This window comes from Hyalella azteca, unplaced genomic scaffold (genome assembly GCF_000764305.2).
Source record: "Hyalella azteca isolate HAZT.00-mixed unplaced genomic scaffold, Hazt_2.0.2 contig1933, whole genome shotgun sequence".
NCBI classification, from domain to species: Eukaryota; Metazoa; Arthropoda; class Malacostraca; order Amphipoda; family Hyalellidae; genus Hyalella; species Hyalella azteca.
In genome coordinates this window covers 196,537-340,715 of record NW_025932225.1, presented here as the reverse complement: position 1 = coordinate 340,715, position 144,179 = coordinate 196,537, and the positions used below count along the sequence as shown (strand labels likewise).

The following is a 144,179-nucleotide window of genomic DNA, read 5'->3' as shown; positions in this document are numbered from 1 at the left end:
GTTTCGAAACACTTTTATAAATAATGTTTTATAGGCTATCATTATATTTTTGAAATGTGAGTAGATTGCGAGTTAATTTTACAAGGTGTAATTAACAGTTAACGGGGCAGTAACCTATATCGTTCTGGATTTCAATGCCCCATACGTAAGGCAAGCATTCTTGCTGCTACAGTACGTCTGCTCACCAACAAGAGCGCGAGTCACTTTCACTTTCTGGGCAACACGAGAAGAAGGTCAGCGCTGAGATTTCGCTTCTCCCCTTTTACCTCAACGTGTGCTAAGTAAACTTATACTTGGGGGCCCGGCTTCTGAATATACTTCTGGCCCGGCTGTTGATTAATTGTTTTTCAACTCCTACGTACAGTTAAATAAGCTTTTTTGGATACGAAGGCCGGCTAAAGAATATCGTCGATGAACAGGGGAAGTTCTTTGAATACGGAGGCTGAGTACTGAATCTAGTCGACGTACGTACGAGAGAGGGCTTTATGGATACGAGGGCCGACTCCAGAACTTAGCCAACGTAGGTACGAGAGGGGATCTTGAGAATACGGGGGCCGGCTTCTGGATGTTATCTAACGTGCGGACTGCGGATCATGTTATTTTGAATAATGGGACGGCACCTGATTTTTGTCTAAGGTACGATTTTTTTTCGGAAAACGGGGCCAGCACCTAACTTTGACGAAAGGGGATTGGTTATAAAAAATACGGGGGCAAGCGTCTGAATCTTGTTGACATGTAGGTTGAGTTTGTTCCGATACGTTAAGTGACTTCTGAATCTTATCGAATTGTGAATTAGTTATGTGAATATACTAGGAGTCAGCTGCAGAATTGTGCCGAAAATTTGGTCGCGAATAGTTTCAAAATCAGAGAAGTTGGTACACTAGATATGTGTATCCATAGATAAAAAATACGTGCATCCATTTCATGGAACATAATTATCGGGATGATAATTGAGCCAACCATAGACCGGACAGAATCGGGTGCATCTTGAATACGCAATCAACCTGATGGAGTAATAAACGTGAATTGAATATTTTTTTTCAATCAAGGACTATGCGGTATCGTATAGGATGTATTAACACCATATAGTGCAATGTTGGCTAACAAATGAAAGGTAGCTTAACATTTCGCCAGCTGAAAATAACTCAGATCACCAGGCCTTCAGATATCTACACAATAGGAAAAATTGGAAGGTTTATGTATCCATAGACAAAAAGATAATCCACCATTTTTAACATCGACTTCAACATCCTGAAGAGCCGAGACTTCAGCATCCGGTGGAAAGCATTGAACGACTTCCGGTAATCAGCGGCAAATAAAATGTATTGATGTGGCAACGAATAATGAGCTTCATGGCGGGTTTTGAGATCTCAAGGCGAAAACGCAGATGCGGTTGGAATTATAATCGATACAAAAAGCAATTTGGCCATCATGCAAGGCAGGCGGCAAAATCGAGGATAGGATTATATTGTTACTCAAGAAATTAACTTTATTCTTGCTGCAACTTTTTTATGTCATGCAACTAAATAACTTTGTCCTTGCTGCGATATTTGTATGATATTATGCAACAATTCGACGTGGTTCTTGCTACAACATTCAAGAATAACAATGTAAGACGTTGCATTATCGTTCCAAAACGTTCATACTTGCACAAAAGCGTCTTTATAAGTGTCGCAGTTGTGTGAAATATTTTAATTTAGATATTTATGCTTTAGACGTGAACAGGAATTATAATTATGCTACCATCTTTCAACCCCTGTTAATTGAAAGATTCAACCCTGTTACAATAATCGAACTTAATGGCGTCACAAGAAACTGAAATAGAAACATCGCTTTTTAAACTTGGCCCAAATTTGCTAAGAGAACAATTTATATAATTTGTAACCAGGAACTGGCGGACGTTTTATACAGTGATATCCATATCACTGACACGTTTTATTCCTGAAGCGCGTTTACTTTGACGGCCCATGATGTCTGACTCATAGATTCACGAGTAAGAAACCAAACTGTGTCCATGTTGGCTATGAAGGCGCCTTTGGTCCACCGGCCGCCGTAAGGTTAGAATAGAAATTGAATCGACCCATTAGGTGTAGGTGTGGTCACGGCGGATTGTTTTGTACCTACTCGTATCGTGATGCAAAGCGATGATTCCGAATTGGTTTATTGAGACAACTGAAAAATTTACAATAAAATTGTAAAAGAATACCCACGGGTACGTTTCTGCATCTAAGCACTGTTCGATTTAAGGTAATTTCCTTAACGAATCCATGCGGAGAAGAAGTCAATGTGAACCGTTGGTGAATACAAAACACGGCAGAGAAAGGTTGTAGCTGTGCAATAAAAAACGCTTGGGCACATCGACTCGGCCTCACATGCTCCGAAAAAACCTAGCGCAAAAACCGCCCCGCCATCACTTATGAAAGTGGCGGCACCAGTCATTCAGTGGGACTGCCTTCTTATATAGGTATTATTTTGCATATATACAACAAGGCAAGTATCAGAGGAACAAATAGTTGACGTTTCAAACTATAATGAACGGGAAATTTTTGTTTTAAATCATGAACGGCATTTTCTGAGGGAAAGAAAAACATCACGTTTTGTTTAAAAACAACTACAATTAAAACGTGTGCAACATAATACAGTACCATAGTGATGATAAGCAAAATGATTCCTATACTCAAATTTATAATACTAAAGTGGTAAAAAATCGATAGTGAGAATGTCCGCAAACATGCTCTTACAACCAGACCTGGTCCTAATTTCCCCTCTCAACTTTAGCACGAATTCTTCCTAGTTTCCTCCAGCATCCAAGCGGCAAGCTAAGATCTCTCTTCAAATAAGACGTAAAGTTCGAACGTTTGCGCAGCGCGGGAGAGTTGGAAGAAGACCTTGACCGGTCAACGGATGCCGGGGAGACTTCAACGCTGTCGTCACAGGCACATACACGCTGATAAGCAAGTCATTAGAGATAATCGGTTACAAGTGCATCAAGGGTGAATTAAATGTTATATTTTAACAAAAAAAATCATGTTAGCAATCTGTGAGGGGTTTTATAAAATATAAATTCGATTTCGATTAAAAATATAAATTCTATTTCGATTAAAAGTGGTTAATAGTGAACCTCTATAGTACTTTACACTATAAGCTGCCCACGTGTAAATGGTGAAATAAAATCTCCTTCTAAAGAGACCCACAACAGCCTCCAGTTTGTGTTCTCTGCTACGTTACCAAGCCTCAGGCAATCACCATGTAATTACCTGACCATCGTCCCGCAAATAGTATCACCTATTACTATTTGGGTCCCGAAAATAGTATCACTCTCCTACCGTGACTGATCACGAAAAAAATGAGCATTTAATGAAATTTTTGACCCGTAATGCGAAATTGACGCTCTTTCCGTAGTATTATACAAGAAGATGGAAGTACCAATATCTATACAATTAATTCCAGTAATTCGATGAAAGAGTAGTAAATTGAAGTTGGATAGGTACCCTTTACATTTGCACCGTTGAATTTAAGTTACATACATTTCTGTTAGCATAGTGACCGTCTTTACTAGATGCTTCAACTGAAAATTACTCCTTCAATATGCAGAATTTCAAAAGATCCATGAGTAAATATATTTTAAAATGATTTATACTTTCTTGTTGTGAATTGGGAAGTTTGAATCTTAGCGCATTCCAATGCTTGCCCCCGAAAGGGTTAAACAGAGGAGCGTACTATTAATAGCGATGAATATTTCCTATAATTCTTCACATGAAGGAAGAACTTTTTACTGCCAACCGCAGTTTTTCAAACGAGGGCATCCAACCGATGCGTTATCACTGCCAAAGAACAACTCCGGCCGTTTCTTGTGTTGGCGCAGATGAAAGAGAGAGGCGCCATTGCGATAGCATTTGCCTTCGAAGAGAATAAAAACACGATTTTTTCAGCAGCAAGTGAGGTGGAGGGAGGCATGATCAAATGATCGAGTTAGGCCAAACCTCGATTGCAAGTTCGCTTCACTAGACAACTTTTGGTTTACCAGGCGGGCTGGTCACCACGGTGAACTCCAAAATGTTCTGGACAGAAGTGCGCAATCGCGCAATCCTCCCCCACCACGCACTTGACGTTAAAATCAAGTTTATCAATTAGTTTTTCAACGAAATTAACTCGCATTAACGTCATTTGCCAGGAGGGTCGGTAGTGTTTTTGCAAGTGGCATTTCGGATAGCGCATGAGGTCACCGGTGAACAACATTGCCTGGATTTGGCAATGGAATGCACAAGTCATGTTGGGAACGAATGAAGAAAATGCTGGTGTGTTTAGCGAGAGGGGCAGTTGGAGGTCAGGTAAAAAAGATAAAATAATCTAATTTGTGACATGGATTAAGACAAAAATTCATACGAAAAGTGCAAAGAAGTTGGGTGGAAATGAGGTTTGATGATTATGAGCGGCGTAAAGTGAGAAATGGGAAGGAACCAAATGTATTCTCAGTTTAATTCGAAGCTCGGATGAAACAAAATGCATTCCTCAGACGCATTCGTATCTCAGAATGAAATGAAATATCCTTCAATCAGCTAAAAAAAATCAAACACGCAGATCGTCAAAATATTACGCTAAGTTCAAAATACGATTCGAAATGTCTGCACGTTGACAGAAGAATAAGAAATTTCACACTCTGAATCCATATCATAAATTTTTACGATCCCCACAATACAATTAAATGAAAGAGCGTCCATGATCTTAGAATCAAACATCAGCATAGAGAAATGTCACAGTTCTGGCCGTGCATTGCCAAACATACATTCACAGTGAGCTGCAGCACCCACCTATACTTCTACTTTCATCTCAACCGAGACAAAAACTGCACGGAATAAAAAACCGCGCTGGCTTGGTGACCTGATATCGTTGATGCAACCTAGCAGCGAACTAGAACGCACGGAACCAGTTTAAAACCAGGAAGTTGATGCAAAATTGAATACGTTTCAGGACGATTGATGTCATGAGAAATAAATGTTGCGCAAGGGCAGAAACTCGCGTTTCTACAGAGATGAACTTCAATATAAACGGTGAAAAATATTTGATACTTTACAGGAAAATGCTTGAAATTCCCTAAAAAATCTTGGGGTTACTCCATAAATTCGACACACTAACCGCGTGAAGTTTACATTTTTACGTCAAAACAAGAAATAAAAATCTAAAATGTCTCCAAAATAAAAAATCCTAGGTTGCTAAGTTTACCGGTAAAGCGGTAGCCGGGACGTGTCTTATTGGCTATGTAGTTACAATTCTTGGTTCTTAAAATCAAATATTCGTTATTGGTCCTTCCGCAAACAAGATTATCGTCAACTGCATTGCTCGCTCATTTGTTCTTCGAACATCACAGCTTAAAAATCTGTCTCCGATTTAAATTAAATAAACAATCATTTCCGTGCAAATGTTATTTCATATTTAATGTACGATCGTGTAATATATTAAATATACAGTAAATTTGCTTTTCTTTTATTTTGACTCGAGATATTGACTAGGTACACATTTTCCTCTCCGTACTCAACATCTTAATTGGCAAGGAATGCTTGGTGCACATAATGAGTACCTAGTGCAATTAATAAGATGGGGCTATTAATAACAAGAGTTGATAATAAGTTGTGTAAATAATGAGCAAGGCTATTAATAAATACGGTACATAATACAGAAAATGATCCATTACAGCAGCTATATGTAGTACTTACCAGCGGAGAACATCAGGGTGAGGTTAAATAGTTCTGCCCATAGGAACATGCCCCAGTTCCTGAAGAACAATTTCAAGGACAGATAACTTGGATGAAGCCATCTTGATAATTTATCCATGGATTGTTTATCCAGGTATCCCATAATGTCATGAACAATGTACAGCACCAATAATTAGGACACAAAATCGTTCTGCTGCGCTAAGAAATCTTGGCCGGAAAGATTAGGTTTTTAGGAGACCAGCACAGATATAAAAATAGGATTAGAGCAACATGGGCTGTAACAGAAAAAGTCGCGAGTTTCTATCAAAAAATGACCTGAACTTTAGAGTAAGCATAGTTCAAATGTCTCGTACTTCTTGTGCAATGATGGAGAAATGTCATATGTACAAAATAAAATTATATCTAATAGATAATCCGACGACTATGCGTCGGACTAAATGACTACCTACATAAGAAATGCTTTAAGATTTTTGACCGACTTCTAAGTTCGAAAAAAACTTGATTGTCAAGTTTAGGCTAAATTTTAGTTCTCACGATCATTTTCTGTCGCTCTTGTAAAGCAATCTTTGGAGAAAACCCAAAAATTCCGCCTATATGATTCTAATGAAAAAGGATCGACTGACATCTATCGCAAAATACGTAGTAAAGTTGAATTCCAATTTGATAAGAGAAAAATCTAATGGGATTTAACTTAAGAAAAGATGGCTAAATGCGGATTTAGAAAAGCCACCCTGACCACGTAGTCGTATATAGTGACAGGACGCCTTTCAAATATGGCGAGGGGTTTAGGCTCGAATTCAGCATCGTGTTAATAACTGAACACGTTTGACATTTTTTTATATTTTGGTAAGTATTAAAGTTCTAAAAATAAACATAGGGCAAAAAATTAATGCAGAAACGCTCATAAGTTCACTGGAAATAAACTGGTTGTGTGTATACGTATATATTATCACATAATCAATGAATATTTAATAATCTATATAATTAATATCGCAAAGCCCTTATAATGAACCGACTCGTGGCCTTTCTAATTAAGGTCTTGAACCGATTCACAGGAACACCGATTTCTGCTTCTTCGTGTACGGTATTTAACTTATTTAATTTTGTTCACTCAAGAACAATTTACAAGAAATAAGACTACCTACAAGTCTCTACAAAGTGGAAATTCTAATGAAAGTAATGAGGTTCAACTATTTTTCATGGGAAATAGAGATACCTACAGAAGTTAACAGAATAAGAAGTCGACGTCCCTCATGGAGATGATTAACATAGAACACTATAACCGTCGACTTTCAGAAATAAACAGTTTTTATTCACTTGGTAGAAATGAACAAAGGTCGACTTGCGAGATTTGCATAAACATGACGGACATTTTCACAGCTAGTGGTGGTCATTGAAAAATTCGCCACAAGCTCGATCAGGTTCATTCGATACGAAGTTCATCTGCCGCTACCTGTGTGAACACCCTTGCTTTTCCTGAAGGACATCCGAGTTAGGCCCTTGCCTTTCCTGAAGGACATCCCAGTCTCGGAATACACGACTGACTTTGATAGCATATGGACTCTTGAGGGCTTGAATCAAAGAAGACAACTCTCGCATCAATGCATCAACTCGCAAAAAAGCAAACGAGTAACAAATGTAACAAGTTTGAAGTCGTCATCGTGAATACTGAGCAACTCAGCTTGAGATTCTTTTTGCGCGACATTCCGCCCCAGGCGCTCGGCCTCAGGCATTACGCAATGCACTCGTAATGGCCATGGAACTCTGCTTTCTTGACTGCCACAGCCAAGATTAAATAAGATTTTGTTTACTATTCTATAAGAAGCTTATCGTGCTTGACTTCTCTATCAAATTACAAAAACTATAAATAACTCAAAACTTATATAGTTATTTATAAATTGGATCCTGTAACATTTTCAGGAGTTAGGAGAAATTCACGATACGAGTTAGTCCGAGCTGACACGTTTCGGTCGGATTGCCGCGCTAGCACAACTACACATTATACCAAGTTAGGATCAATGGGCTCGAAGAGCTCTTTCATAAGAACAATCTGACCTTCGTTATTCGAAATTTATGCATCACAGTTTGCTAACAAAGACGGGGTGCAGAAAGTTCATATCATTCATAATTTTATTTCTGCATTAAATTCATCAGTATTGGAAAACTTTTCTGAAACGTTTACTACTTTTCTCGCTTCTATATATTAAAGATATGAATGGTGTAAGCGGGACAACATTCATCTTTCATCACACATGGCAAACTATAGTTCTCCTAAAATAATTTATGCAGAGGAAAAGTATGCATCTGACTGAATATGTGAATAATGAATAGTTTCTCAACAAAAATTCCATTGAAGAACTTGTAAATAAATGTTTACAAAAAATTATTAATGTGTGGATGGTAAATTGCAATGGGATCACTTTTTATTGAAGCATGCATCAGTTTAAGAACGTTTTCTCTACTGGCAAACTGTGATGAACATAGGTGACAGATAAGGTGCTCGTTGAAAGTGAAAACACCTTTCACCACTGTATTTTTATGCTGGGAACTGAAAGAAGTCGCTAGTACCTAATCCTATACGGAAGTTGGAAGAAACTCAGTAGCCCCTATCTCAAGTCAGTGTGGACGAACAGAAATAAAATTTTTTCATCATGCCTGAGTTTTCCCGCTCAATAAGTAAATCATTTCAAAAGATACGTTTGAGCATGAACAGAAATAATGTAGAACATTGGAATGAAGTAGAAAGTAATTTTAGCAGCCTACGATGCCCCGACTAAGATCACTACCTATCGTCCTATGCCATGCAGCCATGGCACACTCAGGCACAGCATCTGCACATGTAGGTATAGCGAGGTGCAGTCTATAGCACATCTTATAGTCTAGTTTCTGTTTTAAGCCAAGTTTTTCACATCAACCGTCATCAGATGAAATCACTTAAATTTTCAATTATATTGATATGAATATTTCTATAGCAAAAATAAACTTTTCGTTCAAAGAGGCGCCAAGCACCGAGAGCCGGAGAGCGCTAATCAGAGTATCAGCTAGAAGAGCGACACACCTCACACTACCAAGGATTCCACGGAACTGGGCATGCAGCCGCATGCTCGAGCTCGACAGCTCGTCAGCTCGACGTCACTCACGTCAGAGTTCAGACACTCGTCTTTTTTACAGCAGGATTATGGATGCTGTATCTCAGCAGTTACCCCCAACCTCTTTACTCTTACGTTATACTCTTGGAATACTGGATACAAGTGCACCCACAATATATTCACTTAATTTTGAATCTGAAACCGTGTTTTGAAAAACACTGACGTCGAGCGGGTACATTCGGCTCGGCCACTTGAAAGAGAGAAATACACAAATACTAGCGATCGAGTTTGGGATACAAAATAATTTTTTTCTAATTGATGATTTAAATTTGATAATGGATACTCACGATAAGCTTTCTTTCACACAAAAATTTATCGCTAAGTTTTTCGAGTAACTAATTCAATTCTGTATACACCTAATCATTTGAGCCTTAACGGTGATGTTTAGCTCATGACAATTTTTAAAATTTCGCCTTCATTCCTGAGTTATACGACAATATATACGTGCCGAAATTTGCAGTAAGCATGACATTTCTTCCAAAGTACGGAACATATTTGAATGAAATTTTGAATGACGTGTGCTCAGCGCACAACTCCGTTAATTATGGTTAGTCCGAAGTAAAATTTGAACAAAATTCGTTATGAATAATGCCACCGCGAACACAGCGTGTGTATTTTGCGTTTGAGTCCACTATCAAGTCTGTCTGTTTGTTTGGAAAAGTTTCACTATGGATTGTCGATTTTACTGCCAATGACGCATTACTCGCAATTTTACCGCCAAAGACGCATTACTCGATTACATTTACTCGCATTGGCGATTATAGCGCCCATGACGCATTATTTTACTCTAACCTTTTATAATTTCAAATCTCTTACTAATTAAATTAAAAGATCCTAGTTCCCTTGCGCCAGCTTTAAACTATTTTCCCATCACATAAGGAATTTACAAACGAAAGGACTCGCCACATTGATGGGGGAGCAGACGCAAGACATGAAATTTATATGAACAACTAAGTTTGAACTGTGTACTGCACAAGCAAGAGCAACCAAGTTTCGAGAAGTTGGACCCGGCCAACAGGGACCACCAAGTTTGAGAAAAAGTTGGACTCGACCAACAGGAACAACCAAGTTTGGGAAAAAGCTGGAGTCGGCCAACAGGAACAACCAAGTTTGAGAAAAAGCTGGACTCTGCCAACAGGAACAACTAAGTTTGAGAAAAAATTGGTTGAACTCGGCCAATAGAGACAACCAAGTTTGAGAAGTTGGACTCGGCCAACAGGAACAACCAAGTTTGGGAAAAAGTTGGACTCGGCCAACAGGAACAGCCAAGTTTGAGAAGTTGGATTCGGCCAACAGTAACAACAAAGTTTGAGAAGTTGTACTGAGCAAATTGAGCAACCAAAAAGTCGTGCTAAGCAAACAGGAACATCCAAGTTTTGATAAGCTGTTCTGAGTATACAAGCTCATTACAGTTACTAGTGCAGAGGAAAATTTCTGTTTTAAAATATGTAATTTTTCAAATTGCGCAGAAAGCGTTCAGTAATTGGGATATAATAGTTTACTTTTCGTTTATGGTTGAGGGCACAACAGTTTTTTCATTATTACTTTTAGAACTTAGCGTAGTAAGAAGTTATTTACTCAAGTTTATTCTTACCTATCTTCGAACTCTTCTTGGTTCAGTAGAGTTGAAATGAAACTGACAAATATTGTTGGCGCCACAGCGACGGGCGGTGAGCGACGGAGGGGTGCTCGAAAATTCCCCTTAGGTACCAATGAGCAACAAACAAAGACAGTTCGACGGTCATTAATCTAAATGCAGCTAAATTAGATGTTGCATAAACCGTAGACTCGTGCATGATTAACGGTGGATCACTAGATTCCATGCTCCAATTATTTAGCAATCATATAAAACTTTTATCACACTAATTAACTGTTTCAGTGTAATATTAAGCCATTCAATTTTAAGGGTCCAATGGTGATTACTGGACGACGGAGCACGAAATATGACTGTGCTCTATCACAATTCTTAAATGCATGGAATAACAGCATTCGAACGTTAAAATAGGTGCGGGATTTTTATAAATCAAAAGCTCCGTGGGACCACTCCCAGCGTTCCGTAAAAACGTGTCATCACTGAAAAAGGAAAAACCTTAAAATAATGTAATTGGACCTAATACAATATTTTTTATTATATTTAAAAAAGTTGAATAATTGCAAGCAGCTTTTTGGATAACCCTGAACTGTGTGGTAGAACTGAATGTACCATCAGAAGCCTAATCTCGCTGAGTCTAACCTTCTCCCAACCGCGGGCCAAACTTTTCAAGATATCAAATCTCGCCGGGCAGGAATTTGGGTTAGGCCAAGAATAAGCCTTCTTGTCGGCCTCGGAGTTGAGGTTTCGAGAAAAAAAATTTTTTAAAACTTTTGTTAAAATTCACCTAACTTGTATCTCTATGCGGGATCTTCATGCTTAAAGCGAGTTCCACAGTTTCATTTATTGTACAAAATCAGATGGTTCAAACAATTTTAGCCAATAAATAAAAATAGTTGCTGTAACAATATTATTTCGGTCTCAGCTCCAATTTTTATAAGGCAATATAAGGACTAAGTACATAGAAGTGATTGTGCCCGTAGGGCAATTGCTTTGGGAAATAAAAATTTTAAAAGAATATTTTTAAATGCGTATAAGAAACTGACTTGTACTATTACTATGCATACTATTATGAAGAAAATGAATTCATCATTGAAATCGTAGAATTAATCCGGCTATCTAGCGAATATTGTTTGAGCGAAAATATTGCAATACTTTTCCTATTTTTTTCCTATAGGACTATTTTTTAGAGTAATGGGTATAAGAAATATGAAAGTTTGGTTTGTTGAGTCCATGCTTTGTATAATTTACGACATTCTATGAAAGATGAGTGTAGTGAAGTCTTCAAAACAAAAAGTAAACCTAATTTTTTCTCAGAATTTCTCGACGTTCAATTTCTTCCTGACGAATGAAATATTACAGATTTCATAGTTTCACTAGTTTGCCGATAATTAGCCACTCATACAGCTAAAAAAATTGGCGAAGTACAACAAATTTGTTTATTGCCACATGCTGTTTTTAATTCGCTGGTTCCACAGTCTGCAAAAGTTAACGGCTATAATGTATCTCAAATTGAACCGTGTACGGACCTCTATGCCAACCGTACCCCTAAATTAACTAAAACCACTGATAGGGCAAAATTTGGACAGTCATGTATTAAACAATAAATGCACGTAAGTAGTTCACAAATTTTTTCCCATATTACTCTACATAATAAATATGCCTCCGAAAAGAATGTTACCTTCTTTGCATACGTTTCTCACATTGATAAACATAGAATTTTTCGTAGCATCCCTCCATAACCTCTAAAAAATATAAAAACTACCACAGCCTCAAATGGACCACAATTTAGACGGCAACTCATCACCGGCTGGTATCCACATTCTAGAGCAAGTGCTACCGTAGCCCTAATCCTCTACTGCTACGCAGATCGGGATGTTCCCATTTCAAAATATCCTATATAATCGTGCGTTTCCATCAAACAGGGGTTAAAAACCACAAAAATCTCAACTTAGTTACATCTCTTATAATAATGAGTGTTTCAAGTTTCCAAACGCCATTTTTAGGAACGAACGTGAGCTTCATTTCCCAGTAGTAATCAAAGCCTCATTATCGCTTGAATTTTCATCATCAACTTTTCGGATCATTGATAACATGAGAAAGTTTATTCCACGTTGATGTATTTTAAATTCAGTACATCCATGTTCCTTCTAATGAACTTCACTCTAGCAGTTTTTAGGCGTGGTCAGGAGGATGCTCTATGTGCGTTGCGGTTGCGGATACTCTTGCAGCACGACCTGGACGGTCGAGCTGCAAATAAATAAATTTGCAGCGCTACCTGAATAAAGCCTTTGGACGGACCTCGGCATTTGGACGGGTGAAAATTCCTGGTCATTTTGGACGGCCAAGGAATTGCGCCACTTAGACTGAGGATAAAGAGAGTGCAGCGATGACAGCTTGAGAATTTACTTAATTCGCCATAGACCTGCCCACACAACAGGAAAACAAAATACAATGACGAAAATAAAAGTCTGGTTTAACAAATATACTGGTCTGGTATAACAAATGACAAGTGGCTTTCAGTCAGAAAGATTCAGCAGATTCATGAACTAATTATTGAACCAAAATTTGTGAATAAAATACCTTCTTAGATTATACCACGAATATTTGTAACATTATTTACAGTGATTCAAGCTTTAAAACATACGGTACATTCAACAATCATCTGAAAAAAACTATTGTTAGTATTTAACTAAGAAGTTTTAACGTATGAAACTTACTAATGAAATTCTGAAAACTGAAGAATTGACTTTTATTAAAACGATTTCCATGTGTATCAATAGTTTTGTTTCTTAGACAATAATTGCTGCCAACGCACCTGTCAGTTTCATGAATTTGACGTAAATTCGCAAGATAAGAATTCGCGACCTCACAAACGGGGGGAAAATAAGAAAGCATTCGTGCCAGAGTACAACTGACGGCAAGAATGCATCGTACCGCCAGTTGTATGAAAGCTACATATTATATGCACGTGCTTTTCAAAGTGCTACGTGCTTTAACCAATAGGTTGTGGAAAACCATCGCAACTTATGAAGTAACAAAGTTCAAGAAATATTTCGATGATAGTGTATTAAGCAAGAAAGTATATTTTACTTTTTACAAGTGATTCACATTAAAAAGAAAATGGTTATCACAGATTACTAAATATATATATATACTTCGGCCGTTTACTGTTAGCAGAACCCAGAGTTTTTGTTTTCATTCCCACATAGTTTCGACATATAGTACATAATAAATCTATCCACAAGAACCGTCTTTCCAGCCAAGCTTCCACCGCTCATCCACAAGTTTACAGTCAAATTCCTTCTTGTTCAATTTCCTGTTGACTTCGTTGTGCGCTCTGCAGAAAAACTGCGACAACATCGGCCCCGACCGCACGTCCGGAGGATTGCTGCCCAGCCTGAAAATTTAAGTGGTGGTAGAAAATCTTGTTTCTTCCTCATTTTGTATGTTGAGAATTAACATATTATGATATTACAAATATATCATGTTATATTAACGCTTGTACCTCTAACAAAAACGTCTGTGAAAAATGAACTGAATTATTGAAATGGTATTCATATTAAAGCTTTCATTAAAATTACCAAGTTACTGAAGAGTGAAAATATTGTAGTCTAGTAACTGCAAATTAATAAATTTTTATTTTCAAATCAATTTTTCAAAGTTTTAGAATTCCCATATTTGAAATAAATTTTAAACAGTAATAACTTGAAACATTAGGAAACACAAAATGTTTAACCAAAATTTCACTATTTTGCTGATCAACTAAAGTGCCACCGAACATTTTACTTACCATTCCCTGAAGTCCTGGGCACAGGGAGGGCACGGATAGACCCTAGAAAAGAGTTCAATGAACTGCGTCACATTTTGTTTTTCCTCTTCAGTTGGAGCATCAGGATAATTAGCAGCAAGTGTGTGCAGCAGACGCCACGAACCACGACCTAGTGACATCACATCAGCAGGGCAGCCTTCCTTAGCAGCCATACCTGGACACAGAGGCAAGACTTCTTTTTATTACAATACTAGACATATTAAGCTAACTAAAACTATACTGAATTTAGCAATATATTTGTTCTTATGAAACACATTGTTGATCACAAAAGAAAATTGTTCAGTTATCTATATGCTCTTGGTGTTTACCATAGAGTGTTGGCTCATCTTTTTGACTGTCATTTCCAGAGGTCTCTGAAGTAGGAATAGTGTTGGCCGAAGATGATGAGGCACTTGCAGCATTATCCTGTAAATTTTAGCTAGCTTAATTTATGAACATATTGTCATGCAGACCATATGGTACTGAAAATCCTAATCAATAATTTAAATTGCTATACACAGCATTTAAATTAATGAATAGTGTCTTCAAGTAAGGAATGGAAAAAATTATGCATTGAAATGAAATGATAAATGGAAAACTTTAGTTAAGTGGATTTGATAAATTTACTTCCACTTAATTATTCATCAAAATTCTGCACCTAACATAGGTATATATTGTAAGGTGAAATTGTCCACATGCACAGGCATTTTCATCTCATTCAAATTCTATTTTTGTCTCTTTTGCCCATTTTTTTAGTTTGGCTTGTCAGAACTTCAATTTACAGGATTCAATCACAATATAGCAACAAGAAAACTGCATGGGTATTACTAGAAATCTTTTATTTATTGCATAATTGAAAGATTTTTTCCTTTTAAGACATGTAACATAATTGCTATGACAACTCAAGGGGCTATGATAGTACTAGATTATTACCTACATAATTTACCATAAATATGGCTTTGCTAGAGTGAAAATATCTATCAGAGCTGTGAACCCCATTTTAGAATATATAAAGCCATACAAGAGCACAAAACTCATTTGCCCAGCCATGCATACATATTATGCCAAATCTCCTATTTTACCTAAGAAAGAGCAATAGCAATAAGAATATTTTTCTTCCCTTTCATAGCAATTAATCATGTGATTATATTTTTGTACATTTTTCTTGAAGAAACTATGCAGTTCTAATTCAGTCTGACAAGACCACTACCCATTCTGGAAAATTAAGCAGCAGGGTTGGCAATGATTAAATCAAAATGATTAAATCATGTGATTAAATCACTTGATTTTTTTATAAAAAATCATGATTTTTTTGATTTTTTCAATTTTTTTGATTTTTTCATATATTTAAAAATATTGAGTGACAGTCTTTAATTTATATTGAGGTATTGTTAATCATGGTTTAGTATAAATGTACTATGAATGACAAATTGGTATATAAACTTGTTGCCTTTAGTGTGTATTAGGTTCCAATAAATGGAATGTTTTTGGTACAGAGCCATCAAGAGTGCAATACATTTTACGTAGCTAGTACCTTAGCTAATTCTTATAAGGCTATAAGTAGTCTAACTATTTGACTATTTGTTATATATTGATTACAATATACAATTTAAATGTGTTAGCTAGCTTATACAGGGTGGGGCAGAACTGATTGAACAGTTTTGAGGCGAAATAAAAGAGTAATGGAGGTACATTAAGACGAAAGTTTATTTTCCTCATGATTAGCATAACATACCATTTAAAATACTTATGTTTTGAAAACAATATCAGGAATATGGGGTTTGTTAGCTGCATCACACTGTTGGAGTTGTTCTCAGAAGTTTCCTAAAGCACGTTCACACATATGGCGAGGTATGGCCGTAATCTCTGCTGCAATAATCCGTTCCCTTAGCTGTGGTAGGGTGTGAGGGCGACTTCTGAACCTCTTTCTTTTAGATGTCCCCAAAGAAAGAAATCGCAAATGCTCAAATCAGGTGACCTCGCAGGCCACTGTAAATCACCCCTTAGAGACACCAGACCTACAGGAAACATGCGTTTCAAAACATTGAGTGACATTCGAGCTGTGTGAGCTGTAGCCCCATCCTGCTGGAACCACAGTCTCTCAATGCTTCATTTTCAACAATGTTTTCCATCATGGGCTGCAAGAAATTTTGCAACATTGCAGCATAGCAATCGGAATTCACTGTCATGGTTACTCCCTCCTCTGAGAACGACTCCAACAGTGTGTTGCAGCTAACAGCCCCCATCTTCCAGATATTGTTTTCGAAACATAAGTATTCTAAATGGTATGTTATGCTAACCTTCTTTATGTACTTCCATTACTCTTTTATTTTACCTCAAAACTACTCAATCGGTTCTGCTCCACCCTGTATATTGAGAGGTTGAGATTGTATTGAACTTTTAGGCAATTAGAAAGATTTTCCACCCTAATACGAGTATTCTAATTGAAATATTTAATTTCAATCTTTAAATGTTTGAATTTAAAACTAGAAACAATTACAATTATAAGACGATATATAAAATAATTAAATGCAGTGAATGGATATAAAATATTTGAATTGTGCACATGTTTATTTCAAACAGTGTTAGCTTTTCTCATAACTCAAGTCTCGTTTCAAGTCGTATGAGGTTTGTTTGGTTATCGTTGTTTATTTTTAGTATTGGTTTATTGGTCTGAATTAAATGGGAATAGTGCAGTCAGTCACTCAGTCACTACTAGTCAGTGAGTATAGAAGGTAGAGTCTGGTAGATTTATAGGACATAAAACTAGTAGATCTATTGATAGTGCTGTGCACTGTGCTATCAGCTACCTATCTGTTATGTGACTCTTCAATGTCTAGAAGATCTGCATTCTGAAGTGTTTTTGTATATTGAAGCCAGTTAAATGGTCAATATTTAGCTCATTACCTTGCTCCATACAAACTTTACAAAGCTAATTAATAGACTTATCAATATTTGTTTACCCGAAAAGCCCTAAGTGGTAAACACCACCTTGGCCTGTTGGCCATTATTGGAGGCAATAAGTGGCCTTTTTAGCCATCCATTATGATCCATATACTGTTATTGTTAGTAGGATAATTGCAACATAAAAAATAACACCTCAAAAAATACAAAAAAGCTGAAAAAATAAAAAAAATCAAATAAATAAAAAAAATCATGAAAAAATAAAAAAAATCATTGATTATTGATTTTTTTGATTTTTTTTTTTTAAATCAAAAAAATCGCCAACCCTGTTAAGCAGAAGTCAAATGCAATAGAGATTATACCAGGGTGCAGAAAGTGGGTGAATATCTGAAGATTTGTGGCTATGCATCAGTGGCCAAATTTACGCCTTCAGAAGATGTTGCCAGCACGTTAGGTCTAAAATTACTGCACTTTAGTTATTTGTAAATCTTTGGCAAAGCTAACCACAGAACAGGAGGTACACCAGAGCATAATTTTTAAAATTTCCAGTTTCTGGGTAGTTGGATGAGCTGAAAAAAACAACCTACAATTCGATAATTTTGGTTGCAATGCTATTGTCTACTGTGTTGTTAAAGATAAGTACACTCAACAAAATTGGCTTTGTAAGTGTTAATGAAAAATTATGTTGAATATTTTATACAGATAATATAAATAAAGAAGCAACTATGGAGCAAATTTCATCCAAAGGTATCCAGTTGATGGCAAATTATTTAACCTAAAGTTTATTCTTAAAGTTATATATGTAACCATGTAATGTGGTTTTAAAGACAACTTTGATAATAGGATAGAATAAATTATATTCTAGAAAAAAAATCACAGATAGCGATAGGAGATCTGAAAATGCAATGAATATTCATTACAGGATGACAGTTGAGAACCGTGCCTCTGGAAACCAAACAAGGTAGTGCCGCCGGCCGCCGTAGCGGCAACCGACAGCCCATGGTCAGGAAGATGTGCCAGGTGCGCGGGAATTTATTTTGTCATTTTAACGACCTGCGCGGTGCGCCGTACTATGCTGGTAAAAAAATGCGCCGTGAAAATAGTTCTACTATTTTAGTCAACAATATACGCGAGTATATTGACTACGCGAGTCGAACTGACAATAATAAAATGTAAGACATGTCCGGGTTACTTCTGACTCTTCCGCTTGTCCGCCTTGTCAGATACGGAACGTACGGTAATCGTAAACTGCGGCTGTTATACATATTACATACGAAATGTAAACAGACGGTGTTCAGTGTTGCCATATGACTTTGGAGAAAATTTCTTCTAAAATAAAGTTCTAGATTTCTCATTCACCAAATTTCCGTACCAAGAAAAATCATATATTATTGAAAGATAATTAAAGGCATACTGTACTGACTACTGAGTAATGTGAGTATTACGTCTGTTCCTCCACAAACTGCTCGTGCGCGGCAGCGCGACGTAGAATTGATGACCGGGATAGCGCAAACACGTGAGCGAAGATAATCAATTTTCATTACATTGCGCCAACTGTCCACAGCAATAGCTTAAAAAAAGTGAAAATGCGCGGGAAAATTTGCCGAAAACATACATCATCCTGAGTGTGGCCGACAGCATGGGCAAGGAGTCAAAACGTTTGTGACCATACCCAGGATGGTGCTGTTTTCCGCGGATTAATCTGGCGTATACAAGGCTCTGAGAACTTGCCCCGGCGTACGCCTTGGCGTAAATCAGGACTAATTCGTGTACTTGGGGTACACCCCCGGCGTACATCAGGAAAAATTTGTGCACTTGGCGCAGACACCCAACGTACATCAGGAAAAATGTCGGCGCTGCGAGCCAGCGGCGTATGGCGGTACCGCCACTACCTCATACAATACAGGCGTTATACATTTCTGGGGCTGCGAGCGCAGGGCATGGTAGTACAAATAGAAATTGTTAGCTAACACATGAATTTCTTGAAAAAATATAGATACACTTATGGTATTTAAGATTTTAAATGTTTTAATACTTTTTTTTGTTTCAGATTCTGTGGCCCATTATAGATGCCGAAACACACTACCGGTAGCCCTTATGTCGGCTGGGGATAAAACAAAGTCCGATGTCCACTGCTGCGATTGGAGAATCTCTGCTCTACACATCGCCTTTATAGAACCACTACAAGCAGCTGCATCTTGCAGGAAGTATTCTCATTTTTTATTAAATTAAATTAAATTTATAAGAAATTATGTTGATATTTCCTCTTTCCTTAGTGAGAATCAAATTTTTAGTTTATAAAAAAACTAGATAATGCATTACGAAGTGCGCAAGCGGTAATGGATCAATCTATCAAATGCTTGTCTTGATCGAAAAGGGCGCCAAATTGGCAAAGAGCTAAAAAAATATTTTGATAATAAAAATAGTTACGTTTGTCGAAAATTTGTAACACGTGAGAAGAAGTAGCTTTGAGAGGAAGGGCATCACTCAACTACGTAGAAACACTGATCTGGTTATGGTCACTTGTTTAACAGTTAAATTTTTTTTATCATGCCGGCTGAACTCACCGTCCCCCCAGATTCCATTAGACAATCTTAAATTAAGAAACACGACGTAGTGCGTATGAGTCACCACCTCTGAGTAGACCATGATTGCCAAGTGTAAATTGGGTGACAATTATCTGCACCAATAGGACAATTCTCCGGCCAGTCTTCAGATTCCTAGTAGGCTAGTAGGCCCAAAATATTTTCCAGACCACAGAACAGATTCGGATTAAACCAATTGACTGTTGACATATATTTATAGGACTTTCAATGACAATTCCGTCGTAAAAATATTTGTATTTAACTTCGACGATCCGGTCAACGCTTGAAAATGAGATAATTTAAAGCAAAGCTCCTATAGCTGCAGGTAACTAACCACATATTTAATACCATCTGGACCCTTTTGGGATTCAATTTGGGTACTGCTTTTCAAAGCAGATTTTTCACGCCTGACTGTCAAATTGAAACCGATAATAACTAAATTAAAAAATAAACTAATTATTAATCATGAGCACCTGCGAGCACTGTCAGAATTTTTACGGTCGGTTTCGTTTTCACTTGCCCCGCTAAGAACCAAGTGTACGCACTTTTTACGCGCATACCTAATGTAGCGATTGCGCGTGGTAGTACGCGAAATGAAGCAGAGAGTGAATTCGGACAACGCTCGCGCCAGAGTGTATTGGTAATAAATAACTTTGTCATTAATTAGATCAAAATCGTTTTTGAATTAAAAGAAACAGTCCCAAAAAATTATCCCAAAAGTGTACAAGCGGTGATTAATTATCTCTTACCCGTTTGTAGTGTGCATGTCAGTATGCTATTATTTTTAACGAAAACTTTTATTTTACAGCTCTGCACTCGTGAAGGAAGTCGAACTCAGAAAGATTTTTAGGACCTACACATCGTTGGAAGATGATGGGGAATGAATGTCCAAAGTTTTGTTAAAATCTGCAAAGGAGTATAGTATGAGAAACTCGTATTTTAGGCTTGCTTCAAATTAAGGCCATTTTAGTCTATCAATTACCAGTGAAGTCGAAGTGCAAGAATTTCTTACGACCACATAATAATTGGAAGGCTTCTATAAATTCATGTGTGACGTTTCATTGTAATCAATTGAGTAGTTTATGATATATTTTATTTTTCTAAAATATCTCCAGAACCCGAAGTGAAACCCTTATGAGAAACGTCAGTGAGGCAATAAGGTATTATTAATATTTATATATTGAAAAATATGGTACGCGACCTAATCACTGGGTACTTTAGTAGTTAGCAATAGACTCCTGCGTCCCCAAATAATTTTCTCGAAATGAACCGGGACAGACGAAGCGAGATGAGAAAATTTCAGGAAAAAAAAAATAACGGGACAGAGAGTTAAATTTGTCCCGGAATAAACGTATGAACCGAGACAAGACTTCTGTCCCGGACTTTAAAACTTGTGTCCCAGTTACTTATGAACCAGGACGTGACAGACAGATTTGAAATGAGACATAACGAGACGAGACAAGATTTGTCTCAATTATTTAAGACAAAACAAGTTTTTTGATTACGATACGAATCGCGGCCCGTTTTTTGTTGACGCTCGAGCTACTCGATACGACGTGAGCAAAGTTGTCGACCGTCGTAGCCTAGGAATCTAATGTCACAGTGTCCATTTGTTGGCTGAGCTGAAACGCCTGGATCGCAAGTGGACGAGTGAGAGGAAGCACTCTGTTTCTTTCCAGTGTTTTTTTTCCTATAAAAAGATACCTTTTTCATTTTGCTTTAACATTAGTCCATGAATGATCAGCTTGTTTGCAACAGCATCTTTCTTCTGTGTTCCATTCATTTCCTTCTTTTTATTTTTAGACGAATCTCAGTTGCTAATAAATCTCTCTCCTGCTACTGCTGTGCTGTGCCAATGCTTGAATCTGTATTACAGAAAAATACGAAAATCCATACATACAATAATTTCATCAAGCAGCAAAGCCTTTACGCAATTCAAATTTATAAAAAATGTTCATAAGCATTAGAAAAAGAAACAACGTAAATAAATACAATCGGGAAATAATTAATATATATTTGTTAGAATCGTTCCACCGGACCACCGCATGGAAAGATTTGGTAGACATTGCCTGTCATACTAAAATAGTATAATTTAGCGATTCCAGAGTTTCATAGCATATAATTCATCCTGGCGTATGCGTACATACTTACCTGGAATACCTTGATTTTTTTTTGTTTTATTGGCGTACACTCATTGTTTTATTGGCGTACACTCAGCGTCGCTGCGTTGAAGCCTCCGGCGTACGCGCTGCACCATCCTGGATATGGGTTTGTGACAGTTTGTGGTTTGACAACAATCTCTCAACTCCCGTGTTGTGATATTTGCTTGTGAATTATAGATTTGATTGTGACAAGCCATTCAATTGATTTGATTGTGATTGTGAGACAGTGAGTGATTTGTGACATTCTTTTCCAACGGTGGCATGAATGCCATAAACCATAAAGCTTGAAAGGGAAACCTAGGATGGATTATGGAACTTGAACTCAGGGAAGGGAGCCTAGGCCCAGAGAGATGACTTGGCAACCAATGAAAGTAAGTCAATGTCATTTTTTTCAATCACTGATGGAATTTGGCAACCAGCAGAACATAAAGCAATTTTACAGTTCAAATCTTATTTTTTTATTTAAATCAATTTCAAAACTCCACTAGGCAAGAGTGCAAGACCAAGCTGGGTTTAGACTGAGCTGTGTTTAGACCACCAGTCCGCCATAAGTTGCCACTTGCCAATAGCCGGAGTGCTCGACCAAGATCACAAGGGAGTGTGAAGCCGCAAAGGGACTCAAGGTGGAGCGCCGTAAGTACCTCCCTTCCTAGAATTTCACTATGTTAATGAGGCATATCATGGTTATTTACAGATATTGTTACATATTATGCCTTATATCAGACAACAAATGGTTTAAGAATAATCCTAACATGTATACTTGTTCACATTTTAGCTTTTATTACCTTACCAGATGTAGTAGTCTGGCTCTGACGTTGCTGTTTCATCCATGATTTGAAATCCATGCATGATCGACATGGCTTTTTCGAAACATTGGAATCGTTTTCACCAATGCTGGTCATTATATTTACAAAGCCAGCATGAAACAGTGCCAGTAATTATATAAAATTCAAATTTTATGGCACGAGGAACCCAATTTCTGGGTACAACCGGAAGAAACGGCTGTTCATTTTCTATACGTTCTGCCGGAAATTTTTTTAGACCTTCAACTTCAAGTGTGTTATTTCCCTCTATATTACTAATTCGTTTGTACAATCATAAGATAGTTTAGGTCCCATTATTTATTTGAAATTGTTACAAGATTTTGAGATATGTCAACATACATTTTTATCTTTCAAACACGTCTGTGTGATTTGACAAGATAATATGATCCAGTTTATCATGAATGAAGTTGTAATTGACATTGTAAATTTAGAAGTGCACTGATGCAAGCCGGTATTTTAGTTCATTGAAGTAACAATATAATGATTTCAGCATTCAAGACTAAATGTCTGGCCTGTCATCGATTATAGACATAACAGAATCAGAAAGTTTGCAGCTAACTTGGCTTCAAACCCGCCAATTCACTGCCACAATTACAGTATGTGCCAAACTTAATGGCAGCCTCCTCGATATCGATCTGAATGGCAACCTCTTCGATATCTTCACTCTTGGTGATATTATAACTCAGACTTTCGACTTATAACAGTACGAGAAAGAGTTAAGTGTATTTTATTTTAGTCAGTTAACATGAAAATACATACTTTCTGTCATATTCTTAATCTTACCCAGAGATCTGATTGAAAAAAAAATTGTGGCGAAAAGGTCCAAGGAAGCAATGTTAGAACTGCGTTTTCTGGGTTCAAGCCCTAGTTAGCAGAGAAAATTGTGTGATGCTGTAAACCGGCGGCATATCATATCTAATATCATATTCATATCATAATGGTGTCGGTGCTGAAGAATAAATAGGCCTGATGTGGCACGTCGCCAATCCTTGTACTTTTCGTGGAAGCGCAGCCGTGGGTAACAAAATTAACTCGTAAACAGGTCCTGGGCCTAACGCCAACCATCAGCATGCAATATCTACACATAGCCTCAGACCAATGAGCTGCATGTAACTCCAGCTAACAGTAAATCCACTTTGCACAACACAGCTACTGCTCCACAGCGCAACTGGCCGGAGCGAAAAAGGCCCTACCGCAACGCGGCAACAGGCGGCGCAGGTTAGGTTACGTTAGGATTAGCTGTTGCGGTAGGGCCTGTTGCACTCCGGCCAGTTGAGCTCCGGCCTGTATGCGCTACGGCCTGTGACTGAACGGCGCTGTTGTGGGGGGCGCTTTGTGTCAAAAGCCGTGAAGATGCCAGGCTGTGTTACGCTCGGGAAGGTTTATGAATCGCACTGTGGACTTGGGCTATGCTGACCTCTAGCTATCCACCCCTTTTCGTGACTTGTTCACAGGAGATCTAAAAACAGGTCATTTGATTTGATCTTTGCAAAACTGACGGTAGTTTGAAATAGCTACTAGACTTCCACAGGGTTTGCTATGGTGCTAGGTATTTCAAGTCTGAACATATATTTCACCATAGCTTTATTTGTCTATTCTTGAACGCGTTCATACTCGGAGCGGGACAACCTGTTAGGCTGTTCCACATGTCGGTGACTCGAAGTGAAAAAGTGTTGTCGCATGTGTTGTACCGCATGTTTTTTAATTTATAGCTGTAGCGCCGGGTGTTGGTTCTTATTTCAAATTTTAGTAATCCTTTTGGGACATTGCATAAACCATGAGTATACACGTAAACTTCAATGAGGTTGTTGTTTCTTACACCGACGTCACGCTCGCAGGGGTGGAGGCTCCGGTGGTGGTCGAGGGGGAGGTACCGGAAGAGAGGGGAGATGGGCGAAGGCAGGGAGGGTGGCCAGGAACGCCGCCGCCTCCGCGGAACTGTCCCACAAAGAGGAGACGCTGAGAGACGTGGGGAAGGAGGGGCAAGCAAAGAGATGATGGACGGACTGGAGGGGATCTCCGCACTCTGGGCAGGCGGCGCAAGGGAAGCGTCCGACCCTGAAGGCGAAGGACGCCAGAGAACTACTTTATCCCGTGCGGAGCTTGGATAGCGCCGAGCGGTAGGGGGCAAGGAAGCAAGGCCTCTTCTGATGCAATCGGTGGTGGTGGGCACGAGGACAGCGTTGTTAACGACAGTCGCCGCAACGCGGGAGGCGATCTCCCTGCGGAAGGAGCGTTTAGCCCCCCCCCCCCCATAGGCACCGGTGGGCATGATGCCGTTTGCCAGAAATGGCGCAACAAGGTGTCGAATCTCGACTTGATGGAGGCTTTCATGGGGCGGTTTCCGAGGGGGGCAGAGGCGGTGTGGAAAGAAGTATGGGAGGGTTGTGGGCGCTGGCGAGGAACTGAGCACTGGCCAAGTCCAGGTGAGCGGGCAGGGGAAGGACGCCAGGCTCACCATAGAGATGGGCGATTGGGGCCATTTTGAGGCAGCCGGTGGCTAGTCGCAGGGCTGAATTTTGGATGGTGTGTAGGCTTGCTATTGCAGTGCGTAGGCGACAGGGTACCAGATGGGGACAGCGTAATTGAGGATTGGGCACGTGATTGTTCGTTAGGTGCACGGCAATGATGTCCTCCTTAGAGAAACCACAGTTGGTGCCGGCCAGGGCTTTTAGGATACGTAAGGAACCCGTTGCTTTGGTGGCAATGGCTCTGAAATGAGGAGAAAACGTGTAGTGGGGATTCCAGGTGACGCATAGGATTTGTTTTTCTCTAGGGGAATGCTGCCATTGCAGATTGTTGCAGAAGAATGAGTGTCTGGGGTGAAGAGCGTGACGGAAGACTTGCATGGTGCCATGGTCAGTTTCTTGGCAGCAGACCAGTCTAGCTGAGACGCCCCGGAGAAGCCCAGCGAGGTCAGCCTCCGCAGCGTCGAGCCTCGAAGACGACGCGAAGATAGTGAGGTCGTCCGCGTATGAGGCAATATTGGGGGCCGGTACAGGTATATCCGAAATGAAGTGGTTGAATAGGTTGGCGAGGTGACCGAACCTTGGGGAACTCCTGAATGGAATGTTCTGAAGGGGGATTGCGTTCTGAGATAGAGGCAGGATGCCATCCTGCCTCCGAGGTAGCAACACAGCTTGCGGACCAGGTTGTGATGAAGGTCTGAGGCTCTGATCATACTAAATGGTCGACACTATCATAATATAACATAACATAGTGATGTCGGCGCTAAAGAGTAGTCCTGATGTGGCCTGTCGCCGATTCTCTCGAACGCTCTCGAGAGGACGACCGCAGCTGCCACTGTGCTGGCTGGAGGCCGTCGTGAATTGAAACCAGTCGCAATCGGGTGTGTGAGCGGAAGAAGGGCGGTGACTGTTGAGTGTCCTGGTTTGAAGCCATGTTGCGAGGAGACCGTGGTAAGAGATTCTAAGATGTATGGGAGTAGAAGACGCTCCAGGATCTTGACCGCTAGACAAAGGAATGATATGGGCGGCAGGAGGAACCCTGGTTACTAGGTTTACCAGGCTTTGGGATAGGAATAATCATTGAGTTTTTCCATATAGACGGAATAGCGGCCGTAGAGACAGGGACATTAATATGTGGGTAAGGAACTGAAGGCCACGTGGGCCAAGATGCTTGAGGTGAAGGACCGTGAGGACGTCTGGACCCCGAGCGGAAGAATTGTTGGCAGCTCTGATGGCGAGCTTCACCATGTCCAGGGCGAAGGGGGAGAAGTCCCTGTCGAGAGGATGCTCAGCTCAAAATCGACGCATAAGGCGGCAGGGGGATGGGCTTTGAGAGTGTGGAGCGATGGTAGTGAAAAGTTTACAGAAGGCGTTGGATTTCTTGCGCTGCGAAGAGAGGGAGGTCTGACCAAATTGGATTGGCTGATTGTGGGGAGGGCGGTTGCGTTTTCCGGCTAGGGAACGGAGGAGATTCCATTGTTTCGATTGGTGAGTACGTCTGTTGCACGACGCGAGATGTGCCCGCCAGGTGTTCCTGGCATGGGCCTGTATTGAGGTAGTAATTTCCAAGTTGAGTTCTGGAAGCCGGGGGTCGTTTGAGTTGTGCGCCTTGATGTCATCCCGTTGCTCTATAAGCCACCTGGTGCCAGGGTGACTGAGGGAGAGAACTCCTTTCGAAAACCGGCAAGGATGTGCTGTCGGGCGGCAGCCGCATTTTGAGGGCTGACTCACCTCCACACGAGGTGGGGGAGGGACCACCTCGAGCGCAGCCTCGACTGCTGCCGTGAAGGCGGGTCAATCCGCTTTCATGAAGTTGGTATAAGAGCGGGCGGACTAGGGTGCCGAAGAATCAGTGGAGGGAGGTAGATGTTTAGCGGGACCAGCTGCTAGTACTTAGCAGAGTTGGTAATAATTAAGACTTGGAGGCAGTCCCACTAAGGAGAGCAAAAGGCCGGAATAAGATTACAGGGACAATTTATTTTGGTAAAGGGGTCAGAGGGCGTTGCGTTGAGAAGGCGGGGTATGATGGCCAGATATACTAGAACTCTGCACCAGTCTGAGAAATTTATGGGAACGACAGTTGATATAATGACCAAAACAACGGCTTCTAACAGTGCAAGAAATAAGCGATCAAAGAACGGGAGTTAGTGAATTTAATATGTTTATGTGACAAAACGGAGAGACCCAGTGAATAATCTATATCAAAACACGAGCGAAAGGAAACAAGCAGCGCGCTAGAACAAAATCGAGTGCAGAATGCGCGGGCGGTGTTGTCGGTCGGCTTGGGATGAATTTCTCGGTTTGTTCTAGAACTATCCGTGAATTACAGAATGAACAAAATTGTCATTACCAGAGCTTAAAACTATTACAAAATTATCAGATCTTATAGGTTTTAAGACTGGCCATGCTTAACTGGCTTGCAACGATGATTACTTTTATTTTAATTTTATTCTATTTGATATGGCTATCGGCCAGAGTTCACGCTCGAGAACTGTACATAATTACGGTATTAAATATAAATTCAAAAGCAAATAATAGTCCACAAATATTCATATCTTTATAGAAAACGTTCCTGAGTCCAGCTCCATCATCAGTTCGTATATCTGACGCGCGCCCCCAGTTCGGCCAGTTGCCATCGCGCCCCCCTCATTCGGCTGTGCTGTGAGCACTCACGCCGAGCAGTGTAATGTCCCTGTTTCTGACAGTGAATTTTGGGAGTTAGCTTCCTCCTCCGGTACTTCAGTTTTGCGTATTTTAGATTCATTGTACATTTTTAAACTTAGGCCCAGTTTGAATTCAGCTGTTAGCTCCTATTCTCTTGAAACTGTGAATAGATCGTTTTTTGTGCTCTCTCTATTATTTGTAAATTTAGGTTTTTAATTTCGTTCTGTACTTTCATTGTATTAATTTGTGACTTCAATTTGGGATTCTAGATTCTACGAACTGACAATGGAGCTGGACTCCTTACTTTTTTCTATAAAGATATGAATTTTTGTGGACTATACCTTGCTTTTAAGTTTTTAGTTAACTTGCGATTTAAACAAACAAGTGACATCAATTCTTTAATACGGTATTAAATATTTAATAAATATACAGTTTACACCCAATAATCTCGTTAATCACTACAGTCGCTACAGATGAATCAAGATAGGTAAGTATAGTCGAAGTTTCGGGCGACCTGAGGAGCCCATGATCGTACGAGGTGCTGAGCAGCAGATGTCCGGTGATGAAGGCAAGGTCTGGTGAGGAAGGCGGACCATGGGAGCTAAGGCGGGTCGGCAAGTCCTCGTTGAGAAAAGCAAAGGGAGAGCCAGAGATGAGGTTATCAATGGTGGTCCCCCTCGCTGCTCCTCTCTGGTCCTCAGTGTGGGAGAACCAGGAGGGGTGATGGGCGTTGCAGTCGCCCAATATGAGACAGTCACCCGAGATGGTGACAAAGTCTGAGAGATCCGGGGAATATCCCGGAGAGCAGGAGGAGGCCGGTGTGATGTATCCATTAATTATTAGTATTAGGGGTGTATCCATTAATTAGTGAGAGGAATGGAGATGGCTATGGCCTCCATGGTGGTGTCGCCGCGTAGGAGGGGAGAGATGTCACGCCCGGTGTACGTGACGTCGTGGCGGATCAGGATGAGGAGACCGCCACCGTGACCTCCGGGACGGTCCCTGCGTCCAGCGCGCATCCGGGGAAAGAGGGAGGGCGGGAGGCCGCTGATAGTTTTGTCTCCTGGACGCAGGGCAGGCAATCGCAAAATTGTACTGGGCGAGGAAGGCAGCCAGTTTAACTGCGCTGGAATTGATCCCATTGCAGTTAAACTGGAGGACGCAGAGGTGAGTGGAGGCCGCCGGAGGGGGAGGGCGAGGGGGGAGCGGGGTCTGGCTGGGATCAAGTCAGACCGTGTGCACGTAGGGCAGATCCAGTCTGCGGAGTAGAGATGAATGGAGCGCAGGCCGGAACACCGCTTGTGGGTCCAAGCATTGCACCTGGAGCGCAGGAACGAGTAACCTCGCCACGCAACTGGGAGGGAGCAGACTGAGCAGGGGTGCGGGCCGGGGTTGGGATGGATATCCTGGGCTAGGAGAAGGACGAGCAGGAAGAAGAGGGTATGGCGTAAAGTGTCCCAAGGATAAGCGGTCAAAGATATAGGTAGGGAGAAGGGAAGGCCAAGGTTCCCCGACCCTCAAGCGAAAAAAATGAGTAGTAAAGGGCCTCCATCCGGCGGTGATCAGGGCGAAGGGGCCTCTGCCGTTTGGCCTGCCCCACGGGTATGCCGAGGGCTGTGAGTGAGCCGCGCAACCGGCGGACCCACGACGAAGGGTCATGCCGCCGCACCCGGCGGACCCACCCACGTATATACCCCCACGACGAAGACGTGGCAGAGATCGGGGGCATGAGATCACCACGCAGACGTATCAGTAACTAATAAGCTATCTTACTATAATATTAATAATAACAAATGATAATTTGATCATGCTAGATTTAAATTAAATTTAAAATTATTTTCAACGCAAATAAATTCGTGATATTTTGCCAAATTATTTAAAAAACCAGTTTCTTATCATTAATAACCGTTTTATACTTACGAAACCGTTTCGATTGAATATATCATTTTTTGCTCGACTTTAGAATAAAATGTAAAACCCAAGCATAAATGTAGTGTATTTCATTCAGACAACTTCTCCCGCACTCATATATGAAAACTTTCATATAAGAAAATTTTAATAACGTTAGAATGCTCCATTTCGAACAAAAATACTCAATTTTAAATTAAGTAAGCTGAATTTTGGGCAAGCCAAACAAAATACATGGGCAAGAGCCAGAGGCATAAAGTTTGAAGTAAGTTTCAGATAAAGAGCAGCGGAATCTTTAAGTCTTGGCTAAGCTAAGTTTTGCAAGTTGCCAAGAAATTCAGGACGATTTGTAGTAGAAACATGCATTTCTTATGCTAAGAGCAAATCTTTCAAATGCAAAGTATTTATAGAAATCCAATTTAAAAAGCACAACAGACAAAAAATAAAGCCGAAAGCATCTTTAAAACATTAACATTTATTATTGAAAGTGAATTGGGCTTAAAACAAACAAAGTTGGTACAGAGAAGCCCTGAAAAATGGGACAAGACCTGTAGAATAATCATATTTACTCATGAAAGAAAGATATTCGAGATGCCGAGCACGTTCCCGTTACCATGCACGTACCGAATGATATATTCATGATGGAGATGAAAATAATATATTCCTGATCCTGAGAGAGATGAAGCATCAGATGAAACAAAGATATGAGATGCTGAGAAGAAATTATCGCTTGAGTAGGACCTACACACGTTTGGATATTCATTTTTGAGTCTCGTGTAAATCGATTCAATATTTTATTCCAAAAATTACTGGTAGATTTTAAAATTTGGTATCTCTAATGGGAGGAGAGTAATCAAATATTCATTCATGTCTGAAGATGAGACTCGTCAAAAATTATGGATAAACTTTAATACCGACAAACAAAAAGTCCCATTTGTGCAAACGCATACCCGCACCGAACAAGGTTTGCAAATCCTGTTCGCGAGCGTTGTCGATCGTTCCGATCCTGGCGGTAAACTATCGAGCGCTTAATTAATTAAGGGTTGCGTGTGTAGTGTAAACAGCATATCTAGAGAGAATTGAAGAACCGTTTTGAGTGAGTAATTTGTCTTGATTAAACTTTAGCAATTACCTTACTTTACTTGGTGAAACTTCAATAATAGGCCTTTAGGACAGTGATTCAAAACTTCGGAATTTTGAGATGAGAAACTTTTTAACTTAAATTGCCAGAAGACGAGGGCTTGAAAATTATGATCAGCAGTATGGAATGGAGTCACTATAGCTCACGTTCGTGAATGCTGTTGAACGTTTGAAAACGTTCCCGAACGAAATCGAACGTTTACAAACAATGCTCGGCTGATGACAAGGCGCAGAAAACAGTTCCACTTTAGAGCAGCACGCGCATCTGTGAATTTCTTTAAATTGAATCCGCACAAACGGGATTTTTTGGCCGATACTATAAGAATTTATCCATAATTCTTGAGGAGTCATATCTTCAGTCTTGAATGAATATTTGATTACTCTCCACCCATTACAGATACCAAATTTTAACATATACAAGAAATTTTTTTGGAAAAAATATTGAATCGATTTACATGCGACGCAAAAATTAATACCCAAAAATGTCCCAAACACGAAAGATGTGTATGTCCTACTCAACCGAAAATGTCGTCTCAGTATTTCATATCTCTGTGTCGTCAGAAGCATCATCTCTCTCAGGAATATATTATTTTCATCTCTTTCATGAATATATCATTCGACACGTGGTAATGGGAACGTGCTCGGCATCTCAAATATCATTCTTTTATGAATGAATATGATTATTCTACAGGTCTTGTCCCATTTTTCAGATAACCACATTTCTCTGTTCTCTGTACCACATGTGTTTGTTTCAAGCGAAATTCTCTTCCAATAATAAATGTTCATGTTTTAAAGATGCTACTGGCTGACCAGCTATAATCTTTGTATTAATTTCCCAAAGCAATGCTTGTAAAAGTTCACGTTTTACTCCATTATATTTATATTAATTTATAGGAACAAATAAACAGTTCGCATTGAAATTCGATCACTTGAATTACCCTCGTAACATTCTAAACTTCAATTTTTCCCTCGAGGAAGAAGACGAAGTTGGGATTTAGTTGTTAACAGCACACTCAGAGGAATGAGTGGAACGTTGTGCAAATAATGATGCATTTTTGCCCATGTGTGCGTCATTCCAGCTTGGCTCGGCAATAGGGTGTATTAGTGCTATGTCCACTCTTCGCCGGTGATGTGGTGAAGAGATTGTGTCGCTATTTGGGCAACTTGACCCAATCATCTTTTTGAGTGCTAATTTCTCCTCCACATGCGTCCAGTCTCAACGCACACTCGTACACACCGGACGATTGAGCACACCTCGATAATTTCAGTCATTGTCTTCCATCTATATTTTTTCTGTTGCTGGAGATGCAGTAATATAAATAATATCCGTTTAAAAATTAATTTTTAAAGACAACACTTCTGAACAATCCAGTGTCTCAGATGTTACACATGTACAATGAATTTCTAAATTCATTTTCATATATCTAAAAAAAGTATTTGTCAAAATTTTTTTATATATCAAAATTTTGTAAATTATCAAAATTATTTATTCTGTCAACTGATTCATGCATTATATCTGACTTTATGCAATTGTGCAAAATTTCATATCGATTGGACAGGTCAAATTGTGTCATATATGGATTATAAGATTTGTAGCAGACGAAATTATTTTTAAATTTTTTAATAATGAAAAAATTTTTTTAATATATAAAATTATTTAGTCTGTCAATTGATTCATGCATTGTCTCCAACTTTAGGCAAGTGTGCAAAATTTCAGAACGACTGGACAGGTAAAAGTGTGTCAGATATCGGTAATAACACTTTATCGATACTGTCATAACACTGTCAGATATCGATTTTGTCGATAGGTGACAAAATTATTTTTAATTTTTTTTTAATATTGAAATTTTTCAAATAATTTATTCTGTCAATTGATTCATGCATTGTCTCCAACTTTACGCAAGTGTGCCAAATTTCAGATAGATTGGGCGGCCATCGTGGAGAGGCGGCGATCCATCGTGGCCTGGGACTGCTGTGTCCCAAACAAATACTAAGGATACTAAGGATACTAAGGTAGAAGTGTGTTAAATATCGATTATAATATTTGTAGTAGATAGACAGACAGGCAGACAAACAAACAAGAAGTGAAGTTAAAGAGAAGTGTTGTAATAATAAAATTGCTCCATCCAAAATTCATCTCATTAATGTCTCAGTAACATCGTTTACGAAATTTTACCACAAAAAGTTTCCCCACATGCCCGTTATTTTAAATTATTAGTAGAGTCCGTTGGTGTTTTTCAAGTGTCCGCATCTTTCCTGGCCGCGCAGCATGGAGACAGTGTCATTTCGACGAGGTTTAGTCGCAAGAAAATTTCTGGGAAGTCTTTGAGTAATTAAAGCCTTCTTATGGCTTGGCGGTGGACCCAAGGTCAGCCAGCGGCGAGATATTTAAGCTCCGCCAGCGGCGGTGACGCCACAGTTTGCCCCTGCTTGCCAAGCTGTAAGCGTAGGAGGTTTATTACACGAACCGGGGAAACAAAGGTGAGTTTGAAACTCAAACGATAATCATCATGGCTTTTAATGCGACAACGGTTCATATTCAAAGCATGTTAGTCGACATGAAGCGAGATAATTTCTTTACCAAGGTCAGGAATTGCTGGCTGCGTCAATCGCAAGTGTGACGAGTGGAAACTTGAGGACAATGTTCAGCTGTCTACAAGTTCAAGAATTCTTTATTGTTTATTCATGAAATGTAATTTATTTACAGTGCTTTTTAGGAATTTCCATTAAAACCAAATGTATTACTGTGAATCGCGGCTTCCTAATTTCCTTGTTTAATTAATGTCATGCGTTTCAGTTTCACGCTGAATGACGCCTTCAATGGCGGCAGAAGTTTTTCCTGTCATTGTGAACAGTAGACACTAAAATTCTTCACTCATGTGTTATGATACAGAAGTTACCAACTTACAAACAAAAAGAAATTGCCATGATTTCCTGTGTCCGGTAATTTGTTTACAGAATGTTGGTCTTCTCTGCTCCAGCGACCTTTACAACAACCTGACACTAATTAAAAGTCATCAAGGCTTCAAGGGTCGTACTTTCAAAAAATAGTTTAGAGTTCATTCGTACCTCTGTCAGCCAATCACTGACGGCTGAAGCTTAACCCACCAATCACAAACGAAAAATCACCCGTTATATGTACTCGTTTAGGCGAGTTTAGATGTAGCATAGCTTCGGGTGAACTGATACGTTGCTAGGGCTCGAAAGAGTTCAATCTTAACTGACATTTCTAAATTACAGAAATTTAAGACGTACAAACATTCTGAGTAAAGCTCTGGACGATATTATAAATATTTTATGCCCGCAGGCCCGCATTATGAACATGAAGGCATTCGGACTACTGACAAGCGTTCTGCTGGCGGTTCTGATCTTGTCACCTACAAGCGATGCCCGGCGGCTGAGTGAAAAGCCAGGTGTGTATGTGTATGAGGCTCACTTGCAGTTAATTTAACAAATAGACAATAAATTTATTTTGAAATGTGCTTTCATTGATGATTTATTTGTTAGCTTAGATATAAGAAGGATTTGCCACGAATTACTTCTATGATATTTGCCACGAAGAAGAAGACATGAATTTTCGTTATTATCGTAATAGTCTCAGATTATCTTGAGATGGAGGTCTTACTGATCTATTCGTGACATAAAGCTTCTAGTCACGGACAAAATTAAAGCTGAAACACCATCCCATCGGTAAAAATGCTGCTTGAATGTTGGCATCACTTGTCACCCGTAGGAATACTATTGAAGTTAACCAATAATTGTTGACCTGTCTGGTTAGCAGGACAATCGGATCCGTAGTTTTCATACGCAGTTGTGCGATCAGGGTTTGAACAATCCTAGGATGCATTGGCTATATCAGAGTTAGACAATTGTAATTTGAAAAGGTTTTGCAAGGAAAAAGTTTTCAACCTATTTTCGAAAAAGTTTTCAACCTATTTTCCAATTCTAGGTTGTGATTAATATTTTATATAGTCGTAATTTTCGAATGTGAATGGGCGTTGCGAACTGCACTCTGCTATTTGCCAACGTCTGACTTTTCTTATCGATAATAGTCGAAAATATTATTAAGTTCCCTGTACCTTCTAAATTTCACAATGCCATAAGTTTGATATAATTGAAGATTGATCTCTGTTAGCTTTGTTTTAAGAGATAAATTATTTAATAGGTTCTTGCCCCGACACCACGGGCACCATCGGGTTGTGTGTCATCACGGACAGGAACTGCTTCAGTGACTGCGAGTGCCCCCGTCACCAGAAGTGTTGTGCCAATGGCTGCGGCAGGGAATGTCTTGATATAGTTACTTGAGATCAGTTCAAAGATACTTCAATTAATAAAGTTTGTAGGATGAAGTTTCGTAGCAATTTTAAATTTGGATGATGGCAATAAATGTTGAACTTTCAACTCTTGTGTCATAACCCATCGTAAGACTTTATCTAGTAAACTGTAAGACACTGGTAATTCTTATTCTCATCTGTTATTAGTTTATTGGCTTCTAGCGATATATATATCGACGCTTTCGTATTATTCTACCGTTCCTAGTATTTCCGGCATCAGAGGTCATCTCAAGGACCTACCTGTAAAATGAATGCATAACCAACCACAAGTGTATATAAACATCGCAAGTGAACATTTACATCACAGGAGAACATGCATATTCCACAAGAGCACAGATTCACCACATGTGTTCAGAGACATTGGATGCACGCGGACACTACCCTAGTAAAGAGATGCTAGCAAGGATAAGTTGACAACATGCTCGTTGATAGTTCGCCAAGCACGTTGATACGTATCACGTACGTGGATAGTATTTACGCTCGTTGACAGGTTGACAACTTGACAGGTCCCACGTATATTGATAGTTACCAAGTGCGTTGATAGTTCCCACATACGGTGATGATTCGAACGCGCGTTGATAGTTCTCACGCATGTTTATACCTACTTTAAACGTTGACAGTGCCACACACGTTGATAGTCGTTCCAGCACACATTGGGAGTTACAACGCTCGTTGGAAGTTCCAGCACACGTTGGGAGTTACAACGCTCGTTGGGAGCTCCAACGCTCGTTGGAAGTTCCAGCACACGTTGGGAGTTACAACGCTCGTTGATGATTCACACTCACGTTGAGAGTTCCTACGCGTGTTGATAGTTAGAAACAAGTGTGCCGTACAGAGATGTAAGCGAGAATATTGAACAGCTTGTACATATAGAAATTAATTAGACACATGAATAAATTAATGAAACTTATCCCAACATTTCTCAAGATGAGCTAATGTACACGGAACATCTAGAACACGAAGGCTATATCCATTAATATAATAATATTGCGTTATATATCTTTTCTCTGAATAATTGTAGATGTATTGTATTATATATACTCTCTTTCGCTTAACGAGTTTTTTTTACTGTGAACTTAAAAACCTTCAGATTCGCTATCTTAAGAAAACGAAATTTGTTAGAGTCTACCACTATATTACGCACAAGAAAAAGAAAATTGTTTTAACTCTAGACTTCGGTATAACGCAAGGAAGTAAGTAATAACGCAAGTTATAAGTAATAACGCAAGTTATAAGTAATAAGTAAGTAATAACGCGCAAGTTATTTATTCGTGAGTAATATCCGATTATTTTTTACTTTATCGTGATTTATCTTGGTAACATTTGTCAATAATGGCATAAACAAAACAAGATAAATTCTACTATTGAATTTCTGCTGATGTATCGTAGCCCTTTATATTCATATGCCTTGTACATTCTGGAAGGAATGGAATTTTGGTAATGAAGTGAAAAGAAACAACTATTCTCTCCATTTCAGAAGATCTTACGGTTTTAATTTTTCAGTTTTCCAACTGCAGTTTTTTAAACATGATTTTACACAAAATAAAACCCGTTCCAATTGTGGATAACATTTTAATTTGGAATCATTATTACGCATTGAAGTACATTAATTTTCAGCGTCTCGTTGCAATTTTATTCTAAAAAAATAGTTTCCAAATATTATGTTGAATTTTTTTAAATGAATGGTAAATAATCGAATTATTAATGAGTATTTCCGAAAATATTCACTCTTAAAGGCCATTCAATGTAAAGAGCAATTACAGCCTATAGCTACTCAGGAAATTTTATTAATTTATAAAAATTTTCAAGTAAATTAACATATTCATTGAAACCGTTGCTCCATGTATGAAATACATCATTCAACGAAACTAAAATAATCTCCTTGTGGATATCAACATACGACTTGGAACATAGTCAAAATCGGAAATGCTGTATTTCATATAAAGTGAATGTGCGATGTTTTAAAAAAACATTCAATAGGGTATCCAGTCCTTGTATGGGTCGTGACATCTTTTGGCGCAGCCTTCGGAGCAACAGATGTCGCCGGGAGGGCAGTCCGAGTTCCTGGTGCAACCTCCTCCTGGGGGTTCAAACAATTAGGCTATAGTGACTATACCAACCTGATATATTACATACATGTAACCAATACAATTAATAAGCCTGAACTAACGGTGACACATTCTCTTACATTCCACGTATAAAGCAGATAATTAGGTCATGCGTATAGGTAACAGTATAAATTAGGTTGTATGTACATTTAATTATGTTGTACTTACAAATAAATTAATTAAATTCCACTGTTCAACACAACTAGATAGTTTTTATGACAAAATATTTCACAAGTTCTAAAAGAATTCTCATGAAATCTTGACTTGCCAGCAGGAAGATTGGTGCAGACACTGCAATAAATTTCAGATAACTCATGTAATCTCCACGCATATACATATAACTTGAAAATTACGAAATAGTGAACTGAAGTTATTCATTACGAATCTCGCATCTTTGTGGAAAATATGTACCCACCTAGCAACAAAATTCACATTATTAATTAACTACCACAATAATAAGAAATAATTCCTTGCTCTGCTCCTGCGAACAAACCTTTATTCTTTCCTTCTGCTTCTGGAGACGAGACGAGGATCACAAACACTACAGCGAACAGGACGATAGCCCTCATGGTGAGCTGCGGGAAATGTTATTAAATTTGGCACAAACAAAAGTTTTAAAATTTTGTGAACGTCGACCTTGTTTGAAGTTATGAATATCTCACAAACTGAAGCTGTTCGTTGAAGGAATGAATGAGAACTTTGTGAATAAATTCCGATGAAAAAGTGATAAAGATTTATTCATTCATTCAAAAATTCATGCTAGAATTTTTGCCAGAATTGAACTATAATGCAATAATTGCATCATAAATAAAGTATCATACGATTATGGGATGAATAAGTCATATATGAAGTCACATACGAGAAACCGTCTTTTAACTGAAGTTTCGTGACGAGTGGAAGGAAGAATTGAGCCTCGATGAGGGGCTGTGATTGTGGTTGTGAGTAAAATTGTTCACTACAAACAGGCATGTCTCGACTGTTATTACTCACAGCACTCGCTCAGAAATTCATTTCGCTTCTAATCCAGTTATTTGTAGTTATTTGAATATCTCCATAGATACATTTGCATCAACTAATCATTTGAGGATCTACTTGGTATCATATAGACTAATGTAATCGTACCGTAAATTTTTAATTCCTTATAACCATATACTGTATTCACAGCTAGGCAAGCAGAGGGGCAGTGATGCAGTCGTGCCAGCCGGCGGAGCTTAAATACCCCACCTGGATAACCCTGGACGGTCCCTGCCGGGCAAAACATGGGCTGAGTTGACCAGTCGCCGAATTCTAAGAAGCGCTATTTTCCGGGGAGAAAGTTCTCGCTAAAAGTCTCAGTATCACAGACACACTTGATCGGCCTTTCTGCGATCTCCTCGTCGTTAGGCCCACGTCGGTGAGTCGAACGCAAAACTAATGCGCTCCCAAGCAGCTTGTTAGTCCTTTGAAATTGAACAGATTTGCACGAAATTCAGAACAGAAGTAAAAGCGATACGTCGCAATAGAAATTATTACAGATTGTTCCGAAGTTTCGTTTTTGATTAAACGAAAATTTCGAAAAATTAGGCAAAGTTAGGTTAAGATACTAGGTTAGGTTAGGACTGGGTAGAATAAAGCCATTTGCTTAAATCATAATGATCTAAATTCTAACCTCTCCTACCCCCATCCTAAACTATCTTAGCCTAATTTTTAGAAAGTATTTTTTAAATCAAAAATAAAAATCGCAAAAATCCATAATTATTTCTACCGCGGCCTATCGGTAATAATTACTGAATGTTCTGTATTTCACACAAATCCGTCAGAAATGCAGTAGTTATGAGCTGTTCGGTAGCACATTACTTACGTTTTTGTATGAAGCTGTTCATTACTTGCGTTTTTCGCTTGAACTTGCGGATTATATAGTATTTATTATTGTATAATATGGACATAAATCTATTTTATCATTAAACAATTTCGGCAGATACATAAAATGTCCAAGTGGTTAACAACACTGGGTATAATCCTTAAAAAGTATAATAATGGTCATATTTAACAGGAAAAAAAATAACGCATGGCGAAAAATTTTCCAGTCTTTCAGCTTCCGAATTATTTGCACCAAAATATTTGCCGCTAGCTGCAAACTCAAGAGGAAACTTGCGTATGCGCAGTCTGCGCCACATTCAATTCACTTCTTGTTTGTTGCCTGAAATCTGAACAGCCAAGCAGTGCTGTAGCTGGTCAACTTTTGGCTGCGTTGTTAGTTTTAAGTCGCAGCACTTCTCCGATTATGACTGCGATTATTAGAATCGCAGCTTTCGTAAGCGGGATACCTGTCGGAGACCAACACTGCCGTGTTTCGAATGGGCTTTCATGATCACTTACCTCAAGAACTTAGCCAATAACATTTCTTGACTGTAACATTATTTCCAGAGTCGCAAGCCACCAGACAGATATCCATTGAAGTAGACTAATCAGCCTACAGGAAAACAACCTGCAACCGTTTGGCCCAAAATCGTCTGCCAGTACGCAAAAAAATTCTGCACCACTCTGACACAGCGTGCCGGACTGCCGGAGCCTTGCAGTAAATTTGTGGACCGCTAGCAACCCGTCCGTATTCATCCTTTGGCCCTTTGCATCGAATCAGCCCACGGTCGAACGGCGGCTCGTCGATGAACGTTAGACTTTGGAACAGAACTATGCTTCGATCCACGTTCTGGTGGTGCGAGGCAGGATTCATGCAGTTCCACTTGCTAGCTAGGTTGATTGATCGCAGCATGGTTGACTAGTTCAACCGTGGATCTCAGTCCGTTGTCCGCTGTTACAGTTCGAGCTAAAGTCAGGGTACGAAGTGTTGATTCGATGTAACATTCAGTGGTGGACGATCATTACATTACTGGGCTATTCGCTTCAGAATATGGGGGCTTAAAGCTCTTGATATTTAAAACAATATGACGTCATGGGCTGGCTACTGTTGGCAGGATTAATACGCTGCTGATTGGTGGCCTTACGGAAATATGCTTGGTGTACTAGTAATTCAGGGCTGGGAAATATGCTTGGTGTACTAGTAATTCAGGGCTGGGAAATATGCTTGATGTACTAGTAATTCAGGGCTGATTGGGGCACAAAATTGGTGGTGCAAGACTGCGCTCCCAAGAAACAGCTGTTCATTCTCGGTGCGTTTTGACGGAAATATTTTTAGACCTTCAAGCGTGTTAGTTCACTCTATATCACTAATTTATTTGAAAAATCATAAGAAGGTTTAAATACCATTATTTATTCGAGCTTCTTACGAAATTTCGAGATATGTCTATATTTTTTTTTATCTCTCAAACACGTTTATGTGATATGACAAGATAATATGAATCAGTTTATCATGATTGAGATCTTTATTGACATCCTTATATTTAAAAGTGAACTGACGGAAGCTAAGATTTCAGTTTATTGAAGTAACAGTATAATAATGTCAGCATTTAAGACTATTCCATGTCTGGCCTATCGTCAGTTATAGACATAACAGAATTTTTGCAGCTACCTTGGCTTCAAACCACAATTCACTGCCACGATTATGTGTCAAACTTAATGGCAACCCCTTCGATAACTCCAATCTTGGTGATCTTTGACATAATTAAGTGCATCTTAATTATGTCATTCAGTTAACATGAAAATCTATATATTCTGTCATATTTAGCGGCTGATCTGGTTAAAATAATAAGAGTAGTCAGCCAAGTCAATGGGGAGGTTTGGGTTATATACGTTTGTGATGCTTATGCTTCTATACTTACAAAAAAACTTTTATAGATTGGATTTCAAGTCCACCAGCAGGGAAAATATCAATGAGGTTTGGAGCACAGTTCAAATCATTCAACACCAGGCAGGATAGCATTTTTTAGATATGCCTTCGTTTGCGAGTTTTTAGCGCATTTTCTCATTTATGGAAAAAATGCACCATTGTGCTCGCCATGTCCGTCTGTCTGTCTGTCCGTCCGTGACCTAAAGTTTTCGTCGACGAGAAAATGCGCTCTCTGTCACTCGATGCAGTGAGTACTGACTTATATTTTTTTCCATTTCCCCTCATTCGTGATTTCACACGAATGAGGGGAACGGTGTCATCCAGCTTATATCCATTGGATATAAGCTGGACCAAGGTATATAAGCACCAAGCCTTATATTATGTTATATAACCTTATATTATATTATAAGCACCAAGGTCAGCCAGCGCCGGGGTATTAAAGCTCCGCCAGCAGCGGTGACGCCACAGTTTGCCTCTGCTTGCCAAGCTGTAAACAAAGGAAGCTTGTAACACGAACCTGGGAAACGAAGGTGAGTTTAAAGCAATAAAGATAAGCATCATGACTTTTAATGCAACGGCTTTTAATATTTAGAGCATACAAATCGACACGAAGCGAGGTATAATATCGTTACCAAGTTCAGAAATTGCTGGCTGCTTCAATCACGAGTATGACGAGTGGAAACTTGAGGAAAATGTTTAGCTGTCTACAAGTTTAAGAATTTTTAAATGATTATCCATGATATATAGTTTATTTCCAGTGATTTTTAGGAATTTCCATTAAAAACCAAATTTATTAATGTGAATCATGGCTTCCTAATTTCCTTGTTTAATAAATGTCATGCGTTTCAATTTCACCTGAAGTTTCCCCTTCTTCAATGATGGCAGAAGTTTTTCCTTTCATTGCGAACAGCTAACACTTAAATTCTTCACTCATGTGTTATGATCGAGAGATTACCAGCGTACAAACAAAAAGAAATTGCCAGGATTTCCCGCGTCCGGTAATTTGTTTACAGAACGTAAAGTACGTTGACGCTATCATGGCCACTTGCCTCTGTCGGTCTTCCTTGGTCCAACAACAACCTGACACTAATCAAAAGTCACCAGAGGTCGTAGTTTCAAATAAATTCAGTAATAAAATACTCTAACAAATAAACTAAAAAAATAACCTTATAAAACACCGTACACAAATAATTATACGCATTTAAAAATTAATTTTTTTAAGACGACACTTCTAAAGAGGCCAGTGTCTCCGATGTTACACCTGTTTCATGAATTTTTAATTTTATTTATATATATATATATATATATATATATATATTTTATTAATTAATAAAAAAATTAAATATGAAAAGTTATTCATTTAGTCAATTGATTCATGCATTGTCTCGACTTTACGCAAGTGTGCGAAATTTCAGAGCGATTGGAGAGGTAGAAGTGTGTTAAATATCGATTATAAGATTTGTAGCAGACAGACAAACAACAAGTAGTGAAGTTAAAGAGTAGTGTTGTAATAAAATGCGTTTAAAAATTATTTTTTATAGACAACACTTCTAAAAAATCTAGTGTCTCCAATTTTAAATATCTGCAATGAATTTCTATTTGTATTATTAAATATTAAAAAATTAATTTTTGAATTTAATTTTTAAATATGAAAAAATTTAAATTGTTCAAATTTATTTATTCCGTCAATTGAATCTTGCATTGTCTCCAACTTTACGCTAGTGTGCAAAATCTTAGATCTATTAGACAGGAAGAAGTGTGTTAAATATCGATTATAAGATTTGTTGCAGACAAAATTTTTTAGCATTTCTATTAATATTGAAAAAGAAAATTTTTTCATTTTCAAAATTATTTATTCTGTCAATTGAATCATGCATTGTCTCCAATTTAGGCAAGTGTGCAAAATTTCAGATCTATTGGACAGGTAGAAGTGCGTCAAATATCGATTATAAGATTTGTAGCAGACAGACAAACCAACAAACAACAAGAAGTGAAGTTAAAGAATGTAAAATAATTTAGAGTTCATTCGTATCTCCGTCCGCCAATCACTGACGGCTGAAGCTTAACCCACCACACACAAACGAAAAATCACCCGCTATATGTACTCGTACTTGGGCGAGTTTAGATGTAGCATAGCTTCGGGTGAACTGATACGTTGCTAGGGCTCGAAAGACTGCAATGTTATCAGACATTTCTCAATTACAGAAATTTAGAATGTACAAACTTTCCGAGTAATGTTCTGAACGATACAATAAATATTTTATATCCGCAGACCCGCATTATGAACATGAAGGCATTCGGACTAGTGACAAGCCTTCTGCTGGCGGTTCTGATCTTGTCACCTGCAAGCGATGCCCGGCTGCTAAGAGGTGTGTATGAGGCTCACTTTCAGTTAATTTAACAGCTAGATGAATAATTTATTTGAATATGTGCTATCAGTGATGCTTTGTTTGTTACCTTAATGTAAGAAGAATTTGCCACGAATTACTTTCATGTTATTTGCCACGAAGGAAGACACGAATTTTCGTTATTATCGTGATAGTCGCAGATTATCTTGAGATAGAGGTCCAACTGATCTATTCGTGACATAAAGTTTTTAGTCACGGACAAAATTAAAGCTGAAACACTATCCCATCGGTAAAAATGTTGGCATCACTTTTCACACGTAGGAATAGTATTGAACTTGAACCAATTATTAATTGTTGACCTGCCTGCTTAACCGGACAGTCCTTAGTTTTTATATACAGTTGCGAGATCAGGGTTTGAACAATCCCAAGAAGCGTTGGCTATATCAGAGTTGGACCATTGCAATTTGAAGAGGCCTTGCAAGGAAAAAGTTTTTTACCCAACTTCTAATTTTAATTTGTGATTAGTATTTTGTCTAGTCCTAATTTAGTGTCGAAAGTGAAACGGCTTTGCAAAATGTGGTCTGCTATTTGCCGATGTCTGATTTTTCTCATCGATATTAAATGGAAATTTAATAAGTTCCCCCTACCTTCCAAATTTTATAAGGCCATAAGTTTGATATACATTAAGATTGACCTCTGTTGGCTTTGTTGTAAAATATAAATGATTTACTTAGGTCCTTGCCCCAACCCCACCATTACGTTTCTGCATCAAGGAGTCTCGTGCTTCGATGACAGCGATTGTCCAACGGAACAAGTGTGTTGTCCCTATGACCGCAACTGGTATTGTACTGATATAATTAGGTGAGTTCAAGCTTCAAGATTATAAATACTTCAATCAATAAAGTTTATAGGATGAAGTTTCGTATCAATTTTAACTTTAAATGGTGGCAATAAATGTCGAACTTTCAACCCATGTGTCATAACCCATCGTAAGACTTTTATCTAGTAAACTGAAAGACGTTGGCAAGTATTATTCTCGTCCTGTTATTACGTAGTTTATTGGCTTTTAGCGATATCGACGCTTTCGTATTAATCTACAATTGATAGCCTTCCCAGCTTCAGAGGTCATCACAGGGACCTACCTGCAAAGTGGATGAATAACAAACCACAAGTGTATACATACATCACAAGTGAACATTTACATCACAAGAGGACATACGTCACAAGAGCACAGATTCACCACATGTGATCAGATATATTAGAAGTACACGGACACTACCCTAGTACAGATGTGCTTGTATAGAGACAAGTTGACAATATGCTCGTTGAAAATTCACCAAGCACGTTAATGAATATCACGTACGTTGATAGTGATTACGCACGGTGACAGTTCCAACGTATGTTGATAGTTCCCAAGTGCGTTGATAGTTCCAACTCGATCATCACGTTGATGATTCCCACTCACGTTGAGAAATCCTGCTCGTGTTGATAGTTTGAAACCAAGTGTGCCGCACAGAGATGGAAGCGAGAATATTGAACAGCTTGTATGTGAAGAAATTAAAAATATTCCTTATCTGCATTGTCGCGAGCGTCTATCCCGCAGACACTCGCGGATGGGTCAATAAAAGTCAGACTTCGTTATTCTACTTTTTATTGTGAGGCCATCTTCACATGACGTTCTCGGCAAAACAGAGTTGCATCAGAAGGCAGAACTTAAAATAGTCTTAATAGTAATTTCTCTGATCATCAGTCGGTAACGACTGAGCAGTTTAAGGTATTTGAAGAATTTATTCAGATTTCTGCCTAGGCAAAAGTAGTTATAGAACTACCTAGGTATGGCACAACATGAAAATAATATTTTGGCAAGGAAACGTCCCGGTCAGGATTATACAGTACAAAATCTCTGGTTAACTTACACAAAAAGAAATTTGAAATAGCAATAATTCAAAATTCATAGGCAATTAGATTCTTTTGCACACTCACGTTGATTGTGCAGTAACCTAGAAAATCAGTATAAATAACTGTAATGAAGTACTGTGCAAATTTGCCCACGCGACACCATTTCTTCTCGCTTCGAATCACCGACATGTGGAACAGCCTGTCTGATTACATCGTAGGCGCTCCAAGTATGAACGCGTTCAAGAACAGACTAGATAAAGCTATGAAAGAATATATGTTCATATTTGAAATGCCTAGCACCATATCGAACCTGGTGGAAGTCTAGTAGCTACTTCAAACTATCGTCAGTCATGAAAAGATCCGGTCAAATGACATGATTTTAGATCTTCTGTGAACAAGGCACGAAAAGTTCAAGAATCGACGACAGGCCACATAAGGCCTACACTTTAGCGCCGACATCGCTATGTTATGTTATGTTATCACTATGTAAATTTCCCACCACTGACTCTCAGACCGCAAAGATTAAGCACGACCAGCTCTGACGTGGGCGTTAAATTTGTTGTGGCCGTCAGATAAGCTGCTGATCCCGACGTGCGTATTGGTTCCTCTTATAGGATTTTGACTCAGGCGCCAAGGTGAGTTGTTGCGTAAAATAGTGGTGAGATTTGAATTAGTTAGTGAAATACTATAATTATTGTGAACATATTGAATTGTTATATGCAAGTATTTACTTTCGTTTTCTGTTTTAGGATTGTGCGTTTATTCTCAAAACCTCCGTGCTCTAGCTCTCTCTCCCCGCATTCGATTTGTTATAGCTCTTGTGTGCGATTTGTTAATTCGCTTGGTACTTATTTTCCCCGTAAGATCGTTCGTTTTAATTTGTTTTGCCTTTAATTGCTGTTTATCCATAGATACATTGAGTTAATCTTGTCTTTGAGTTATCAATCCGTCCAGTCCAAGCCTTGCTTATTTAAGCCAATAAAGGGAAGCATCTCTCAACTTCCGGTCATTGGTGTGCGTGACAATTAAGACCATCCGAACTTTCAAGGTGACGCAATTGGTAGTTCGGAATGTCAAGGCTAGTACGTCGCAAGAAAATAACGTCATCAACAGGGCGAAAAACTGATTGGAACATTGACAATATTTCAAAGATCATTCAAGAGATTTTAACCGGATTCAATGATGCGGCACATATGTTTCAGACTGGGCATTATGACGAGATAAAAATCATCTAACAGTAGATAACATTTGAAACATCCCTGCGCATATCAGTGATAAATCAGGTGAAATTTAGACGTACAAATGAAATGATGCAAAGTTATCGGAAAGTTACTACTCTGATACGATCAGAGTACTCTGATACAGTATTACGATCTGAAGTCGTAATACTGCATATGACAGGTTAGAGCTACTGGCCACTGAAAGATTCTACCAATTTGCTGTTTGTTATTAAGAAGTTCACTGAATCACGTAACAAAGAATTGGCTAAGAGTATATTTTTAAAACACTAACAAATAATAAGACACGATTAAATTACTCACGATATTTTGCTTTAACTACGAGTCACTCAACCTGGAACGCAGATAATTTTGTACGCGGATACTAAAAAATAAAAAGTAACACTAATGCTGGGATTTATCCCGGTACATTTATTGTAATATCTATTATCCCAACATTTCTCAAGATGAGCTGATGTACACGGAATATCTAGAACATGATGGCTATATCCTTTAATGTAATAATATTTTATTATATATCGCCTCTCTCGAATAAATGTTTATATATTGCATTATACATACTTACTCTCGCTTTACGAGTTATTTTTGAATGTGAACGTAATTACCTTCAGATTCGCTATCGCCTCATCTGATGAAAACTAGATTTGTTATTGTCGACCGCTAAATTACACACAGGAAAAAGAAAATTGTTTGTAAATCTCAGTGTCAGTATGACGCAATTAAGTAATTTTTAAAGTATTCGTAAGTAATTTCCGATTATTTTCGAGTCTATCATGAGTTACCTTGGCAACAATGGTCACTAATAGCAACAGCGCTCGTCGGGAGGGCAGTCCGAGTTGCTGGTGCAACTTCCTCGTGGGAGTTCAAACAATTAGGCTGTACAAACCTAATATATTATTATGCACATAAAACCAATACAATTAATAAGGTTGAACTAATGCTGACATAATCTCTTAAATTCCACGTAGGATAACATGGGGCAACGGGACCATTGTGGGTCATGGGCCCATAGCGGGTTTCCCGCTAGGTTTGGCAGATATTGGTCCGTGCGCTCACCGCCGGTCGACATTTTCTCTGGCTGAATTGTGTGGCTCTACGTTTTGCTAAGAGTTTGCGTTGATAAGTTACTGGCAATTAACTTTCAGCCCAGATAAAAGTTTTTTTACTGCTAGATAAAACTGTTTTCGATTGCTGTAAATGAAGCTTTTGAAATTACTGTGAATTATATTTTGAAAGTATTATTTATAGGGATAATTTTAAGTTTAGACTATTAGCTTTCAAAATAAACTGTTGACACGATATAAATTGAAATTATGCCTAGTGGGGCAACGGGCCCACGCGTGTCACGGGGCAAAGCGCCCATGGTGGGCTCAATATCCTCTGTGAAGTCTTGTGTTATACATCATTAGATTTGTCTCAATGAGCTCTTCAAAACTATGACTAGCTTTTTGAATTACAAATTACACATCATACTGCATGATTTTTTGATTTGCCGCCTCAAGACAGCAGGTTTAGTTTCTAGTTATGTGTATTTATGACCCCGTAACGAGTTATTGACTCTTGCCTTGCCAAAAGTTGATTTCTGTAACACCAGTTATATATATATAGCCAAAAGTTGATGAGCTTTTATGGTGTTGGCTGAAATCACGATTAGGTACGAATTCCAGGCACTTAATATCTGGAATATAGACGAAACTGGAACGTAGTTTTTTTCTGATCCAGTAAATATATTTTTACTAGTCAAGGATTACTAGTCTCAAGGATGAATTTTTTATTGCAAGGATATATTTATTTCACGTCAGTGATAGATTTTTTAAGCCCAGAATATATTTTTTTCATGTTAAGGATATTATTTTTAAGTTGTTGATAAATGAATGAATATAATATTTTTATTACATTTTTCTTATTTTGAACTGTAAAGTGCTGTTTTATCATTTTTAAACAAAAATTATGCAACTGTGGCAAAGGCGCCTTGCCCCAAGCCCATTTTGACACTTTTTACAAAATAGTTTTTCGTTAAAAACTAAATAACTCGATAGGCGTCTAATTCACATCATACATTCCTCATTATTGTGACTTTAAACAAAACAAAGAATTACCTCGTATCAATTGAAAATTATTCAAAAATTTAGTTTAAAAAAGGGAACGCCCGCTTCCCATGTTGGAACGCCTGCTGCCAACAGATAATAGGGCATTCGTATAGGTAACATTATAAACTCTAGGTTGTGTGTACGGATAAAAAATATAATTAATTATATTTTACGTACGAACATGTTAAATAGATAAATTCTATTGTACAACACAACTAATTACTAGATAGTTTCTATGACAAAACTTTTCACAAGTTCCAAAAGTGTTTGACATTTCATCTAAATGAAAACTAAAGTTAGCAATTGAATTAATGACGTTAGCAATTTACTTTAAACCGTACATGGAGCCATTTTTTTTCTTGTCTTTTAGGTTATTTAGAGTTAATTAAGAAGTGTTCAATGATATTTTTTTATTAATCAAATTTGATAACTGCGAATCTGTAAAATATTTACTTATGGAATTCCAATTAAATGTAAACTTGCAGGTAGGAAAATTGTTTCGTACATTACAATAAATTTAAGATAATTCGCGTAAATCCTACGCAAATATGTCTTAAAAATTATGAAATTTAGCGAACTGAAGTCACTCATTACGAACCTAGCCTCTTCGTGGAAAATATGTTCCCGACTAGCAACAAAATTCACATCATGATAATTAAATATTTCTATAAATAAAAAAACTTTCTTGCGCCGCTCCTACTGCAAACAAACCTTTATTCCTCCTTCCTTCTGCTTCTGGAGACGAGACGAGGATCACAAACACTACAGCAAACAGGACGATGGCCCTCATGGTGAGCTGCGGAAAATGTTATTAAATTTGTCATAAAGAAAATGGAAAAAAATTTTAGAACGTCGACTTTGTTTGAGGTTCTGAATATCTTAGAAACTAGAGCCGTCCGTTGAAGGAAAGAACGAGAATTTTGCGAATAATTTTCAACGAAAATGAGTTAAAGATTAAAATTCATGCTAGAATTTTTGCTAGAATTTATATATAATGCGAAAAAATTGCATCATAAATAAAGTCTCATGCGATGATGGGACGAACGATGTCATATATGAAGTCGCATACGATAAGTCGCCTTTGAACTTAACTAATATGTTTCCTGACAGCAGAAGGCGGAATTGAGCTTCGATGTGGGGCTGTGATTGTGCGTAAAATTGTTCACTAAAAACAGGCATGTCTGGAGTTGAACTGTTATTGCTCACAGCACTCGCTCAGGAATTTATTTCGCTTCTAATCCAGTCATATGTGTTATTTAAATACCTCCATTGATAAATTTGAACCAACTAATCGTTAGAGGATCTACTTGGTTATCGTGTCAGCCCAAGTATTAGTCACTTGGAGTCGTGCCAGCCGGCGGAGTTTAAATACCGCACCTGGATAACCTTGCACGGTACCTGCCGAGCAAAACATAGGCTGAGTTAACCAGTTCCCGAATTCTAAGAAACGCTATTTTCCGGGAGAAAGTTCTCGCTAAAAGTACCAGTATCACAGACACACTGAATCGACTTTTCTGCGAGCTCGCCCGTCTTTCGACCCACGTCGGTGGGTCGAACGCAAAACTTATGCGCTACCAAACAGCTTGTTAGTCCTTAAATTTTGAACGGAATTGTATGAAATTCAGAACATAAGTAGAGCCAATACACAGCAAAATAATTTATTGCAGATTGTTGTAAAGTTTCGTTTTTGATTAAACGAAATCTTCGGAAAATTAGGTAAAGTTAGGTTAAGATACTAGGTGAGGATAGGATTGGGTAGATTACGTCATTTGCTATCAAATAATAATGATCTAATATATTTTAACCTACTTCATTTAATTTATAGGAAGTATTTTTAAATTAAAATCAAAAAATCGTATAAATTTGTAATAATTTCTAATGCGGCTTATAATTAATAAATACTGAATGTTCTATACTTCACACAAATCCTACAGAATTGCAGGACTTATGAGCTGTTCGGTTGTGCATTACTTGCGTTTTTCGTATGGAACCGTCGACGAACACGATGGCAACCACAGGGAAATGTCGACACGTCCATGGACTGTGGGGAGGGTGACAACACTAATATTAGGGACATAATTCTCTAGAGATTTATGTTATTCATTTATTTAGGTTCATAGATTATGTCCTATTGTTTTAATAATTTCGAAATATACATAGAATTTCCAACAGCACTGGGTATAATCCTAAAAAAGTTTAATAATCCTATTAAACAGGAAAAAATCACGCATGGGGGTGGAAATTTTTCCAGTTTTTCAGCTTTGCACCAAATCATTTACCGCGATTTATTTACCGAATTATTTGCACCAAAGCATTTACTGCTAGCTGCAACCCAAAGTGAAAACTTGCGCATGCGCAGTCTGCGCCACATTTGACTCGCTTTTTATTTGTGGCCTGAAGTCTGAACAGCCAAGCAGTGCTGAAGCAGGCCAACTTTTGGCTGCGCTGTTAGTTTCAAGTCACCGCACTTCTCCGATTATGACTGCGATTATTAGAATGGCAGCTTTCGTAGGAGGGATACCTGTCGGATACCACTATTGCCGTGTTTCGCATGGACTTCAATGATCCCTTCCCTCTAGAACGTAGCCCATAACACTTCTTGACTGTAACATTATCGGCTGCAAGCCACCAGACAGATCACATCCATTGAAGTAGACCAATCAATCTACAGGAAAACAGCCTGCAATAGTTTGGCCCAGAATCGTCTGCCAGGGTGCGAAAAAATTCTGCACCAATCTGACACAGCGTGCCGGAGCCTTGCAGTAAATTTGTGGGCCGCTAGCAACCCGTCCGTATTCATCCTCTGCACCAAATCATCCCTGAGGCGCAGCCGTAGGCTACAAATTTTACTCTTAAGTAAGCCCTGGAGCCAATGCCTAGCTTCATCATGCAATAACTTTACTCAGCCTCAGAACTAGAAGCCGCAGACTACGCTTGAACTCCGTAATCCAGACAAGCAACACACTGCCGAAAGATAATAGCGCCGTAGGTCTTCAGCTAATGCTTAAGCATGCTCGCTCATTAGCAGGCAGTTCCTCATCCGGCTGTACCTACTCCGGCCTAACCTCTTCTGGCCTAATCTATCCACGCTGTCCCGGCTCACAACCTTCTTGCAGCCAATGACTGGCTCAACCAGCACACTTGAACCGCCTTTCTAACTTCTTGCAGCCAATGAGGTTAGGTTATAGGTCCGCTCAGGTTTGTTTTGGGTGGAGAAAGGTTGCAGCTCGTATAGGTTAGGCCTGAAGAGGTTAGGCCAGAAGAGGTTGGCCAGATGCAGTGCATATGGCCATGTTTACCTTTGGCAACCTTATTTTGTGGCTGTGGACATCCGGCGCTGTGGCTTTGAGCACTTGACTTCATAGGCCTTTATGCACTCTAGCGTTCTTACCTATGGAAAGGAATATGAACTAAGTGTGAAGTTTGGCAAAGCTGGCCTCCGGCATGCGCCCCATCATCCCACGGTCAAACGACAGCTTTTCCATGGACGATAGGTTTTGAAACAAACTATGCTATCTGAATTTTAACCCCAACGCTGTGAGCTAACATTTACGTAATTTAACTAAGCGTAGGTAGTTATGTTCGATCCGCGGTCAGCTGGTGCACGGAAGGATTCATGCAGTTCCACAGGCGAGCTAGGCTGATTGAACGCAGTTTGTTGTCAGCAGGTTACAGTTTGAGCCAAAGCCAGGGTACGAAGTGATGATTCAATGTAACGTTCAGTGGTGGACGTTCATTACACACTGGGCTATTCGCTTCAGAATATGGTGGCGTAAAGCTCTTGATATTTAAAACAAAATGATGTCATGGGCTGGTAACTGACGGCAGGATTAATACGCGGCTGATTGTATGCTGCGTAGGCGTTCTATTCAGGGCTGATTGGTGCACATAAAATGTATAAAAAAAAATTTTAAAGACCACGTTTTTCATGTGGACTAAAAAGTAGAAAATAATTTTTCGGCAGCTACTGTTTGTTTTCATTCTCTTGGTCTTTTGTATTTCAGTTAAAATATTTTACAACATCTAAAACGAAAAACGTGGGGCGCATATGTATTTAATTGTTTGTTGATTACTTGATATGATGAATATGATGGTTCATTGAATATTTGATAAGTGTATTGCTGATACAGTGGGGGGAAATAAATATTCGTACACTTGAAAAATCGTATTTTATTACCACGTTTTTCTTAGCTCGCTTTCGTGTCTGTGATGATCAAATCTTGCAATCGATATTTCACCAACTTTCCCATTAGCTAGCGCTCTGAAACTTTTAGGGAAGCTCAGCTCCCGATAACAATACAATAATCAATAATTTGTTGCACGTTTCCAGGCTGTCTCTTATACACATCTAGATGTGTATAAGAGACAGATTGTATTGTCATCGGGAGCTGAGCTTCCCTAAAAGTTTCAGAGCGCTAGCTAGCGGGAAAGTTGGTGAAATATCGATTGCAAGATTTGATCATCACAAACAGACAGACAGACAGACGGACACGAAAGCGAGCTAAGAAAAACGTGATAAAAAAATTCGTGGTTCACGGCTGCGCTCCCAGTGACACGAAGCGAAGAGAAGTGTTGTTTATTAGATGTGTTGCTCAGGTATTTTAGTTTATTGCCGTGGCCCCAGGTTGTGGTTCTTGTTTCATATTAAGTTATTCGTATGGGACCTTGCATAAACCATGAGTATATTTGTATACTTCGATGAGGCCACCACGCAGACGTATTATCATGTAACCAATATCATATTTTTCCTATAATATTAATAATGATAATTAATAATTTGATCATGATAGATTAAAATGATATTAAAATATTTTTATTGAAAACAAATTCGTGGTTTTCCTCCAAATTGTTTGGAGCCCAGCTTCTTCGCAGTCGTCAGCGTCATATTTACGAATCCGTTTCAATTGACTAAATAATTTAATGCTTAATATTAGAATAAAATTTAAAACCCAAGCATAAATGGACGGTATTTCATTTAGAAAATTTATTTAGAACTTCAAAAAGTTAAAAGCCGCATACCTGAAAATTTCAGTAACGTCAGAATGCCTCATTTCGAACAGAAACGCTCAATTTTAAATTTAACTAAACCTAATTAATCACAGAGTTGGACACAATCATTGTAATTTTGGGGCCAAATAAATACTTCTAAATATTTGCTGGTCTTTCATATTTATTCAAACTTAATGTTTTCTTGACAGCTAACCTTCGGTAGAAAGCATTCAAATTTTTCTTATAAGTACATGTCTAAAAATTGTTTAAGCACTACTATGCTATAATATAAATTACCAGAACCAATATTGTACATGTTCTGATACGTGTCTATCGTTCGGATGCCAGTGCAGTACTAAGCTAAATCATTTCTACAAGCACTCACAGACTAAGCATAATCGCAAAATCAATAATCATGCTTAGCAAATGTGCACATCAAATGCATGCACTTTTACAACCATTGATATGGGAAAATAATACGTAGAATATCACTGGTCAGCCAGCAGCATTTTTTAAACATGAACATATAATACTGAGAGTGAATTGCGCTTGAAACAAACAAATGTAGTACAACAAAGCCCTAAAATATGGGACCAGAACTGTAGAATAATCAGTTTTACTCGAGGAAGAAGGATATTTGAGATGCCGAGCACGTTCCCATTCCCACGTACCGAATAAACGGAATAATATATTCATGATGGAGATGAAAATAATGTACTCCTGAGAGAGATGATTCTTCTGATAAAACAAATATATGAGAAGCTGAGAAGAAATTATCGCTTGAATATATATGATCTACACACGTTCCGTGTTTGTGTCACTTTTGGATATTCATTTTTGCGTCGCATCTAAATCGATTCAATACTTTATTGCAAAAAATTACTTATAGATTTTAAAATTTGGTATCTGTAATTATTGGAGAGTAATCAAATCAAGTCTGTAGATAAGACCCCTCAAGAATTATGGATAATCTCTTATAACAACAAACCATAAAACCCCGTTTGTGTAAAAACATACCCGCAAGGAACAGGGTTTGCGAATCCTGTTCGCGAACGTCGTCGACCCTAAATTTCTATCCCGGCGGTGTAGAGTATCGAACGCTAAAAGGGTTGCGTGTGTAGTGTGAACAGCATATCTAGAGAGAGTTAAACAACCATTATGAGTGAATAATTTATTTTGATTAAACTTTTGCAATTACCTTGCTTCACTTGGTAAAACTTCAACAATAGACTACTGGGATCGCGATTCAAGATTTCAGGATTTCGATATGAGAAAGTTTTAAGCCAGACTGCCAGAAGACAAGAGCTTGTGAAAGGTTGTGTGTGTGCAAGGGAGTCACTAGTGCACGTTTGTTAATGTTGTTGAACGTTTGAAAACGTTCCCGAAAGAAATCGAACGTTTGCAAACAATGCTTGGCTGGTGACAAGGCGCACAAAGCTGTTCCACTTTAATGCTGCACATATGCACTTGTGGATGTCTTTAAATTTAATCTGCATCTCCGGTAATAGAAATATAGCTCCAACCAAAATTTATCTCATTAATTTCTCAGTAAAATCATTTACGAAATTTTACCACAAAAATTTTTCCACCGTATCCGTTATTTAAAATTATTAGTAAAGTCCGTTGGTATTTACGTATTAGTAGCGCGCATATATCGTCCCTGGCTACGCAGCATGGATACAGTGTCACTTGACCGGGGCTTTGTAGCAGGAAAATTTCTCAGACGATGTTTTGTCGCAGTAAAATTTCTCGGAAGTCTTGGAATAATCAAAGTTTTCCAAGGTCAGCCGGCGCCGGGGTATTTAAGCTCTGCCAGTGGGGCTATCTGCCCTGGAGTGGGGCTGGCTGCCCTGGAGTGGGGCTTCCTGGAGTGGGGCTTTCTGCCCTGGAGTGGGGCTTTCTGCCCTGGAGTGGGGCTTTCTGCCCTGGAGTGGGGCTTTCTGCCCTGGAGTGGTGCTATCCGCCCCGGTGTGGTCTCCACTTTGGTGGCCCCGTTCTGCAACCCTTCAACCATTGAGAAATCTCGATTTTTTTTTTCAAGACACCCAATATTGTACCTTAAAACAAAATTCAGTCAAATTCCTTGAACTGTTCTGACGTGGGGCCGCATTGAACAAGTCTTCAGAGGCTCCCATAAATTCCAACTAAAGAAAGAAAAGCTCTGCCAGCAGCGGTGACGCCACAGTTTGCCTCTGCTTGCCAAGCTGTAAACAAAGGAAGCTTGTAACACGAACCTAGGAAACGAAGGTGAGTTTGAAGCAATAAAGAAAAGCATCATGGCTTTTAATGCGACTACGTTTAATATTTAAAGCAAACAGTCGACACGAAGCGAGGTTATTTCGTTACCAAGTTCAGGAATTGCTGGCTGCGTCAATCACAAGTATGACGAGTGGAAACTTGAGGGAAATGTTCAAAGCTGTCTACAAGTTCAAGAATTTTTTATTGCTTATTCATGATATATATCCAGTGTTTTTTTGAATTTCCATTAAATCCAATTTATTAATGTGAGTCATGGCTTCCTAATTTCCTTCTTTCATTAGTGAAATGCGTTTCAGTTTCACCTGAAATTTCCACTTCTCCTTCAAGGGCGGCAGAAATTTTCCTATCATTGTGAACAATTAACATTAAAAATGTTCACTCATATGTTATGATCGAGAGATTACCAACTTACAAAGAAAAAGAAATTGCCACGATTTCCAGTGTCCTGTAATTTGTTTACAGAACGTAAAATACGTTGACGCCATCATTGCAACTTAATTGCGTCTGTCTGTCTTCTCTGCTCCAGGGCCCTTCATCGGTTAAACCTGACACTAATTAAAAGTTACCAGGGGTCGTACTTTCAAAATTAGTTTAGAATTCATTCATATCCCCGTCAGCCAATCACTGACGGCTGAAGCTAAACCCACTAATCAAACAAAAAATCACACATTACATGCATTTGAGCGAGTTAAGATAGCATGGCTTCTGGTGAACAGATACGTTGCTAGGGCTCGAAAGACCGCAATGTTAACAAACAATTCTTAATTACAGAAAATTAAGATGTATAAACTTTTTAAGCAAGTTCTGGACGATACAATAAATATTTATGCCCGCAGGCCCGCATTATGAACATGAAGGCATTCGGACTACTGACAAGCGTTCTGCTGGCGGTTCTGATCTTGTCACCTACAAGCGATGCCCGGCGGCTGAGTGAAAGACCAGGTGTGTATGAGGCTCACTTTCAGTTAATTCAACAGCTACACAATTAATTTATTTGGAAATGTGCTATCAGTAATGTTTTGTTTGTTACCTTAGAAATAAGAAGAATTTGCCACGAATTACTTCTATGATATTTGCCACGAATAAAATGACACGAATTTTCTTTTTTATCGTGATAGTCTCAGATTATCTTGAAATGGAGGTCTTACTGATCTATTCGTGACATAAAGTTTCTAGTCACGGACAAAATTAAAGCTGAAACACTATCCCACCCATTAAAATGTTGATTGAATGTTGGCATCACTTGTCACCCGTAGAAATAATATTGAAGTTAACCAATAATTGTTTACCTGTCGGGTTAACAGGACAATCGGATCCGTAGTTCTCATACGCAATGGTGCGATGGCTTGAACAATCCTAAGAAGCGTTGGCTATATCAGAGTTAGACAATTGTAATTTGTAATTTCTGGCAGGACAAAAGTTTTTAACCTAAATTTTAATTTTATTTTCAAATTTTGTGATAAGTATTTTATTTAATCGTAATTTAATGTCGAATGTTAAACGGCTTTGCGAACTGCAGTCTGGTATTTGCCGATGTCTGATTTTTCATATCGTTATTAGTTGAAAATATTAAGAAGTTCCCTGCACCTTCTAAATTTCATAAGGCCATAAGTTCGATATACATGAAGATTGTCCTCGGTTAGCTTTGTTTTAAAAGATAAATTATTTGCTTAGGTTCTTGCCCCGACACCAGGGGCATCTTCGGGGCGTGTGTAGTCACGGACAGGAACTGCTTCAGTGACAGCGAGTGTCCTCGCCACCAGAAGTGTTGTTCCTATGGCTGCGGCAGGGAATGTCTCAATATAGTTACTTGAGTTCCAGATTAAAGATACTTCAATTAATGAAGTTAATAGGATGAAGTTTCATAGATATTTTAAGTTTGAATATTGGCAATAAATGTCGAACTTTCAACTCTTGTGTCAAAACCAGTTGCAATACTTTTATCAAATAAACTGTAAGACTTTGTCAAGTCTTATTCTCGTCCTTTTATTAATATATTAGCTTTTAGCGATATTTGAATCTTTCGTTTTATCTACCATTGTTAGTATTTCCAGCTTCAGAGGTCATAACAGAGACCTACCTGCAAAGTGAATGAATAACCAACCACAAGTTCACATATACATCGCAAGTGAACATTTACATCACAAGAGAGCACACGCCACAAGAGCACAAGCACAGCTTCATCACATTTGTTCCGATACATTAGATGTACACGGACACTACCCTAGTGCAGAGATGCTTGTATAGAGATAAGTTGACAACATGCTCGGTGATAATTCATCAAGCACGTTGATATATAGGTATAACGTACATTTATAGATAGGTATCAGTATCACGTACGTTGATAGTGTTTACGCACGTGACAGTTCCCACGTATGTTTATAGTTCTCAAATGTGTTGATAGTTCCCATATACGTTGATAGTTCCAACGCGTGTTGATAGTTCTCACGCATGTTGATACTTACTTGGCACGTTGACAGTGCCACACACGTTGATAGTCCCCACGGATATTGGGAGTTCCAACAGACGTTTATAGTTCCAACGCACGTTGATAGTTCAAATTCACGCGCTGATAGTTTCCATGCACTCATCGTTGAGAGTTCCTACGCGTGTTGATAGTTTGGAACCAAGTGTGCCGCACTGAAATGCAAGCAAGAATATTGAACAGCTTGTATATGAAGAAATTAAATATATTCCTTATCTGCATTGTCGCGAGCGTCTATCCCAGACATTCGCGGATGGGTCAATGCAAGTCGGACTTGATTGTTGTTCTACTTCCTATTGTGAGTCCATCTCACATAACGTTCTCTGCAAATCTGAGTTGCATCAGAAGGCAGTACTTATATTAGTCTTAATGGTAATTCCTCTGGACAGAGGAATTACAGATGACAATTTAGTCGACAATGACTGAGCAATTTAAGGCACTTGAAAAATTTATTCAGATTTCTACCAAGGCAAAAGTAGTCTTAGAACTACCTATAGGTATGACACAACTTAAAAATAATATTTTGTCAAGGAAACGTTCCGGTCAGGGCTTTACAGTATACAAACTACCTGGTTAAGTTACACCAAAAAACTAAATTTAAAATAGCAATAATTCAAAATTCATAGACAATTAGATTCATTTGCACAATCACGTTGATTGTGCAGTAAACTTGAAAATCAGTATAAATAACAAAACTTCATAAATGGGGTGAAAAACTGATAGGAACATTGCCAATATTTCAAAGATCATTCACGAGATTTTAACAGATTCAAGGTGGCGGCACATATGTTTCAGACTGGGCATTATGACGAGATAAAAAATCATCTAACAGTAGATAATACTTGAAACATCCATGCTCATATCACTAATAAATCATACTTGATAAATCAAGTACAGAGATGCTTGTAGAGATAAGTTGACAACATGCTCGTTGAAAATTCACCAAGCACGTTGATACGTATTACGTACGTTGATAGTGTTTACGCACGTTGACAGTCCCCACGCATGTTGATGCATGGTTCCAACTAACGTTGAGAGTTCCTACGCGCGTTGATAGTTTGAAACCAAGTGTGCCGCACAGAGATGCAAACGCGAATATTGAACAGCTTGTATATGAAGAAATTAAAGATATTCCTCTTCTGCATGATAATATCTCTTATTCCAACATTTCTCAAGATAAGCTAATGAACACGAAATATCTATAACATGAAGGCTATTTCTTATAAGTTTAATATAATATTGTTTCATATATCTCTCTCGAATAATTGTTTAGATATTGAATATATATTATATATCCACTCTCTCACTTAGCGAGTTATTTTTGACTGTGCACATATTTACCTTCAGATTTGCTATCGCTCATTTGATGAAAACTAGATTTGTTAGACTCTGTGTAGAGTTGATGTTCACAACTAGAGTCCGAACCTTAACGTACCTTCGGAACCAATGTGCAGGATAGCAACGCGTTGCGTTAGTATCTGTTTTATCGGGATCAGACTAAGTCATCCAGATCTCTGTCTCTCTATGTTGCCAGTATACGTGCTCTGTTACCAACTGTATTTTACTAACAGCTGTGCCCCGTCGGGTTACTCGTACAGACTCTATCGCTAGATAGCGCACAGGAAAAAGGAAATTGTGTTAAATCTCGATGTCGGTATAACGCAATTAAGTAATTTTTAAGTATTCGTATGTAATTCCCGATTATTTTTGCGTCTATCGTGTGTTATCTTGGTAATATTTGTCAATCCTGGCATAAAACAATATAAATTCAACTATATGAATTTCTTCTGATGTATCGTAGCCTTTTATATTCATGTGCATTGCACATTCAGGAAGGAATAGAATTTTGGAACTGAAATGACAAGAAACAGCTATTCTCTCCATTTCAGTACATCTTACGGTTTCAATTTTTCAGCTCTCCAAATGCAGTTTTTATTAAACATGATTTAACGGAAAATAAAACCCGTTCCTTTTTCGATAACATTTTAATATCTAATCATTATTACGCACTAAAACTCACTAATTTTCTGCATCTTGTTGCCATTGTGTTCTTCAAAACAGTTATTGTCTCCAAGTTTGATATGATGTTGAATTTTTTAATTGAATGGTAAATAATATAATTATTACTGTTTATTATTTCCTAAAATGTTTACTCCTAATGGCCATTCCATGTAAGGAGCTAATACAGCTCTAGCTACTCAGAGAACTTTTAGAATTTAAAACAAAAATATCGCCAAGTAAATTTACATTTTCATTTAAAGCGTTGCTCCATGTATAAAATACATAATTCAACGAAACTAAAATAATCTTGTGGATATCGCCACACGACTTAGAACACAACCAAAATCGGAAATATAGTATTTCATAAAAAGAGAAATAAGATCGTGCAGCATTGCTCAGGGTACGACATTGAGACATCTGCTGCCGCAGCCGTAGGGGCAACAGCGCTGGCCGCGAGGGCACTGCGAGTTGCTGGTGCAGCTGTCCTCCGTCACCTGGCAGGTGGTGATCAGGCCGGAGGTGTTGGGGCAACGTCCTCCTGGGGGTGCAAACAATTATACTGTAGCAACCTTATATATTATTATGTACATATAACTAATACAATTAATAAGGCTGAGCTAATGGTGACATAATCTCTCACGTTCCACGTATAAAACAGCTAATTAGGGCATTCGTATAAGTATCATTATTAATTAGGTTGTACATACGTTCAAAAAATATATAATTAATTGTGTTGGGCGTGTTGACAAATAAATTATTTAAATTCCACTGTACGTTTAAGAAAGAAGGGTTCAATGATATAGTTTGTCAATCAAATTGATAACTGCGGATCTGTAAAATAGATACATATGGAATTGTCATGAAATCCAGACTTGCAGGCAGGAATTTTGTTGCGAACATAGCAATAAATTTCAAATAATTCATGTAATTTCTACGTAAATAAACCTTTAAAATAACGGTATTTAGCAAACTGAAGTCACTCATTACTAGTCTCGCACCTGTGTGAAAAATATGTTCCCGACTAGCAACAAAATTCACATTAGAATAATTAACTAATACTACAATGAGAAATAATTCCTTGCTCTGCTCCTGCGAACAAACCTTTATTCCTCCTTCCTTCTGCTTCTGGAGACGAGACGAGGATCACAAACACTACAGCGAACAGGACGATGGCCCTCATGGTGAGCTGTGGAAAATATTATTCAATTTGGCACAAACAAAATTTATTAAATTATGTGAACGTCGACTTTGTTTGTAGAAAAACTAATGCCGTTCGTTGAAGGAAAGAACGAGAATTTTGTGAATAAATTTCAATGAAAACGAGGTTAAGATTTAAAGGCATGCTAGAAATTTCGCTGCAAATGAAATATAATGCGAGAAATTGCATCATAAATAAAGTCTCATGAGATGAGGGTAGAAATCGCCTTTAAACATGACTGGAGTTTGACGACAGTCGAAGGAGGAATTGAACTTCGATGTGGGGCTTTGATTGTGCGCAAAATTGTTCACTATAAACGGGCAGTTATTTGAGTTTGTTCAGGCAGTTATCGAGTTATTTGAGTTGTTTAATTATCTCCATAGATAAATTTGAATCAACTAATCATATGAGGATCTACTTGGGTATCTCAGAGACCAATGTAATCATACCGTATTTTTTTCGAGTCCTTGCAACCATATACTGTGTTCACAGCTCGGCAAGCAGAGGGGTAGTGATGGAGTAGTGCCAGAAGGCGGAGTTTAAATACCCCACCTGGATAACCTTGTACGGTCCCTGCCGGGCAAAACATAGGCTGAGCTAAACCAGTTCCTGAATTCCTAGAAACGCTGTTTTTCGGGGATAAAATTCTCGCTAAAAGTACCAGTGCGACACACTGGATCGCGCAAAACTAATGCGCTAACTAACAGCTGGTAATTCATACAATTTTGAACCAATGGTAATTCATTCAATTTGAACATTCAAAACATAAGTAAGTATAAGTAATACACCGCGACAGAAATTATTACAGACTGTTGCGAAGTTTCGTTTTTGATTAAGCGAAACCTTCGAAAAATGAAGTCAAGTTAGGTTAAGATACTAGGTTAGGTTAGGATTGGATAGATTGAGCTATTCGCTATCAAATCATAATGAACTAACTTTTCATAGCTTAACTTATCCTAGCTTAACTTAACCTACCATATCTTAACCTAATGTTCAGTAAGTATTTGTAAATCAAAAACGAATAATCTGTAATAATTTCTAATGCCGCGTATCGGTTATAATTACTGAATGTTCTGTATTTCATACAAACCCTTCAGAATTGCATTACTTATGAGCTGTTCGGTTGCGTATTACTCGGGTTTTTCGTTTGAAACCGCCGACGAACACGCAGGCGACCACAGAGAAATGTCGATTCAGTATGCGACACGTCCATGGACTGCAGGGAGGGTGACAATACTAATATTATGGACATAAATCTATATTACTTTATCGTTAAATAATTACAGAATATACATAAAATGTCCAAGTGGTTAAGAACACTTGATATATTCCTCAATAATTATAGTAATGATCATATTTAAATCACGCACGTTTTCTAAAAGGCCGGTCTACACGCTCAGTTTTCACAACGATTTGTCTGCGCAGTTTACAGTCGGAATGAAATCGTTGCAATTTTTAGAGCTTCCACACGGTGCCGACTTATCTGAGTAGTTTTCTCAGTTTTGCGCGATCTCGCCATGGAGACGTCTCGGACAAATTTACGGCCGGTCTCCCCAAATTTGGTGAGCATGGAATATCTCCCAAAGTAATGAACGTAGCTCGATAAAACTTGGTACAAGTATTCATTAGGACTTAACGGTGATGTTTAGCTCGTGGACATTTTTAGAATTTCACCTTCATTCGTGAGTTATATGACGAAAACGTGCCGAAATTTGCAGTGAGCATGACATTTCTTCATAACTGCTGTACAGATTTGAACGAAACTTTGAATATATAAACCTAACCTCCCAACGGCGATGTTTAGCTCGTAACAATTTTTTAAATTAGATAAAGCCGTATAACTCGCAAACGAAGGCAAAATCGAAAAAAAATTGTCACGCTAAAAATTACCGTTAAGTCCTAATGAATACGTGTACCAAGTTTTCTCGAGCTACGTTCATTACTTTGGGAGATATTCCATGCCAATCGAATATGGGGAGACCAGCCGTAAATTTGTCCGAAACGAGCCATGGAGAAGGCAGTATTTTGATAAATTTTGGCATTGTGCCTTGTTAGAAAAGATTGGATCATTTAGGGAATGCGAGGAATCAAAATACAAGGGAGATGGCTTGTAGATGTCTTTTTCTCCAGGTCCAGATGGAATCGATTTTTTGTTTTATTCCCAATTATTTACGGTAAATGCTCCTCAACTTGTTTTACAGCTGTTTCTGTTTGCGCTTTCATCGATTTATTTTTTAATTTTTATACTAAGCCCTTGTATGTCTCCACCTTTTTTGTGCCTGTTGCTATAGTAATTGAATTTTACTCGCCAAAGGCAAGAAAAACTTTCGTATAGAAAAGCAATGAATTCCCGAGAACATTACCGAAGGTCCGCCATTGTCGCCAGAATAATTGAAACTGAGCACAAATTGAATCGGAAAACTGTGCTACCGTCCACACGTTCCGACTTGTCTGCGCAGTTCATCGAAATCTATGCTCTGTAGCTCAGATTTCGATGGAACTGCGCAGTTTTCCCGCCGGCTCCAAAACTGCGCAGTTTTCCCGTCCGCACGCAACGTTTTATCTGCAACGATTAGAACTGCGCAGACAAATCGTTGTGTAAAACTGAGCGTGTGGACCGGGCTTTTTAAGAGTCTAATTTGTGGCCTACGGCTGCGCTCCCGCCGCTACCAGCAATCTCAACTGGAAACTTGAGCATGCGCAGTCTGCGCTACATTTGATTCACTTCTTGTTGTTGCCTGAAGTCTGAACAGCCAAGCAGTGCTGTAGCAGGCCAACTTTTGGCTGCGCTTTTTGTTTTAAGTCGCCGCGCTTCTCCGATTATGACTGAAGATGAGACGTATAGAAACGCATCTTTCCTCAGACGTAGGGATCATAACTCAAGGGTCGCAGAACATATAGGGGCAGGAGTTGTAGAACTGGTAACTTACTGTCGCGCCCACCTCATTCGGCTGTGCGGCTCACGCCGAGCAGTGCGATGTTTCTCAGGGTCTGGGTCCCAATCTGAACTAATGTTATTGACTTTTTGTTAGCATTTTGCATACTGTAACTGTATATCCATTATTACGACCATTGTGTAAGCTCTTCTTAATCAGTAGATTAAGTAAATGCATAACGTGTCCCATTGCTATTTCGAAGTTTGTCCCTCCCTAACCGTCTTATGCTAGGGCCCGCGGGCAGATACCCTTGAGTTTTTAATGGAGCTTTTCGTTCCGCGGCAGTGCCAAAGAATCGATGACCATAATTACTTCGATGACTACTAACATTTCTCCGGATTATGCGTGCACCTGACTCCTGGAACATGAATTTTATATCTTTTAAGATGTGCTCACGAGTTTTATGTATGTCAAATACTTATGAGACTATATTGACCCGTGGACTTGCTATACAAGCTTCGTTTACTGAATTTAACCAGACCGCCGCTTAAATTTCTCATTTTATTCATTGTTTCATGACCTCTCACCCGACGAATATGAAAAGTGCATCAAGTGTTGATTCAAGAATTATACAGTAAGCCTTTATCCGTTAGTTGCTTTCAGTTACAATGTGTTTTCTGATGAAGACTTGTGTTCTCAAAAACGTAGTGCAATATTGGTCGTCGCAAAAATGTTTCATTGCCAGAATGAAATAACTCAATTTCTTGACTTCAATCCGTTAGTAACATCGTGATAACTCGTATTCCAGCTAAGAAATTTAGTCTTTGATTGAAAACACAGTCTATGTGGATATTCAAACCAATGCATGAAGCGGGTTGGACGCTTTTTTGACAGAATTTATATGTACCTATCTTTACGTCTCCTGGTCTTGTTTCTCTGCGCTACCATGGAATGCACCTCTCGGAGACGACAATGAATTGAACACTTTTGTAGTCCTATAATTCATAAACCCGGAGAAATAAATGACACATTGTCCTGATTGCATGACACATAGCGTTGCATCTTTTTAGCGCATTTTCTCATTTATGGAAAAAAGGCGCCATTGTGCTCGCCATGTCCGTCCGTCCTTTTGTCTGTCCGTCCTTGACTTCACGTTTTCGTCGACGAGAAAATGCGCCCTCTGGCACTCACTGCAGTAAGTACTGAGTTATATTTTTTATACTGGTGCCCATTACGCCACGGGTTGTAAAGGCATCCGATCCAGTTAATTGAACACACTTTGTATTTCATCCCAATACTGACTTCCACACTAAACTCTCTACTAAATTTAAATTCCGTTCTCCCACACTCGACAGGTGAGCTCTGTAACCGACTTGAACCTTAACGTTATCAGTGCTGTGTCTTATATTTGAAATCAATAAATTTATAGGAAATAGCGATTGTTAAGCCCAGGCTAGCCGTGCTTATTTAACTAATCGTTTTCTACATGTCGGCTCTATTTGGCGTAACCTCCCATGCCACCAGCTGCTGATCAGATCACGTTTTCAATTTCTATGCATCCGTCTTTATTTGGTATAGCGTTGCGACCTCACTTTAGTTAATTGTTCGTTAATACCCATCTTTATTTATTTGATAATAATATTTTTTTGACGTTCACTTATTGTTTTGCATCTACTCCAAACCGTATTCCATGATACGGGTAAAAAGGCCACATGCGATTACATTGCAGCAGGCTATTTTTATGAAAGATGGCCCAAAATTTTGAAATTGGACGGATAAATGGCAGTCAGAAGAAGACGGCAATAGATCGGAGAACACCGAAACGGTAATGGCATCAGGTTTTTTGTTTTTGGCTAAGCTAAGCTAAAATACCGCCAAATTTGTGAGTTTATTTCTATTTCTCCTTATGAGTATACAAGCATACTCATGGTTTATACAAGGTCCCCGAAGGATTACTAGAATTTAAAACAAGACTATAAACTAAAAAAACTGCGCTACAAATTCTCCACGCGACAACATTTCTTCTCGCTTCGAGTCACCGACATGTGGAACAGCCTCCCCGATTACGTCGTTGGCGCTCCAAGTATGAACGCGTTCAAGAACAGACTAGATAAAGCTGTGGAAAGATATATGTTCAGATTTGAAATGCCTAGCACCATATAATCGAACCCGGTGGAAGTCTAGTAGCTATTTCAAACTATCGTCAGTCATGAAAAGATCCGGTCAAATGACACGATTTTAGATCTTCTGTGAAGAAGGCACGAAAAGGAAAAGAATCGGCGACAGGCCACATCAGGCCTACCCATCAGCGCCGAGATCACTATCTTATGTTATGATATCCTTTTATGCGCTTTTATGTGATTATTTTATTTATTGTTCTCTTTAGTTCTATATGCACGAGTCGGATACGCAATGTCACCAGTAGCAGAAGCTGCCGATTGGCCATGGCTGAGCTTCCTTGGTTTTCCTCAGTTCTCACTGATGAATTGAAGATCGCCAACAAGATGTAATAATGAATATTATTTCAAGTCTTTGAATAGCCAGGCCATTCTGAATGGCGCAGAATTTTTCAGTTATAAAATAACGAATGGCAACTATGAATATTTCATACATTGCTCTATCAAGGAAATATGGAATGCCATGATTAGAATATACTAGCAAATAATGTCTTCAGTGAAACAAAGCTCTCACCACGAGTTCTGTCTTCATTTGCTCGGCGCGGTAGAGCCGTGATCTCAGGAAAGCTGAAGATTCGCTCCCAGAATCAACGAACGCTATATTTTGAGGAAAACTTCATGCTGCTTTTTTCTATGCTTTAATAACAATGGGAGTTCCAGAGAGCGACATAGCAGGGAATATATAAATAAATAAGAGTTCCTAAAATAGTCAGCTGAAGAAACATTGCAGTCGAATGAATATGTAGATTTTAACAACGGAGTGTCAAGGGTTACTGATGAAGCTTTTATGACCTAATTTTCTACGCTCGATTTCTCTTAAACAGCCCTGAAAAACGAATTAGCGTCTCGTAAATAATGGAATCTAATATTTTTTAATATTAACTCCTGATGACTCATTTATGAAAGTTTCGCTTTACAAGAGAACAAGAAAACGACGCTTATGACCACACAACTACATCGTCTTCCGCCAGACGAATTCAATGTATCTATTTTTGTAGTAATAAATTTTTCCTTCCAAAAAGTGGAGGTCGCGCTTAAGCTTTGTAAATAACTCGGCGTTGTGAGTTTAAAGCAACTAAATTTTGAGATTAGACAATAACATCAAATAAAAGTTGTCATATAGCTTCAAGTTCCTGAAATCTAAAGATTGCTTTATTTGAAGTTTGATTGGTTTTTGAAGTTGTACCGATGTGTTCATGAAGGGATAATAAAAACGACAGTTTTTTATTTTACTCACGTGGTATTATTAAAGTTGTCCAAAAGCAATAAATTAAGTTGAGTTTCTCATATTATCAGTCTGCTTAAATCGCAAATTCACAAGGAATTGAAAAGCATAGAAAATGCCAAGCAAATTCACCATGTCAATGTTGAAAACGGTTCGGAGTCCAGCTCCATTGTCAGTTCGGCAATATAAAAAATTAATGCAATCATTTTATAATTCAAAATTCTAAGTCGGACATTGTATCTTAAAAAAGACAAATAAAACACAAAACAACCTTAGAACGAAAAAACAAGCACTCGTGGAACACTGAATCATATGAGACTAGAACATAAAAGCCTAAAAAAGCACTAGAATATAAGAGCCTATACAGTATAAAGATTCACTATTCCAAGAGGATGGGCACTGAACGCATTATTGAGACATGGTTTTCGTTTGAAGATATGTAGTGATTCCAAAATCCTCAAATCCGAACAATCAGAGGTGGAACCGAGTATCCTACTATGACCATCCGATATAGCCTCGTCGCACGGTTCAACATATGCGAAGTTGAGCTTCTCTCTAGTGCCAGTTCATGAATGTATCCGCGGATTGACAAGTATCATTTTACAAGGGAGCGCAGCCGCGCACCACCAATTTTGTGCACCAAGAAGCCCTGAATCGAACGCCTCTCTCCGGACATCCACCAATCAGCCGTGAACCACTCGGCTTTGTCTTCCTCCGGCCTCGCATGAAACCTGCCGTGCACCACCCGGCCGCGGATCGAATCTGACTTCCGGGCATCGTTAAATTACGTAATTTTACGTTCACTGCATCTGAGTTTAGGTTTCAGATAGCATAGTTCTGTTCCCAAATTTATCGTCCTTCGACAAGAGGCCGTTCGACCGAGGGCTGGTTCGACCCACGGCCTAGATACGGACGGCTTGAAGTGTTGAAGGCTACGTTCCGGAAGGCAGGAATCATGATGGTCCATTACATCCAGGGCAGTAGTGATCTTCGGCAGGCGACCAATTTTAAAATATTGACGGTCATTAACTCAAAATACATACGTACCTAAATTAAATAAATGAAGAAATAATTTAAATAAGGTAAACTGAACAGAAGTCAAATAGGGAGCGCAGCCGTGCACCACCAATTTTGTGCACCAATAAGCCCTGAATCGAACGCCTTGGATCTCTCCGGACCTACACCAATCAGCCGTGCACCACTCGGCTTTGTCCTCTTCCGGCCTTGACCACCACCTGCCGTGCATCACCAGGCCGCGGATCGAAGATGACTTCCAGGCATCGTTAAATTACGTAATTATACGTTCACCGCGTCTGAGGTTAGGTTTCAGATAGCATAGTTCTGTTCCAAAATTTATCGTCCTTCGACAAGTGGCCGTTCGACCGAGGGCTGGTTCGACCCACGGCCTAGATACGGACGGCTTGAAGTGTTGAAGGCTACGTTCCGCAAGGCAGGAATCATGATGGTCCATTACATCCAGGGCAGTGGTGGTCTTCGGCAGGCAACCCGTCAAATGCATTAAATGAAATTATTCTTAACGTTAACTAGACCCATCTAGAGTTCTCTCGCAAACATTCACAGAAAATGTTCATTTGCAGAGCAGATGTGCCGCACACGGTAACGTTCGATATCAACATACTATTTCGAAATGAATACTCAACGTCAGCTGATGTTTGAAATTAATTAAGATATAATTAACAAGAATTTAAAAGCAAATAAAGCCGCCAAAAAATTCATCATTTCTTATGCGAGAAAACGTTTCGGAGTCTAGCTCCATCGTTAGTTCTTAATTAAGATTTTAAGCAATCAAGTGAACTTAATTCATATATCACATACAATTATGATATAAATTAATTTATAGTTAATAATAATTTGCAGATGAAAACTTCGATGAAACTTTCAAGGCGATTTTGGCTTCAACCCCCGATTATGTGGCCGAGACGATTTACCGGTGAGCCATAGTCGATAGAGACTACGTCGTCTTTACGATGTCCGTCATCGCTGTTAAAGTTTCCAAAGCCCTCAACGTCCCAAGATCTTCTGGCATGTTCCGCCTTTTTATGGTCTTTATAGCCTCTGTATCCTCCATTTTTTCTATACCCTCCATAACCCCTATGCCCTTCATAACCCCTATGCCCTTCATAACCCCTATGCCCTCCATAACCTCTATACCCTCCATACCCTCTATACCCTCCATAACTTCTATACCCTCCATAATCCGGATACCCTCCATAACCCGGATACCCTCCATTACTGCAGTAGCCCAAATAGCCGCCATAGTCTCCATAGCCGCCATAGCCTATTGAGCTCTCATAATATCCATGGCTTCCCCCATAAACTCTTCTATGTCCACCGACGCCTCCGCTGAACCAGTGTCGGTATGGCCTGTGATGGGCGCGGAAGAAGGCACTGGTGAAGGCGCTCAGCGCCAGCACGAGGACCAGCTAGAGGTGGGAAAAAAGCGTGTTTTTATCCATGACGTTGAAATTTCGCGATGAAATGTTCAGCAATACTGAAAGAATTCCCAAAATATATAAATAAGAAAATGTCGGCAAATCTGTGTTATTTATTGTTAGAGCTGTCAGTTCTGAAGCTATGATTATAAGGTCTAAAATTTAAATGTATGCTCCCCGCGTCTCCGGGTTGCACCATTATCCTTTTAATTGCAGTGAGCTGTCAGCGGTTGCTGCTTTAGTAAGAAGTTTTTAGAAGTTTATTGCTTTAGTTTTGCAGTTTTATATCATGTGTTCAAGGATATGTTTTTTTTATGAATGAAATTTTGGTTCATTGATTCATTTTATTTAATAATCAACCTTTCGTGTAAACACAAATATTCTGTAAGAAAAAGTTCACCAAGGAAATTTCGTTTAAATGTGTTTTATCATAACTGGTGGGTAAAATATTGCGTATGGGTACGCACACAGTGGAAGCAGGTTTGCCCGCGCGGGCAACCTGCTCCAACCTGCCACAAGAATGAACATAGGATAATAATGTAAGTGTTCACAGTGAAAACTTGTACGAACAGGCTTCTGTATTCTATGGTTTCAGGCGCCAGCCTGAGCAGGTAACCAGCAAGCTGGCAACCTGCTTAATTTCACTGTGTGCGTACCCTATGGTACACTGGTGTCACAATACGCAGAAGTGGAATTTCATTATTAGTACATATATGGCCCAATTCGAGTGGAAGGTCTTAAGAACATTGTTATAGTCCACAGCATTGAGTTGTATTTAACATGCTTTGGTCGTCTGCTATTTTAAACGAAGCTTAATTGCAGGTCTCGCTTACATTGAAAAAATCGAAATTAGCACACTCAATTCGAGAGCTTATAGCAGATCATCAGCTGACTCCAAAGAAAACAACAGTTCCCTATATAATGCCGTTGTATTTATATATTTACGCAAGTCCGTCTTTCTATCATCTTATCTCGTAAATTTAATCTGTTTAAAATTTAATTTTCCATTTTAAGCTAATCATTGCATGCATGATAACGTTTTCAGGGGCTGAAAGAAAGCTTGATCAAGCCTGGTGAGAAGAGTATTTGATATATGTATCATATAACATAAAAATACCTTCAAAAAATTCATATATCTTTCTGATGACATGATAATCGCAACGCGCTCCTATTTAACTGCTGTAGCAGCGTTTGTGGAAGACCGGGCGACCAATTTTTTGCGTAAGTAGTTGACTGAGATGAATGTCCAAATATGTGGTAATGATTATCCTGACCATTTATATTCCTGGTTAACATATTAAAAAATCAGTATTTTTACATAAATGTGAACTATTCAGAGATGATAAAAACTCTTTAAATCAGAGTTCGCTGTCCAAAAGAAGCTTCGCTCTGGTGTTAGACGATTGTGCTTTGCAACTTTCAGTTGTTTTTGTTAAGATGATTGTTAATTATCATCATGATAACTTTTAAGACAATGGGTAAAACATAATTTAGGATTGAGCACTGGATGTTAACAAGTGCACCATATTTTATAAGGACGGATAGGCACACTACCAATATGAAAATTTTCACCAACGTTGGTGCCAACTTGTACCGGAAGAACCTCATTGCCTCCGTACCCTGAACCAATCACCCGTTGCACCCGAGACGCAGCACCCCTGCTATGCAGGCATAGCCCACCCAGCAAGGCCCTATAATAATGAAGATTAACTGGTTCTACTAACGGTGCAATTGAGGCAGCTGTGCGATAAACTTCAGCATGCGCCAGTTACTAAGGTGGACTTTGAGTTTAAACTGGGAATGGATTCTGTGTTGATTGATGAAGTCGGTCTGAATGCAGGGAAAGTAAATAGTAATTATTTCCTAGCCCAGGTCGTCTAAATATTTCACTGCCAGCTTCGACACGCTAAGTCTGCTAGTGGGACTCGTAATTTTCGCAATCAAAAGCACTGAGATTAAAACACAGTTCCAATCAATTATATATTCCTAAGTCATTTAATAAATTACAATAACTAGCAAATGATATCAACAGTAAAAAAAAATGTTACTCACAGCAAAGTTTGACGCCATAAAAGTTTAACAAGCAGTTGCTATATCTTGTGAGGGTAGACTGCAACAATGCACACATAAAAACAACTGGTACAGGTGTGTGGATGAAACCCCGAGCTCCTTCCTTATGTACCTACATCGCCGTGAAAAATTTTGTGAACGACCGAGCGGAGAGAATACAAATGATTTAAAGTACACCGTTCAACTGCGGGCGGGCACCGGTTTACCGGATCGTCCACGTTCTTTTAGATTTATGAGTCGACCGACAATAATTTACGGCGTTCTGTTGGTTGTTGATTTCGACATCAAGTTGAACTGCCCTGGCACGATACTATATAATGATGATGGTTGATGAATCGACACCCGCCATGGATTCTAAAAACAGCAGGTGTTATTAATCTTTGAACTTATGGTCACCAGATTAATTTCTTATGATCCAGTTTCCGAATGCTTATAGCACAAACTCAGTTGGAATTTATTACGTTTCATTATATAGTCTGAATAAATTCAATTATTGGTCTAATACATATATGCTCAGCAAACATATTCATCATGCGTTAGAACTATTCCTGTAGTGTACGCAGCTAAGTTATTTTAAAAAATTCCCACTTTCTAATATACACACACCGACGAAACCAACTGTTGATTGCGATGAATTCCAGGAAAGTGAAACCGAACAATGACTGATGGCAGGGAATTCCTACGGAAATTCTGATCGGTTGACGGAAGTTGGAGGCCGTTCCCATTAAAGGAGTATGACTGTATTCCAGGAATCTATAATATTACAGAAAAATTTTTCTCCTGTATACTTAAGATTGATTGAACAAATTTCAAAATACGTACAGTACTTTGAGGTCATACATTTTTTTATGGTTGATACTTGCTTATATGACACTTTATAGAAATCTAATATCAAACTTCACTACAATTGATTTCAAACCCATTAATAGTCAAAGAAAAACTTTACAAGGGACCTGCCAAGTTTACATGTAGCGAACATCTTTAACTTCTAGAATTTTCTCTATGTTCTTGGATTCAAGCAAAATGTTTACTTCAATTTAACCCATTAAAATCATGTAATTGAAGAATGTATTCATTACCTCGATGTAATAGTACGACGGCACACTAAAAAATTACACATAAAATTTCAGCTTGTGCAGCATTGCACCAAAATGAGCGAAATGAGACGGTAGGCAACTGAGAGCAGGACTTCAAAAAGATATTTCATGTATTGAAATCATAAATCGTGATCATGTTCCACATGGACGAGGAGCTCAAGAAGGGTATGAAACCTTCTTAATTTTCCCTCTCTTCATCGTTCTTATGACTGAATTGTCATGTTTCGTATACTCCCAATATGAATAAAACATGTGTTGGTAATTAGAGTGAGTTTGTATGATTGTCTCCTGCTTCATTGTTATATTTTATTGATTGATTGTTCAGCGATTGCTTTAATTTAGTCAAGTTGCGTGCGTAGCGTCTTAGGCTTTACTCGGAGTATTCGCGTATATAAGTTTTCGTATGAAATAGGTTACGGCAAAAATCGTACAGAGAGAGGGTTGCAATGACACACTGGTGCATTTAATATTAAATTGGGGAATTTCAGTTCACATAATACTATAACAAAAATTTCTAGTACAGCGAAAGAAAAACCTAACACAATCAAAGTTGAAAATCTATCAGTTAACATAACTCAAATCTCCTAATTTTACCAGAAACCTCGATCCGTTGCGGTACCGATGAGTACGTACGTAGTACTTTACGCGCACGTTTGCGGCCGTATTTCCAGCGGCCGTACTCCAGCCGTATGTAGCCGCGCATCCCCGCTGCCCGTGGTCATTCTTTCTCCGTAGCCGTCGTGCCTCGCTGTTACAGATGTCTCGCGGTCAATCAGGTCGTAGGTTGTTTTATAACGACCGTACTTTTGAATAATGGTGAAGCCTTCCTAGTCAATGATGCTACTCCAAGCTCATTGCCATGCTACTGCTCTTTGTGTTCGTGACTGTACTGCTACTGACGATAACCCTGACTGCATCGTGTCGATGACCGTACCGAAGATTATTCTTGCTCAGGGCTCGAAAACTTTAATCATATGATTGCCGGCGTTATAATCGTTGGACGTGTCTTGGCCTCTCGCATTGTCTCACGGCTAAGTCACAACCGTAGCAATAAATGTTGACCGTACAAATAAGCAAGTTACGGCCGTTTCTCGTAGCGTTCTGACGTTATTACATCGGAGTCGTAGTGGTAGGAATGAAACAAAGATCCGCGCGGCCATTATTTCTGACCCCACAATTAACAACCTTTTGGCGTGAATTTTAGGGTCGTTATGGATACCTCGAAGTGACACCGAATTCCTCAACTGATGGAATTTCCCTCGCGATAGGCTTGCCAACGACCAATGTAAACAACACCCGGTCTCACGACCACGAAACAACCGCGTCTTACAAACTCTATATCGCTTCAACCCACGTTCTTATTCTGCTCACCTGCGCACAAGCTATGTTACATATTATATTATAAAATAAAGTCAGAATTAACTACACTTTAACTAGACGAAGCTATGCAGGAGCATATATGTTCAGTCTTAAAATGCCAAGCAAATTACGGACCAGGCAATGAGTCCAGCAGCTATCTCAATCAATCGTCAGCTATAGAAAGATCGGGTTCCAAAGGCCGGATCCCTTGTGAATCAAGTCACGAAAAGTACAAGAATCGGCAACAGGACATGGGCCTATTTCTTCAATGCCAACACTTCTATTTTATTCTATTATTCATTGGCACTGAACTTCATTTAAAATTAATTTGCAGTACGGAATATTGACTTGTGAAGCTAAATTATAACTCTAATAAAATATCGAGAATGTAACTTAACTCGTATATAAAAACGTATAGAAAAGCAAGATTAATCGTGGCTTCTCCGTATCACAACTAGTCTTGCATCGCTGACTCACGGCTGCACGTGACACGTATTAATTGTACATAGAGCCATGCCTATATATACTCGTCGAGCGTCACTAGCTGTGTTGTGTCGTCACAAGTCGAGTATCGCTGAATCTTTTCTCTGCTTGTCGAGTATTACAAATGCTTTTTCTCTATTATATCTGATCGAATGTCGCATATGTTACATAGACGATCGAAGCTTTACTACTTTGCCAAAGATATACATTTTCACACCTGTTTTTACCGTGTTTGTATGTCGCATCGTGTCAAAAGTAACCCGATTCAATGTCAAGTGAAAAATACATGATCGCATAAGTTGTATCCTACCGGCACTAACTTCAAGTTTGTGAAGCTTTTAATTTCAAATATTATTCTCATATTATTTTACGATTACGTCGGAAAATTTTCAAGGATTTTCTATTTTTTGAACACCCATTTTTTTTATTAAAAATAAATGTTAATTATTAAAATAGCTCTAACAATTTAACTAAAATAAAATAAATAGGAAATTTTTGATAATTATACTTGAACGATTTTATTTTTTTCTGCAAATGCGTTAAATTCAATATTTGTTGTATGCTCCATGGAGAACTTTGAGTTTTTAGGAAAAGAAAAAGTCAATATTAAACTTTCTTATTTACTTGACGTAGTAGCAAAAATTATAATAAATAAATATCTGGAGAGAGTTTCTTGTAACGAAGATTTTTAGTAGCCGAATCAATTGTCTGCCCCAAATCAGCCGAGGAATCTGGCATGAGAAATAATTAAATTAGAATCTAATTAGCTGAAATTAATTTGTATGGAATTTCATATTTTAGAATTAATGATGATTATAGGTTTATGAAAATAATTATTCTGAACATAGGCCAATTCGGTTATGAGTTTAATGCAATGTGTGAGGACTAATCCAAGAGATCCCTGAACTCTGGCGTTATGCGTGAGTCAACAACGCAAATCAACCAGGGGCCGTACAATGAAAAATATTTAAAAGATCGTTACTGCGTTTGAATAAATAACTAAAAAAAACTAATCCAAAACCGCCGTATCCTCCATATTCTCCAGAACCTCCTCCGTAGCCTCCGTAGCCACCATAGCCTCCATAGCCTCCATTTCCTCCATATCCTTCTCCTCCATATCCCTCTCCTCCATATCCTCCTCATCCATATCCTCCTCATCCATATCCTCATCATCCATATCCTCCTCATCCATATCCTCCTCATCCATATCCTCCACCCCACCCGTGGTGTCGGTGGTGTGGTTCACCGTCGGCGCTGGGGTAGGCGTAGGCGACAGGCCCGGCGGCCGCTAGGACCACGTCGCCCCGCACCAGCAGGAGGACCACCTACCTGCAGGCAGACAAAAGGTTTCATTTACTGCTATTTTAGCGTCGTGTATAATTCAAATGCTAGGAAAACATGTGAGATTATCCAATCGGAATGTTCCAGAGTCTGTGTGAATTTGTGTGCAAGCATCTGTATGCATTTGTACATTGATATATCTGTGCAAATATCAGCAATATCTGTGCAAATATTTGTACAATATCTATCATCTGTATGCATTTGCACAGTGAAAAAAAAATTTACAATTGCTGCTTTTAGAAAACGTATAATGAAAACGTCTAATGAAAACGTGATCATGGTAGCGTGAGAAGTCTATGTGGAGGAATGTAGGGCAGGTCTTTGTCAGCTATAATAATTCATAAAATTAGCTGGTTCAATAAATTTCAGAGCGATCATGAATTTCAGAAATCATTTTGTCAGATGGTTTTGTATTTGACTGTCCTGATTGCTAGGTAACAGTGGCACTATAAGTAAGACAACGGTTATTTAACCGTGCACGACACTTATGATAACTAACAAAGTCCAAGAATCTTTAATTTACAGTGAAGTAAGGAAATTATTTTCATGCTTATAAAACAATAATAACCTGTAAATGTTTAGTTTGATGCAGTAATATTCTTGTTGATCAGGTGTCAGGTGAAAAATTATTTCCTCTCAATAAAATTAATAAATTAAATTAAATGAAATTTAATTAATTAAAATTTGTTTATCTGAGTTCGAATATTTTCAACAATAACTATTTGTCCGGCAAAAAAAACTGTGTAAGTCATTGTGAGTCATTTACAAATTGTGTTTTTTTTCAGATGAATCATGACATAATTTGTGATTAATAAAAGTAAATTAAGCATTTTCCTCTCATTTTATACTAGCTTACACATAACTACAGATTGAATGAAAAGGCTGCGGAAGCACGAGAAAAAGTCTTCATATAGGATGGATATACAATGCATTAACATGAGTCTAAAACCAAATTAAAACATAAATTAACTAATAGAAAATTGTTTCATGCGCAAAACACTATAATAAATATATGTTTTCATCAATTCAAAGTAGAACTGACCATAAATTTCGATTCCATGATTATGTCTGGCGGAGTCACCACGAAAATGTGAGAGAGGCGCTTATAGATAAGCCCGACTTAGTAATGCAGTTGTGTGGCAACTTGGCCAAGTCCGCTCGAGTCTTAATGTGGTAATGCACTTGGTGAAGCAGCAGGCACCTGTCTAAGTAGAAGCGCTTCAAGTTCTCACCTTATATACCGTATTACCATGGGCCGGGAACGGCGAGGGACGAGAAAGTTATGAGAAAAAAGATGAAGTTCTCTAACCGCTACACTTCTGGCAGGTACCGGTTTTTGAGCCGGCGCTTCGGATGGAGCAGCGTACTCTATGTGTGTGCGACTACAGCCAGCGAAGCGGACGCTATATTGTACTCTCCACACTTTGATATGCTGCTGCCTGATTCACCAGGAACTGGGTTTTTGAGGTATATAATTAGACTCGAGCCATTTTCCCGAGAGTTCACCAGATAGAATCTCATGAAATTGGCACAGAATTGACAGCATATTTTGTAGACAAAATCTTCTTGTCGGATTTCTAAAACTTCTACTCCCCCCCCCAAATCTACATAAAAAAATTGGTCAAAAATTACCTAAAATGACTGCGGAAAAGTTCACAGCTCAAAAAGTTGCCAAGTCAGAGCAATGCGCTTTATTTCAAACGAAAGATGAAAAAATATAACTCAGTACTCACTGCAGTGAGTGACCGAGAGCGCATTTTCTCGTCGACGAAAACGTGAAGTCACTGACGGACAGACAGACGGACAGACAGACGGACGGACATGGCGAGCACAATAGTGCATTTTTCCATATATGAGAAAATGCGCTGAAAATGGAGTGCGTTTGGGATTTCGAGCGTTTTTTTTTCGGTGGCTTTGAAACTTCGACCCAAACATTGGGGTCAAAGTTGACCCACAGAAGTCGTTTTTGGCTATTTTTCAGTGGATTTTCATCTCTCACGGCCAGACATTTCTGCAAATCTGATGACATTACTGAAGCGCCTCGACGAGACACACTACATAGTTATAGCAGCTTTCCGAAAAAAAGGAAACACACAAAGTTGTAAGCAAAACTTTTGTCAATTTTCTTTCCAACTTTTTTTTCTTTACTACTGTACGGTAAATTTTGTAATTTTTTACAGCTTTCGTCATAAAATACAAGTCTTTGTCTTCATTTTGGACATTTTTTGTTTTATGATCATAGCTCAAATAGAATTCGAGATATGATTTTTCAAAGTTGAAAATAATTGACCAAATTTTCGTCAAAACAACGGAACTCGGGGAGCTTCTCTGAGCGGGTTCAACGTGTTTACTCTTCAGCTTATTGTGCGAGCTACGAATTTTTGGGAAACTTTATGAAAGTTGCTATTAACAGATAATAAAATTGCTCTAATTACTGCGTATGTCACTTCTTTAAAAAATATTTCTTTAACAAACTTTATGCCCAAACTTCAAGCAAAAAATCGAATTTAAGCACTTTTCCAAGCTATCATTTGGACAACTTAATTTCAAGTTAGGAACTTCGGTCTTATATATTTACATGCTTCAGCTTTTTGTCATTAATGTTAAAAAGCTCATCAAAAGAAAAATCACACGTCCCATAGGGAAAAGTTTTCATTCGTCATTAAAATGGCTCCGTGCTCATCACAATTGGATATTTTACTTATTCAAGGCCTTTTATCTCTGCAACGACCAGGATTGAAGAAAATTTAAAGAGAACAAAACTTCCCTTTCAGGGGCCCCAAGTGGTGAGCTCTGGGCCCTCTCGTTCCCCCCGATATTTGCTGTCAAACAACACTAGAGAACAAATTCTCCTTCAACCAATCTCTTAGTGTTTGATTGATAGAGGAAAACTGACACCTAGGTTATTGAGGTTGGGAGTATTTAAACATAGTGGTGGATGTTTGAGGCCAGAGCAAGCATGTCCAACACGATTTTTGAGTGTTGGAAATGCAAATTCCAGCCTCAAACATCCACGGCATCAAAAAAGAATAGGTAGAAAATTGAACATATAGTTAAATATACGTAATTTGCTGTGGTTAAGTTCAAGCCAGGAACAAACTCATATGGCGGCCATCACATAGGCTAGCCAGGATTGGTTTGGTTAGGTTATGTTAGGGTTGGTTAGGTTAAGTCAGGTTAGGTTTGGTTTATAGGTAAGGTAAGGTTAGGATAGGTTAGGCTGGGTTCGGTTCGGTTAGTTTAGGTATTTTGAGCTAGGAAAAATTCTGGTAAGATTGTTTTAGCAAACACTGTAATGGCACACACAGAGGAAAAGGCCACAATTGGGTATTGCTGTGTGTTTAGGAAATGAGTGGCAAGAAGAAGAAGAGAGAAAAGAAAAAAAGGTAAAAATAATCATAACGGCTGATCCGGATATTGAGGGACCGTTGCGGTCTGTGCTGAGGCAAACTTCAGACGCATTCAGTTTCCAGAGTTTTTATGCCAGCAAAAATACATAATAACCCGAGCTGCATTTTCAGGATGAATTAGTGTATCTTCAATAACATCATTTGCCAATATCCATTTCAGATCGAAATTGAAAGTGTTAAATTTTAAAAACGTGAAGGTCCCTCTTACTTTTAATTTATTAATGTGATGTAATTATTGCCGATGAAATTCATGAACTTTGTGATAATCATTTGTCAAAAATTTTCTAGTTTTATTGAAAAATTGCGAACATATTCAATGTAGACGAGGATCTCACGAAGTGAATAAAACATTCTTAATCTTCCCTCATTTTGTCGTTTCGAAGGGTGAATTTTCTTTTTAGTGCATTTTCTCATTTATGGAAAAAAGGCGATATTGTGTTCGCCATGGCCGTTCTTCCGTCTGTCTGTCCGTCAGTGAATTCACGTTTTCGTCGACGAGAAAATGCGCTCTCCGTCACTCACTGCAGTGAGTACAGAGTTATATTTTTGATTTTTAGTGGGTCATCCTTACCCAGTTTGATGAGAAAAAGGGCAAATAAATACAATAAGTGCTACAGAAACTATACGTTTCCGACACGGAATCAGTATACATTACTTTTGAATTCAACTTGAAAAATCCCCAAACCTAAAAATTGATTCACTTTAAAACGCACCAAGGCTGTTCAAATTTACATATGTCAGGCTGTTCGTGAAATATAAATTTTACCTATAACACTTTGACTTCAAGTTCAGTCATTTCCCTTCAGTGTTTCTTAATTAAATGTGTTTTCGTTGAGCCGTGAGGGACATGGGGGACAACCCCCACATCCTCAATAAACAAATAAACAACAACAAATGTGTTTTCCGGTTAGCATTTGAATGTTTAATCACCGAATATCGCCTTAATAGAAGATTTCATTCGATATTCAACTTAGCAGTAGCTGCATTAATTTTATTGATGAAAGTTCAGCCGTTCCCGGATTTATGTTTTCCGTTGACAACTATAACAATGCTGTGCAACACCAAATGTCACCCAATTCGAAGAATTCATTCACTTCTTATTGGTGCAGTGGCCCCATTAAATGCATAGCTATCAGTGTGGCTGTTAAAAATTAAGGTTCTACAATTTTTATTGGAGTTGGTTCAGCCGTTACAATTGAATTTTCGGCAAGAAATTTGATGATTCAACAACAGTTCTATTTTCAAATACTGTTCAAATAAACGTGTATCTAGATTCAAACTGAAATGATATTTGTTGATGTATGCCCATGCTCAAAAAATTTCCATGCGTCTTTACTAGATTCTCAAGTTCATATATGTGAATAGAGGTTTAGATTTGTTTGACGTCACCTCTACGTAGTAAATGGTCAGCTGATGTTGTCATGGTTACGATGTTTTCGCGGGAGAATGTCAACATTAATCTGATTGCAGTTCCAATATCGGATTTGGACAATTTGAGTTTCATTTCAAACTTTCAAAGTACACCTAGTTTCATGGAGTTAAGTTCAATATCTGTAATCCTTTAATGCCGCTGACATACTAATAATAATTTTTACGTTCATTTATGGATGTATACTCGATACATTATCATACATATAATTTCTTTAATAAAACTCCAGTAGCGGAGAGTGTGAGGCTGCCTCAGGTCAGGCTGGGACTGGGAGTGAGACGTACCTAGTCCGTCTACCTACGTTTCTCCAATCCTTCATATTAAACTATATTTCTGTTGAAGTATTAAAGGGTGTTTAAATAAAATTACAAACCTGTATGTTCGAATCACAACCATGGCCAGCGATTTAGAAATGTACATGGAAAACTTGGATGAATTTGTCAATGATGAAAACAAAGTAGTAAGTATTGCTTTTTCTGTTAATTTTCATATCCATGTAGTGTTGTAGACTTGATTGATTTAAATTTATGATGCTCAATTCTCTTGCTGCTAGCATTTGGCTCAAGATACTAAAATTGAACTTTTTTACTGAGAAGTTGTGTCTTTTAAGGTAAATATTTATATTATAGAATAAATTATAGCAAATAGGGTAAACGCGGTATATTCCAACATCGTAGGTAATTCCGTCACCTCTCCAGCTTTTCCTTTATATTAAGCTTTGTTTTAGTTCCATGCGTTCATTCATAGTGACAAAGCAGAGAATTTTTTAAACTCTCTCTAAAGTTCATTTTTGAGTCCCATAAGTAGACCAGTAAAGTATCATGGATACCAGCATTATCATACTTAACAAATTGGTTTAAATCTTGAGTTATTTAGGAAATTAAAAATGAACTGATTTCAAAAAAGCTCTGGTTTGTCACTATGCGTTCATTGATGGTTGAAATGGTGACGTCATACATTTGCGTCCATAGTGGCAAAGCAGAGAGTTTTTTAGACTCTCCTTTGTTTACATTTTTTGCGGGAACTCATCGCAACTGATTTCCGGACAAGCTTCACTGCATCGTAATCCATCCAACGTACCGGAAACCTTACTTTTTTTCTAAATAGTTGGCTGAAGACTGAGAAATATATTAAATGCAAGAATTTCAATCTAAATGTGTCAGCTAGATCTTCTGAAGGCGAAAATTTTGCCGATAATGCGTCGCCGTAGGTCTTTAAATCTTCATTCACTCTCTGCACAGTGGATTTGCGTGTCAAAATACTGCAAAAACACTAGGTCTTGGCCATCTAGTGGGAAAATATTGAGATCCAAAGAGAGACAATGCATGCCACGTGGTGAGATCATAGAAAAATGTGTCAAATTTGACAGTTGACATGGCTCTACCAAATAGTGAATAACTGTTTTTATAGGAAGAATATTATGGTTTGAGACTTTTAAATACGTCTGTGAATATATTAGGAATCCTTCAAGTATACTTGTATTCGCTGATTTAAAGTCGTAAATAAATTAATAGATGATTAAGTTGAGATGTTGGATTTAGACACATGAAAACTAATTCTGACACAACTTGAATTGGACACACACAGATCGTTCAAAGCTTTGTACAAAAATTGAAATTTGCTTAATTAAAAGCCTAATAGCTGTTAATCAAAACGTAATTAAGTAGTGTTCAAAATTCGTTAGTGTTCTAATTTAAAGCCGTGTTGTATCCCAATACAGCTCACACAGCAAACGGAATTCGAACACGTGGATGTCGGCAATACGTATCAGTTAAATTTGAAGCGCTGACGCAATACGACTCACCACGTGTCAAATATTGCCACACAAAGTGATGGAATATAGGGATTTGGTAGGTTTCCATTCTAAAGGCTTTTTAATAAATATGGCAACATTTTGTGACGTTTCATCGTTGCTGACGCGTAGTGAAGTGTTTGGAGAGTCATGTGAAGGCAACAGAACTTACATAGGTAACGCATACGGTTTTTTTTTATAGTTTTTCATTTCTCGATGCGTCCTTAATGTGTCGGAATATACCGCGTTTACCCTAGATCTTATAATTATAAAATCATATAATTATGTATAAATTATAGGATGTAGCAGTTGAATGTGAATTATGTGATTATTCTAAAAAAATTAGGTAATATTTAGATTTGGCTTCTCAATGGACAACTTGAAATATCAGGCAAAAGTTTCCTAAAATCATGGGTTAAAAGGATTGTTTAATAGGTGATTTTCAAGAATTATAGATGAAAATAGGCTGTTCTTGGTTTTCTACTCAATCTACTGAAGAAATTAGAAAAGCCCAGATTCACAGTCATTTTTGTCTGATTTGTAGGTGGCTTTGGCCTAGGGTAAAGGTAAACGCACCATATTCCAACACTGTGGGTAATTCCGACAACTCTTTCCTTTATATTAAGCTTGGTCATAGTCCCACGCATGCGTCAATGGTTAAAATAGTGACGTCATACTATTGTGCGCAAGATTTCCGCAAAACACTAGATCTAGTGTAAAATGGTTAAGATCCGTAGACGCAGAGCAAAGGTCCAAGTCAGCTAGTGAGAACATCAAAACACATATGAAAGTTGATAGTTGACCTTGCTTTACTAAGTAGTGATAAACTGTTTGTGTGGAAAGAATATTATGGTGTGAGACTTTTAAATAAGTCTGGGAATATATTGTGAATACAATATACAGCAAATACAAGTATACTTGTATTTGCTGATTTAAGTGGTAAATAAATTAATAGCTGATTGATTTAAGAGACGGTTTTAGACACATAAAAACTAATTCTGACACAGGGTGTTGGAATTATGACACAGGGTGTCAGAATTACGACACACAGGGTGTCATATTCCAACACAGGGTGTTGGAATTCCGACACAGGGTGTCAGAATTATGAATTACGATTTTGAGGCGCTGTCAGAATTAGTCTCACAATATGCCGCATTTAGTCGCACACAGTGTCGGAATTCAGCAATTTTGTAGATTTGAATTCTAAAGGTTTTTAATAAATATGGCAACAGTTTGTGACGTTTCATCATTGCTGGCACATAGTGTGCTGTTTTGAGAGTGACATAAACCAATCAGAACTCGAGTTGCGCATACGGTGATCTATTTATAGCATTTATTTCTTGCTACGTCCTTTCTTGCTACGTAATTGTACATTTTTATTGCAATCAGGATTATCCGGCATATTTTTCTGTAAGTGGAAGATAAAATTTTACATTTCACTGTTGATTTTGAAAAATCACTGGAAAATATATATATCTTATTTTAAATTTCTATTGGAATATTTGGAGTTTATCCCATTCTCATTCTGTAAAATTTTGCAGAAGCTATCCAACAATCCAGGCTCCATGGTGTTACTTTAAAAAATGAGTTGGCAAGATATGGTTTATTAGCCCAAAATATTAGCCTAAAATAAAAACCTAACCTAACCATATTATATCAAGTTTTGCAAAAAAATTTCCAGCACTCAGCAATGTGGAATTCTAGAGGGATATTAAATTGACCAGTACACATAGCATATTGGAAAGCTGGACCTGAAAGCTTGGAAAGGCCAGGAACTTTCTACTTTCAGTCCATTATATACATATCCTATCCCTTTCCAGCTGTGATTGGTTGATGAGATTGTGATTTTAGCCCCCTTTCAGCTTTCCAGCTGCGATTGGTTGTGCCCATAAGCCCCACCCCCAAATATGGTTTATGTACTACAGTACTGGTTAACTTAATACTCAAACTAAAATTGATCATTACAAACAAAGAGCCTAGAAAATTTTCAGGAAATCCATCAAATAAAATAAAAATAAACAATACCAATTGAACAAGAGACATCCAAACAATTCTATAACAAATCTGAGGTACTATACAATTGAAACAGTTTGTCCACTTTTGATTCTCCTTTTCATTTATAGTCAGTCACCTGGCAGAACACTGTAGGTATCTGAGGTAAGCTTCCCACTTTGGGTGGAAAGCTTTTTTACAAGTGAACTCATTATCTCATTCATAGGTGGTTTTTGCTTGATTAGCCATTTTAGGAGCTGCAGGATTTGCCTTAGATGGATTATATACATGTGTATAAATTTCCTATCTAATTGTCAACAGTACACGATCAAATAGCAAAATTTCCTATTTATTAAAAAATATATGTGATTTTGGAGTTGAAAAATTTCTCTTGTATGTAGAAATTTTCTTTCATGCATGAATGTCAACATGAATTCACTCTTGCTTGAGTGGTTGTGCTAGTCTCCCATTCTTATATTCAACTTCTTAAAACCATCTATGGAAGGATTCCTTTTTGAATTACAGGTTATTGTGGTTGAGCTTTGAGATTTTAGCAAAAATTTAAGATCCTTACAATCTTGAGCGTTTTTACTTCTATACTAGTGGTGTCTGACCAATTTTATATTATTTAGTGTATTTGATGGTGCATTATCACTTGCATTGCATATATTCATTATTTAATTTTCAGAATTGGACAGTTAGCCATTATTTTAATAAAAAATTGTCTCCTAGCTAAAATTCCTTAATTCTTATGGTAACTCAAAGAATGAATTGACTTCTTAGTAGCACAGGCTGCATACTGGCCATAACCTCATAAGAATACCGTACCCATAATTTGTGCATAACTGAATCGGCTTTTCTTTCGCCAGGTGACATACCGATGGCTGAGTATAGCCTTGAAGCTACCATGTGATGTTGCTAAGAGGTATGTATATAATTTCCAGCAATTTTATAGTTGAGCTGACATTATTCTTAATGTGTGTTTTTTTTATTTTTCATTCTGATAATTAGACAAAGTTCATGATCAATGTGGTTTTTATATCAATATCGGTGTAGAATAATTGGCTTTTTATTCTTCAGGCTTTACAAGCGGGCAACATATATTAAATAAGTTTAATATTTTAATATATATAGTTTATCATTAAATCCCACCTAAATGCACAACAGTAGAAATATTTTTACAACTGCCTACTTTTCATTGTTATCTGTGCAAGAATTATTTCAACTCCATAAGATATTTATTTTGATATTTCTCATCATGAATGTTTTATCTCTGAATTCACTATGATGCTCATAATTCTGTGCAGGCTTCTCAATCATTTTGCAGCATCACAAGTGGGTAGCAATAAGCTACATGTGATGTACCTGGTTATTGGACAAACTCTTCTAAAAGATAACATTGAAGGAACTAAGGTTAGTACATATCAATATGAATAGAAAATAAATAGCAAATTATAAGCATTCATTGATTTTTCTCTCAATTTGAAAAAATTATTGAAATTTATAATAATTTATTTTAATTTGGTTATTAAAAATATTTTTGAAGTTTCTGAATGAAATCGTTGTTTGAAACTTTAATCCCATCGCATCAAAACAGAATATAATTTATTTAATTGGTTATAAATGTTTGATGTGTTCCATTGCTGGTAATTCTGTGATCTGTGTTAAATTAATTTTTGTATGCTATAGTTATGAATTTTATTTATTGTTCTCTAATCTTATTATCAGCCCAATGCTGCTTATAAGATTTTTTGTTTAGAATTTATTACTCAAATTTTCTTTGCCTGACTCAAATAGTTGCAAAAAAAATGAAGATTAATATTGGAAGGAATTTTCCAGGTGTGCATTGTACCAGAAGAAAAGCTGGAAAAGTTCAAGGAAAGTCTTGTGTCAGTCTCATGCGTTCATGTGTACAGCATCTGTAAAAGCAAACTGGCTGATGCTTCAGGCCCCCTCTACACGGCTGACTATGACATCATCAGGCAAAACCTTAAAGAATCTGTAAGGTAATAATAATTGCTACCTTCTGCATACTGGTTTGGTGCCCATATTTCTATATAATTCAATCCCATACGCCTTGCCTGATAATTACACCCAAGTCTGATCTTGTACTTATGCATGTATGTACATTGTGATTGCCATGCAAAAGCTTCTCTTGAGAAATTGAGTACAGATTTTAAAATACCATATGTTTTTAAAATGAACTTTGCTCTAAACTTGATCTATCTTGTGTAAATTTGTGCTTGAATGTATGCCATTGAAATATAATTGCTTAATCTAACTATTTAGATTATTTTATCTATGAAAGTATGTACCAACTAGCTTCCATATGTGATTTATTGTATGCTTTCTGTGACAGTTATGGTGGTATTTCTTGTCCAAAAGCAAACCAACGCTCGACGGATGAAATAGCTTCATCTAGGAGCAAGGGCACATACCTGTGAGTTACTAGAGTTCAGTATTTGCTAAATAATTACCTATATTTTATTTATTCTTTCTTTGTTGTTGAAATTTATTTTGGGGAGTAAACTTTGTAACTCTTGAATTCAATTGAAACTCAGTTCAAACAATTGAATTGTACATTGACCTTCATTTATGTTAATGTGTATCAATGAACTTCATTTTATGTTATCAATCTAAAATGTGCTTTTTAGTAAAATATTGTTGAAGCCATTGCCACTTTGAGGTTAGTTATTGAAATTCTGTATTCTAGGATTAAAGTTTATTTATTTTTTCTGAAATGTTCTTATTAGCTCTTTGAAAATTTGCTCGCACGATTATTTTTCAGGCCTTTCTTGAATATTTTCTGGGCTTATTAGTTTCATATTATTCTGTTCAATAAATTTGTCTTTAGTGTATTCTTGCTATGAGTGATTTTTACCTATGATCTCTAGTCCATCTACACCTCAAGACACCAGAAATGCTCCAGACCCTCGTCTTGCTAAGCCCTCAAAAACTTCTCCATCTAAGCCAGTTATCAAAACTTCTCCATCTAAGCCAGTTGTCAAGACGGAAGGAAAAAATGCTGCTGGTAACAAAAACAAAAGCAATGCTAAGAACTCGCTTGCTTCAATGTTTGCTGCGCAGACGAACGCTAAGAAGGATGTCAAGAAAGAGCCAGAGGATGTTAACAAGGTTTGTTTTTACTGATTGATATTTATTATGCTTCAATATCCTGCTCTCATTCTAGAATTTCTATGTTGGCCTAAATCTTTTAGTGCAAAATTCTGGAGAAATTATTTTCTGAGGATATACTGAGAGCTTGCCTTTTGTAAGAGCATTGATTCAACATTTGAAAAGGGGCGTATTTCATCCCTCTGAACTACTTTTTTCCTCAAAATATGTGAAATAAATGTGGATGCAATTGCATTGAATTATTTAATCATTTGTCATATATTTTTTGTCGCTCAACAAATACTGTCACTCTTCATACAATCTTTGAGAATGATATCTCAAATTTAGGGAACTTATTTATATTTCATACATTTCATTCATATACTATATTTCATTCATTGCAATGTTTGTATTTTATTTTAATCGTTAGACCAAGAGTCAGGTGTCCACCAAATCAAAATCAGCAGCACCGAAAAAGCAAAACGGAATATCAAGCTTCTTGAAGGAGGGCGTGGATCCCCGTGACGAAGAACCAAAGCCACTGCAGAGAAGCTCAACTCGTTCAAGTCCAAGAAAACTCGAAGTTGTGAAGACGGAGAAAATGGATGACAGTCCTGAGAAAATATCACCCAAGAAATTGCCAACTCCTGTAAAAGTGAGTAGGCAACCCTGAGTGTTAAATATGATCAATGGTGAAGCGCTTACACAATGCTGTGTATTTAAACAAAAAAACATTTTTGAGCTTAGTTTTACAGCTGAGGTTTTTTTAATGCAATTTAATAGAAGTGCAAATGGACGTTTGTCAAAGCAATTTGCTTCAAAATTTTTCCATCTAATTAACCTAAAAGTTTATGTGAGAAGGAAGCACTTGACTGCTGTACAGGCTTTTTAGAAATGTTTGTGTTTGACTATTAATATCCTTGTTACTCAATCTATAGTAGGTTACCTAATCTAATTGTTTATCAAACTTCAAAACATTAATAGAATATTGTATTTGCAGACGTACGGTCGAGCCAAGGCTAAGCCGGTCACTAAGCCGCACAGGTCAAGGATCCTTCAGGTGGACTCCGACTCCAGTGATGAAGGTGAATGGCGACTGGAAGAACAATAACTTAAGTTGTTTGTAGTTATGCACTCAGTTACGAACGTTTTCCGCTGATTACATTTGTAAAGATATGCATGTTATATGCCATTGAGATGATGTGCTAGCTAGACTATTTTTTGAATTAATAATGGGAATGTTTCTACAAATATCTCTCCTGTATGCGCATTCTTGCTTCTTGGTAAATTTTCTACGTGTCAGGCGAACAATAATTTCTTTTTGAGGTCGTCTGATGAAAAACCGTTTGTTTTGCTAATGAATTTATGATGCCTTCTTCTTCCAACACAAATAAATCATTATATCTGGCGTTCATTTTCAACAGTCAACATTCTATTTTTTCATACGATTGACCGTACATTTTTGGCCGTATCTATTTATACGATCGAAATACCGGCATTTATTTGTACAGTATTTATCTATTAAATTTTGAACTGATTCCTGACCAGAGGGAACAGCGAAGGACTCTGAGGACGAAGAGGAGGATCCAATTCCTCCTTCTCCACCTGCCAACGCCTCAGACGATGAGGACCCTGCGCCCAAGCTGTCCCCATGTAAACCAACCCGCGGCAAGAAGAGGAAGGAAGTCGATCAAACTTACGAGGAAGATGGCTTCATTGGTAAATACAATTCTATGTCTATAACCTATAGTTTTTTACGACAAATACCTATGCAAAGTTAGACGTTTGGTGTATTCTATCCTGTTTTTTACTTGCGTATTAACTAGTGTAATAATATTTTGTTTGTTTATTTATTAATTAGCTTGAACTATTGTAGTTAAATTAAATTTAGGTCGTAAAATGAGGCGAATGCAGTGTTCCATGACAAATTTGTACTCATGAGTGCCTAACGTTGTGTTGTTCTTATGTAACAGTCGGCCGAATTGTCAGGAGCTTCATTCAGCAAACTTTTGAAAAAAAGTCTTTGTTGACATACCACAGATTTTAACTCGTAAAAATGCTGCTAGCCTATAGAGAATGACTATGAACGCCTAAGACGATTGACCATGTTGCAATGTTTAAGCGCTCCTGCGATGTCATTTTAAGTCAAGGTAAAACGAGCGTGACGTGCACGAGGACGAGCATTCTGCTTGCGGGAAGAGCCCCTCAAGTCATAAGTTATGGGACTCTGAACACTAAGACCTTCTAAACTAAATGCACCGACCACCGAAAGTAACAAGAATAGTAGATAGCCGCCGAATTTCAGAGCATTGTTTCGAGGCAAATCGTTATCTTCATTATTTAATTGTACAAAAACTTACCACCATCAACATACAATGAATGCATTACATGTTGGATAAATGTTCAGATTATGTTGTGAACTGAAGTGCCTCATTTCAAATGAATTTATAGATTCGCAGTTGAATTCTGATATCGGCAACGTGGAAGCAATCTTGTGAAACTACTTTTTTTCAGTGACAAAGAAAACGTTCGTGGACGTGACGGACTCGGAGCCCGAGGACGAGGCTCCCCCTCCCGCCAAGAAACCGGACCGCAGTTCTTCGCCCTCAAAAACCGCGACTCGGCCTCCCGAAGAGACGACCAAAAAATCCAAGAAACCCTCGCAGGCTAAAAGCGCCCCCAAGGCATCGCCTGTGAAGAGTAAGCAGGCATCCATCACCAGCTTCTTCAAGAAGAAATAAATCCTAATATATTGTTTGGTCTCGTGCGCGAGACGAGGTTGCAGTAGTTCATCTTTTAAGTATTCTTAATAAATAAAGCGACATTTTCATTTAAATCGGTTTCATATTCCTACTTGCCGGACATTGATATGAAAGGGTAGTCCATTTCAACAATTTATTATATTGAGACCATTGTTGGCTTGCTCTTACTCACGAATATTAGGCCTAATATTCTGATGCAAGATAATAAAGAGTTAACAATAACGACATGCGCGAAGGTAGACTGAAGAAGATCAGGTCCAAGGAAGGCGTCATTATGCTCCTTTGATTATGTAATAGGAAAACATTCGTGCTCAAACTTATTCTTAATACAATTAACGTAGTTACTGGCACTGAACAAACTTCGTCCGAACAAACCGCGTTCCTATTCTTGTGTTGTTAGTTGTACGTCGCAAGAACAAATATTCCCACACTTATGTCCCATTCAAGTCATTTGAATTTCCTGCGTATCAGGCGACATGAGATATGATTAAATATTCTTTACCTGTCTTAGGAGAATGCAGCGCTGAGTAAATTATTTGATCTACTTACCGGTAACTTGAGTTTTTATAATTCTTTAAATTAAGCCAATAGTTACAACAAAAAAATGAGAAATTTACATATTATAAGTAATTGGAGCAAAATTACATCAACCTGGATAGTTGAAAAATTAAACACGTTCATCCCACGATTACAAATTAAAGGTACTTCACATAACCTTAGTGCTTATCATTACACTAATTGCATTGAACTTCAGGTTGGTAGTTCATTAACAGGTAAGCAGCTACGGAAATTTAGACAAGCAGTTATAAAAAATAGAATGATATATAAAATAAGCCAAGTTCTGATCAAATAGTGAATCAAAACCCATAAAGAAGCTTGCAAAAAAGCTGGAATCAGTAATAAAATAGATTAAATTAAACAACACCCTTTTGCAACAAGGTCGGCAGGACTAAATTTTAGCTGAAGAAAACGAATCTCATCAAAATCTAAATGTCATCTTAAAAGTATTTCCTTTCATTTACTAAGCAGGGCGCAAACGCAACGAGCGATCGCGTCTAAGAATATACAGAATGACACGAGGTTAAAAAGATTACAAAGGCACATGTAACAATCCAGTTTGGAAACGCCAGCGCACGTTTCGAAGAGAAAAATGCATATGCATGAATTCTTAAATCTAGACGATTAATATAAGAATATGACTCACTTGTGCAACTTTTGCAAATAACAAATGCATTGGTCAATAAATATAAAATATGTTAGAACGCTACTGGAATTATCAAAGCGCGGATTTGTTATGTAAGTAGGAAAGTTCACAATGATTTACACTACTCGTTCTCCATATGCTCGACAGCTCATTGTAGTTACACTTTTGACGAACATTCGTCATTAATTTCGCTTTCCATTCAGTCAGTAGTAAAACTGCTCCTGGTTGTCAAAGCACAGCATGATTAACGGTCATTAACATCTCCGTCAATATTATATAAAGGCTAAGACCCGACATTCGAGTTTAGTTCTACTCTGGTATGATTAGGTGTCCTATGAGAAGCATGGCAGCTGTTGGTCAAAAATACACGACAACAGAGTGAAGTTCTATCCAGAGGAGTTTGTGTCACACGAGAAGTAAAGCACGGCAACCCTTAAACAAATAACTGATGTCGTTAATCTTCCTCCTCATCCTGGCTCGGCGTGATGGTTTGCCACAACTCCTGGTGCAGTGCGCGAGCGCAGTTAATTTGCTGACTCACCTGAGAACAATTAAAATAACATTAAATACGAATGATTCGCATATTTTTTGCTTTTCTGAGGTAATCGATGTAATTCGATATGACTAATGAGCTTAAGTCTCCTCTGTAACTCAGAAGTAATAATAGTATATAACGAACGAATAAAAGCGCTGCACATTAGCTACTTCGCATTTAAGTTGAAAGTTGCTCTCCACAAATGGCCCATCAAGGTCCATCAAACTGCATGGGTCTCGACTCTAACAAACTACAGACTCACATCGCACACACGATGATAATCACCCACGCTGCTAAGCCCTTACTTTCTCAGCGATGTCCTTGGAGTCACATCGCACCCACGATGATAATCACCCATGCTGCTAAGCCCTTACTTTCTCGGCGATGTCCTTGGAGTCACATCGCACCCACGATGATAATCACCCACGCTGCTAAGCCCTTACTTTCTCAGCGATGTCCTTGGAGTCGCATCGCACCCACGATGATAATCACCCACACTGCTAAGCCTTACTTTCTCAGCGATGTCCTTGAAGTCACATCGCACACACGATGATAATCACCCACACTGCTAAGCCCTTACTTTCTCAGCGATGTCCTTGGAGTCACATCGCACTTTAGGCTTCTTCGAGATGGGTAGTTGGGCGGGCAGGAGGCGCGGGTCCGACGAGATGGTCAGCTCGACGTAGTGACGCTCGCTGGCGTCCGCGGCTGCCTCTGTCACCACCACCGCGCGGCACTCCAATATGTCCCTGACAACGTCATACATAAAACCATTATACCCCCTTGCAACGTCATCCATAAAGCCATTATAAGTTATAACCCTGGTAACGTCATCCATAAAGCCATTATAACCCTGGTAACGTCATCCATAAATCCGTTATATCCCTTGCAACGTCGTCCATAAATCCGTTATATCCCTGGCAACGTCATTATATCCTAGATAACGGGGTATAGCTGTTAATCTGTATCTGTCCATGACATATTATAAATTAGGTTACATCAAGACCATCAATTAGTTTGAAAAAACGTTCTCTGCTAACCAAAAGGATAGCATTAGGAAGCACTAAAGTAAACAACATAGTGAACTAGAGCAAACAACATAGTGAACTAAAGTAAACAACAGAGTGAACTAGAGCAAACAACGGAGTGAACTAAAGCAAACAACAGAGTGAACTAAAGCATACAACATAGTGAACTAAAGCAAACAACAGAGTGAACTAAAGCAAACAACAGAGTAAACTGAAGCAAACAACATAGTAAACTAAAGCAAACAACATAGTGAACTAAAGCAAACAACATAGTGAACTAAAGCAAACAACATAGTGAACTAAAGTTAAGTTGATCAGACGTGTAGGGGGCGGCGAGGACTATGATGGGCGACGACGAGGCGTCCTGCTGACTGAACACGCGCACGCGCTCGCTTGACACCAACACGCGCATGTCCTCCGCGCCCTCGCGCAGCGCCTCGTACGACACCACGCTGTGTTAGCAGAAACATTATCTTCATTGTTTATTATTAAAATAAAGCTCATTACTTGTTCAGTACCGTGATATTTTGCTACGAAAACCACACGGTCACAAAGATGTTCATTATTTCTTCATTACCGATAAATTTGGAAGAGAACGTCAGGGTCAAAAAGATAATGCTCGTCCTTTGTTAATTACCGCGAACATTTTTTAAGAAAACGACACCACGCTATGTGTTCAAAAAAAAAGCATGTTAACAATTTATTCATTGCCGCGGCATTTTGTTAATATTGCAGGGGAAAGTTGAATCCACCGAAGCAAATCTTTCATTTAATTAATAAACACCACAACGCTGCGCAACGAACTTCTTAGTTAACACAGGCTTTTACCGAGAAAATGCTTCAGTAACCCGTACAATCATTTAAAACTTTATTGATATTATGAATGATTAGAACAAGAACATATCCCAAGCAAAGATTGTCAATAACAGAGCTTAACTAAATATCAGCAGACATTTATGTGAGAAAACGTACATTATTACACATAAATACATTATAACGTATAACATTATTTAAGATACATTATAATGTACAACATTATTTAAAATAGATTATAACCTATAACATTATTTAAAGGAAACAAATACTGACATTTCCTTAGCGCTGTAGTTAGGCATAGTCTTGAGCAGAAGTTGGCCTCGCGCTAGGGCCTCATTGTAGCGAGGCAGCAGCCCAGCGAGGCCCAGCACGACGCGTGGGGCACGAATGCGCTGCACCGACCGACTCAGCGGCCTGAAAAGATAACATTCTTACAAAAATCGATAAGGTTCAATAAAAAGTTTGATGAGAAAGCAATAATTGACAAATGCTTGGCTTGATGTGACGGTAAACACAACTCGGAATGCCAATCATAGAGAATTCATTAAAGACTTGAGGGGAAAGAAAGAAATGATTTTAAAATACTCAGCCTCGATTTATCGTAGACGGGAATGACATACAGAAATTTCAAGAGTATCAAAATACTCGCATCCAAAACAATATTATGGTTTCGCGCGGCCTATGTTGACCAATCAAGCCTATTTTATACATGCACGGCAACAGGCACATTTGAGCTATAGAATTACGGAAAAAACAGATTTCACACCGAAAAAAAAATATTTTATTTTAGGTTCTCCTTATAAACGCTTGCTACATAGTCCAAAAGAATTATTCGATCCTTTCTGTCCAGTTTAAAGAAATTAATTGATCCTTAAAAACAAGAAATGATTCAGTAACATAATTCAAGAAATATACTGGTCCCTATTGTACCGAATCACAGAGGTAAATGTTTAGGTGGTCTCTTTTCCAATGACCATGAGGCCCTGATGGATTTTTCGGTAGAAAATATAATTTTAAGAATTGACTACGTAACTCAAGGAATGAAGAAATGATTGTAATGAATTCACAATCAATAAGCATTCTTACGATTTGCTGGTATCCCGCACGGCGTAAGCAGCGCCCGAGAAGAGGTCAAGCATCCCGACGGCGGGCTTAGTGACGGTACCGATCACGCCCTTCGCGAACCCGACGAGCAAGCCCTTCAAACGTCAAAGTTTGAGAGTTATTTTTTCCTTTTCAACATGAATGGTACATTATATTTTATTCAACATTATTCAATGGTATAACTAACCTAACTTACTATATGGAACAACTTTCAATAGTGAACATTCGGCGAGTAATTGTACAGCATTGTTCATTATTTGCAAAAAAAAATCAGTTTGATTCGCCCATTTTTAAAGTACTATTGTAAAATAACTAGCATTAATAACTTGTTGTTCGATGCACTCACCGGCGCACCGTCCTGCTTCACGCCTGCGTACATCTGATGCACTCACCGGCGCACCGTCCTGCTTCACGCCTGCGTACATCTGATGCACTCACCGGCGCACCGTCCTGCTTCACGCCTGCGTACATCTGGTGCACGATGCTCGTGGCGCCGCCGTAGATGCCGAGGCCGAAGCCCCTGACGCCGTTCAGGAACTGGTCGCCGCCGTCGCTGCGCAGCGCCAGCCGCTGCCGCATCGCCTCGTGCGCCTCGTCCATCGTCACGAGGCCCAGGCCGTCCGAGAGCGAGCCTTATCAATGTCATATTTATCATGAGAAATGCTTACATTTTTTACCGTTTTGGATACCTGGTGCAGGTGAATGTGATATTTATCATGAGAAATACTTATATTTTTTACAGTTTTGGACACATGGTGTATTTTTTATCGGAAAATAAGATGAAGTAATCTGAAAAAAAACACTACCTACTAAATTATGCATGGGAAAATAACAATTTGTTTATTTAGATAATAGGGATTGCCGATGGATTTAAGATAAAAGCAGATAGTGAACGAATGACCGATTTTGAAACACAGAAAAAAGCTAAATTGAATAACCCCAATAAAGCCTCGTACTAACCGGTGACTTTAGCGGCGCTGTTGGCCATGCCGTGGGTTACGTTCCATATGAGCCCCTGCAGGTTACCGTCGTGCATGAACTCGCTCACGCCCTCAGACACATCCGCCAGGAGCCCTGAGGGGTTCCCTAAGAAGTCCGTGGATCCTAAAATGCGCACGGCTTGAGAGCTCAGTTCCTGAAATGACAGCCACAAAATAGAAATTCATGCAGCAGGAAGTTGCTCGTATAGCAAGACAGAAGATGGCAATAAGATGTAATATGTCACATTCTACAAGCAATTGATTACCAACAATAGAATTGAACACAAGTATTTTGACATAAATATGCAAGCAAACATATCATAAATGACTAATTTGGACTGATGCCTAACTTGAAACATCAATGCATTTATGTAAAAAAAGATGCACTGATGCACTGATGCACTGCGATGTAATGTGTGCAGTGCACTGACGCACTGCACGACGTTGAAACTGTTATCAACTCATCATAACATGAAATACTCTGATCGCATCATGGGAGCCTCACCTCCTTGTAATGCTTAAGAATGCTATCCCACAAGAAGCGCGTTGTCTCGAAGGGGTGATGTCTGGTGAAGGGGTCGAGGTTCACAAGAGCGTTCTCGAAGCGCACCAGAGAATTGAGCCCCATCTGGCGGCGCACCCTACGCAGCTCTGCCGTCAGATGCTTGCTTGTCAGCACGCTCAGCCGAACTTGCTTCAGTTTCAGCTCCAGCAGACCAAAGTAAATTCTGCAATGGCGAATATGATTTAGTTTCAGTTTCAACATGACCAAATTCAATCATGGAATGGCGTTAAATGCGATTTAGTTTCAGCTCCAGCAGACCAAAGTAAACTCAGCAATGGCGTTGAATGTGATTTAGTTTCAATTTCAACATGACCAAATTCAATTCTGGAAAGGCGTTGAATGTGATTTAGTTTGTTTCAACATGACCAAATTCAATGCTGGAATGGCGTTGAATGCGATTTAGTTTCAGTTTCAATGTGACCAAAATCAATTCTGGAATGGCGTTGAATGTGATTTAGTTTCAGTTTCAATGTGACCAAAATCAATTCTGGAATGGCGTTGAATGAAAGTTAGTTCTTGCATGAAATTGAAATTTTGTCTCAATAGCACGAACAACTAGAAAACAAATTCGTGCACGTGGTCGCACACAAGACGAGTGCGCAACCGGTGTCTTTCTAATCACAATACCGATAGGAGATGGTAATAAAAAAGGCAATACTCGATTTTATCGAAAATAGAGAATGTTATTGCAATACCTGGTTAAGCTGGTAATGAATACAGGCAATACTTGAGTTTGTCAACAATAAGCAATTCTGGCCCTGCAATACCTGGTGCCAGTAGCAGAGGTGGCGGCCTGGACGCTGGTGCGGGACTCCTGCAGAGGGTCCTCGGAGTCCGTGAGGTCCTCCCCCGGGGCCGCAGGTCCTTCCTCCTGAAGGTGGAAGCCCCCAAACACAAGAAGCCTGCACACGACCTCCTCTTCCAGCGTCAGGCTCAGGTTCTTGAAGCACACGATGAGGTTCTGTAACGTCATCTTAGTGTCAATAACACTAGGAAGTTCTATAACTTCAGGATAGAGTTACTAACTCTATTATGTTCTGTAACGGCATCTTTGTGTCAATAACACTAGGAAGTTCTATAACTTCAGGATAGAATTAGTAACTCTATTATGTTCTGTAACGGCATCTTTGTGTCAATAACACTAGGAAGTTCTATAACTTCAGGATAGAGTTACTAACTCTATTATGTTCTGTAACGGCATCTTTGTGTCAATAACACTAGGAAGTTCTATAACTTCAGGATAGAATTAGTAACTCTATTATGTTCTGTAACGGCATCTTTGTGTCAATAACACTAGGAAGTTCTATAACTTCAGGATAGAGTTACTAACTCTATTATGTTCTGTAACGGCATCTTTGTGTCAATAACACTAGGAAGTTCTNCAGCGTCAGTATACATGCCTTGAAGATAAGCGAGTCTGCAGTAAGCTTGGGCTGCAGGAGCAGCGTCAGTATACATGCCTTGAAGATAAGCGAGTCTGCAGTAAACTTGGGCCGCAGGAGCAGCGTCAGTATACATGCCTTGAAGATAAGCGAGTCTGCAGTAAGCTTGGGCTGCAGGAGCTGCTGCAGCGACAGGTGCAGGGCGGGCAGGTGGCGGGACTCGTCTGTCTTGCTCTGAGGCGACACGTACACCAGCACGCTGCCCTCACCACCGCTCACTTGGTTGTCAACCTGCCATACATAATTGTCGTTATCATTATCATCATCATCATCATTGTCGTTATCATTATCATCATGGTCGTTATCATTATACTCATCATTGACGTTATCATTAGCGTCGTCATCATCAACATAATAATAACACGTTTTTTTCATAATACCATCATGGTCTTGAGAATAGGCTTATTGGGAAACATTCATTGATGATAAACCTAGCGTAAACATTCAATTCAAAACCAGGTCGTGACAAATGGACATTTCCATGAAATTTTGAACCAATATTTCATTCATCTCGCTCAGTTGTTTGCGAGCCTCCACACTAATTGTGATAAAAAGCACTGCTCCACACATTTATACCTCTAAATAACAATGCCCCACACACAACCTTCATCATTATTATTTACAACAATTTATCAATGTATCCCGGTTTCTCGTCACCTGTATGTCCCTGACGGTGGCGTCAACAGTTCGTTCCCGCTGAGTACAGTTGTAGTCGAGGATGATGTCAGTGAGGCGGATGTATATGAGTTCTTGGGGAGGGTTCTGCTGCACCACGGACACGCCCAGTCCTCCACTCACTGACACTTGCACCTGAAACAGTTGCATCAATCATCAGTCTAATTATAATTCAAAGTAAACAGTACAGTTGAACGAACAAAAAATTAATATTTACTACTACAGGAAAACTCAACCAACTAGAGGTGGCTTCAGAGTCGTTACAGAACGAGCGTCCACTTTGCAAGGTGAAATCCAACTCAATTCTACTCAATACACTGAGTTTAACTTGAAGTCGGTTTCTCTGAGTATTGGGCTGAGTATAGCTATTCTATGAATTAAAACTCAATATAAAACTAATTAGCATGAATACATCGTCAGATAAATGATTCACCTCAAGTTCTTAAACTGAGACTGGATTAACCGCAAATTTTACATTTCTACAACGGCAAGGAGACAGGAATCACATAAATTTCGTCATGATAGAAAAAATTCAGCTGAAAACCAGCCTCAGAGAAAAGATAAAGCTTAAATTTGTCTTCAGGGAAGAGATTAACCTGGAGTTCACCATAAGGCTGTAGGTTTGTCATATGCGATAAGATTCACCTCATATTCACCACCATGAGTCAAGATTCACCTCATGTTCGCCATTATGAGTCAATATTCACCTCATGTTCTCCTTCATCATCAACATCGACAAAACATTCTCGATGATAACAACGGAATGGTAGGGATAATATAAATACGACCATGAACATATCATTCAGCCTTCAAACATTTAGTCACCGTTGCATTTTCATTTAAACTTGGTTTATTATTGCTGAGAAATGAATGGTTGTGGATGCACATCTTTTTCAGTATGAATGTTATGAATATTTGGAATGTTCTGAAAAAAAAATTATACTTCAATCTAGATCGCTATAACAGTATTCATTAACAATATATAACCACACCATAACAGGGGCCGACCATTTAGAACTATTTGCATCCCTTTTATCTGAAGTCGTTCATCGATAACATCAAAATTTTTCAATTCACACCATTCAAAATCCATCAATACAATCTAAAAATATAACTCTGTACCTACTCACTGCAGTGAGTGACAGAGAGCGCATTTTCTCGTCGACGAAAACTTGAGGTCACGGACGGACGGACGGACAGACAGACAGACAAACAGACAGACATGGCGAGCACAATAGTGCATTTTTTCCATAAATGAGAAAATGCGCTAAAAACAATACAATGCAGTTATTATAATTCCATACAATCTAAACATTAAGATTAGTTTTACCTTTCATTCAAATCGAGAAAATTTTCCAACACATTGACACTAGACATTGTTGATAAAACTTGTTGAATAATCACCTTGTTGTTGAGATCATTGATCTGGAGGACCCGCGTGGGTCCATCAGTGACCACCTGCAGGGTGAGCACCCCAGACCCGGGACGCAGACGTTGCCGGGACACGGCCTGCTCGATGGGCACGCCGCCCCCCACCACGCCGTACTCCACGCCCTGGGACGGTCCCAGCACCACGTTCTTCCCTGCCAACAAATATCGTGTTTTATAAACACGTAAAACATGAATTTTATGAACGAATAATCATTAAGTTTCCACGTTCTTCCCTGCCAACAAATAGCATGGTTTATAAAGACGAATATGATCTTTATGAAGGAATAATTATTAAGTTTATGAACCAATAAGCACTAGGTCAACAAATATCGTCGTTTTATAAAGGCTTAACATGATCTTTATGAGCGAATAATCATTAGGTTTATGAACCAATAAGCACTAGGTCAACAAATATCGTCGTATTATAAAGACGTAAAATGATCTTTATGAAAGAATAATCATGATGTTTATGAACCAATAAGCATTACGTTTTAAAATAAAGGAACATGAAGTGTTAAAATGTTAAGAAACATGAAGTTTCAGAAGCAAAATCGATAAGTTTGAGAAAAGCACAGGACATGACTTTTTAAAGATTACGCGCCAAATCAAGTGATTTAACATGCACGTGTCAATGCCAACAGCAAAAAATTCTTGAAAACAATAAATATACATTTGTAATTTTAACTGCAATGAAACATCAAGTTTTAGAAAGTATAAGCATCAAACTGAATGATTTAATACACACGTTTTTATGCCAACAAACCTGGGGTTAGAAAATACTTAATGATTAGAAAGCCATATTGGATTTACTGGAGCGTCACATTACAGGGTTATATGAATCACAGACGGGCATGGCAAAACGGCAATTGATGAGCCCCAAGCATTAAAAAATGTAAAAGATTACCGTTACACATTCTGTATAGTAAATTGTCCAGTCTGTTCCCGTATTAATTGTCAACTAATTAACTTTAAATTTAATACAAAAGTCTGCCTTCGTGCCGTCAAACATAAATGTTTGACTGCACGGAGGCAGATTTGAAAAATCTGATTAAAAAATCTTCAAATCTTTGTGCAATTTGAAAAATCTACACGAAGGCAGATTTTACCTTAACAAACATTTACCCAAACATTTAGTCGCCATTCAGTCAAATCTATGCCTCAAGATCAAGTTAAATTAACGAGATTACTCCAAGCAAATACGCACATCGATGCCACAAGCCCCCTGGCGACTGCCGCTCTGCACACGAACCAAATGCAAGACTTGCAATAACGAGAATACAAATCAACTTCTAATTACCCTTCAGTGAACAACAACATAGGAATTACAAATCTAAGTGAATTCATCTACAAACACTATAACAAGTCCATACGTGAAATAAATCAATGGGAAAAAAAGTAAAAAAAAATTAACTTCCTATTACCTTTCAGGTAACAACATCTAGGAATAACAAATAAGATTGAATTCATCTACAAACACTACAAGAAATAAAAAACATTTCGCTCAAGTTCCATCAGCCGCAGTGCAATAATAACTGAGTGATTAGACCTGCTGAGATAATGTGATGCACTTGACACATTATATCTTAAATAAAATCAAAGGCTTGATAAACTATTAATATGAGGCAATAGAATGTGTTCACCAGGAGTAGGTGCCAGGACCGGCTCGAGCAAATAGGTTCACGTATTGGCGTATATAAATGAGGCTTAACAAATAAGTAATATTAATTACTAAGGATGAGATCACCAACAATTAGCGTCTGGAAGAGCTCGCCGGCTTGCACGAATATGTGCACTGGGCACATTATTATAATATCTAGAATAAAATATACGGGGCTTCATAAAATGTAAATAATAACAAATATATTGGGTTCTCTAGGTGCGAGGGCCATGAAGCCGTCACCGGCCTGCATCGTTTTACCAGACTTAATATACCTTAAATTTATTATACAAAATGAATGATAAATATAATAAATAGCTCAATGAACCATAGAATTAGCTGACCAGGTGCGAGGGCCATGAAGCCTCCGCCGACCTGCATGAAGCGTTTCACCAAATTTATTATACCGTATCTAAAATTAATTATACAAAAATGAATGATAAATAGTTTGAAATTTGCTGACCAGGTGCGAGGGCCATGAAGCCATCGCCGGCCTGCACGAACAAGTTCTTGTGTCTGCAGCAGAGGCGGCCGTCATCAGTGAAGTGCCAGGTCTGCGTGAGCTGCCGCCGGGGGTCTGGCCGACGTAACATGAGGGGCGTGAACGCGCGGGGCTGCGGCGCCGTCCCGCTGATGTCCAGCACCTGCAGGTTGATACGTGCGTGTTAATATATTGTACGTGCCATTAATTAGTGAGTGTAAATTATTGGGACACAAGTTAATACGGGCAATTTATTGTGGCTTAAATTAGTGAGTGTAAATTATTGGGACACAAGTTAATATATTAGTGAGTGTACACTATTGTTTCATTAATTGTTATGTGTAAATTTGTAGCATTAGACACCTTTATATTAAGTTGCGTATCAGATTGTGATGTAAAAATGACAGCATTGCATTGAGATGTGTATAAAACTGTGATGCAGAATTGATAACAATGCATTAAGATGTGTAACAGACTTTAATGTAGAACAAACAACTTTAAATTAAAATATAATTGTAAGTTGTAACCAGAAACAATTGTACGCAGATCTACAACATTCTAAAGGGGAAATTCATTTTAATATCTGCTTTAGAGCAAATAAAACTCAAGATTAGAATATTACTTTGGGCAAATTATATATGCTTACGAGTGTGTTGCTAAAAACTATAACATTATTTTGCATAAACTATAATTTATTGAGCATATATTACGGCTGCTTACGAGTGTGTTGCTATAAACTATAACATTATTTTGCATAAACTATACTTTATAGAGCATATATTACGACCGCTCACCAGAGTGTTGCGGTCGTCTTTATGAGGGACGGCAGGGTCGGTGGGGGGCGACGAGCCCTCGTGCTGCAGGCGCCCCGTGGACGTCATCCGCCACAGCTGACTGCGCCTGCCCACCTGCTTGCGTGCCAGCGTCACACGCGTGCCTGCCACACGCTCCACATCATTAATATATATATCATCGTCAATATATTGATATGAATATATATATCATCGTCGTCAATATATCGTCGCGATTAATATATCATCGTGATTAATATATTGATGAACATATATATCATCGTCATGAATATATTGATGAATATATATATCGTCGTCATGAATATATTGATGAATATATATATCGTCGTCATGAATATATCATCGTGATTAATATATATCATTGTGATTAATATATTGGTAAATGTATATATCATCGTCATGAATATATTGATAAATATATATATATATATATCATCGTCATGAATACCTATATTGATAAATATAGGTATATATCATCGTCATGAATACCTATATTGATGAATATATATATCATCGTCATGAATAATTCATAATTTATGAAATTCGCGATGTGGATGATGATGATATATGTACATTTTCATCTCTTTTCTTCACTAATAATGAGGGGAAGAAACAAAATAAAGAAGCAATCACAATTTGATGACACAATCAACATGAGGCAAATAAATGCAACTAAGATAAAACCTTATTTTTATTGTGCAAGCATCATGAGATGAATTCATGCAATAATGACTCATAACAAGGTAAAAAAATAAAAATTTATTTTAGGCAACAGGGAAAATTTATTTATTCAACATTTAACAAATGTTAAATTATGTTATAAATGTTATATAAATTATGTTGTAAATGTTTATTAATTTTTCTATTTATTTAACATTTAACAGTGAAAAATTACTATTGAGAAGTTTTCTCAATTAAGTGTAATAATATTGATGTGAAGTAGTAACATAACTAAAATGAGTACCTATATTAGGGGGGAAATGTTTAGTCTATAAATATGAAATTATGAGCGTGGAAGGGCATGAATTGAATAAAATGCTTGAACGATTCAACAAAATTTATTTCATAAGATTTAGAGAGAACAACAGCCATATAATAATGAACACGCTGAATAAGTTTCAGAGCATGAATTAGAACTTTCAAAAATTACATTTAGAAAAAAATATCGTTATTAATGAATGAAGATTTAAAATTTATATAAGAAGAAAATCTATAAAATGAGAGGTAAAATGAAATAAAAGTTCTCACCCTGAACAACGTCGAGCACGAGCTCCTGACACTCGACAGACGTCGGGTCCAGACGCAGGGATGACGTCGGGGCATCCACGCCCTCATCCACCTCATCCACCAACCTGCACACCATCCATGTTTATTTGTAAAATCATGTACCTATTGATACTCTCCTCCACATCCACCATTAAAGTTGTTCACTAAAACCTTGTATTGACTGACATACTACACCTCATCCACCAACCTGCGCAACATCCATGCTTGTTAGTAAAACCTTTTATTGACACTCCTGCACATTCACCAAGCTATCCACCATTCAAGTTATTCACTAAAACCTTGTATTGGCACACTACTCCACATCCACCAAGCTATCCACCATCCAAACGTTCACTAAAACCTCCTATCGCTCACAACCTCACAATCATTAACACACAATCGGCTCAAATTAGCCATTCAAGAAGTAATTTCTATAATTTACAACCACAAGTCAATTTTTAAAGCTTCAGTATCATCATAACTTGACAGTTCTCCTGCCAGGAGAAAGTAGTCGGCTCAGCAGGAGCAAGAACTTCCATTGTTCCAGATAATTGAGGTTCATTAATCAAAGTTCAAATTAATAGGTTGAGCCTGACAGAATTTTTCAGCTCCAGCGCATGTCATCCGCTCAAAAAAATTTTCTTTTTTTTTTTGTACGCAAAAGTTAAATTTGTTAACAAACCATGTTTGCAGAGGAAACGTATAATAAAGCTCAGGTACGCCTAATTCAAGTATTAATTGAAAAATAGAAAAAATATATATAATGGACAACATGGATAAAACGAGAGTAACTTGAACATAACTTAAGCACATAAAGTTATCGATATACACGCTGAGTGGCAAATTTATTCTTTCTTTATTAACATCGATCCATGGCTGCAATACGTGCTCACTCTAACGCTTTATAAATGCTGGTCGCTTACACGAACATAGAATGAAAATAACAGCTCTTTTTAAAATGAAATGCAACCCTTAAGAAGCATTAAAATCATGCGCGTATACCCGAAGCAAATATTATCATCAATAAATGGTCAAATTTTTAAACACAACGAGATATTAGTGCATCTCATAGCCACAAAGGAAGCACACTTCATCTTAAAAACGTTCGTCACTGATACGCTAAGTCACTCGATAATTAATATGAATATCCAAGACTTTGCACGGACAACACAAAATATTCAAGACTTTGAACGGATAACAAAAAATATTCAAGACTTTGGACGGACAAAAGCTATTGCAGAACAACGTGAGCGGCGCCAGAATGCGAATGCAATCGCGTATCAGGGCCAGGGCAACAATCAATCACATTGACCGACCAGTCTTATGCAATGACAGAGAAAAACGCTTAGCATATACTTACAGTCAGGAAGGCCAAGGCCTGATGAAAAACTCAATTTAAATCCCACATTATAATGTAAGTAATATCGATAGTTGTCCGCATCACGAATTTAAGGAATAAACGTCGACATGACGTTTATTATTTTATTTAATATTTATATATTTTTAACTCTGCAGCCTAAGACATCACGCGTAACACACATCATAATTTCAACAAAAGCACGAACGCTCACGTTTTGACGGTGACGTCGAATTCCAGGAAGTTCAGGACATACAAAAACCAATAGAAGTTGAATGGATCGACTACTTCAAACCTTTTTGAAAATTTCATAATTTACTATCTGTTGTAAGGTGCTGGTGAAGGCAAGACTCACTGCGGGAAGGTACCAGTGAAGGCAAGACTCACTGCGGGAAGGTGAAGGCAAGACTCACTGCGGGAAGGTACCGGTGAAGGCAAGACTCACTGCGGGAAGGTGAAGGCAAGACTCACTGCGGGAAGGTGCTGGTGAAGGCGAGACTCACTGCGGGAAGGTGCTGGTGAAGGCAAGACTCACTGCGGGAAGGTGCCGGTGAAGGCGATGTAGATGAAGTTCTCGTAGGTGAGGTTGGCCCCTGGCCGGAGCTCGTTGAGGTTGTAGGTGGCGGAGACGCCGCCAGGGGCGACGCAGGTCAAGTGAGGCTTCATCGTGGGCTCGTCCCACGCGTACGACACCGACCGATGCGGCAACACAATAGAGCGCAGGTGCGAGCTTTGCGTGCCCGTCTGATGAATTTAGACAATTAATTGTGGGAGGCGTGATAGAAATAATTAAATAAACAATTTATTGTTATTGGCCGTTTATAAAAAGTTTTATAATTGTAATAGAAGACCACTGAGCGCATGTGCGAGCTTTGCGTGTCAGTCTGATGAAATTAATCAATTGCGAGATGCGTGCCAAAGATATGAGCGAGGAATTCACAGTTTTTTGGGATGTTCATAATAACTTATCCTATTATAATAGCTGAGCAAGGAGAGCAAATCGAGACACACAGTCTGACCTGATAGTACGTGATCTGCACTTCAGAGAAGTTGTCTATCCTGAAGGGCGGCGGGAAGTGGTCGGCGTCCGTGACCACCATGAAGAAGGTCGCGTCTTTGATGAGCGTCTCGATGCGCAGGAAGGTGCTCTCGCCGTCCACGCCCCTGCAGGAGGGGTATGTTGTGAGTTATAACGCAGCGCCATGAGTCATAATAGTGTCGTAAGTTAGAACAGAGCGCCATAAGTCATAACTGTGTCGTAAGTTACAAGAGCGACATAAGCCATAACAGGTCATAAGTTATAACAGAGCGCCATAAGTCATAACAGTGTCGTAAATTATAGAAGCGACATAAATCATAACAGTGTCATAAACGTCATAACAGAGCGCCATAGCAGTCATAAAAGTGTCGTAAGAGAGCGCCACAAAAGGCATAATAGATCAGGGTTAACAATTGTCTCCATGTTTAAGCGAATGGCAACTAGCAGTGTTTACAAACTCAACAATTGTAAACAGCAGAAAAATTATGTTTTTCGATTGGTATGTGAATAGCATACAGAGGCTATGTAAGATAATTCCAGTGCCTCATGGCTCTTCAAATAATGAAAAAAATGGACAGACAAATTTTGAGTTTTGACCCCATTTTGAAATGCAGCGAAATGTGTAATCAGGAAAATGACTGTCACATTGTCCAAATAATAACGCACTTTCTTACTTACAACACGACGTAGCATTGATATACTCTTTCGCTGGACCAAACTGCATAATAGTGGATGACCCACACAAGCTCAAAACACAAGTTAGACAAAATCTCAGCCATTTCAGTGAGTGTTTACCTGACATTGAGGTGGAAGGAGTCTATTTTCTCGATGGCAAATCCGCCGGACCAATAACCGCTGACGGGGGAGAGGATTTTAATGGACAAGAGCTGGTCTTTGTCGAGCCGCGGCCAGTGGAAGGCGAGGAAGCTGCTGGGGAGGCACCGCAGCCACGTGCTCTCCCCGCTCACGATGCTGCCGTCAGTGCAGCACGTCTGCGCCAGCAGCAGGTCGTACGAGCACCTGCAACAGCAGGTTATATGTAAACATGGTATTATGGAGAACAGGTCGTACGAGCATCTGGTACGGCAGGTTATATGTAAACGTGGTCATATGGAGTACAGGTCGTACGAACACCTGGCACGGCAGGTTATATTATAAGGTGGTCATATGGAGAACAGGTTATATGGAGAAGAGGTCATATGAACACCTGGTACAACAGGTTATATGAAAACGGGGTCATATGGAGAACAGGTCGTACGAGCACCTACAACAGCAGGTTATATTATACGGTGGTCGTATGGAGAACAGGTCGTACGAACACCTGCAACGCCAGGTTAAATTATAAGGTGGTCTTACAGAGAGCAGGTCATACACAAGCGGATATACAGTATACAAACAGGTCATAACAAAAACAGGTCACACCAGAAACAAGACATACGAAAAACAGGTCATACGGGAAACAGGTCATACGGGAAACAGGTCATACAAGAAACAGGTCTTACCAGAAACAGGTATGATAATCTATCACAATGCGTCCGCATATTCTATACTGTATAGTAACTTCGCATGCACACATTCTGGTCTATCAAAAAATCACATCTTAACTAGCGCCCTACATAACTTTATAGGGCACTTTGAGAAATAATCTGAAGCTTGGACACATTCGGTTTACTTATGGCCAAAAAAATTCTAATTTTGATTTTTTTGCCCTAAAACTGCACACATTTGATTCAATTAAAAAAATATACCCTAGAGTGTCATTCAATGAGCAACATCAGCACGGTATCAGTTAAAAAATAATTGAATATTAATTGAAAAGTTTGAAAAATGCTCCACAGAAGCACAGAACTCTTTTCAACCTGTTGACTATTCATAAAAAATTTAACACGTTGACTCCGATTGCTTCATCTTGTACCATTATTTTATTTTTGTTTTGTTTTGAACCAGGGTTGCCAGCTAGACGATCTTTTTCGAGAAAAATTCAGCGATTTAGTTTTTTCAATTGCGTTGGCCAGCTAAAATTTTTGATAGGGGTACTTTCTAATTAAATTTTAAAAACTACAAAAAAATAAATGGGATTTTTACACCAGAACCTACAAATATAATAGTATATATATAGAGTTTTTGGCCTTTTCTTCTTCGCTCTTCGTTAGGCTATCTTGCAACCTTGAATTATGCACCACTACGTTCTGGAGAAATACACTTCATGGTACGCAGATATGTACCATTTCGGAGTCAAGGTGTTAAAAATCCAGCACTAATTATTCAAAAATAATTTGATACTTGAAAAAAAAGTTTCAAAAATGCACCAAAAAATCACGAACATATTTATAAAAAAAAGTTTCAAAAATGTACCATGAAATCACGAACATATTTATAAGGAAAAGTTTCAGAAATGCACCATGAAATCCTGAACATTTTTATAAAACAAAAGTTTCAAAAATCCACCATGAATTCACAAACACATTTACAAGAAAAGTTTCAAAAATCCACCATGAAATTACGAAAATATTTATAAAAAAATATCAGAAATCCATCATGAAATCCCGAACATATTTAAAAAAAAGTTTCATAAATCCACCATGAATTCATGAATATATTTATAAAAAGTATCAAAAATGCAGGATGAAATCCCGAACATATTTATAAAAATAAGTTTCAAAATGCACCATGAAATGACGAACATATTTATAAAAAAATATCAAAAATGCACCATGAAATCACGACACATATTCATAAAAAAATATCAAAAATCCACCATGAAAGCACGAACATCTTTATAAACAAAAGTTTCAAAAATGCACCATGAAATCCCGAACATATTAAAAAAAAAGTTTCAAAAATCCACCATGAAACCCCGAACATATTTATAAAAAGTTTCAAAAAAACACCATGAAAGCACGAACATATTTATAATGAAATTCAAAAATTCACCACGAAATAACGCACCTGTTCTCGACCTGGAAGCGTGGCGAGACGGTGACCATGAGAGTGTCCCGGTAGCGTCCCTTGCCGGGCCTCACGTCCACACCGACGATGTACACCACGTCGGGCCGGCGGTCCGGCAGCGACACGCGGATACGCCGCACCAGACCGGCTGTGGGGGGCCACTATGTTAAAATTGCAGACATTTGCGAATGATGGCTATTTGTGAACAATGGCTATTTAAAATTTTCAAAAGAAAATCCATACGTCGCACCAGACCGGCTGTGGTCTATCGTGCACTATGTTAGAATTGCAGACATTTGTGAATGATGGCAATTTGTATGTGATGGCTTTTTAAAAATTACAGACATTTAAAAAAAAACAGTTTGAGAATGCCAGATATTTTTCATTTGAAATGCCGGATGAAAATAACTACAAGCCATTAGTGAATGACTAGAATCAGAAAAGAACGGGTATTAGGTAGTGAATTGCAGGCATAAATAAATGAAATTAATCAACTTTGTATAATAAAAAAATAAAATTAAATAAAAATGAAATTTTATTCGTGAAACAAATAAAAATGAAATGAAGCCAAGGACTACTACACACAGGACATGCATAGCCTATGTCCAGCCTCTGCTAGCAGAGGCGATCGCCTACACTATGAAAATGCTGTTGTTTTAGTGGTCAGCATTTTCATAGTGTAGGCGATCGCCTCTGCTAGCAGAGGCTGGACATAGGCTATGCATGTCCTGTGTGTAGTAGTCCTTGAATGAAGCCTAAAATGAAATTAATGAACTTTGTACAATAAAACCATATGTAAATTAGTAGTGGGGGGAGGGGGAGGCAGTAGTGAGGGAGGCTCACCCTGCGTAAGGGGGAGGCGGTGGCAGTAGTGGGGGAGGGCGCGGGGGTGCAGGTGCCTGCCTATGCGCATGACGAGCGCAGGCGCCGCGTCGCGGTCGCTGAAGGAGAACAGCAGCGGCGCACCGCAGCGCGCAGCCTCGTGCTCGCTCTCCTGGCCTGGCAAAGACAATATTATTACTTCTTATAGCAAACATATAACATCGTTAATTGTGAGAGAAAACATTTCATAACAGCGTTAGTTCTTGCAGGAAACATATCGCAACATCGTTATTTGTTAGAGAAAATTTATCGTGACATCGTTATTTATAAGAGAAAATTTATCGTAACATCGTTATTTGTAAGAGAAAATTTATCGTGACATCGTTATTTGTAAGAGAAAATTTATTGTAACATCGTTACGGTATTTTTCAGAGAAAACATATCATAACATTGTAATTAGGCAAAAAAATATAAGGCAACATTCTTAATCCTGCGATAAGCACCGTTATTGACCTCAAAATAACATCGTTATTTGCGATGATATTTTGCGATAATAAATCATCACATTGCTTTTAGAGCGAAATACATACTGAAACATCAATACATTTTTGGCGTCAATTATTAACTAATACATTATTCCCATCTCAAATTTCTAAACGATTTGACATCGTTTCAATATGAAAATATAAATCCAGCAAAATTAGGAAGACAATAATTAGCAACAAACCGGCGGCATCGGTGGAGCTTCCGTCTTGCTTGAAGACCAGCGGCAGCCCAGTCTTGTTGACCAGCCAGTACTGGGCGTACACGCTCACCTGCACGAATAACAGGTGTTAGTACGCACAAATAACAGGTGTTATAGTACTGGGCGTACACGCTCACCTGCACGAATAACAGGTGTTAGTACGCACAAATAACAGGTGTTACTACGCAGGAATAACAGGTGTTACTATGCAGGAATAACAGGTGTTACTACGCACGAATAACAGGTGTTACTACGCAGGAATAACAGGTGTTACTACGCACGAATAACAGGTGTTACTACGCAGGAATAACAGGTGTTACTATGCACGAATAACAGGTGTTACTATGCACGAATAGCAGGTGTTACTATGCACGAATAGCAGGTGTTACTATGCACGAATAGCAGGTGTTACTATGCACGAATAGCAGGTGTTACTATGCACGAATAACAGGTGTTATAGTGTTGAACAGCCAGTACTGGGCGTACACGCTCACTTGTACGAATAACAGGTATTGTAGTCTTGACCTGCTTGACCTGAGTTAAAAAACCTTCTACTACGCACATTTCTACACCATTTTCAACAAATATACTTACTTTAGGAAGGTAAAAAAACATAAACTACGCATATTACAATGCAAAATTAAGAGTACTTCTAGAGTAGGTACTCACTTTAAGAGATAAATCAAACGATAAATAAATACTGATAAATACTTTACTACGGTTCTTTAAATACTATACCGAGATAAATACCGATAAATAAGTACTCATTAAGAGTACATATTAAAAGACTACTCACTTTAACAGATAAATATCAATAAATACTCAACTATTTCAAATACTTTACCGAGATAAATTCCCAATAAATAAGTACCTACTCATTAAGAGTACTTATTAAAAGAGTACTCACTTTAAGAGATGAATACAAATAAATACTTTACTGCTTTAAATACTATACCGGTACCGAGATGAATCCCGATAAATAAGTACTCATTAAGAGTACTACAAGAGTAATGACTTCAAGAGATAAATACCGATGATAAATAAATGCCGATAAATACTTTAAACACGTAAATACTTTAGTACTTTAAATACTATACCGAGATAAATCCCAATAAATAAGTATTCATTAAGAGTACTTATCAAAAGATTACTGATTTTAAGAGATAAATACCGATGATAAATAAATGCCGATAAATACTTTATATACGTAAATATTTTACTACTTTAAATACTACTTTACCTACTCATTACTCAAATACTCATTAAGAGTACTTATTAAAAGAGTACTCACTGTAAGAGATAAATACCGATAGATGATAAATAAATACCGATAAATACTTTACTACTTAAAATACTTTTCCAAGATAAATTCCAATAAATAAGTACTCATTAAGAATACTAAAAGAGTACTGACTTTAATAGAGAAATACCGATAAATACTTTCCTATTCTAAATACTTTACCGAGATAAATACCGATAAATGAGTACCGGTACTCATTAAAAGTCTTATTAAAAGCGTACTGACTTTAATAGCCTTGCAGTAGACGCGGGATATCCTAAGCAGCAGCTGCAAGGGACGCTCGGCGACGTCCGTGAGCGTCACGGGGACGACGTATGAGCGCCCACTGCCCCCACCGCCGCCCCCGCCGCCCACCTGCACGCTGCCGCCCCCCGAGAACGCGTCCGTGAACACCTGTAGCGCCACGCCCTCCTCTGGGTCAACTGCAGGTTAACAATTCCTCAATTTCCTCTACAATTTTTCAGTTAATATTCAATATGTAAAAATGTTTGCCTACTTGGCAAACATTCTACAATGTTTACAAACAATCCGTACAACTTTTCAGTAAATATGCTTATTTTACATATATTCTACTATGTTTAAAAACAATCGGTACAACGTTTCAGTAAATATGCCTATTTTACAAACATTCTACAATGTTTACAAACGATCGGTACCTATATATTTTCAGTAAATAGGCCTATTTGGCAAATATTCTACAATGTTTACAAATAATTGGTACAACTTTTCAGTAAATATACCTATTTTACTAACATTCTACAATGTTCACAAACAATCGCTACAACGTTTCAGTAAATATGCCTATTTTACAACATACTACAATGTTTACAAACAATAAGCTATATATTACAATCCAGCAAAGACCAGTTAATACATGTTTACGTGCAAGTCACTTTTAATTAACGAAGTTGTCAGCCCACAACTAATTAAGTCACAGTCAGAGAAATACCAAAAGAAAGCAACTATGTGGACAATGTTACTCATTTATTTTTCTAATTGCAAGCTATATTTTGAACACAGTCGGTAACAGAACCAAAAGGCTGATATTTATGATACGTTCAAGTAATTTGCCATATAACATACCTATATAACCTGATATTTTCAAGTAATTTGATATATAACGTACCTATATAACCTGACATGTTTAAGTAATTTGATATTTAACGTACCTATATAACCTGATATGTTTAAGTAATTTGATATATAACGTAAATGTAACCTGACATGTTTAAGTAATTTGATATATAACGTACCTATATAACCTGATATGTTTAAGTAATTTGATATATAACGTACCTATGTAACCTGATATGTTTAAGTAATTTGATATATAATGTACCTATATAACCTGATATGTTTAAGTAATTTGATATATATTTAAATTAAATTTAATTTAAATATCCCCGGGGGGAGTAGGGAGCTACAACGGCCGCCATCTTGCGCGGGGGGTATAATGTACCTATATAACCTGATATGTTCAAGTAATTTGATATATCACATACCTATATAACATGATAACTCTAAGTAACATGACGGTATTTGACCAGACCACGGACCTGAGTGGAGGATGGCTTTATCCCCAGGCTTTATCCTTCCGCTGATGGAGGGTAGCTGGGAGGATACGGTGGAGGCGGAGGATGCGTTGTAAGGATCCTGTAGGATTTTATAGTGCAGCTCCACGGGCAGCAGGTTCACCAGCGTCAGAGGGCTCACCAGCACGATGGTGTGCGCGGGTTGCACCTGAAATTGTAATTGTAATTAATTACAATTACAATTGAAATGTTAATTACAATTAAATTATTACATTTGACAATTTTCATCAAGAAAAAATAGAGATTCTTTGATAATCTGTTATAAGGTCAATGATATCGTTATAATTATTGTTGCGGAATAATCATCAATCTGATTTAATTTGGCTTAACCTGCTGGTATAAAAATATGTAGAAACCTGCTATATGTAAACCTGCTGATATGTAAAATATGTAGTTATAGTAAACGGAAAATGTATTGATAGTAAACTGACCCACTCGGAGGATGAGGGGGAGGGGTGGGGGATGAGAGGTTGACGGTGAGGGTGACTAAATGGGGGCGTGGGGGGCCGCGTGTTGCCCTGGGTGACATCCACGGGGTACTTCTCACGTCGGATGAATACGTTCAACCTGAGAGGAAATAAATCGATTGATAAATATGACAAACTGGAGCACGAATAAAAAACATAAAGGACAATAATGTTGAGTTGGATATTTTCGCCAAAAGAAATATTCATAAGAAACAACAAACTTAAAACTTTCTGTACCTCAGTAGACAGAAAATTGAAATCTTGTTGTGTTTTAACGGCTTTAAATTTTAAACTAGCCCACAACTTATGTAAAGAAGCCTGTAATTTATAAAACATATGCAAAAATTAAAACAATTTTGAATAATTAAAATAATTTTAAATAATTTAAATAATTGAAATAATTTTGAATAATTTAAATAATTTCAAATAATTAAAATCATTTTAAATAATTAAAATAATTTTGAATAATTTAAAATAATTATAAATAATTGTGAATAAGTGAAACAAATAAAAATAGTTTATAGATGCGTATATTAGAGTTTGACCTGAAGGGCGGGTGGTTGGCGTTGATGGCGTCGCAGGTGTGGAGCTGTGCGTGCTGCTCCCCCGCTCCCCCCACCACCCGCCAGTGTATGGCGTCCCGGCAGTGGATCCACCCACCGCTGCCCCCACACGGGGGACATCCTGTCAACAATCATACACTCACAACAATTGTTGGGTGATTATAGCCCCAATAGTGTCAACAGTCATACACTCAGAACAATTGTTGGGTGCTATAGCCCCAATAGTGTCAACAATCATACACTCAGAACAATTATTGGGTGCTATAGCCCCAATAGTGTCAACAATCATACACTCAGAACAATTATTGGGCGCTCTAGCCCCAATAGTGACACACTTTCTGCCTGTGGCAGTGATACCAGGGTGCGTACCGATATTGAGAAAAAAATTTCCATAACTTTTCCAGGACTCTCCATGACCATCAATATAATTTTCCAAAACTCGCATACGACAGGTTTAGCATGACTGAAAGAGTAACCGTGCACATTCTTCTATCATCTCCTACAGTTGATAACTAGCAAACGTGTAAATGCATAGAGTGGGGAAACAAGAGACTGTGGCACAGTCTCTCATTTCATTCGTGCCAATCAGAAGGCAGGAAACAAGAGACTGGACAAACAGGTTAACACTAATCGCGTAGGGTTAGCGGGAAAACGCCCTTAGTTTCTAATAACCACCGTAAAAATAACCACGAATCTCACAGCCTTCTGTCGAGATACTCTTCAACTGATTTCTATTCTTGGTGTTGGATCAATAATATTTTAGCTATTTTAATCGATAATGATAAGGTAGATCATTTAGCAAACTACGTATAGACTTTTGCTACCGAGTAAGCGGACTCGCGTGCCGGGAGCGAGTTACACCCTTGTCGGACTCACGATCTCAGTGTCCAACGAGCAACGGGGGTGGACGGTATACTCGAGCTTCCCGCTCCGCTGATGCGTCTCATATCATGCAGTTCTTTCAACGGCGGGCAACGAACTCGCAAACAATGAGATAAAAAAACTAGTTTTGGATGCAGGAACAAAGAAACTAGCGATGAGTTTGCAGGAGGTGCAGCAGTTATGAAGCTGCACATGCACCAGCGATAAATATGCACATGTTCTCAGGCACACGCACACGTGAATGACTTACAGTCTCCTGCCCATGGGTAACATAGACACAAGTTCGAACCGTCGGAGTTGTCGTACACGGAGATGGCTCTGCTTGAGGCCAGAAATTCGGTCCTTTCATTCTCATAATTTCCAAAAATGGATTCGAGTCAACAATTGTGCGTTTGAAGACTGCATGTGATAGGGAACAGTCTATATTAATGCCTGGTAAAATAATCGCAGCGTATATAAAATAGAAGACAAATAATACTTAACAAAATTAAGGGCAGATATCATTTGCACCCGAGGTTGTAGCGTGACACGACAACCCGTGGCGATTAGGGTTGACACACGCAGCACAGAAAAATACTCCATTTTTTTATTTATTTGCAAATTCCAGGACTTTCCATAACCTGAAATGAAATTCCATGACTTTCCAGGCCTGGAAAATGAAAAATCAAATTCCAGTACTTTCCATATTTTCCATGACCGGTACCACCCTGTGATACGCCCTTTCAAGAAGCCAAACTGAAGCGAAATGACCCATACAAAGGGATAAATTGCCTCAATATTAGGACCTAGTATCGCTCATCTCTCGATTAAAATGAGCATTTGAAGGCAGGCACGTGCACGGCTTTCACAGACTCATTATATAGTAACAGAATAGAAGTGTCGGCACTGAAGAAACAGGCCCATGGCGCATGGCCTGTTGCCGATTCTTGTACTTTTCGTGACTTGATTCACCAGGAGCACGCATTAATGATTACTGATAATTAAGGCATGCATTAATGATAATTAAGGCAGATAATAATAATAACGAACCAGCAGATTGGGAGGCAGAGGCGCTGCCAGAGGCTTGGTTGGAGCGAGAGAGCGCCCGCTTGGCGTGGCCCCCCACAGGGCGCACGGTGATGCCTGCCCACACGTACCTCAGGGGCACCGCTACTGTTGACTGTGACGGCACCTGAAGTACTTTCACGTCTGCAATACAAACATATTAATCGACTCGTTAGCATACTTTTACTTATCTATCAGCTTTATGCACAACAAACATACCCATTGACTCATTAGCATACCTTCACTTGTATATCAGCTTTGTGCACAACAATCATATTAATTGACTCTTTTACTTACTCTATTAGCTTTATGCACAACAAACATACACATTGACTATTTAGCATACATTTACTTATCTATTAGCATTGTGCACAATTGTGTTGTATATCAACATAATTCTCAATTATGATGTAAATACAACCCACTACACATTTTGCCCACCCATGACCATGGCATTTCCTTATCTATTTGCTTTATGCTTAATCATGTTGTATGTCACCATAATTGTCAACTATGATGTAATTAGGACCCACTCAATTATGATATAATTACAACCCACCAAACACCTAGCCCACCCATGACCCACCTCCCCTGCGGTTGACCCACTAAATTCTGATGTAATTAGAACGCACCTGCCCTGCGGTTGACCCACTAAATTCTGATGTAATTAGAACGCACCTGCCCTGCTTATGACGAGGTTCTCGAGCTTGGCCTGTACGGGGGTGGGCAGAGCGTTGCAGAGCAGCAGCGCTGAGCGCACCGTCACCAGCTTACGCGCCGTCCCCATCAGCGACACCGTCACTACGATGCGCGCGTGAGCCAGTCCACCGTGCGTCTGTTAGTTCGTTACTTCACTGATTAAATAAACACTTATGAGGCAATAAACTATTGATTACTTCACTAATTAGATAAACACTTATGAGGCAATAAACTATTGATTACTTCACTAATTAGATAAAACTTATGAGGCAATAAACTATTGATTACTTCCATAATTAAATAAATACTTATGACAGAGACCATATTAACTATGGACACCAGAGACCTATGACTGAGACAATATTAAGTATGACCAGCAGAGACCAATGACAGAGACCATAATCAATATGACCAGCAGAGACCTATGATAGGAACCGTATAAATTACGACCACCAGAGACCATATTAACTATGATCACCAGAGACTTATGACAGAGACCATAATAACTATGACCACCAGAGACCATAATAACTCTGACCATCAGAGACACCACGGGCGCCACTGACCGGCTCAGAAGTCTCGGGCGCGGCCATCCTGAAGAAGCTGCCGACCTTGTCCACCGTCACGGGGCCCACGGGGTGCCAGCCTGACACGTGCACGCAGATCTGGTGCATCTTGTGCTCATGTGAGTCACCGTGACGCACTTTCACCTTGCCTGCACATATCATACTTTGTCTCTCATCACACATCATATTTTGTCTCACATCACACATCATATTTTGTCTCGCATCACACAACATATTTTGTGTCACATCACACAACATATTTTGTGTCACATCACACATACTTTGTCTCACATCACACATCATATTTTGTGTCACATCACACATATTTTGTCTCACATCACACAACATATTTTGTGTCACATCACACATATTTTGTCTCACATCACACAACATATTTTGTGTCACATCACACATATTTTGTCTCACATCACACATCATATTTTGTGTCACATCACACATATTTTGTCTCACATCACACAACATATTTTGTGTCACATCACACATATTTTGTCTCACATCACACAACATATTTTGTGTCACATCACACATCATATTTTGTCTCACATCACACATCATATTTTGTCTCACATCACACATCATACTTTGTCTCACATCACACATATTTTTTTTGTCTCGCATCACACATCATATTTTGTCTTGGCTTTACTGTACACTTCCTATTAATATTATACTTGAAGGGATCGAATTTTTATGCCAATGGTATATTTTTAAGATACGAAATGATCTGCACCTTGCCAAGCCATGCAAAGAAATCATTGTAATTTATTTTTGATGTCTTAACCTGCTCTCAATATCATACCTGAAATTAAGACTAATGCTTACTACTGGAAATAGCAATGATAGATTACTATTCCTATACACTCTGATTGCGCAGAGTGCAGGAATTCTCAAGGCTTCATTTCTTCGTTGATATAAATATTAGGTTCGCAGTGAAGCTAATTATTAGGTCAGAATCATGGAGATGAGATTAAGTTAAATATTATTTAATTAGTGTCAAACGATATCACCAACACCACGTAAGGATTTTCAAGCTTGTGAAGAATGAAAAATAATTAAAAACTCAATAATGCATCAATAGATTACACCACATGAATCAATTATATCTGCTTAATAACTTATGTTGAACGAAAAAATTCAAGTTTAACGTAAACATACAAAAAATTGAATAATGGTAACGTGGGGTCCGCAAACTGCAATGTATTTAGTGACAGAGACTGCAGTCTGCCACACGTCGATAAGTAACCCTTTTTAATGTCATAATCTAAAGACTTTACTGGTTTCAAACATACAAAACTTCCCAAGTTACTGTGCACATGACGACATAAATGAGTAAACATGCAAGGCCAGACAGCCAACAGAGTGTGAACATAATCGAAAGAAAACATAGTTTGAATATTAAAAAAAATGACTTAATGTTTTTAAAGTAAATAAAGCATGAATGTTTCAAAAAATGAAGCCCACTTGATATTTTTATAGGAAATAAAGCTTGCATGTTTCAAAAAATGAAGCCCACTTGATATTTTTATAGGAAATAAAGCTTGCATGTTTCAAAAAATGAAGCCCACTTGATATTTTCAAAGGAAACCGAGTTAGATCTTCATAAACCACAACTCACGATGATTATCAATAGAAAAAGGAACAGATTCTGAGGGCGGCACCAGCGTCCACTCCTGCTCGGGGCGCGGAGGTCCTGAGGTCTCCTCGTAGCAATTGTCCAAGCCCCTGGAAATGAAAAAAATTAAGTAATTTATATCTCAACTTAAATTATTTCTACTTATTCACTCATTGATGAGCCAATAACACAAATATGATGAACTACTAGCACTTTCCTTAAATAAAAATAAAACGTTGCTCTTCGTGTACTTTCCATGTCGTTTTTTTATAGTGTAACTACAAAATTTATACTTTCTATTCCGCTCGATAACTGGGATGCAATAGCAATAGTGACGAATAGAAAAATACTATATAGTGAACGTGTTTTTTTTTTTTTCAACTAAGATATTTCCAGCTCAGTATATTGGATGGATGTAGTAGTAGTAGAATGTTACATTGCTAATATTAGTACGTTGGTACGTTAGTAGAACGTTACTACGTTAGTAGAATGTTACATTGCTAATAAATCTACCTGATAGGTGATTTCTCCTTGTAATATCACATAATAGTTAGCAAAGTTTCCGGAAAATAACGATAGTGACTGGCAACAATGTTACCCATAAGTGAAGGATGTGAATGTGGTGAAGAGGAGGGAGGAGCCCGTCTCGTTGTGAATGGTGAAGGGGACATTATCTTACCCATAAGTGAAGGAGGTGAAGGTGGTGAAGAGGAGGGGGGAGCCCGTCTCGTTGTGAATGGTGAAGGGGACATTATCTTACCCATAAGTGAAGGATGTGAAGGTGGTGAAGAGGAGAGAGGAGCCCGTCTCGTTGTGAATGGTGAAGGGTATGAAGGGCGCTCGCCTCCTGTAGCTCACAGGGCTGCCCCCAGCGCACGGCGAGCTGCTCGAGCTTCGCTGCTCTGAGCTGCACACAAAATATCAACATAAGTTCATAATTCAATCCATTTTTTTACATAAAAATAATTGTATAAAATTATCTCTAACGAAAGTTGGGATAAAATCTTTAAATTTCAGGATAAATAATACGAAAAAACAAAATAGGTTAAAGAATTTTGAGGGTGATTTTAATTGGGTTATTTAAATTATTTGATAACAAATTTAAAGAATATAATAGATATGTGAATTAATGTAGATTTGCCTGTAAAGCTGCAAATTACTTACAAAAATAACGAAATCTCAATCATTTTCGCTCCAGAATTCAATCCCTAAAACGTTCATTGAAATTTTGGTAATCTTTTCTCTAAACGTCGTTTTGTATTGATGTTGGAATTACCTTCATTACACTGTACCGTTAACACTATCATTGTACAGCGATCACCATTTATTATGCTCTAGTTTTCTTGCACGTGTACATGACTTGCCTCTCACTCGTTTATTTTCCAGGGGCCACCAAAACTCGCTTAAGTACAGGTAGCGGCATAAGAACACCTAGCTACTTAAGTACAGGTAGCGGCATAAGAACACCTAGCTACTTAAGTACAGGTAGCGGCATAAGAACACTTAGCTACTTAAGTACAAGTAGCGGCATAAGAACACCTAGCTACTTAAGTACAAGTAGCGGCATAAGAACACCTAGCTACTTAAGTAAAAGTAGCGGCATAAGAACACCTAGCTACTTAAGTACAAGTAGCGGCATAAGAACACCTAGCTACTTTAGTACAAGTAGCGGACAATTCCTCGTTTGTGTTTGGTGGGGGTAGCTTGTAACACACCAATTTTTACGATGAAATCTAAATACAAGGGAACCACTTAAGAACGATTCACATACAAAACGACCATAATTAAAATGCAATTCACAAACAATTAAACCATTTTTAAAATGTGACCCTAACACACTTTTGCTATTTACAAACTACGATTCCGATATACCGTACTATTCTTTTTAGCGCATTTTCTCATTTACGGAAAAAATTCACTATTGTGCTCTCCATGTCCGTCCGTCTGTCTATCCGTCCGTCCGTCTGTATGTCCGTCCGTCCGTGACCTCAAGTTTTCGTCGACGAGAAAATGCGCTCTCTGTCACTCACTGCAGTGAGTACCGAGTTATATTTTTTTATAAATCCCCATTATTATTATTTTTTGCACACCGGTCTCTGGAAGGAGTGTCGTCTCTGCGGTAGTAGTCTCTGGTCCAGCTGCTCTTGACCATCTTGTAGAGCTGGAGCAGCGAGGAGGTCACGTTGAGCTCCATGGTGTCCTCCGCCTTCAGCTTGACGGACAAACGTGACACGCCGGCCTCGCTGTCCACCGTCCGCTGCTCCCACAGCACACCGCATCTATGCAGGCACAACATACATACATGCTGTGTTGTAGAGCTCGTTAATTATATAAAATGATGTTGAAAACAACGTCTATTGGGACAAATATACATACTGTTATTTCTTGAACACAATATCAATTGCACACAAAGCTTTAAAATAACAAATAGTTTACATAAAATATCATTGAAAAAAGATCATTTGTACATAATTTCATAGCATGGAACATTATTCACAAACAATATTGTTGATTAGATCTTCAGTTGTGCGTAGTATCATTGATAGGAGCATGACCTCATAAATGGTAATATGAAATGTGATCCCAGTGAGCCATAACTAACGGCTCACTCACCCAACACAGCAGGTAACATTACCTCCACAGCACCCAACACAGCAGGTAACATTACCTCCATAGCACCCAACACAGCAGGTAATGTTACCTCCAGGGCTCCAGCAGCGGCTCCCAGCCAGACAGGAATCTGTTGTAGTAGTTCACTGAGAGCGTGCAGCCTGCGACGCCGCTCCAGCTGCGATCCTGCCAACGACAGATAAATTTAATATAACGTACAAATTTAATATATTTATACATATATAATTAAATATAATGATATATAATATTATATATAGGTATACATATATAAATATACACGTACATATAAAATTAAATATAATAATAATTCAAATATCTATACAGCAGGTTACAATAACACTGAATAATTATTTGTATTGTTCATAATACAAAAGAATTATATATAGATTATAGAGTATATGAAGAACAAATTTATGTATTGAGAGAATGCGGAAACGTTAGCGGTAGAGAAACAATTTTATTATTCAGTATAGAGAATGGCAATAAATAATTAGTTATATTATTAAATATATAAAAAATAAATCAAGTCTCTTTGAAACATGGTTAGAATTTTGGGCCCAGGAGGACAGAGTGAGATTTCTGCTAGAAGAAATGATTTGATCACTAAGATCACTAAAAGATACAGTAACAAGAAATCTCAGTTCACAAGCACCTGTCTCATGGTCAGGTGGCAGAGGGAGAACTCCAGCAGCGGGACGTCACAGTCGCCGCAGTCGTCAATGAGGCACAGGTTCACGCTGCCAGTTTTCAGCTGAAAAAGTACGGTAGTCTGTTATTGAAATGTACTAATTATTATTATAGTTAAAAGTAGTCTGTTATTGAAGTGTACTAATCATTAATATAGTTAAAAGTAGTCTGTTATTGAAGAGTACTACTAATTATTATAGCTTTAATGCATTGAAAAATTGGTGCTATTCAATACGTTACTGCAGATTCAAGTATAAATATTGAAAAAGAAGGTCGCATCAACACCGATGAGCGATTGATTTTTAAGGCAGATTTTCATCTGAAATAAGCAGCGTTTATCTACAATTGAAATGTTGAATTTGAACCAGGGTCCCTCTTCCAATGTTGATGAAGTTCTGTTCAAATTCATCACTCTTTCACTTCAAAGTTTAACGAGGTGGTCGAACTTTTAGAATAGAAGTTATGTTAAAAATCTACTTTCGACAGCAAGACGGCTGTCAGATATTAATATACCAAAAGTTACCTATATGATTCATGATGGAGTATAGTAGCTTACGTGAAAGATGACACTTGATTAATGATAACTATTAAGCTTCATAACTGTTTGATTACGATAACGTCATTGGCGTGTTACATGGATTATTAAAATTGATAAAAGAGACCTCCTCGCTCCTCGAGCTCTACAATTTATTACTTTATTAAATAAATTAATAAACTAACCATGACGGTCTTGCACTTCACGAGAAATGAAATCAGTTATGTGAAATTCTTCATGGAATATTGGCGAAATATATTGCTTATATATAGATTACAGGTGATTTATACGGTGGATGAGATAAGTAAGGAATGAATTATAGATTGTAGGCCACCTCGATGACGCTGAAGCTGAATTAATGCATAAAGATTGCTTGTTTGATAATTGATGAAATTAGTATAACAGAGAGACGAAATTTTTACAGAATAAATAAGAAATTAGGTAGTGTGATTGAAAGATTAATACTAGAGGAAATAAGTATTACATAGGGACGAAAATATTACAGAACGATAAAAGCATTAGGTAATAATGGAAATATAGACCTCAATGGCGTGTAAGTTGATGGCAGGGTTGAAGTGAGTGCTGGAGGATGGCTGGGGCTGGACAAGATGTGTAGCAGGCAGGGGGGCGGCGTGCCTGGTAAGCCAGAGCGCCGCGTCGTCCAGGCGCCCCCCGCTCTCACGCAGCGCTCGCACGCAGTCGTCGCGTGAGAACCCCAGCACGCTCAGCTGCGACACGCGCGCTGCACGGTTATGAACAAATTAAATATAGAGATAATTGTTTATTATATATTTATATTAGATTTATTATCTGGTAAGGCGCTGCAGGTTAACAAACAAATTCATTAACTATATAGATAGTTGTTTATCATATTATATTCATATAAGATTTATTATCTGATAACGCGCTGCAAGTTAACAAATGAATTAATTATATAGACGGTTGTTTATCATATTATATTCATATTAGATTTATTATCTGTTACATTGGCTGGCAATAGTACCCTTCATTAGCTGCATAATATCCATGTGGCATAGGGTAAATTATCCAAATTATTATCTGTAAGATATCCAATGGATTAACAGCATATAATCCCTTTAATTAGTTGTAAAATATCAAATATATTTACAGCAAATTAAGCCGTTATTTGCTGTAAATTATCCGCTTTCCGCCGGTAATTACAATAACTAATTTTATAGATCAATAATTTTACGTACAATGCATCATCAGAATCCTTGAACCAAAGAAAAAAATGAACGAATGCCATAATTAAAATAAATAAAGTGACTTTAAGTTTAGCAGGACTGTCAAATTATACATTACAGAACATAATTTATCGAATAAAATAAATGAAAGGGCATGGCTGACATAATTCAACATCGCATTGCAATTAACATCGTAATTCAACATCGAGAGACAGAGTGATAGCCCGATAAGATCAGCTCCCCAAATGGCGATATAATTACTTAAAAGAAACTAATAAATAAATAAGTTTATGATGAGATACGAAGCACAAACCTTCAACGTTGGCAGGATGTTCCAGAGGCTTCTTGTGCTGAGGGTCGGCGTCGCCCTCCTGTAGGACCTGCAAGGACTCGAGGATGCGCTTGAACATCTTCAGGTCATGGTAGCTGAGACGTAAGTTGATTTGGTGCAAACTTATCTGCACAACACGCCAATGATTACAAACATATAATACAATTATAAATATTTCAACGAATTTGAAAGAAATCATGCAAAACAATTTAAACAATTATAAAAATATAACTCAGTACTCACTGCAGTGAGTGACAGAGAGCGCATTTTCTCGTCGACGAAAACGTGAAGTCACGGACGGACGGACAGACGGACATGGCGAGCACAATAGTGCATTTTTTCCATAAATGAGAAAATGCGCTAAAAAGCCAATATTCAAAACATTAAATGAAATATTTTACAGGAATCGAAACGAGGTAAATGCTAAACACTAACCTAACCTAAGCGCTAACCCAAGTATCAGAAACACTTGGGTTTCACTACCCTCTTTGCAAAGCTTATTTTCATTTCAATGGAGATTAACTTTGTCCACGCGAACTTATCAACGGTAAAACGATTTCCTTTAGCGGATTTATATACCGCGGAATGGAAACTGACTTCTTTTAACGCAGTCTTAGTGATACGATAAAACCTAATGCTGAATGTAAACCGAATTAAACAGAATCGTCTAAATACGCAACTAGAGCACTTTTTTAAATTTGACTGCATGCTTCAGGCAAAACAACATTTACTGCTACAGTATAAATTATTCCGATGCATGTACAAAACTTCATCGATATACCAAAAGATAGGGGCTCAGTGCATAGTAAAACGCATAAAATGCGCTTTATATGTTTTTTCAAGAACTTACGTCATTTAACCTATAAAATATTGAGTGCTTTACATAATAAAAATGAATAAAGATACAAGCTCGCATATAATTTTACAATATATAACAATATAATCAAGATCAGCTAGTATATACCATTTGATAATATATAAGAGTATATTTAAGACGAGCTCGTATAGGTATAATTTAATAGTCTATAACAATATAATCAAGATGAGCTCGAATAAAATTTAATAATATATAACAATATAATGAAGATGAGCGCGTATACAATTCAATAATATATAACAATATACTCAAGACGAGCTCGTACACAATTCACTGTGATAAGTGAGCACCTCGAGAACGTGATGATGAGACAGGGCAGAGCCGAGACTGAGGTCAGTAGTGACAGGAGGTCTGTCGGTGAGCTCCATGTTGACGGTGACAGGGTCGAGGATGGACAGAGCGGTGGCCTCCTCGGCGGACAGCACGCACGAGTACACCTCGCACTGAGACAGGTTGCAGGACACCGGCCGCTCCAGCAGCGACGGGCGATAGCTCAACACTGTCGTGTTCTGCACCCATGTTTATATAAGGTTTGTACTCGGTATTTTGGGATAAATTTCTTAAGTAATCATAATTTTGGGAGAAATTTCTTAAAGTTGACATATTAGGAATAGTTAGCGAAGTTTAAATGAGTTTTAGGTCAGAATATCTCAACACTGTCGTGTTCTGCATCCATGTTTATATAAGGTTTGTAATCGTGATTTTGGGATAAATAAATTAAAAATAAATTAATAATTAAATAGTAAAAGAAATTTAAATGATTTTTTAGCCAAAATTTTGGACGAAATTCATACACGGTTAGTAGTCAAAATGTTAGGTGAAATTTACGTAATGTTTATAGTGGTCAAAATTTTGGTAAAATTCGTACAATGGATTGAACCTATGGAAATGGATATGCAAGAAAGATTATATTTCATAGTATTTCTAATCGAGTCAACTGCAGTACAGACGTTACTAAGAAAAACGAATTACCAACTACAGGGTTATTAATACCTTAAGGATGAGGCCAGGTGAGTTGCAGAAGGCAGCGTCCTCTACGATAACAATTTCAGAGTCAGTGATATTTATTTTAAGTTCAAATGGAGGCGCCCTCTCTTCGAACTCGGCGTCGATGTTACGCGCGCTTTTCTCGATGTCGTCTATGAGGAAGTTGCGCGTCATCACTCCCGTGCTCTCAACTAATGGATTCAGACGGGGAGATACTCGCCCCAAACCCGACGACTTCCGACTCACGAGACGGGAAGACGAAGGGGAACAAGAGCGTGGGGAGACAGCACTGCTGGGGATTTTACCGATGCTTCCTCCTTCCTCAGAGCACACAGATAACGACTGCAGAGACTCGTGTCTTCCAACCGACGGGTGAGCATCGGAACCTGCAGTGGACATGCCGGCGTGACTCTGGGGTTCTGGTTGCGGAGGGTTCAACTGAACAAAGTCCAGGACATTTTTCCACCAGTCGATTATGGCCATTAGTCGCATGTTGTTCAGTAGGATTGTGAAACGAGTGACTTCCTTGGTGCTGCGGTAGTGAAGCTCAGCTTGTAAAAGCCCTTCGTTCTTCGACGTGTTGCGGGGCGTTGGTCTCAAGATTTCCGTGAAGACATTAGAGCGTTTGTTGGCAGGACACTCAGTGAACCTCGTATCGTGTATCAGGATCTCCTGAGAAACCAAGTCCACATCCTTTCCGCCTTCCGAGTTAGCTTGGTACATGAGACGTGACTTGATGAGGTTGACTCGCGTGAGCGGCGATGACGCGGGACAACTTTTATCCGATATGGTACTCTTTTCGGCAAGGACGATGTCTAAGGTAACATCATCGAGGTCCATCGCGATGTGAAGGCTGATGTAGATGTCATCTCGTTCTGGCTGAGGGTGCACAGTGGCATGCAGGGGCAAATGAGGGTGGTGAAGTTGCTGCTGCTGGTGGTGGAGTTCTGTAAGATCTTCACCCAAGTTGTACTGTAGCAGACCACGCACTAACATGTATGTGTCTTCATCAACAGTAGCGTGGACTTTACTCAAACAACCCTGCATTGACATGTCTGGAACGCGTCGGGATACATGCTGGTCTAAATTTCTCTCGACCTGAACTGTAAGAGCACATTTTTCTCGGAAGATTGGTTGACGTCTGCTCCTGAAGAGGTAATTTGGAAAGTTCCACGAGTTGCCATTACTTTCCTGTTTCTGATCTAGCGACTCGCGATTCTTTTCGCGATTTGCCGATTTTTGAGCCCAGACTTTAGCCTCTGTAGAAGGATGATTATGGTCGCACCTCTCACCACAGTACAAGTCCATATTGGAGAGTTTCACGTACATGACATCAAGTAAGCATCGTGGAGGTTTGCCTTGCGACCCCAGGTGGCTGTCATTGGTGCTGTGTCTGCTACGCGACCGAGAACGTGACCTGTTGGCTCGCGATCGCGACCTGGACCCAGAATGTGAAGAGTTGAGACGATCGTAGAGACCTTCTCTCTCGATTTTACTAATAGAACCGGGAGCGCCAGCCCAAACAAACTTATTGCTTATATCGAGGGCTCCCAAATCGGCGACGAGAACGTGGTCACTGCCATGACCGCAGAGCGGTAGGATGATAACTGGAGATCCCGCGGTCACAGCAAGAGATACTCGAATACCTCGCGAGTTCTCGACGATTTGTTGGCCAGCGCGTATGGCACGCCACTTGTCGAGAATTGTTTGCAGTTGACTGAACTGCTCGATGACGTGCATTAACTCAGTGGCAAACCTCTGAGTGTGGATGTACATGACGGAGCTCATTTTGATGTTGAGACGCATGTCACAGTCTCTCTGGAGGTAAGGATCAGGAAGGCCATATTTGTACAGCTGAAAAGTGAGCGCTTCATTGCCGGCTGTGATGAACTTGTGGTAGTAACGTAAGCCTTGACACGTGCGATCTGTAACCGCTATAGAGCCCAAGCGTCCGCTGAGCTGAAGGTCTCCGGCGGCGCCTACAGAACGAACAGAAACGTCGCTTACGCTGGCCCCTGCAACTTCAGCTCCCGTGTTTCTGGTTCCGTCTACTCGGACTAGGAGGAGCTCTAGCCAAACAACGCTCAATTCAAACACAGAGTTAATTTCCTCTGATTTTTCAGCGCCGCCGTCTGCCTCATCACGTTTGTCGTCGGGATTTCTTTGAGTAGCCGAGGCAGATGCGTCGAAGTCCTCGGACATCCCAAATAAACTAATAGATTCACGGCGTTGCTTCTCACTGAAAAAGTCCGCAATCATAATCCAAGAAGGAATATTCACAACTGTCACAAGAGAATTAAACGCCACGTCAACGAAACGATTGGTACCGTCGTACTTTGACATGAAATCAGGACTTTTTGCGTTTACATTTAAGATGCTGATTCGGACAAGGTTAGATGGAGCATCGGGTGACGGAAGGGAGGAAGATTCATCAGGGATGGGCGACGGTGGGGGAGTGTATGGGCACTTTCTTGGCACTTCAGGTTTGATTGCAGGAATTTTATCGCCGATCATCTCAGCAAGAGACAAACTGGACGCCGTCACCTGCTGCTGAAACCGTTTACGTCTCTTGCGAACGCTGCATCTCACGTTGGGGCGTTGCTGGGCCTTGAAATATGGCTTTTCGATTTCCAGTCGACCAGGAAGGGACTTCGAAGAGCAGGAATTTTTCAGCCCTGCTTTGGACAGATCAGGGCAAGAAATGGAAATGAAAGGAGCCAACTGGAACGCGTGAGGCAAAGGAGCTTCATTTTTATTATTAGTTTCAGTCGGCGCAGGAGGCTCGACAGACCGCAAGAGGAAACGATGAGGTGATGCTTCAGGGCACAAGAGGTCTTCCATGACCAGCGACTTGAGGGTGACTTTAATGGTGTTCTCAAAGGGCTTATCGTTCTGGTAAATTGCTCGGAAATCTTCTAGAATGAGGTTCACTAATGACTGACAGCTGCCACCCACATCCCCGAGCAATTCTACCTCGACTCTGGGAACAGAAAACTCGCCTTGCATGGCAACGTGAACTTTCCTTGCAAGCCGAACGAACTCTTCTGGTGTATCTTTATCCGTGGGTTTAGAAAGTAGATCTGCTCGTTCGTCTCCAAACATTGAGCTCTTCAAGGCATCGATTTTACTAGTACTAGGCGGAGATTGGATTTCTTCAGTAATACGATCTAGTAATGGCGTTGGTTTTGATACATGAACGCTGGCTCGTTTCTCGAAGGAAACGTTCCCAAGGGCCTGCGTGAGGAGACGATATTGCTGGCGGGACATGCTCAGCTTTACGGCAGACACAACACCTCCGGAGACTTCAATGCTGTCCACAGGGTGGCCAGGGCTTAGTTCATCAATGTTCGAGAAATGGTCACTAGGGAAGAAGAACATTCCAGCTTGGCTGTCCGGTAAAAGCACCAAACGTCGTTGATGAGTGACGACAAGCTGAACGCTTGTGCTGTAGAGAATAGAAGAGCAGTCATCGCTAAAACGGTAGGTGTCAGCAGCGCAGCTAACTCTCGGCCCGAAACCAGCCGAACTCCTCATCGCCTTTCGATCGTCAACGTCAAAAGAATACAGACTCATGTCTCTTACACAAACTTTGTACTTAACAACGCGATTTACTAAGTCCTCGTACTGAGGTGACCGATCGTAATTTGGGTTGCCGACTTGAGGGCAATCAGTTCCAGGAGTTGAATGATCTGGGTGGCTGTTGAAGTCCGCATCATGTGCTTCTGGCCGAAGATTTTTAATGGAGATTTGACCGAGCTGTGCCACCACAATTGAACTGCTCGTGCATGATTCAGGTAGTACCACAATGGGAGTTTCAAGCACCACGCACAACTTGAGCCTGAAGGAAAGATCTGAAGGAGGAGAGTGTGTAGGGGAAGTGTGGGAGGCTGTGGTGGGCGGAGGGAAAGGTAAATGAAGTGTCTCAGTGGACCGAGCAAAGCTATCTCGTCTGTGAAGTGGAGACTCGACGCCACTGCTGCCTCCCTCGGCATAGCTTGGCAATCCCGCAAAAGATTCAATACGCTTGCTTACGAGGCCCATGGCCATCTCAGTGGCGGCATGTTTTATGCCTTGAGCAAGACGTGCCATGTACTGCTTAAACTCGTCTGCACAAGACGACACTTCGTTCAGAAAGCTCGGGGAATGTGTGTATAGCACGGACGCCAGCTGCAGATCAACACTCAAATGGTTACTTTCAATGGCGTTGTCAGATGTGGTTTCAGGAGCTGAAAAGTTAGTAAAAACCAAGGGACGACCAACCTTGAAACTGAAAGCCTTAAGTGTTGCTTCACTTTCTTTCTGAGCGTAACTTTGATATATTCCTGATGTTAGTTTACTGATGATATCACTATTCTTCTCAAGCTCGAGGTCTTGGCCAACGCTGACAATGCACTGGTGTTTGTTGGGCTCAGGAGTGACATCTCGCACTTGGAAGCCACCGAGGGATCCTTCAACAGTCAGATGCTGGTCAGCCACAGTCGCTTGTATTTTTGCTTGTGACAGCACGGCAGTTGCCACTTTCCTCCCAACGACATCTTTGTCTCGTTTTATGGCTCGAAGCAATAGCACTGTCAGTTTTGAAAAATCAAAACTCATTTCTATTCTCATGGACTCATTGTTGGCGGCGTCATCTCGCGTTGTGTTTTCCGTATAAGCAGTTCTAGAACCGTAGAGCATTGCAAGAGAGCCATACATAGAATTACGCTCAGTGCCTTCCGCCTTCAGCAGAGCTGTAGGAGTGGGGTCAGATTGTGCAGGCATCGTTGAGCAATTAGATCGTGGAGCTGCGACGTCAGATGAAGGTTGAGATAAGAGTTGGTGCACGAATCCTACCAGCTCTACCACGGTCTCTTGGTTAGCGATAATATCGATGGTATTGAACTGGAGAGAACCTAGCAACAACGGGGCAGATCCTTCATGAGAAGGACAATCAGGCGACACGTACGTAACTTCGATGCTTATAAGAGCCTCGGTGTCAATTTCAGAATACGGAGGGGAGCCAGCAGTGAGAGGCGATGAAAGCTTAAGACTTGCACTCGATTGTTGTCCGGGTAAGATCGGCGATGACGCTAACGCATTCAAGGCTCTTGTAAGCACAACGGGTGACGTGGTTCGGAGATAGTGAGCAGAGACATTGTGGTCCGGAGAAGAGGGAGAAACAGGGCTGCAAGGGTCGGAGTCTAGAAGACTTCCACTGACGCTGTCCATGCTGATGTGTTTGTGACTAGCCATGAGAAGCGCAAAATCAGGACCGAATGTTTGAAGAGCATCTACGAGAAGTAGCGAGTGTATGGTCAGTGAAGCAGAATAGTTAGAAGGACGATGTTGGATATTACTTTTGATACCCGTAACCTGAACTTCCGCTATGCTTCTGCCACGAGAAACAAGTTCTATGGACAGTTTTTCCACGTGCATCTGGACCATCAGCAGACGAGAATCTTCGTGTAAAGTGGAGGCTGATTCCGTGAGATCAATGGAATCCATATGCTTGGCGTGTGGTGATGCACAAGGTTGCTCGGGTCCATCAAAATCTTTAGGTTTGCTCACGCTGGTCGGGTCCGCAGAAAACATTTCATTCGTCAACGAAGTGAGAGTCGACGCAGTAGCGGAACGCACCAATGGCTTGCCTACATCAGCACCCCTGCTGGAAAAAGTGCTTTTTGACGGCGCCCTCGTGGCAGAGTTCTGAGCTGTTCGTTCGTTGATCTTTCGAGCAATAGAATAAAGAGCGTGCACCTTGGTTTGATTGAGATGTAGCATAATGTTGGGCAGCGTGGCAGACAAAGTGGCAGTAGGCCACGGCTTGTCGTCAGGGATCAATGCGACGATTCTGCGCGACACGAGAGTGCTGATGCTGAAGCGATCAACCACGTGCATAGGGCCTGTTCCTTTGCGGTATGCAAAACGCCAGTTGTCGCGCACTTTGCCAACCAAAACTTGCATATCGCAGAGATGCAACTCGTATTTATCATACAGGTGGGAATGCAATAGTTCTTCTGTCAATGGTTCATGAGCAGAAGACATGAAGTCCGCTTCAGTACCATCTGGACTCTCAGTCATGTCAGGAGTCGAACAAGGAGTAGCGAAGGCATCATCGCCATCTTCCACCTCGATTGCTTGCTGTCCGAACATTCGGGCCATGAAACCACTCCATGAACTTCCTTTAGCCTGATTTTCAGGAACGCTTTTCTCCTTTCTGTTGGTCTTATTGTTATCGAACTTGGAATTAGAGGAGCAGAAGGTGAGACGCCCAAAGTCGACAACCACCAGAGTAGCGTTGCGATCATTAAAATGCTCTGGAATTATAATTTGCGGAGCACTGATGTCCAGGCTTATCAACCAACGCTTTCTTGTACTTCCCTGTAACATCTGATCCCAGTTTTTCCGTAGCTGTTGCTTGGTCTGTTCCATGATGGCATCGTAACGCTTGCGTGCGGCAATTGAAAGCATTGAAGGGTCTTGCGGGATGTGATGACTATACTTGGAAACTGAACTCAAAGGGCGACTAAAGAAGTTGTACGCTGCATCCAGAGCTTCAGGGTTGTACACGAGATCGAGTGGTTGAGTGACAACGTGGAGCCTGCGATCAGCTTGTTGATTGGCAGGAAAACTTTCATAAATGAGGGAGAACAAGGGTTGGGCATCGTCTGGTTTAGTGGCCGGCGGCTGGGTTTCTTCTTTGGATCCTTCACTATTGAGGCGGCTGCTGATGCTCGAAGACCTCGAGTAACCAAAACTCGATAATCCAGCTGCGGAAAGGTTGGAGGAGTGAGAAGTGGAGCGACTAGCACGGTAGTGATGGTATGTACCAGAGTCTTGTTCACTCTGAGGTGCGACTAAACAAGGAAATGCAGAATCTTTGGTAACTTTATCACGCAAATTAAGAGATCCAAGCTCTATGTTGAATTTGTGAGACTTGTTCCGCGGCCTTGATTCTAGACCCATTTTCACGTCAGAAAATTCCAGTTGGAATAATTTGCTAATTTCGAGAGGTACTGCAGCACTGGAAAATTTGGATTCCGAGGAAAGAGAAAAGACAACTTTTTTCAAGGTGAAACTTAGCTGGCAAAAGACAGCATCACGCTTGGTAAACGTGTTATTCTCAATGCTATCTGAGAGTACGTAAAGGAACTCTTCTTCTAAGGAAGTTGATATTCTGTGTAGCCTTTTATGCTTTACAGACGCACAAGAATTTTCTTCGCCAGCTCGAGAAAAACTGCGAGACGACGCAACCTCGGCGGCGTCATCAGATTCCGTGGCTGTGAGACTGAGAGGGGGGGAGTTCCTACAGCTCGCTTGAGGCGTCATATAGGCTGACATTGAATCTTCATCAATAGAACCTGCTGTTTGACTGCATGTATTTGCCTCAACAGATTCTTCAGGTGAAGTCGGCGAACTCGAAGGCTGACTGTACCAGCCAGCCCAGGAAGGAAACCATCTCTGTAGGAGAGTTTCTCCGGAGCTCGATGATGGCCCTGTCGGGGATTGGGTTTTACTCGAAGGAGAAGCCATTGAGGTGTTGTTGTCAGACGGCAAAGAACGATCAGAAATCGGAGGAGGAGAGGGCGGGTCTGGAGAAGCATGACAGGGGGTGTGTTTTGGAGTGAGATCCTCGACTCTCCTCATGGCGACTTCCCGCAGTGTTTTAAGCTCCGAGAAGCCAAGTATTCGCTCCATTCTGTTCATGAGCTTCTTATGCTCCAAGGGAAGAGTATTTGGCTGCAGAAGCTGTTTAGTGTACACCTCGACATACTCCACCAATTCACGCGATCTTTTACAAACAAAATCCCAGTTAGCGTTGACTTTCTTGGCGTAAATGGCATCAATATGGCATTGCATGGCGTACTGCCACCACTCTCGCGCGTTCTCAATAACCCGTCCTTCTGGTCTATACTTGCAGAAATGCCTGGCCTTGTCCAGACGGTCGTACAGTCTGGTGCTTTGAACCATTTGTGAGTATTGTTCGTCGGTCAAGTGTACGGGGAAAGATGGCATGGTGAGATGACAGGACAAGCGAGGAGTTGACTGGCTCTTGAGAGGAGAGGGTGTGAGATGACGGCGTAAACAAGCTGTCGCACTCACGGGCTCCACCAGATATTTGTGTGTACTCTTGTTGCAAAACAGGCTCTGGAAGTCATACAGGGAATGATGGTAGCAAATGATTAATTTTAAACGGTCGACATCAAGTCTATAATGTAACTTGTTTTCTTAAAGAAATATTTGAAATGCTGCAAAGAACGTAACAGAAAAAATTATACTAAAATTTAAATTAATATGAAAAAAACTCATAACCGATACAATAAATTAAAATTATGCTGAATTGCAGCAATCTATCACCTTGGCAGAACATTGGGAAGCAAAAATGTTGTCACAATGATAGTAAATACTAATTAATAATTTTCATCCTTGTGATTGAAAAACATAGTTTAAAAGAATTCTATTCTATAGTTAAATTGAAGGGCTTAAATAAGCAGGATATAATCTATCTAAATAAGAGCATTACCTTGAGGTCCGCAAGAGAAAGATGAGAGCAACACTGAGAGTCTGTGTCCCAGTACAGCGCGAGGTCAGTGAGCTCCAGCAGCTTGTGGGACACAGCGTCGCCAGAACTTCCCACATTTTGCACAAACCTTGAATGAACAAACGAGGTGTTTCAAAATGTTCCCACACGTTGTTTCACATTTCATGACATTGAAAATATTCAGCATTGAAAATATGAATAAATGATTGGAGAGAGTAGACTAAAGAGTAGTCATTTAGAATATGACAACTAAATGAGAATTTGACTTAAGAGCAATGACTAAACTCATTCATCTCTCATGACTGTAATAAATGAAATATCAGTTAGGTTCTGAATAAAGAAGGGATCTCGGTAATTTTGACCAAATGTCGACTTTTATTATCCAATCATTGGAAGCCAGAAAGAATTTCCTGTTAAAACATCAATTCAAAGTCACATGACTTCAACCCTATGGGCATGACATCAACCCTAGGGGCATGACATCAACCCGAGGGGCATGACATCAACCCTAGGGGCATGACTTTAACCCTAGGGGCATGACTTTAACCCTAGGGGCATGACATCAACCCTAGTTAGGTGGCATGACATCAACCCTAGGGGCATGACTTCAACCCTAGGTGGAATGACATCAACCCTAGGGGCATGACTTCAACCCTAGGTAGCATGACATCAACCCTAGGGGCATGACATCAACCCTGTGGCATGACATCAACCCTAAGGGCATGACATCAACCCTGTGGCATGACATCAACCCTAGGAGCATGATATCAACCCTAGGTGGCATGACATTAATGCTAAGTAACTGACGCAGGCAGCCAGTTGCTGTCAGTGCTCTGCACGGCCAAGGAGTGCACCGTCAGCCCGCACGCAAAAAGATGGCCTGGGATGCTCTGGTCGTCTTCAAAGCGCAGGTGAACATCGTGAATTTTCAGCTGTAAAAATATATATAGAGTATATTTAAAATATAAACAATATATAAAATAAAAACAATAAATTAATTTATTAAAAACTCTCCAATTTAATTATATTGAACTAATTCATCACTGAGGCAGTATGCCTTTGAAGGGTGCTAAGTTACATCAAATAGAACAGCTTCACAAGATCAAAAGAAATGTATAAAGAAAAAAATTTTTAATACATATAGTATAATAAGATAATCACATATAAATGAAGCAAACTGAATGTTGCAATAATGATAATACCCAGATTGTTTTAACAATTTAGCACTCAAAATAGTTACATACAATCAATTAAGATTGGTTATTTTGATTAAAAGAATTGTAGACAATAACCCAATTAACCCAAGAATGTAGACAATAACCCAGAATAAATTGCACACAGACCATGATAGCTAACCTGAATATTTTCAATGATGTTGGTCACAAATGAAGTGCCAAAACTAAACCAAGAAGTAGCAGCGGCAGCATATGGTTCACCAGCCTTGGCAGCTTGCTCAGCTCTCCATCCAGCCTCTAGAGCGTCTAGTTGACTGATCTTACGACTAAAGCAGGCTTCAGCCGCTGCTTCTTCATCATACTGTTTCAGAAAATTCAAAATTAAAAAAGCTACACGCTTAATAATAATAACAACACACTTAATAATAAAATAGTAATTGTGTGAGTCAAAATTTAGCTACACACAGAATTACTATTTAATTCAATATCATTCTTTCATAACATGAACAAATTTCAAATGTTATCTTTATAAAGCAAAATAAATAGAGAAATTCTTTGCCTAACATATATCTGAATTTAGCCATTTCTACACAATTCTTCCTCACACAACTAACCTCTGATAGTTTGATAGGTGCCACAACACCATAGAGGTGTTCTAGCACCACCACCCATGGTTCTGATCGTAATCTAGTCACAGGAATTTGTATTTTCACTCGACCCACAAAGCCGGAGACCACTTGCAAAGGGATGTCCAGGTGCCGAAGAGCATCCTTTCGTAGAGGGACATCTTCCAGCTCTAGCTCCCCTGTTCAGTTAAAAAGATTAAACAAATTAAAATGTATCCACAAAAATTTCTCTCGAAACTCAGAACTTTGGACAGTGTAACTGTACACACGATTTTCATATATCAAATATCGAATTTCCAATCAAGCTTTACAAATAAACCAGGGTTGGCAATTTTTTTGATTTTTTTAAAAAAATCAAAAAATCAAAAATCAATGATTTTTTTATTTTTTCATGATTTTTTTATTCATTTGATTTTTTTGATTTTTTTCAACTTTTTTGTCTTTTTGAAGTGTTATTTTTTATGTTGCAATTAGCCTACTAACAATATATGGCCATACCTCGCCATATGTGTGAACGTGCTGTAGAAAACTTCCCAGAACGACTCCAACAGTGTGATGCAGCTAACAAACCCCCATTTTCCTGATATTGTTTGCAAAACATAAGTATGTTAAATGGTATGTTATGCTAATCTTGAGGAAAATAAACTTTCTTCTTTATGTACCTCCATTACTCTTTATTTTGCCCCAAAACTGTTCAATCAGTTCTGCTCCACCCTGTATAATAAGCTAGCTAACACATTTAAATTGTATATTGTAATCAATATATAACAAATAGTCAAATAGTTAAAGACTACTTATAGCCTTATAAGAATTAGCTAAGCTGCTAGCTACGTAAAATGTATTGCACACTTGATGCCTCTGTACCAAAAACATTCAATTTATTGGAACCTAATACTGGTACCGTATACACTAAAGGCAACAAGTTTATATACTACCAATTTGTCATTTATAGTACATTTATACTAAACCATGAATAACAATACCTCAATATAAATTAAAGACTGCCACTCAATATATTTAATTATATGAAAAAATCAGAAAAATAAAAAAAAAATCGAAAAAATAAAAAAAATCATGATTTTTTTATAAAAAAAATCAAGTGATTTAATCATTGCCAACCCTGAAATAAACAATAAGATACATGCTCTCTTCTAGATTGGTATAATGAAATATTTTCAACCATAATTTTAAATGTCATTATGTAAAAAAGAAATTTTCAAAATTGAAAAAAACTGCCAGCCATATATACATACAATCAAAATAAGATTTTGGTAGGAATCAAGCTGCATTTAGCTGCCTTTAGTCTATGGCAACAGAACTTGTACAGGTATAATAGGTATATAAATATATGAATATGTAATTTTAAATAAATATATTTATGAAGGAGCCCTTCATTGAAGCATGCATGTTTTATTAAAACGAATGCCAGTTTTGCTCAAAATTTCTTTTAAATTTTACTTTAATCTTGCACAAAAATAACCATGACACCACCCTTGCACAGGATGAATTTGTCCATAACACCATAATTGTACGCCACAAAACAGATTTCAACAGGTTACAAATAATGGAAGCAATTTTGAGATTACAAAATCAGTCATTCCTAAAAATTCAAGCAGCTGGAGTTGAACAAACCCTGAAGCTTAGTAGTTGGAAAATTTGCATCTTGACTGTTGTAATGGGTCGTATTTAATGGTTAAGTGAGGGAACCAGCAGTAAGAGTGACAGCCCATAACACTGTAAACAAGGAAAAAAATTTGCATCCTGGGAAACAAGGAAAATTTGCATCCTGACTGTAAACAAGCTTCTCGCAGTTGCCAGCAATTCCTTCAATAAGTCTCTTATCATCCACCATCACCTCAGCATCCTACTCTCATCTTAGCTGCATTTTATCATATCTGCCTGGAGATGCTCAACATTGAGCAAAATGAGTTGCAAATTTTAGAACACTATTCCTTTGAGAAAATTTTAAAATTATAAAAAGCAACAGTAGTTAGTAAGGGTAGCCAACTAGAGAAGTTAAATTATACAGAAATTTTAAGCACAACTGGCATTATTTTTAATGAAATTAATATAAATGTCAATTGAACTCACATACCTTTCAGGAGACCAACTGAGAGTTGATCAGTATTAAGGTTCTCTAGATACTGTCCACAGTACGTGTTGAACACCCATGCAACTAGGCCTTCAAGCATCTTCTTGCTCTTGAATACTATTCCCTATTGCCTATGCAACTCTAAGATAACAAAAGCTAGAATATACAAAATTTATAATCACAACTTTTGCATGGAAAAAAGTAAAAATATTCTGAGTCATTAACTTAATTGAAAAACATGTAAGGGTACTAACACCTACAATGAAATGTTTTGAAATAACTTTCTGAATAAACTATCAGAACTGCTTAGATTCATATTCATTGAGATACAGCTTCAATTTCTTCAGAGCAATTTGACAGTAAGGAATTAAAGATGGCAATTGTGAGAGATTTCACTGTGATTTGCATTATCTTTGAATTTTTAAACCAATTGACCTGCTGAATATGGTTGTTGAAACTTTCATAGAGGATTTTTAGAAGAATTATGAAGTTTAACCACAAATAGTCTTATCTAGTACTGTTGTTATATGTCATCTATGGACATTGCTGGGGTTGGTCATTGGGCATCAGCCACATCAATTGTAAAATGCAGTGTAGCATGTATGGATGATGAAGAAGCACAGGCTGTAAAGTAAGGTCTTTTAACTCAAGATATTGACATTATTTTAAGCTCTCCATCAGACACCTCACCCTTAAGTTGGCATCCATGATCAATCATAAACTATCAATTGATTGTTCATGACAAATCGCAACCTATGGATCGATTGATCAACACCACTGTCACTGCACATACAGCCCGATGCAAAAGGTTAGCCCCACCCCTTTAAAACATCATAACACATTGAGTTTTGCCATTTTTTACATGCAAATGGTGGCAAACAATTTGTCTTGTGCTCTGCAATCTATAGCAGGTGAAATTTGGTGAAAAAGTTAATTACTGGCGGAAAAATCAAGCGGTCTGTGTTTTTGCACCGACGCAAATGGTTAGCCCCACTTTGCAGGTTTGGTGCTCTTGCAGACAGGACGCAGCGTAGACTCGCGGCAAAGGGTGCGTTCATAGCGTAATAGTTGTGCACAGATCTTATGCTCACCTAGGCAAGAAATGGGTGCAGGAAAGCCTCTGAGTTCCAGAAAGGTGCCATTCAAGCCCTGATGGCATTGCCTGAGGGCGAGTGTCCTAGCCTGCATCAAATGGAGGCAAAATTGGGGTGTAGCTGCACAGCCATCTCCAACTATCTCAAGGACCCCGTGAACTACGGAAAGCGGCACACCAAAGGCCGCCCCAAGAAGATGTCGGCCCATGACATGTGTCACCTCTTCCGAGTTGTGGCACCCGGCGACTTGAGCACGCCCAAACTAGTCCAAAAGTTGGAGCTCAATGTCTCCAAGTCCACCATCTCTCGCACCCTTGCGTCCTCCGGCATCTTCCAATACGTGAAGATGAACAAGGCCCCCCAATTAACCAAGGCTCACAAGCATGCCAGGGTCGCCTAGGGCACAAAGTATGCAAGTACTAGTGATGACACCTGGGCCAAAACCATCTTCTCTGATGAGAAGAAATGGAATTTGAATGGCCCAGATGGTCGCAGCTTTTATCATTCCAGCTGCCGCAGGAATGATCCAAAGGCAGCTTTTAGCCACCAAAACGGCGGGGGCAGTGTAATGGTGTGGGGGCCTTTCATGCAAACGGGACAAGCAAGCTCATCTTCCTCGAAGGCAACCAGTGCGCGGACGACTATGTCCAAACGCTCAAGGACCATCTACTTCCCGTCATCTGCCACCAAATTTGCCTTGGCGCCATCTTCCAACAAGATATGGCCTCAATCCATACGGCGCGCACAACCAAGGCCTTCTTCAAGAGTGCCAAAATCCGGGTTACGGAGTGGCCAGTAAAGTCCCCTGATCTGAATCCCATTGAGAACGTCTGGGGGTACATGGCTGGGATCGTCTACACCTGCGGGAAGCAGTATGACACAAAGGAAGAACTCAAGTTGGCCATTCAAGCTGCCTGGTCCAATCTGGACCCCAACTTCCTCTGCAGATTGTCTCAGGGCATGAAAAAGTGGTGCTTGGATGTCTACAAAGCCAAACGAGAGTATATTGGTAAATAACCTTTAGTTTTGCAGCTGATATATGTTTTATTTTGCCGAAAAATTCAAAGTATACAAAGTGGGGCTAATTTTTTGCATCAGTGCAAAAACATGTGTTTTTCATTTTCTCTGTTACGTACTAATTACATTTTCACTACAGTCTATTATATTTTGATTACTGAGACAAAGACGATTCGTTTGCCACCATTTGCATAATAAATCTTGCAAAACTTTATGTGTTATGATATTTTAAAGGGGTGGGGCTAACCTTTTGCGTCAGGCTGTATCTTCAGCTTGTTTGTTTGCATAGGTCACCCAATCATATTGCGTGTCCGGCCGGCAGGATGGAATTCTAATTTCGGAGGTTCATATATTATTTCGATCCACCAAGACCACTTCTTCTATCCAACATCGTTATTTGAGGCAAAAAATGAACTTCTTNGATAGGTGCAGGTTTACAACTTCCAAGTGATTAGGTACTTTATAGAAACTGAGCAAGTTAGCGTGCGTGTTTTAAGCCTTTAAGAAGTTCATTTTTTGCCTCAAATAATGATGTTGGATAGAAGAAGTGGTCTTGGTGGATCGAAATAATATATGAACCTCCGAAATTAGAATTCCATCCTGCAGTGGATGCTCCGCCCCAACCCTAGTCTAATCTGTTGTACACATTTTACACTCTAATAAATTGTTTTAATAGTCTAGTGCATTCTAATCCATTCTTATGTGTTTCAACGCAATCTAATGCATTCTAATGCAATTTATTGCGTTAGGTTGTCTTGAAATAAAGTGGGTACTGGGTAGAATTGAATTAGGTTGGACTTAGTTGAAATGGATTGAATTGAATTAGGTTGGATCAAGTTCAAATGGATTGAATTGAATTAGGTATCCATTTGATGATAAATTAGGTATGATAATTCTGGTATCACGTACGGTATCCAAGATACTTTACTGGTCTACTTATAGGACTCAAAAATGAACTTGAGGAAGAGTCTAAAAAACTCTCTGCTTTGAGAGTTTTTTAGCAGAGAGTTTTTTAGACTCACCCAGAAGTTCATTTTTGAGTCCTATAACTTAAGCCATGGTCAGGAAGGTGCAGCGTGTACGCCGGAGGTTCGTTTTCGGATGTACGCCAGGGAAGAAAGTTGCCAATATGCTTGCTAAAAGCGGAAGTGTAACCCTCGCCAATGCTGCATGATCGACACAGGCACACGTACGTTATGATTGATGCCTGGCGATTGTCACAAACACACGTGCTTTATGATCTATATAGCTGATGCCCAATGATCAACACTGATGCGTGCTCTTTGCGATCAAAGTGGCCGATGCCTAATGATCGACACAAGCGCACGCGATTTACGATCGTTTTAGCCGATGCCCAATGATCAATACTGATGCACGCTCTTTGCGATCAAAGTGGAAGATGCCTAATGATCAACACAAGCGCGCCCGATTTACAATTGGTTTAGCCGATGCCCAATGATCAACACAGAAGCGCGCTCTCTGCGATCAAAGTGGCCGATGCCTAATGATCGACACAAGCGCACGCGATTTAC

The 144,179-nt window shown here is 38.9% G+C and overlaps 5 protein-coding genes and 2 long non-coding RNA genes across 7 annotated transcripts in view; 2 read left to right on the top strand and 5 right to left on the bottom strand.

The window, feature by feature from the left end:
* Window positions 1-6,028, bottom strand: part of LOC108667961 (retinol dehydrogenase 11) — an 11,363-nt gene extending 5,335 nt beyond the window's left edge. Inside the window, exon 1 of the mRNA XM_018155074.2 lies at window positions 5,715-6,028. Coding sequence (XP_018010563.1) covers window positions 5,715-5,856 — 142 coding nt within the window. The 5' untranslated portion in view covers window positions 5,857-6,028. The remainder of the gene's footprint in view (window positions 1-5,714) is intronic.
* A 6,816-nt stretch (window positions 6,029-12,844) lies between these two features.
* On the bottom strand, window positions 12,845-22,919 carry LOC108667969 (FAD-linked sulfhydryl oxidase ALR). Its single transcript, XM_018155083.2, has 4 exons — window positions 22,702-22,919; window positions 14,595-14,691; window positions 14,248-14,440; window positions 12,845-13,854 (listed from the first exon to the last, which is right to left on the bottom strand). The coding sequence occupies exons 1-4, from the start codon at window positions 22,816-22,818 to the stop codon at window positions 13,692-13,694; spliced, it is 570 nt and encodes a 189-aa protein (XP_018010572.1). The 5' UTR covers window positions 22,819-22,919; the 3' UTR covers window positions 12,845-13,691.
* A 14,176-nt stretch (window positions 22,920-37,095) lies between these two features.
* On the bottom strand, window positions 37,096-39,777 carry LOC108667958. The gene is made up of 4 exons (XR_001930574.2): window positions 39,721-39,777; window positions 38,485-38,607; window positions 37,856-37,937; window positions 37,096-37,334 (listed from the first exon to the last, which is right to left on the bottom strand). It is a non-coding gene; the product is annotated as an uncharacterized LOC108667958 (long non-coding RNA).
* A 1,823-nt stretch (window positions 39,778-41,600) lies between these two features.
* LOC108667957 (nawaprin) lies at window positions 41,601-57,916 on the top strand. The gene is made up of 4 exons (XM_018155070.1): window positions 41,601-41,658; window positions 43,401-43,497; window positions 56,788-56,893; window positions 57,626-57,916. Exons 3-4 carry the CDS (start codon window positions 56,797-56,799, stop codon window positions 57,763-57,765), a joined length of 237 nt encoding a protein of 78 aa, XP_018010559.1. The 5' UTR covers window positions 41,601-41,658; window positions 43,401-43,497; window positions 56,788-56,796; the 3' UTR covers window positions 57,766-57,916.
* An 18,080-nt stretch (window positions 57,917-75,996) lies between these two features.
* On the bottom strand, window positions 75,997-77,912 carry LOC108667972. The gene is made up of 3 exons (XR_001930575.2): window positions 77,759-77,912; window positions 76,597-76,704; window positions 75,997-76,106 (listed from the first exon to the last, which is right to left on the bottom strand). It is a non-coding gene; the product is annotated as an uncharacterized LOC108667972 (long non-coding RNA).
* Window positions 77,913-81,550: 3,638 nt separating this feature from the next.
* Window positions 81,551-91,289, top strand: LOC108667966 (DNA polymerase delta subunit 3). The gene is made up of 10 exons (XM_018155078.2): window positions 81,551-82,015; window positions 86,209-86,264; window positions 86,647-86,752; window positions 87,179-87,345; window positions 87,699-87,779; window positions 88,234-88,474; window positions 88,884-89,108; window positions 89,454-89,538; window positions 90,002-90,172; window positions 90,968-91,289. The coding sequence occupies exons 1-10, from the start codon at window positions 81,950-81,952 to the stop codon at window positions 91,192-91,194; spliced, it is 1,425 nt and encodes a 474-aa protein (XP_018010567.1). The 5' UTR covers window positions 81,551-81,949; the 3' UTR covers window positions 91,195-91,289.
* A 42-nt stretch (window positions 91,290-91,331) lies between these two features.
* LOC108667960 (vacuolar protein sorting-associated protein 13D) lies at window positions 91,332-140,662 on the bottom strand. The gene is made up of 43 exons (XM_047884451.1): window positions 140,540-140,662; window positions 138,433-138,623; window positions 138,000-138,179; window positions 137,451-137,575; window positions 136,626-136,752; window positions 128,129-136,249; window positions 127,426-127,644; window positions 126,241-126,385; window positions 125,265-125,464; window positions 124,153-124,251; window positions 123,571-123,665; window positions 122,960-123,148; window positions 121,630-121,776; window positions 120,873-120,979; window positions 119,237-119,385; window positions 118,650-118,806; window positions 117,957-118,115; window positions 116,028-116,166; window positions 115,447-115,582; window positions 114,980-115,163; window positions 113,649-113,845; window positions 112,106-112,193; window positions 111,400-111,555; window positions 110,557-110,704; window positions 108,403-108,627; window positions 107,588-107,732; window positions 107,104-107,312; window positions 105,194-105,297; window positions 103,928-104,070; window positions 103,116-103,296; window positions 102,200-102,232; window positions 100,969-101,147; window positions 99,547-99,699; window positions 98,848-99,120; window positions 98,215-98,408; window positions 97,388-97,610; window positions 96,863-97,037; window positions 96,341-96,534; window positions 95,885-95,997; window positions 95,072-95,212; window positions 94,303-94,434; window positions 93,535-93,703; window positions 91,332-92,960 (listed from the first exon to the last, which is right to left on the bottom strand). The coding sequence occupies exons 1-43, from the start codon at window positions 140,634-140,636 to the stop codon at window positions 92,874-92,876; spliced, it is 14,628 nt and encodes a 4,875-aa protein (XP_047740407.1). The 5' UTR covers window positions 140,637-140,662; the 3' UTR covers window positions 91,332-92,873.
* Window positions 140,663-144,179: the final 3,517 nt, after the last annotated feature.

Excerpts from the sequence above, each read along its gene's own strand:
- LOC108667969 (XM_018155083.2), bottom strand. The coding sequence starts at position 22,818 with ATGACCAGCATTGGTGAAAACGATTCCAATGTTTCGAAAAAGCCATGT. Across the intron at positions 14,692-22,701 it reads AGACTACTACATCTGGTAAG|GATAATGCTGCAAGTGCCTC; the intron begins GTAATAAAAGCT and ends TAAAATTTACAG. Across the intron at positions 13,855-14,247 it reads GCCCAGGACTTCAGGGAATG|GCTGGGCAGCAATCCTCCGG; the intron begins GTAAGTAAAATG and ends TTAAATTTTCAG.
- LOC108667957 (XM_018155070.1), top strand. The coding sequence starts at position 56,797 with ATGAACATGAAGGCATTCGGACTACTGACAAGCGTTCTGCTGGCGGTT. Across the intron at positions 56,894-57,625 it reads GCGGCTGAGTGAAAGACCAG|GTTCTTGCCCCGACACCAGG; the intron begins GTGTGTATGAGG and ends TTATTTGCTTAG.
- LOC108667966 (XM_018155078.2), top strand. The coding sequence starts at position 81,950 with ATGGCCAGCGATTTAGAAATGTACATGGAAAACTTGGATGAATTTGTC. Across the intron at positions 87,346-87,698 it reads AACCTTAAAGAATCTGTAAG|TTATGGTGGTATTTCTTGTC; the intron begins GTAATAATAATT and ends TTTCTGTGACAG. Across the intron at positions 89,539-90,001 it reads CTCCGACTCCAGTGATGAAG|AGGGAACAGCGAAGGACTCT; the intron begins GTGAATGGCGAC and ends ATTCCTGACCAG.
- LOC108667960 (XM_047884451.1), bottom strand. The coding sequence starts at position 140,636 with ATGCTTGAAGGCCTAGTTGCATGGGTGTTCAACACGTACTGTGGACAG. Across the intron at positions 118,807-119,236 it reads CGCCCGAGACTTCTGAGCCG|ACGCACGGTGGACTGGCTCA; the intron begins GTCAGTGGCGCC and ends ACGAACTAACAG. Across the intron at positions 95,213-95,884 it reads GTGCGGGATACCAGCAAATC|GCCGCTGAGTCGGTCGGTGC; the intron begins GTAAGAATGCTT and ends TTATCTTTTCAG.